The sequence below is a fragment of the Echeneis naucrates genome, chromosome 9 (genome assembly GCF_900963305.1).
Source record: "Echeneis naucrates chromosome 9, fEcheNa1.1, whole genome shotgun sequence".
In the NCBI taxonomy this organism is placed as follows: Eukaryota; Metazoa; Chordata; class Actinopteri; order Carangiformes; family Echeneidae; genus Echeneis; species Echeneis naucrates.
Window position 1 is genome coordinate 2,540,777 of NC_042519.1, and position 114,512 is coordinate 2,655,288.

General features: G+C 39.7%; 1 protein-coding gene across 1 annotated transcript; it reads left to right on the forward strand.

Annotated features, from left to right (window-relative positions):
- The first annotated feature begins 1,969 nt into the window (after positions 1 to 1,969).
- cacna1ba (calcium channel, voltage-dependent, N type, alpha 1B subunit, a) lies at positions 1,970 to 111,477 on the forward strand. Its single transcript, XM_029510790.1, has 51 exons — positions 1,970 to 2,229; positions 4,657 to 4,762; positions 7,745 to 7,884; positions 32,311 to 32,402; positions 32,910 to 33,062; positions 33,819 to 34,006; positions 40,712 to 40,815; positions 46,513 to 46,628; positions 46,809 to 46,895; positions 48,348 to 48,429; positions 50,589 to 50,806; positions 51,427 to 51,539; positions 51,618 to 51,730; positions 51,798 to 51,929; positions 55,167 to 55,239; positions 55,315 to 55,432; positions 55,582 to 55,649; positions 55,991 to 56,097; positions 58,561 to 58,626; positions 61,529 to 62,299; positions 63,341 to 63,528; positions 64,655 to 64,775; positions 66,361 to 66,490; positions 66,684 to 66,743; positions 67,195 to 67,301; positions 67,687 to 67,698; positions 70,352 to 70,372; positions 76,382 to 76,478; positions 76,761 to 76,921; positions 77,041 to 77,178; positions 85,955 to 86,156; positions 86,816 to 86,980; positions 88,355 to 88,465; positions 88,535 to 88,618; positions 89,215 to 89,220; positions 90,467 to 90,583; positions 90,774 to 90,839; positions 90,956 to 91,047; positions 91,159 to 91,309; positions 91,955 to 92,082; positions 93,326 to 93,422; positions 95,907 to 96,012; positions 96,656 to 96,763; positions 98,378 to 98,487; positions 99,085 to 99,260; positions 102,672 to 102,807; positions 104,239 to 104,334; positions 107,472 to 107,510; positions 108,191 to 108,419; positions 108,835 to 109,022; positions 110,923 to 111,477. The coding sequence occupies exons 1-51, from the start codon at positions 1,970 to 1,972 to the stop codon at positions 111,475 to 111,477; spliced, it is 7,104 nt and encodes a 2,367-aa protein (XP_029366650.1).
- Positions 111,478 to 114,512: the final 3,035 nt, after the last annotated feature.

Below are 114,512 nucleotides of genomic sequence, written 5' to 3' on the forward strand. Positions count from 1 at the left end.
TTAATCTGCTACATGTTGGAGCTAGATCTCTGGATCTAGTTGTTGCTCAAAGCAGGCCACAGTGAACAGTCTACATTTGTTTATTCGGTGTGAGACTGTGTCTCAAGGCACATTATGCAAGCCTGCTGGAGGAGCCAGGAGCTGTAGCTTACACAAGGTTATACTCCATCAATATGTCAGTAATAAAAAAAAAGCCTATTGGGTGTGTCTGTGAACATCTTATTTTGAGCGTCTTTATTCTCTAGCTCGTCTCTCTGTATTTGTTTGTTTTTTTTTTCTCCCTCAGTCAACCCAGACAGAGATGCTGTCTCTGCAGTGTCAGAAGTAATTTCCTGTCATTTCTTATCACAGAGTGTTCAGATGCTCTTATGGTCAAGTTCTAATAGACTCAGTGACTCAGTGTATTGGTGTCTTTTTCTCTTCAATATTTGATATGATTTGGTCGGTCCAGACTGTGTGGTTGAGTTTGAATCCAGGTCCCCACAGCCATGTCAAAAAGATCGGTGGTCTCTTATTCAACAATATTGTTTTAATTGATCATAGGTTTAACCCCCACCTTCTGAGCTCTCTCTTGGTTTAGGTGTGCTCAGATGTGGGACCCACGCATGAATCCAACATTGTGGTCATGGAGGAATTAATGATAAGAATAGGAAGCTGATGATTTTGCAGAGCAAACACACACTGCTCTGCTATAATGAGTCACTTTTGTAGTTCGGCGTGATTGAGAAGACCATTGATCCAACTAGAGGGAAAATATCCCACATTCACAATTACACTAACTTTTCTGTTAGTGTTAGTGTTTTCTTTTCATATTCCATTACAGGATTTTTTGGATTTTTTTGCCTTTTTCACATTGTAAAACTAAATATTTTCCAAAGTCTTCCTGACTTGGTATTGTAAGGGCTTGAGTTTTTGTTTTTTTGTTTTTTTTTTTTTGAGGGTTTTTATGATTATCTGCAGGGTCTTGATGTTTCAGGCTAATTCCACTCCTAACTTGATCTGAGAGTCTATGTCAAAACAGTTGTAACTTGTTTGTTTTTGGTTTCATTTTTGCTGGAGCTGCCCTGACGCCGTAGTTAGTTAGATTTAGTCCAGTCTCCTAAAGCTGACAGCCCTGTGGAGTTACCGATCTTCTAGAAACTCTTCCATCTCTTCACTGTGCGCCCTTAGTGCTGTTGGGGCGCAGCTGTCCTGCGTCTGTCTCGCTCGCCTCCCTGTTGCTATGGAAACAGGGCCGGCCCAGGTGGAGCCACTGGCTGGCGTCTCGTCGATCACGTGGTGGTCTGAGGCTGAGGAGCAGAGGAGAAAGTGTTGTCTCTACATGATGCACATTAACGGCCGCTCCATAGAAACCAGCCGCCCAGCCCCGCTGGGGAGAAAGTGACCGAGGGAGGTGGACTCGTTCAGCGTTGAACTCGCAGTGAAAAATAATATATATATATATTATTTAAGGGGACGGAAACAATGTCGTTTTTGCACGGTTTTGGGGAGAAAACCCATCCCGACTCTTTTCTGTGACGATTCGCAGCATTTTTTCTCTGTGTCGTAGTCTTTTGAGTGTTTGGCGGAGGCGCATCCTGTAGCATGGACTTGTGGCGTTGACGCCAGTGTGTTTCTACTCTGGGAGCACCGGGGCAGTCAGACGGGGAACACCCATGAAAAATGATGCATCATGGACTCCGAGCATCTGAACTTTGAGCAACAATTTCATGTCGGAGAGACAGGCAGCATGGGAGGCGGTAGAGCTGAGGAGGTAATAGCCTGACGCCGAAAAAAAAAAAAAAAAACACACAGAAAAGGAAAAAGAGCCTCTGCTTGTTTTCTTGTGAATGTTTGACTCTGTTCGTGGACGACACGCGCACCTAAAGGATCTGGAGGACTGGACGACAGTGTGTGTTGTGATGCTTCTTTTCCATTTCTTCTCTGTTGTCAGTTTTAGTTTCTCCAGCAAGATCTGTGCTATCTCAGAATGGCTCGCTTTGAAGACGAACTGTCCGGTCGCTATGGAGGCAGCTGTCCCGCGGGCCCGGCCAGAGGGGCCAGCCGGCAGCAGGGGCCTCCGGGGGGCCAGAGAATGTACAAGCAGACGATGGCCCAGAGAGCCAGGACCATGGCCATTTACAACCCCATTCCAGTCAAACAGAACTGCCTCACCGTTAACCGCTCTCTGTTCATTTTCAGCGAAGATAACATCATACGGAAATATGCCAAAAAGATCACCGAATGGCCATATCCTTCCAGTCCAGCCTTTCCCTCACACACGCTGCTCTGTCCAGTGTAAGGCGACATGACCGCGCCGAAGTCCGCCAAAGAAAATGTCCATTTAAGGTGCCCTGCTCAGCGGCATAACGTAAATGTGTCTAGGATTTCATGTACAGTCAAAAAGAAACCAAAGGATGCCAGTATTTAATTCTTCTTATACGCAATATTAAGAGATTCATTTTTATCACTAAAATGTAAAACTTCCACAGTTGCTCCTCCTGTTGTTTCTACTGTCTCAAACATGATGTGGTGCTCCTCAGTTCATTTTCTTTCAATTAAGTATCGTGCCTGATGATCGATTTTAAACAGTGTTCTTTGCTGTATCTTATGACAAGCAAGGGAGCCCTAAAGAGTCGTGTGCCTAATTGAGCTTGTCATAATTTCCTCTTAAATTTGAAGAGATTAGTTGTTAGAAGCCAGCTTGAAGGCTGACTGTAGAATATGTTCATGTTTTTAAATGTTTTCTTTTTAGTTTTTTGCCACATTTTCTAGTTGAGTCGTCCCATTTCCCAATTGTCAATCTGGAAAAAATAATTAGCTTAATCTGCTCTTAATCCAGATAAAATCATGCTGTTTGTGCGTATTAGGGGCACATGCAGTACAGAACAGAACAGAGCATCATACATCCCATCCTCATGCTAAGTTTGTAAATCAGGTAAGGTTGTGAAGTAAATAAAGGCCGGCTTTAAGGATCATTCATAGACTTTGTAACATCCGTGTGGAGGTTTGCCTGGTAGAGAATAGTGTCACTGGCAGCGGATCGTCAGATGGTGCTGTCCAGAGTGCTGAACTCCCGGCAAACAGCAGGCTGGCCTTAACATCAAGGCGGTTGCAGTCTGCATGGGTGTGACACCAAACAAACAACTATGGCAATGAATTGCAGCCGGATGCATTACAAATGAGCTGCTGCTCATTTGTAATTGTTTAGGATTTGCTGTGAATGATTACATGAGCAGGGAAGCCACCTGTTAAGCTTGTGTACTGATTCACAGAGAAAATGGTGTAGATTTTGCATTTTCTTTTTTTTTTTAAGGAAAACTCAATGGTGGACACCTCATGTGTTAATGAGCATTAGAGATGTTGCAATTAATTCACATTAAGTTGTGTAATAGTTTTCCTTATTTAAGTCACTGCTTGATTCCATCCAGTCCAAAAAAAAAAAAAAAACATATATCATGCTTTGATGTCACGCTGCCTTACTGAGTATTTATTCTGATGCAAAGCAATCATGACAGTGCCACCAGATGCTCTATTGTGGCCCCAAGCAGCTGGGGTCCATTGGCCAGCTCCCCATCCTGAGAATGCCCTCCTCTTAACAGAGCTGGAGCAATGTTAAGGGGAAGTTAGAACGGTAGTGCTAAATGACGCAACAGCAGTGCATTGCAGGGATTAGAGAGGCCCAAAAATCCGTACAAATAAGTGTAGAATTTCAGACAGAAAAGTCGCTTCTCATTCAGTAATGTAAAGACTTTGCATAACGGCAGGCAGGAAACTGAGTTTTTACAGGAAAAGATGTATGAACTTGGGTGTATGAATCATTGAGGACTGCATAAGAATAGAAATACAAGTTAACTAAGTAGTTCATAAACATTACAACTACAATTGGCATACACCAAATGTACATGTTAAACTCTGTGATTTGTGTTGAGAAATTGCTCTTAGCTCATGAAAACAGCTTTATAGAGTATTGTGTAGTTGTGGAAGGACTAAAATCTGAACAAATAAGTGACAAAAATATGCCATCAAGGCAATCTCAGATTGTCACTACGGCTTCTTAAATCTTCAATTTAAGTGTTGCTTTTTCCAGCTTCAGACTACCTTTTATTTGGCAGTAATGACATCCTAAAATTTATTGTATAATGTTTTAGCATTAACTACAGTAAAAGATTTTTGTAATTTTTCAGAAGATTGTCAGTGGTCAGTGGTCTGGCTTGGCAGATTGCTATTGTAATTGTGTATTTGTGAGATACTAAGAGTGAGAGGCAGAGGAAGCGTGTCTCTGTCAGAATGGGGGAGGCTCTCAAAAACAGCTGTTTATGGCCTTCAGCTCTCTCCCTTCATTGCTGGCTGTTCCTTTTCCTCCATTCCCTAAAGAGAATGAGATTAGACTTGAAACACAACCATAGGTGCTCAGATGGGCACAAGCACATTTGCTATTGAAACAATGTCGGTGCAGAATGTGAAAATGGTAACTGTGTTGGTTGGAAACTAGCAAAGATGCTTATGTTGCACTGGCCCAGAGTAGTCTGTAAGACAACAAATCAGCTGAAGAGGCTGTGTTCTCAGTTGCTTTTTTTCTTTTCTCTTTTCAGCTTCAAAAGTTTTTATGTGTTCATTTAATGGTATGGTTTGTGTTTGCATTTTCCTTTCCACAAGAGTTCCTTAATGTCTTACTCCATTTGAGTACATGATCCTAGCCACCATTATCGCAAACTGCATTGTGCTGGCTTTGGAGCAACACCTACCGGCCTTAGACAAAACACCGATGTCAGAGCGTTTGGTAAGTAGCACATGACGTCTTTCTATGTCTTTCTATCCAGTTCTTCATGACTTCTGCACAGTTTTAAACAGTACAAAAGATAATAAAATTCAACCTCAGGGATTGTAGAATTGGCTCCATTTTGCAAAGCAGCTCAGAGAGGTGGTCTGGTTGTTCTCAGCTGACTGCTGCAGTGAGGTAATAGACTTATACTCTGCCTAATCAAGTTCTTTCCTCTTATTCCAGCCCACGTCTTCATGGATTTGAACAATTTGGTGCCAAAAATATCAAATATTTTAATACCAGATGAAAATATGCAGTGGTACTGACATTAATTTAATGAATATAATTTTGAATACATTGCAGGATTGTGTTGTTGTTTTTTTTTTTTTTTTCTTTTTTCTCCAAAATCTTAGTTCCGTGGAACCCTGCAGAACTGCTTTTGATCTCCACTTGGTATAATTACCTCTGGTTACCCCTGCTGCGCCTGACCCCCCCCCCCAGCTCTCTTGTTAAGTCTTTCCATTAAAACAGCAAGTGCTGTGAGCCTTACAGTCCAATCAAAGAGCTGGAGGTGGCAGGGGCAGGGATTTTTTAAGCATAGAAAGCCGCTACAGAGACCCCCTAGCTGAGCTCAAAACCTGTCTGATAGATATACTACAGAGTTCATGATTATATGAATTGTTTAGTGGTGTCATCAGTTCTGTTCCGCAGCATGATCAAATCTCCTATAGTGGCTTTCCCTCCTATCTAGCCATTATAATTATTACTTAATCTCAATCAACGTTTTTAGGTTAACTTAGTGCAACGTTAAACAATTATTTTCATTGTTGAATCAACCCATTTATTCTTATTATTCAAATTCTATTTCCAAGCTAGAACCACCAAATATTTGAAAATCGAGATGATTTATTGACTATCAAAATCATTGCCACCTTATTTCTTTTAAATTGACATCCAATTAATCATGTAATTATTTGCACTCTGGTCTGCGCACTCTTTCCTCTTTTGACAATTTGATCTTATTGATGCCAGGTGGCTGGAAAACAGCAGCAAACTTTCCCAAATAGCACAATTATCATACACAAGATACTGATATGATCAATTTGTTCAGCTGCATAAAAAACCTGTGTATAATAACTGTGTTGAAAAATGTGCAAGCTTTTTTTTTAGAATATGCAGTGGATATGTTTAGGTATTTTGTTGTAAAAGGTAGGGTAGTGTCCCTTTGTCAATTTCTGTTTTGAAAATGTGAGAAGCAGCAAATGTTTCAGCAGGTTTTGCAGTCAGATCACTAATGAAGGGAGCATAGAATGACTATGGTGGGCATTTCATGGTAATTGAGTCCTAAAACTGCCAGGAGCCCCTTTAATGATGAAACATAGCAGCATTCTGCCCCCTGACCCCACCCCAGGTTGAAGTACATCATTTGGTCTGCCTAGCAGGCACATTCACATCAGGCTGGAATAAAAGAGCTGCAACAGACCTTTCTAGTGTAGGCTGCTGGATTGAAAAGGAGTGGATCTTGACCATGCAGGGGGAGATGAGAGGGAGTTCTTGCTAGTTTCATAATTAACCAAGAATGAATCAATATCTCTTTGTGAACTAACTGCTCTGGATACTGAGATGGATGGATGCTATTCCTTCACAGGGAAAACTCACAGTCAGAATATTCTCATCGTTTGATGAATGCATGTTATCACGCAGATTAAAGAAAATGTATTACAACATGGGATAACATTTTTCTGACTATATTAGTACATTGTTTAAATACATAGTTACACTTTGTGAGTCAGTCAGCAATCATAGGTGTCCAACTATGATTAGTGTGTATAAGGTTTTGGCTGTGCATTTTTTTGCCCCATATTTTATGATGGTGAAATATTGCTACTATTTTTTAATTTGTTTTTTTAAATCAGCATTACTGTTTCAAAGTTTCACGGTTGATTTATTGTCATTTGCGTAAATCCACAAAACTGGTACTCAGGTCAGGAAGTGTATTATGTCATAAGTCAATAAATAATCAATAAAATAATCAATAATAATTAGTTCTTTACTAAAATGAAAGCATGGAGTTTGCCAGTTAAACAGCCTCTGGGTAGAAGATGTGTAAAAGCCTAGCTGTTCTGCTCTTGTTTGAAAAGGAGATGATTATTATACACTTGTATTTGCATGCTTTTTGACAAAACAATCACAGAGTCTATCTTTTATTGTCTTTGCCAAATGTAAAAATTGAGGAATGGTACAAGTAGCTGTTGTTGGCATGTGTGAGACATTCTAAACTTTTGCTATGCAGTTTAGACACAAAACCTCCATACAATCGCGTCACAGTCCTCAGAGGCACAACTCATGAGTTGTGTCTTGTGTTGAATTTGTGGCTATAACCTCAGCCTCCTCAATATGGTTGTGAAATAAAATTACATAATATATGCAGCATTGGAAATGATAATGGGACACTAAATATATATTTTTTTAAGATTTATTTATTGCCAATGCACAAAGTGCATTTGACACATTTTCGTACAACATATACAATGGAATAACAAAGAAGAAGAAGATGAAAGAAAAGGAAAGCCTAAAGCCACAAAACGCAGTGGCTTAACTCTTGACATTTAAACACCTAGACCCACCCAGGCAAACAAAAAGACAAAAGAGGTTGACATCTCCCAAGAGCCAAATCTTTGAATCGCTAGGAATTACAGTCTCTATAATGTCTGAAACTGTAGTTATGATAAACTTCCAAAACTCTTCTACATCAGGACAAGTCCTGAGCATATGCAGCAACTTTCTTCCTCCACCTTACGTCTTTGGCACATGGCAGAAACATTCCTGCTAAACTTATGTAGTCTGTATTTTTGGGACACTAAATCTAATGAGCTGAGCAGAAAAAAAAAAAACGACAAAAAAACTCTCTCTTTCTCGCTCTCTCTCTCTATCTCTCTATATATGTATAATGTGTATTATTCTGTTAATTTATTTGTTGCATCTACTTTTTCCTTACAGGATGACACAGAGCCCTATTTTATTGGAATATTTTGTTTTGAGGCTGGCATCAAGATCATCGCCCTGGGCTTTGCCTTTCACAAAGGCTCCTACCTACGTAATGGCTGGAATGTAATGGACTTTGTGGTGGTCCTAACAGGGTGAGTAGCACTGGCCTAATGGTTTATATGGCTCCTAAGTGACACAACTGATGGGCAGCAATGATTAATGAGGGGCGGGCATAGATGTGCTCTCATGCTCTCTGTGAGTCTGTGTGTGCGTGTGTGCACATGCTTGGTGTGTGTTTTACATTTGTAATGATGCAGAGTTGAGCCATTACAGATGGCAGGGTGTTTGCTGTTTCCTTCCTGTCTGAATAAATGGAGTCTTAAGGTGGTATTGTCTACATTAGATATGCAGAATGAAATCAGGGTAGGTACACTGCAGAAATGAGTGCAACACAGTATTTTTGTGGTGCTCTATTTACGATTTAGAAACGATTAAAGCATTATAAATTCTTTCAGGCAGTAGTTCTTATTGCATATAAATGGCAGAAAACAGCCTTTCTGTTTTTGAGGGGTGTATTCTAATGGAACTCAACAACAGGAGTTTGACTGCAGAAGGATTGATATCCTGCTCTATGATAAATGGCTCAATAAAATTAGGTGTCCATTTCCTGTATTCAGTTCTTAAGGGAAACTCTTTTGGAAAATAATGACACCTTCCAATCAGGCCCATATCAGGAGCTCAGGTCCTCTGGACTAACATCAAAGACTGTGTCCATCCACCAAGTGTTGAAGGTCTGCGTTATTCCAAACCTTTGTACAGTGGTGCATATGATGCTGGACCCAAGGAACTTGGGTCTAGCTTTTCTGAGGATGAAATGGTGGTGGCTGAGAACCGAGACAAATTTCAAAAGGGGACAGCCTTGCACCAGCACTGACAAGGTAGTTATGATTTTATTTAATCCGGGGTCGGATGTGTTCAGGTTTTTTGTGCCCAGCTAGAAGCCTCTGTGTTCATCCCTCTGCCCCTGCTCATTCAGCATGATCCCTGTCACTGGTTTATTTTGGATGAATGTAACTATGATGTCTGAAACAGATATACATACAGTCATGGCCAAAAATATTGGCACCCTTACATGTAAATCAGATAATACACCACTTTTCCCAGAAAATCATAGAATATGACCATCAAACAATTTCGGGGTGCACTTTAGGGCCCAGTGTCAGAGAGCTGTGTCACAGAGCAGTCAGAAATGGTTAAAGCCAAAGCACTGGGGAGTGCTGAGATGCACAGAAGTTATTCCATATCCAAAATCCATTGAATACTGGTAGAGAGCTATGAAAAACAGCATTTTGTAAGAAGGCAGTCCAAATATGAAAGATCTGCATTACATTGGAAAGGAAGGGCGGTGCACAGTGGAGATGCGTGAAACTGAATTCATTATTCAAATTTTTGATATCGGACTTGAACATGCCATCAATTTTGTCAACCCTATTTTTGGAATTTTGTAATAAAATTAGATTTGGATTTTTTTGTGTTACGTCAATGCAATATGAAAAAAAAATGAAAGCATTTTTTAATTGCAATGATTTTCTGGGAAAAATGGTGTATCACCTGACAGAAGTGTAAGGGTGTAAATTTTTTGCTGTAACTGTATAAAGGCCTGGTTCACAGAACATTCAATCTAGTACTCCGTCCTGCCAACAGGAGCCAAAAGAGTCTGAGTCACAAGCCATTCATAAACTATTCTTCCTGTCTTATGTTCCAAATGCAGTTACCTGGGAGAGGCTGCAAAATGACCCAGAGAAATGCTCTCCTAACAGATGAATTTTTCCTGAATCTGCTTGGTCACAGGTTGTCCATTGTTCACAAACATCATTTCCCTTCTCGCCCCGAGATCATCTGTGCTCTGCCTTATTTAAAGAGACATTTCTGGTTGCCTCCAGTGGATGTACTCACCTATGTTTCCACATTGAAAACTTCTCATGGAACCCCTGCTGAGTATCTGCAACCTTTGACTGTTTCATCTCATCTCCAGTCTGATATTACTCTGGATTTGTTGGGGTTTTGCAACCACTATAGCATTGTCTATGTTGCTGCTGTACAGAGATGCATTTAGTCCCTCTTCATTTCTCTGAAAAACTGTTGTGAAACATCCTTACACTTTCTGTCACACTGTTCAGTTTGTGTAGTGATATGAATACACAGCAAGTTCCAGATTTAAGATTTGTTTTCTTGAGTTTCTTTCTTGTCTAATCCATTGCTTCTTTCGTGCTCCATGTCCATGTAATGACTCTGCAGTCCATTCTGTGTCTGTTAGCTATTCCAGGTTCCTTCATCATTAGTCACTTCTGCCAAATCCTGCATTGCCATCCATACTTCTGCAGGTTCTGTTCCTGGGCTTGCCTTCAAGCCCAATGTGGTGCTTTCTCTGGCATGGGACTTTTCTGCTACATGTGGGACAACATAAGTCATCTGGTTTTACAGTTTGGTTTTAATTTATTTTAGGAATAAAGTTAAATTTGTCAAAGAGAAAAGCCTAGCTAGAGTTTGCTTATAATTTAAGGCCTAGGACAATTTAAGAGGAGAGGATTTGGTGATGTCACCCGGACAGGTAGATGTGATGCATTTTTACTCACACAATTCAGTGATTTTATTTACTGTGGTAAGAGAAAGCTGTCAATCTGAAGCTGTTGTTGTAAAATGGAGGTAAATGACGGAGGGTGATTAGAGGGTAATGGAGATAGGCACATGAATCAGGGGAGCAGAACCTAGAGAAGTCTTGGATTGGAACAGGCAAATTAGGGGGAAGATTCACCAAGACTGGTAAAAAATGGATGCATAGGAGTCACATTGGGAAGAGCTGTGAAGCTAAGGTAAAGCCCCGAGACGAGGACCATCCACTTTGAAACTTGTTTTAGTACTGGTTAGCTCACTGAATGATCTGGTGAGGAGTGGAAGAATGATCCATGATTTAATTGGTGATGGTAATCAGTGAATTGTCTCCTGCTCTGCAGAATCATACTGTTCCATGGAGGAAGTAGATACTCCACCAAGCAAACACACACACAGAACTGGAAGAGACATGTTTCAACTGGGTGACATGGTGGCAGAATTCATAATCTGGAAGCTAAAGGCTTAAGGGTCCTTTTCCCAATAGATGGACCAAGAGAGCAGGGCATTTTCATTTTTCATTAGGTTCATAGCAACATGGTTTTAGAAGATAGGCACTCATTCTGACTTAGCTGGCAATCAGGGTATGGATCGGAGGTGCTCAGCCAGGCAGCAGTTGTTATCAGTGGAATGGGTGGAGCTGCTTTCTCTGAACTGTCTATGGCAGTGACAAAGGTAAGGCAGGACAGAGGGGGATGGGATTTCACCTTCCCAGAAAGGAAACAGAGGGGACAGATCAACTAAAGAGGTCTCAAAAGGTGACAGACCGGTGATTTTGCAGTTAAGCAAATTCTGCCTGCTTCTTGAACCAGATAAACTCTCTCAGTCTAGGCTTTCATGATCAACAAATGTTTGTTGAGCCCCATCAACCAGTGTATTAGATTTTTCTAATTCTAGTTTCAATGCTAAAGATTTTCTTTTTTCAATGAAGTTTGATGATTATCAAGGCTCCCTTTAACTGTGCTCTCCAGGGCTCTTTTACTCACACAGTCAGGGACAGTGACTGGGGATAGTGGAGAGATGAAAAGCAAGACAAACACAAAAGACACAATGGAAAAAGGAGAGAAGCACAACCTAAATGTAACAGCCATGGCTTGACTGTTTTCTGTGAGAATGTGATGGATGCGTTCATGGTGGCCAAATAAAGCATCTTAGCTGTTAATGACTTTCCGCCCATTGGGAGATATTTCCCAGTGGCTGGAGGGTCCTATTGCAAAGCATACAGTCAGCTTAACCAGTTGCACCATAAACAGAAGTAGTAAGTAGATGACTCTATTGCATCACCCCCTCATCTAGTGTCGGTCTAATGTAATGATATCTTTCTATGTAATTTCACTTTTGATGGAATTCATTATGATAACAAATTTCCAGTGATGAGTTGTAAAAGGTTCAGAAAACAGTAATATAAATATTTGAATATTTCTATTATGACTTCATATGAAACATGTAACATTTCTCCTGTAATAAATAAGATACATAGTGAAACTCAAAAAGAAAATATATACAGTATATTTTTCCATATCATTTTCTCACAAAATTTTGCAGTTTTAATCAGAATAACTTTCCCAACAAATTTAAATAATGGCCTAATTTATAACTAGTCTGGTACATCGTGCCTCCGTGTTTAGTGGTCTGATGGTTTTTGAGTTTGTCCTGGGATGGAGTCAACTTCCCAGCTTGATTTATTGTTTCAGTCTGCCTCACACGACTTGGAACAGTTGAGTACTTGAGGTCATATATCGTAAATACTGCCAAATAGTTGGCAGATGCTGAGATGGTGCAGGCGAGGGACTTGCAGATTTCATACAGGTGGAGCACGGCAGAAATTTGGTGTGGCAAACAATCCAAGCAAGGCAAACAGCTGAGGATGTGATGGTGACAGTCAAAAGCAGATGCTGAACTGAGGCACAGGCAGGCAATGCAGTAGTTGGAGCAAATGGTTTTCATCTGTTGCCTGGAGTTGTTTTTGTTTACTCATGCAGTTTTGAAAAGTTTTGATGGTTAGCTTTTCTTGAGTAATCAATTAATTGTTTAATATGTAAATGCAACACTCAAATAAAGATAAATGATCAGAAGCCAATCGAAGTCAAAAATATATCTCATATTGTTTAACTACATAGATACATTGACTCATCGTCATTTGTGAGCAATTATAACAACCAATATTCTCAAAATAGTTATTGATTAACATTGCATTATTTCATTGTTTCAGCATTCAAACTGTGATGGCTAATGGTAATTTCTGGCTAGTGAGAACAAAGAGAACTGCTATAATGTTGATTCTGATACTTTCAGTGGTTTATTGTACCATGTAGCTATTGGTTTATGCTTTAGAACTACTCAGGGAGCTTAAAAGAATGTTGCTGGACCAGTTCCTTTTGTCTTCTCTGATTGTCTATGGCTAAGTAAACAGAGAATCCCTTGATATTAGATGAAAGAGCTAGTACGGGAATAGTGTTGTTGGTGTGGGGGGAAGGAGAACAGAGGAGGCTAGTGGGGAAGGGCAGTGGCAGTAGCAGAGGATGCTGTTACACTGCAGAAAGTCCCAGGGCGCCTGCTGGTTCTGCTGGGGGATTGCCTGGCCTCTCTTACATAATGATACAGAGATTTATTTGGCCCATCCTCTGGGGTTCATGTCAGGAAGTTCACTGCAATAAACAGAGCCTCGGCCAATTTCCAAACCCCTCATCAGTGGCCCAGCCCCACTCACTGGATGTCACTGTGCTTTTATTCTTAGTGGCAGAAAGGAAGGGAAAACAGCCTGTGGAAATTGCAACAAATTCCACTAACCAGAAGGAGTCTGTCCTCGCTAAAATGCCACGGAGATCTGTGTGTGTATGTCTTTGGCTCTATCTTTAATTCAAAGCATTGGTGTCACAAATGGTGTGAAGCAAACAGTAGTACTTAGTAGGGCCTAACGATTTGGGAAAATAATCTTATTGCAATTGCATTCTTTAAAGAATTCGTACTTTATCCTAGTTTTTCCCCCAACAAAACATCATGAATTCTTTTAATGTGGCCAACACAATATTAGATACATTTAATATAGAATGTTTTCCCATAGGCTGGGTGTCTTTGTCAGAATTCAAATATGTCACGATAAGATGCAAGAGTTGAAATAAATAATATTTAATTGCTCATTACAGAAACGTAAGAGCAACAGATCTTTGGCTTTGCTTCTATGTATTTAACTTACAAAGTAGGCTTGCACTTTTAGCTGCGCTCATACGGAGTAGCACTATCAGACATGTCGGGCAATGATGCCCGTCTTGGGTTTAGCGTGTGTGGTGCAATGGTGCTCGACATTTTAGCCATACAACTGTGATGTTTCTTTTTGTTGTTGTTGTTGTTGTTTTTTTTTTTTTAAGCACTGGAAGAGGTTTGTAGTGTTGCCCCGTCAAGTAGCAACAGTAGCACGGCATGTTGTGCACAACACTTGACGCTGCGCGGCCTCTTCGACACTAAAGCCTCAGCTGAGTCTGTTCCTGGCCAGAGGCCATGACACAACAGGTTCAGTTGCAGCATCAGAAGCTGATGCAGTCGAGTGGCACGTTCTAGCTCTCTCTCTCTGTTTCTTTTTTTTACGCAGCCACATTGTAATCGCACACGTTGCAATTAGAAAATCACGTTTCATTATTCGTGATATTATTGCAAATGCAATTAATCGTCACGCCCGAGTACTTTAGATTTTAATTTTTTGGCCCTTCCTTCTTGTCAGCCATGCATTTCCAAGCTATACACTGACTAGTGGTAAAACTAGAATCGAACATCTAAATTACAAAGTACTCCCCATGTGGGCATGCTGAGCCCTGAGCAATCAGTTGTTGGTTCAATTCCTGACTAAACAGACAATTCACTGTATGTCAATTCTCTACCTCTCCCCACATATTGTCTCTCTCCACTGTCTCTGTAAAAAACCCAAGGTCTGAAATGGCCTGCGCAGCTGTTTGACATTATTGAGATCTTCATAACAGACTTACCTGATGTATATTGTGATGTTGTGGTGTGACTTGGAATGTATAGGTTGTCATATTGAGGCTCCATTTCTGTCCTTATTCTTATAACCTTCTCCCTGGAACTGGATGCCAGGGAACTGCAGATCCTTTGATGTAAATCTTGCTATATTATTTGGGAAAGGCATTTTTACAGGGTTCTGCTAAGGATCTTGAGGACAAGTGCTGCGAATAAAAAGGTGGTTAATTGAGGTTGCACAGTTTATGTAGCTCTGCTTCTTTCTGGAGCTTTTGCTGCTTCATGCAGGCTGCTGCAGCAGGCCTTCAGATTTGATGTGGCTTTAGAATAAGAGGGGCCTCTGTAAATATTTGAATGTTCTGCGTGCATCAATTATGTGACCTCTCATTAATGCACATGTACTTTACATGCTTTAGTACAACTTGTTTTCTAGCATTGCTCATGGAAAGACACAGAGTCACGAGTGAGTGATTTGATTCACTGCACTGTTTGACTGTTCATCTATCCCTTTCTATCCAGAGGCATTTTGATCTGTAATAACTACTTAGACAACCTAAATGAACTGAAAGATTTTCAGAGGCTTGGATTCTCGAGCCAAACGGAGATGCTGCAGTGAAGTTCCAGCGAAGTGAGGAAGTAAGAAGAAGTATGTGTGTCTCTTTCCACTGAGTGAAGCTGCTCATAATTGGCTCTCCTCTCTTGTTGTCACTTGTAATGCGTCAGGGGGTTGAATCATGATTCATCTGCTTTAATCTCACCTTGTGGTATGTCTTTAAAGTTACCATATGGGATTTGAAGCAGAGGCAACCATTTGCAATGTGTGTTTGTAAATATTTTTCAGCTGTGTATGTACTTGTATGGACAAATGTGTGGGTATATGTCTGCTCTGTGCTGAGGGTGCTGAGTGTATAAGTGTGGTTTATTTAGAGGTTGTCAGGGCTTGTGTGCAGACTCTTCCTCTGTGTGTGTATGTGAATGGGAGCGGTCTTAGCAGGCATGATTTAATTGGAGCTGAGCAGGCTGACATGATAACTATAATTGAGGGACCAGATGGCCGTTAGAGGGCATTGCTAGAGTGCTCTGGATCTCTTGTCAGTGTCGTGCTACACTTTCAGCTCGAGTCATGTTGTCAAGGTAGATACTGGGTAGTTCATATGGACTGCACGTAGCTGAACAGAGACAAATGCATGTGCAGCCCTGGAAACATGCATGTATGCACACACATACACATGCCAACAAATTACCCCTTTGTGATGATGTTCATTTCCTGCAGGATGTTCTGTGTAGAAACGCATAGCAATTAGTTGTTCGTAGTGATTATAAACATTCAGCTCAGTTGGACAGGAACAATCAGAGTTTTCTGTTAGCATATGTCTAATATTTGACTGGCAGCTCTTCAGCCTCCACTGGCTTTTGATGTTCTTAAATCATGACAGCCATTGTTATATTTCATTGCCATGAAATGATCAATGAAAGTGAAAATTTTTTTTCTTTAATACAAGAGCTGATTGAGCATTAATTAATTTTTTTCATTTCCAATGTTTTATCTCTGAGTATTCATTTTGTTGCTGTATGGAATGCACTTTATCACAGTTGTTTTGAGTGCTACCCTACATGTAATTTGTTGTTATATAACTTGAATATTTTATAGGAAGTTGAGTAGATTGGGCAGAAATATACACTACAGGCCAAAAGTGTGGACACACTTTCCTATTCATTTGAATGAGAAGGTGCGTCAAAACTTTTGGCCTGGACTGTAGATTAACATAAATGACCTTGGTTAGACAACCAAAGTTAGACAGCAGGCTCATTTAGGTTTATTAGTATTAGCTTTACTTTAACTTTACATGAATAAGACATCAGCAGGACACCGTAAAAACCCACTCCTAACCAGGGTACCAGCGCATCCCCCTTACAGTAAAGGTAGCAACACTTGCTAGCATGCATTTTTCACATTCAGCAGTCTGGAGTATATTTGAATATAAACTGATATGGGAAACTGTGATTATTTGAGTTCTTGAGTTTATGGTAAAAAGCAAGCAATTTGCTTCTCTGGCTCTGTTTGAAACGACCAAACGTGTACCAATATCTACAAGGCTCATTAATTAACATGGTAACATGTCTTAAACAGAAATGTGAAAAGAGCTTCGTCTCAAGTTGTGTTTTGTTGTTAAACCATGACTGACATTTGTCAATATCTAGTTTGTGGTGTATTTCGTGTTTCATTCTGTTCAGTGCACCCAACATTTTATTTCAGTCTGCTTCAGTTTCCCAGAATTCCTTTTCATAAATCCCTAAAAATGGAAATTACCTTTGGGCTGCTAGGTCTTATTTATATACAGAGCATGAAAGTTGAAACTGGAAGAGTAGTCATTCAGTGTTTCTGGTCAAACTGATGGGCCAGTCCTCTCTATCACAGCCCTCTGTCTCTATGCTCATGGAACCATATTGACTCTGGATGTTTTACATAGCAGTTTCTGTCAAATTACATTACAGCGGAAAGTAGGCAGACACAACATGATCTTGTCTGCAGCCAATTAGAACAACAAAGGAAAAAAAAAATTAACACCAAAATGCAGAATTTAAGATCTGTCAGGTGGTATTATAATTTTAAAGAATTATTTTGTCTCGCTATTTGGGCCACACCTGTACTCAAAAATGGCAACATAGATGAAAAGAAAACAGAGCAGGACAGGAACATGAGGGTTCAGGTGATCAGACAGAGGTTTACAACTGCGGTATGTAATGAAGGTTATGAAACTGTGGCAGGACAAATGGGACTTTGGTCTCAGCTGTGATTCATAGAAAGTAGAAATGCTGTCATCAAGATTTTTTGCTCAGTGAATCTGACAACTCACAGCAGACACTTATCATGTTTGGTGTTCTTTGTAGGAGCTAGTATCGTGCTTGGTCAGCCAGCCTAGTTCTGTAGTGTTCTGGGACCACCAACAGGTGTAACCTGATAAATGGGTATATGTTCATCTAAAACACAGCAGTGGGGTGAACCTGCAAATTTTCACCTTTTCCTCTTCTTCCGTCTAGGAGAACAAAAACCAAACACACCTGACACCTGTACGCACAGTGCTGTTAACAAATACACCACAACTACAAATCCTGCTGAGAGTGAACGTCAGAGCCCAAATAACAATTAAAATCAAAGCTGCAAGCAGCGATGAACGGGCCCTCGCACACTTCACTCGCCCCCTTCAAACGTGCTAAAACTTGAAATGTTTTGTTGTGAGTGCTGTGGGTGCAATCTGTTGTGAATGTCCACTACATTGCGCCGGAGCGCAGCACTCAGTTTTACATCATGTGGAAGCGTACAATGAAGGGAACAAGTCCTGTAAATACAATGAAATCGGACGGTGTTCGGACAAACCAGGCAAATCCTCAGAAACTCACCACACCACCACACCAAACAGGTACAACCTATTAAAAAGATTTTGATAGTTTTACAACTTCGTGGTGCTGAGATGATATTGAACCAACATGCAGTCATTTGGATGAAAACTGTAAGAGGGGTTTGTTAAAGTATGATGCATGAAAATCGCCAAAATGGGCAAAAAAATCTAAAAATTGCAGACTTCCTGTTGGAGTGAGGGTATGGGTCCCTGAGCGCAGTATGTGTACCAATTTTTCCAATTTCCAATAGGGCTCTAGCACTATCGAGTGCTCGGGCCCTATTGGAACACAATCACAATTCATGCAAAGGCCCTTTGTGAAGTGCGCCAACCTGAGGATGAAATGGACAAGACTGGTTGACTGCAAGTTTACACAGCAGCAAGCAGATCTTTGTCTCTACACTGTCTATGTACATGTGATTTTATTAGTTTATGTGATGACATTACTCCTTGCTGTGTTGTTACTCAAAATACAAAGACAAACTCGACAAGGAGTGTGAAATACTCAGTGCAGGACCTACCAACCATCAGGGGATTAGGAATAAGGCTGTTGGGCTGTTAAACACAGAAGCAGCTCAACCCATATAGTGTGCAGTGGTGATGTGAGAGACGGTTCAATTACCTCTTATTAAGACTATTACTATTATGAACATGCCATCAATTGATCACGATACACATCACATAAATGTTTGCTCTAAAGACCATTTCCCTTTAGCTGCAGCTCAGATCATACGTTGGGCTATGTGAACAGAGGGTTTGAGGAAATGGGCAGACATTGGCCCTACAGGGCAGATCTGACCTCTACCATGTTCCAATAAGACGTAGAGAGTTGCTAATAAGAGCATATTTCTGTCTCAGTGTGCTCCCACCCTGATCAATATTGTATTGAGCTGAACACAGAGAGAATACATTCACCTCAGCACTCCTCTTTATAACTAGCAAGATGTAAACAGCTTCTGTTGAAATTATGCAGCGGCTCAATCGTGTATTGCAGATTAAAGCCAACCACGAACACAAATAAAGATAACATTATGTGGTGTGTAATGGTGATATTTCAGATGTCAGTAAAATCCATCATTTTCTCTAACTGATGCAGCAGGAATAAGGTGTTGCGCTTACTCATATTTTGATAAAAATGGTTGAATATAAAGACATCATAATTACCGTAATTTCTAGATTATAAACCGCTACTTTTTTCACATGCTTTGAACCTTGCGGCTAATTTATAGATCTTTACGGGTAAGGAACTTCATACATTTAGTATCACATCAGAATTACACATCTAAATTACCCACACTAAATTCTTCAGATCAGTCATTTATTTTGCGCTTCATGCACACACCCTTATCATGGAAAATAAATGAAGCAATGCATATGATGCAGCTGAAGATCTGACGAAAAGGCAAAATCTTTCTGTGTAACGTAATTCCTGCCATATGCCATTTCCTCTCATATTTCCGACACCTGCGGCTTATAAACAATAGCGGCCTATACATGTACAAAACTGTTTTTATCTTTAAATTTAGCGGGTGCGGCTCTATAGTCCAGAAATTACGGTAATAATCCTTCTGTATTTTTAGAAGCAATTCTCATAGATGTAAATAATGCTTCACAACAAAACCAAAATCTCACGAAAATCGCTCAAGCCATTCAACCTAAAAGCCACAAGTCAGCATCTTTGCCTTGAATTTTGAATAAGTATTTATGTGTCATAAATCAGATTGGGCTTTAACTGGGCCATAATGGATATTTCATCTTTTATAATTTTATGGCTTCTTTATAAGCCTAAGATTTTTAAATTGGTTGTTGCTATGGTCTTTTTTTGAAACCAGGAAAAATACAAAACAAAACAAATAAAGCACATTTGTGGCAGAAGGTGGAGCTGAAGAGGAATGTTGGGTGGATTTGACCTTCTCTGTGCTTTATCTGGCAGGTCACCATGTATAATACTCTCACTCACTCACTCATTTTCTACCATTTATCCGTAAGGGTCAGGGCAGGTCGTCAATCCATCGCAGGGCCGACATATAAAGACATACAGAGATGAACAAGCACGCACAGTGATGCCTACAGGCAATTTAGAGTCACCAGTCAACCTAAACATGATATCTTTGATCGGTGGGAGGAAACTACCCGGAGTACCCGGAGGAAACCCACGCAGGCACAAGGAGAACATGTAAACTCCACACAGGGAATCAATCAAGCAACTGAACACACAATCTTTTTGCTTTGAGACAAAACCCTAACCGCAATGCTGACATACTGCCATTCTGCCCTCATGCAAGTACAATATGTCAGTCACATGGTAGCTACACCCCAATACATTCCCTGCTCTGTGGTCTTAAATGGGACCATCATTTAAAAGATGAATGTAATGTATGGAAGACCTAAATTGGAGACTGAGACCATTAGGAAATGTTAAAGAAGTAATTAAAAGGTGATAAGTAGGTGTGTTTCTTAATAGATTTTTGTTCAAACATTGTTCTTTTTGCATCCAGTGGACTCATCCTTGATGGTCTTTGCATCGAAGGCAGGTTTAAGGCTCCTCAGAGCTGGCTTCTCATTTCAGCTTAAGTCACACACTGGAATGTCTCAAAAATATTATTTTCATTGGGCATTGGTCCAGGCCAGGCAGAGTGAATTGAATATTGTCAAACATTTTTGTTGTAACAAAGAATTATCCTATTTAAACATCACAGAATTACTGAATTCTGAATTACTGAATTACTGAATGAAAATCAGAAATGTGAGCAATAACACAGGCTAATATTTGGACAAGCCAGCAATGACTCAGCAAGCCTATCCATTAATCTGTGCGACAGACAGCATTGTATTTGTTTTCAGATTACCTGTTTTTCATTGGCATCGTTCATTTAGTGGCTCTACTCTAAGATCACTGAGAACCGATTGCAGTCAGCCAATCTGGTGTTTAGGCTCCAGAGAGCTGCATCGGTTAAGCAGAGAGGGATATCAGAAACTAACAGCGAATGTTGTGATGATGGTTCTGTGGTTGGAGCTAATGCACACAGCTCCAGACTGAGGCGTTTGTACCATGAGCTCTTCTCTAATCAGCCTCTCTCTTAAGAGAAATGCTGGAACAAATTAATGAATAATTCAGTAGGTTTCACTGTGGATGAATTAGGCCAGTTGCAGAGTGCATTATATCCTCTTTGATAAGCACTCAGCACAGTATTGCCACAGTGTGTTGTACCTATAAGGTATATTATGCATTTTACCATTTTTTTTAATATATATTTTACTATAAATAAAACATTGGAATGTTCAGTTTTATCTGGCATTGTGCACTGAAATAGGATGAACCATTCATTCGAATCTGCAAAGCATAACGTTTCAAAAACAAGTGTTTTGTTTTTTTTTTTGACAGGAGACTCAGACCATAATTTTTCTTTGGTTTGCCACTCCTTGTTGTTGACCCTTCACTCCTTCCCACTTGATCCTGTGAGCAGTTTTGGTCTGGTCTTTGCAGTGTATACTTTTATAGTGCTAAATATCTCACCCAGAATTCTTACTGCGGTATTGTAAGATAATAGAGTAGGGTAATTCTTTACTGGCGTTTGAAAAAAATATACATGCTGAAACTAAATGCTATGTCTCACCAAAGTTTGACAGTGCAAATCATTTATTCATTTATTCGTCTTCTACCGCTTATCCGTGCTAGAGCGAATCCCAGCTCACACTGGGTACACCCTGGACAGGTTGATAGTGTAAATAATAAGAAAATTTCAATAAAAAAAAAAAAAGATTGACAGACTGTCGGCCCACCGTCAATGTGTGTCACAGGTTGAGACAAGTGTACACTTGATCTGTCCCTCTTTTCCCACACGATTTTTAACCATCAAAAAAGTTCACCACATTCTATGCACAGTGGCTCAATATTCTCCAGACCTCCCACCCTTTGGCAAATTTTGTTAATCTGCTCAGGTACGCCGTTCATTTATTGGAAGGAAATCTGCTTCTTTTTGAGTTTTACATACATGTTTTAATAAGAGAGTCTGACTAGTTTCCAGGTGATATGTTTGAAAACAATGGGAATGTGGTTGGACATAATGATGCTTTATGGGTAGAGGCTTTCCGGGTGTATGTACAGATAGGCATGGGTCTAGGCAATGGTGATACTGCCAGTAGAAACAAAGGAACTCACATCCTGACTGTGTAGCCCAGGGTTTTGCTGCTGGTCATCAAAAGGGTTTGGATCTGTACTCAGTACTCTGCATAACCTATGATGAACCCATGTCCTTCCTCCTTTCCTGTCCCTTCTCCAGGCCTGCTCTTCAAAACACACATGTTGGGATGCAGGATCCTTTTCTTGGTTTTCTTGGTTCTCCTCCACTAGCACCTCAATTTTTTTTTTTCTCTGCCGGAGCTAATTGATGTTCTATATCACCAAAATGTCCTGCAAAAAACGTTTTGACACCTCATAAAAACAGGAACAAATTCACATTCACATAGTTAGTAATTGTTATCTGATGCTGCAGTCTTCAAGGAGATGCACATATATGGTTTTAATAATCATTGATTCTAGCGTTTTAAGAATGATCTAACAGACGTTTCATACCTTCATCACCAGCTGACAGATTGTGCTGCCTTGTCTTTAATAAAGACAGTCTTTGTTTTTTTTTTTTTTTTCTCATTCAACCAACACTGAACTGACTACAGACAATAAGAGGGACACGTAGAAAACAAATCAGACAGAGATAAAATGGCCTTGATAAGTTCCCATTACCTCAAATAAGCAATAAGTGAACACTTTTTCTGGAGACAAAATACTAATGCTTCAGTACAGAGTGGGGTAGAAGATTTAGGCTTTACAATGATTCAGCATAATTACAGTCCTTAATCTTATTGTGAAAATGTGTTTACTCATTGCTTCCTGTGGTTTGCAGAAACAATCAACTAGACTGACCTTCCTCATTTCATTGTACGACAATGATTTTTTGGAATCATTTGAAAATTCAATAGTTCAACTCAACACTTTATCTAAGGACCAATTCCAATAACTGAACTCTACTTGGCATAATTATGGAGACACCTGGCTTTATATTAATTAAGTTGCCAAATAGGTATAAGGTGAATCTTTGTTCACATTATGTTAACACTTTTCTCTCTGAAGCAGTTGTAAGTGTTTTTAACAATGAATGAAGCAAGCAAAAGCACAGGTAGTCTGAATTTTCCTGCTTGTCAGCCTACAGGGCTTTGTGCTACCAAACAGTCTTAAGGGAGCTTTAACTAAAGAGAATAGGTTGGGCTGAGATGACATCATTTGGTGTTGTCAACACAAACTATGAAAATCACACTTGTATTTGTTTCTTACTCATGGCCATGCAGCAGTTTCACGCAGATTCCGTGCGTGTAAGAACATGTATGAAGCAGAAGTGAGTATAATGGAAATAAAAGAATATTCCATTAATTTATTTCGTTTGTTTGTTTCGTTCTGTTTTCTTCCAACTGTGGCTGAAGCTGCTGCCTGTGGACATCTTGCATTTCTCTGCAGAAGCAGTCTTGCCTTTTATGTGCGGAAACAGTGGCAGAGCATTCAAATACATTCAGGCCATATTACAGTACTGAAATGAAAATAGTGCCTAACTAGCTTTGTGCTGCATAGTGCTTTTAGTTTCCTGCAGGCAATGCCTTCATTACAACAGCAGTTCAATTTCAGGTGACTCCAGTTTGGTCCATTAATCACTTTTCTTTTCTTCAGGTCTCTACTTCTTGTAGTTGAAGGTTTTTACTGCAAAAAATTATTACATTTCAATCATTTCAATTGAAATGATATTATCAAATTCCATACAAAACCACTGTTACAAGTAGACTTCCTGATGTTCTATTTCTGCATTTGTAAGTGCTTGAGTTCTTCACTGATCTCTTGTTACTCATTTGCCCATAAACAAAAGCTAGGCTCCATAATGGTATGCAGCTGCACTATAACCTTACTGCATATTGCTAATCTTAGGGGAAATCTTCAGTTGCAAGATGATTGCTTGTGTACGCTCATTCATACGTAATTACTATACACTGTGTTTAAGTGTAAAATGAGAATTATGTTGATCTTTGATAGGCATGAATAAAACTCACGATTAGCACTGAAGCACAAAACATCTGCCTGCATCTTTGCCATTACACTCCATTGTTCACTCAGCTCCAGCAACTTTTAGATCAAAAAGCCTACCAAAACTAATAGGTGAACAACACAGTTCTTATGAAGTATCTGCATTCACGCATACTGTATACTCCTAATTTCATTGTTATGGTTACAGGCTATTAGAAATGAGGCGCACTGGATTCATGAGGAATTCCAGTACAACCCATTTCAAAACATTTGTCTGGTTTTCTCAGATATAAGTTTTAGTCATGACTGACCGACTACTCCTGTAAGTCATCAGGATGCTGGAAATTGATGGTAATTCCAGAATAGCCATTGTGGATCGCAATTGTGGGATACAAGCTAGGTAAAATAATATATGTATAATCATTCTTGCTATAAAATCTAACTGCTGTAAGAGTAGTGAGACGCAGTTACTATCCGTGGTTGATTGCAGATAAAGAAGAGTTGAAGTGGGTATGGCAGTCCGGGCAGAAAGAGGTGCAGATTCTCAGATTCTTAGCTATTAAAAATACATTTTCTGTTTGCTATAGAGGCCAGTTGATTATTTTTTTAAGTTGTATTAAAAAGCCTACTTTTTCCCATTTTTACCTCATGAGTTTTGTTGTCATTTGTATAGTTTTTAGCCTCAAGGCCTCATCTGGTGCCAAACTAAATGAAACAGCCTTCAAAGCTCGCTCCAGTTGCTAGAAATGCAGTGGAGAATGAAGCAGACAGCCAGACAATCTCTGCTCTGATGTGTTTTCTTTTCTGGGCTGATGTGTCTGAGACTGTCAATCAATGTCCTAAGAGGTGTCTCAAGCCCCACTGTGCTCCATCCCCACCAGCACCAGGGAGCTGATTGATCTGACAGCTAAATGTTAGGGAAGGTCGTGGCCCCACAGCCAGCCAGTCACTGCTGCTTTCTCTCAGCTAGGAGCCATGTATCTCTGCATGCTACCATGCTTACATTTTCATCTGTAAGGGAAGCTAGCCAGGGAGCATGCTGGAGAAAGCAGCTTGTGGCTGCAAAGCTTGGAGGATTTTGTATATGTACGGGAGAATGAAATTAACCCATTCATCGAATGTATTCTGGCTCAGTGCCACTCCCAAAATGCAAGTCTTGAATAGGCTCTTAGGGGAATTGGTTATTTTGAACCATTCAGGTACGTTATTTCTTCCTCTACATGCTAGGTAGTGATGAATGTTTCTTGAGTGTTGTCTGTCGTTATGTTACGCTTATGGTCATTACATGAATGTTTGCCTTGGCCCCAGGCTTTGACTGAAATTTATTTAGTGATTTGTATTTACTGTACGTCACAACGACAGTCTGCTTTAATTCTATTGTAGCAGAAAAATGTGAACAGTAGGACGAGCTTGACCAGAAAGACACTGAAGCCACGTGGCCTTCAAGAGCTTACTGAGGGATTGTCAAGGTGGAAAACAATTTCATGGGGTACAAAAATATATCTGTATTGTTAGCTGCTCCAAGAGGCTGATTTTACTTTGAATATTCCTCCTCCTTATCAACTATCTCTACTGCTTTCTTTTAGATAACTAGGACAAAAATCTGGTTAATGGTTTCATCAAGTGTTAAAGATATTACAATAACATCTATTGCAGGCCACTTCTGCATCCCCATTGTATCATTAGTTTCAGGTTTTGTTTTTTTTTGCCTTGGAAATGATCTGGGATGCTGTGTCAAAGAATCAATTGAGTATTTATATTTTCATAGCCAAGGCTGACCCTTTATTTACCCACAGCAAATGCATCACACATTGGCACACTCGTAAAACTCACGCTATGTCAAGATGAGTTCACAAACCAGGTTTCCTTTCTGGACAGCTCGTGTGAGGTATGATATGTACTATGATGCATGATGTCAAGCACTCCAAAGTTAGCAAGGTATGATATTGCATAACAGATACTGCCAGGATTGGAGCTCAATTGCATCATGATGTGTCAGTAGAGGGGAAAGCCGAGTGCAGGAGCTGATTTGGTTCACTGTGTCTACTTGCCTCAGTGATGAGAGTGCATTCAGAAAGTCTTCAGACCCTCTTCTGCTGTAACTTTATACATGTTTGTGTCCATCAAAAATTCATGTGCATTGACTCATAATGTCAATCTGAAGTCAGTTTTATATCTTCTTGCAATCTGTTGCAAGAAGACATAATATTAGGAAGAGAAAACTAAAATAACACTCTTAAAACTTTAAATCTTCTTGGTTGGATGCAGACCGATGGTGAGCACACTGTCTCCTTTTATGTTATATGTGCGTTATATACATATGTTCATCATCACGTACAGTCCTCATCCAATCCAGTCACGTGATGACGCCCATCCAAGCCACCCCTTTGACCACGCCTTTGACCCATGGCTTGTCTGTGTGTGCATTCAGAGCCAGTGAGCAACGGACTTTCAAAATAATCATCATAAATTTGTGATATAATAATGGATAAATTTATGCATTAACATGTTAATTTGTCTAGCTCTAACACACACACACACACACACAAATATAGACATTAAATAACATCATATAACAACAATACAAAACTCTAGTTATGAACACTAATCTGACTGTACTTCATGTTTTTATGTTAAAAAACACATAGTGAGATGAACAGTCTACACTGAGCCAGTGCTTGGCTCCTGGCTATTTGTCTCAGTGATCAACGGAGCCTCCTTTGTTTCTATGGCGACACCTACCAGTCATCTCTTAGAGATGTCTCCATCACACACCCCCCGCTCTCTCTTCCTCTTTCTAGCGCCATATGCTCCATGCACTTCCTGCTCTCCCATATTGTTGTGATAATGCCAGCTCCAGATTAACTGACTATTTAATAGCAAAATAAAGAAGCCTAGTTACTTTTTATGAGCTAAATGTGAAATCTTTGTGTGTCTTCTTGGTTTTTTATGTCTCCAGTTAGCTAGCTGATAGGTGTGAGAACTTTGGTTGTCACTTGTTGGATAAAAACCTTAATGAAAATGAAATGCAGTGATCTTTTTCTACAGTGAAGCAACTGTCTCTAATTTTCCTGCACATTACTTATCTGCATGATGGGGATGACATTAAAAACTATGTAAGATGAAATTCTTGTACATATCTGTACATTTTCTAGATTTAGCAATCTCGCGCTTCACATATTTTTTAAATTTCATGTTAAGTGTGGTTTGGTTTTTATATTGGTATGTTTACGTATGCACACTTAGAACAAAGCTCAACCAGAGTCAAATCCCTTGTTTTTAAACATGCAGACTCCGCCAATAAAGCTGATCCTGATTCTGATTCCAATTTGCATTTCATGTGAGCAAATTTTTTTCACTCTTTTAATTAAATAATTTGATAATTGATTAATCATTGATAGGCCTTCTAAACACATATTTTTCACAATGTGCATTATGAGAGCACTTCATTCAAATTCATTTCCTCCTTCTCTAAACTAGTTAGTCGATGCTACATGTGAGCATTTAATTGCGTTTTGTCCATCATATAACAGTCTTATTGTATAAAAGGTGTTCAGTGTGTGAAGGCTGGTAATCAGCAGTTTGCCATGGAGGTGTTTGCTGTGTTTACATTTTTCATTGATGTTGACGTGGAGCAGTAACTATGTTGAGGAGGGATTTGCTGGGGAGATGACTTTTGTGAACTTCCTCATTGTTACACGGTAAAATCAGCAGTGTTAATTGAACACTGCGTCAGTGTACGTATGGTCCTAATCTACAGAGAGTAAAAGTTACACTGGACACAGTGTTGAATTTTCTGAATTAATTCAACTCTAGTAAGGGTCAGTATTTGACACTACACGACACTGAGAAGTGTTGATCCAGTTTTACACTGTAAGGAAAGTAACACCCAGAGTGTAATTTATATTTAACACTAAGGGGTTTGCAGTCTTCACCATAATTTACACTTATCAATTAATGGTTTATGAGTGTTAAAGCCACTTAACACCACGTTTTAAGAAACTACTCCCAAAGCAGATTTTAAATTGACTCTTTCAATAAAATGCATTCTAAAGAGCAATACTTTTAAGTGTTCAGCAATTTATGATTTCTACTTGTTTTGCACTACTTGAAAAACAAACAAACTAGTGAATCCATGTCTCAATAATAATTTATTTAAAAATTAAAAGAGAAATATAAACCTTCAGATTTTGTTCCAAACAAGTTTTCATTTTTGTTTGGTTTTGTGAGACAGTCATATTATCACATTTTATAGTAAAATAAAACTTCACTTTCAGTTCAATGTTCAGTTCAATCGGATAGTAAATACACCTGCACTGCGGTGCTGCGCTTCTTCAATGACATCTGCAGCCACCTCAGTACCAGTCTCATCATAAACTCTCATGTCTTCACTTACAGGTGGGATGGAAACTTTGATGAGAGCTTAGGTAAAAAAAAAATGTCATTCAGTATGAAATAGTCAAGATTAATAGTGATTATGTTCCATTCCACAATAACATGTATCCCCAAAGGTCATGAACTGGCAAACTGAATCCATATTGCAGTCTACACAACAAAGCTACTCTTACAGCAAAATTACATCCTGTTGGCACATGGCGGTATAATCACAGTGGTTGATATGGGTTTAAAAAAAAACAAACAAACAAACACCAGGAACATCAAAAATGTGTCTGTTTTCAAATTTAAAGACACTGGGTGATGTGCAGTCTGTGTGCAAGCAGAAACCATTTTCACTGGAATCTGACTGATATATTGTTATATTTTTCAGTTTTAAAGAACACAATGCAGAAAAAGATGCTATAGGTGATGTATAATTATTCAAATTCAGTAATTAATAATGTTTCTGTGTACTGTTATTTTAGACAAATGGTCTTTGTTAATCTGTAAAATATCCTGCGGCTTCCATATTGGAAATGCAATAGTTTGCACATGTACACTATGTAGGCATCCTGTGAGTCTGACTGTGTGTTTGGTGTGTATGCATCCTGTGAGCCTGACTGTGTGTTTGGTGTGTATGCATCCTGTGAGCCTGACTGTGTGTTTGGTGTGTATGCATCCTGTGAGCCTGACTGTGTGTTTGGTGTGTCCCTGAGGACCAGAGCAGCAGCTAGAGGAAGAACAGAGGCGTCTAATTGGTCCAGCACTCCTCCCTTTTTTCATTCACTTCTTCTCCCCCACTCCCTCTATTTTGTGGTGCTTCTCATCCTTCCTTTAACCCTTTCCTCCTCGCCTTTCTCACTCTGCCCTCCATTTATCCTGCCAAGACCTCCTGTTTTGACTCTCTTTTGTCTGCTGCCTGTATGCATCCTCTGTCCTCAGTCCTAGTCTCCTCTTTTCTGTCATTTTGATTTCTTTCAGCCTTTTCCTTGTGCGCCTTTTCTTTTTCATCATTCACACTGCGCCCCTCTGTTGCTTTCTCTTTATCTCCTGACTTAGCTTTGTTTTGCACCTCTCATTCCCTTTTTCTCATTTTTCTTCTCCATCCTCTCCACCATCTGCTTGAGTGAACTTTTGTGAACTACAGTGTACTTTTACCTCCTCCTGCCCATCATGTTACACTATCATTACCATATTCCTTCTTCATTTTTCTATATGTGCTCTCTTCTCTGCTGCCTCATCTTTATTTTCTAATCTTCCAAAACCTTCATTTTATCCAATTCTTCTTTGCTCTCATCATTCACATCTTTTTAGATTGTCTCCTTTGATTTTATGTTTTGGCATCACTCTTGTCCAAAAGACACTCAAGAGTGCCCAGGCTGAATCCAGGCCTACATCCTTTGGATTCTCTACAAGTACAGTGTTGTAATAGCTAGGTAAATATAGCCTGTACAACAATGAGCAAAGAGGTGGGGCATACATTGAGCCATAACTTTGGGTAAATGTCCTCTAAATTATGCAAGACTTCAAAGACTTAATTCTCAATTCAACGTAAACATCGCAGATATATAAAAGTATAACCCCATACAATTGTCATGAAGGAGAAAATCAGCTATTGTGCCCAAAGTCAGTTTTTGTACTAGGCTGTATACATTCTGCAGGCCTAATTTATTAGGGAAGCATAGATACAAGTCCACTAAGCTACCTGCTTCTTCTTTCTCACCTGTGCTGACAAATTACAACGAAAAATATAATTTCACCTATATAATATTCCTATTATTATTCCTCATAGAACTTGGAAGCACTTCTCTGGTACATTATAGAGATAATGTCATTGAAATTTAAGTGTGGTGCAGACTGTTCATTCATTCATTCATCTTCAACTGCTTATCCGTTTCCGGGTCACGGAAACACATACGCAGTTGATCTATTTTAGTATCTCAGACTGATCCAGACATTCTTGTCCTCTCTGAACCTTGGCTAAAAAAGAATACCCTTGATTCTGCTATTGGTATAGATTAATATTGTGTTTAGAATTGATAGAGTGGTTAAAGTAGGTGGCAAAGCCATTTACAATGAATGTAGGTACACAAATTCTGTGTTAAAGTTTATCTCAGTTCCTGGATTCTATGAACTTATGGCACTAAAGTTTGAACTGGGCCACAAACCTACCCTCACAGTAGGTTAACAGGCCCCCCTCTGCTGTAGAAAATTCTCTTAAACATTGTCTGAATTGTGCTCTCTTTTTGCCAAATCTTTAGAGTTATTGGTCATTGGAGATTTTAATCAGCACTGGTTGTCTAACCTCTCTAGTACTTCAAAGGATATCTGTGGTTATTTCAATTTAACACAACAAATTGTTTAAAATCTTAAAACTAACAAAATGTGGAACTGGGTAAATCTGTCCCACAAACAATATTGATAGAAATTTCAGCTATCTTCCCATTTCCAGTAAACAGGCCTGGGCTAGACACTCAGATGCCTCCACTGACTAGCAAGTCTTTAGATAATTCAGAAATAAATGCACTGCCCTGGAAAGAAAAGCCAAAGTAAACTAAGTCAAACTATGTAAAGATTCTAAATTTGTCCGACTCTAGTGTTTAATCAGCTTATCATATTTCTGATAACTGTGTTTTAACAAGTGACAAAGCAAAAACAGCCTTTAATATGCATTTTGATGCAGCAATGCCATCCTTTTTTATAATTTGCACTAAGATACTCCCTCCCTTTATAGCTGGCAACAGTTATAGCACTCACCACTGTCTCTTTTCAGAATAAAGTGGGTTGGCTGTCCCTTGGTGTGGGGAGAGATCATCACTAGCTTATGTTTATTTCCAAAGCCTTGATTGGGGAACAACCACTCTAGCTCAGTTCACTCTTGCACTTGAATACTGGAGCCTACCCCTCGCACACACAGTACTCCTTAAGGATTATAGTTTTGCATGTTTTCACCAACTCTGGAAAGACTGTTTATAAGTTTCATACTGCACAGACAGTATACTGGTTTTGGTAAAAAATGACACTCATGACTCCCTGGATAATTTTTGATCAAGGAAATCATCATTGGTTAATTTTAAATGTAACTGTTTTACATAAAGTATTCATGGAGGTTATGGGTGTTTATTCCATTTCTATTGTATTTTTTGAAATAGTTTTTTTCAAAACTGTCCTCTGATGTCTCTGCCTATAGTCAGGGTACTGCTGAAAAAGAGGGTGCCATCCCTCAGCGTGTCTTCTGAGATCTAAATAAAGGTTGATGATGATGGAGTTGAATATTTTATCACTGTAGTGTGTGTGGGGACTGACTCACTGTTGAAATGCTGGTCGTTGGCTTCATGTTTAAGGTTCAGAGGTTGCTGATTTCAGAGGTAGCAAATACACATCAAATGTTTGCATTCATGTCTTTAATGTTGATGTTAGTTTGAATCTGTATGAACCTGACACATTTAATGGCGTCTGTTAATTTAAACCAGTAATCTTTAAAGCTGTTCCAATCATTTGGATTGGTCTATTAGAGAGTGAACAGGCTTTAGGATAACTTAACCTTTCAGACACTGACACTGGATATAGTCCACCATGTAATAAATTATCAGTGATTCCATCATTACTCACTTCCAGCGAACTAATTACCTGAGCTCCCTCATTCAGCTTCACCGCCTTGTTTGTTGTGATCTGCAACAAACAAAGTCGACCTACATTACAGAAAATCAGAAAATCTCATTCCTACTCTCCAGTGTGCCTCATCTGTGTTGGGATGAGCTACTGAACTCACTCAGTTGAATAGAATCCTGTTCTTTCTTCAAATGATCCTAAATGAACAATTTATCTCTCCAATGATTCTATTTTTTGATCTCTTTCTCTGTCACATTAGGTTAAATTAGAAGAATCACACCACCAAAATACGAGAGCCACTTCCTGCACTTCTGCCTTGTTGCTCCTTCAGTCTTGTGCTTTTTGTTGTGTTGTACAAGCTTGATTTACCCAACACATCCCTGATAATATAGAAAACACCTCAGTAACACAAGGAAGCTGTGTATATATATATATATATATATATATGTAATCCTGACTCCGTGTTGTTGTGTGTGCAGGATCCTGGCCACTGTTGGGGCTGACTTTGATCTGAGAACACTGAGGGCAGTGAGAGTGCTGCGGCCTCTCAAACTGGTTTCCGGTATTCCAAGTAAGTCACCTTAATGTCTTGGCATGTTCTAATCACCATTAGTTTGATTATTAACACTCACGGTAATATGTTACTCTCAATCAAAAAGACTCAAGAAACAGAGCTAGCACACTGTACAATAATTTCAGACAATCTAAGTAACACCACAGTAGGTAACGCTAAAGCTGATTTTATTATTGTTCATATGTGTATAAGCTTGCAACATCCATATCATCAGTGTCATAAACCTCACCCAGATATTTCACTTTAAACAGGATGTGTCCAGTCACCAAGGGGTTAAAAATTCAGGACTTGATAAATTTTCTCGTCACGAAAACATTTTCCAAAATTCCCTTTATGAACCCCCGTTTACTAGATCGCTGTCATTTTGGTTTCTTCCTATGGCCCCCGTGTGATCAATTGAAATGATCTGTTGTGGTGGCGTCAGTCTGTCCTCTTTCACAGAAAAATAAATCATTAACAGTGTCTTATGTGTTGATACAAGTATGTTTGTCTCTTCCTCTTCAGGTCTTCAGGTGGTTTTAAAGTCCATCATGAAAGCCATGGTACCTCTGCTTCAGATTGGCCTGTTGCTCTTTTTTGCCATCCTCATGTTTGCCATCATTGGCCTTGACTTCTACATGGGCAAGTTCCATCGCACCTGCTTCAGAACAGACACAGGTAAACAAGGGAGCAGTGGAGCCTTAGCAAGAAAAACAACCTGAATTAGCTTTATGTCTTCAGCAGTGTGACACTTTTTTTTTTTTTTTTTTTATGACAGCACACTTGAGTCTCATCATGTGAATATTGTGCCTGGACTTATTGTGACTGTAAGAGAGAACAGAACTGAAGGAGAAATAAAGCTTGCGCTCAAACAACAAATGATTTTGAAAAAGCAAGCTCATTTATAAACTAAGAGTCTGCAACTGGTAGAACAAACAGATATGAGTTACTAGGAAGAGAAATAAACCAAAACAGCACTGTGACAATTTCTTAACCTTTTTTTTTTTATGTGAACAGATCTTCAAAGAGCTTTACAATATGTGCAACCCACTGCACAGTGTTTTTTAGATAATTGATTGGGAAGAGCTGTGGACAGAGACAGACTACACATACTCCCCAGAGAAAACTCAAGGAACAGTTTACTAGCTCTGAATGTAAAAATCTGGGGTGTAAAGTGGAAATATCAACCAAAACAAGTTAGCGTCATTTGAACTCTAATTGTAAATCCCTCTGGATAAAAACAGGAAAAGGGGCCAACTGCATGAAGGTTGTCATCTTGTGTATCACTGTAGCTGAACCCATATATTATGCATTGAAATGCACCTATCTCATACCAGAGGTACTTTTAGATAACACTCCATTCTCCTCTAAAAATACCCACTATTTCTGTGAGTGTGACTCTGCACAAATGTGTTTTTGTGTTTGTGGCTGTAGGCGAGCAAGCAGCAGAGTTCCCCTGTGGCCTGGAGGCCCCAGCGAGGACCTGTGCAAACGGTACCACCTGTAGGGAGTACTGGATCGGACCCAACTTTGGCATCACCAACTTTGACAATATCCTCTTCGCTGTTCTCACTGTTTTCCAGTGCATCACCATGGAGGGATGGGTGGACATCCTCTACAATGTGAGTCTGCTCACAGGAAACGTCTCGGAGTCAGAGTTGTCTCTTGAAGTGTCTCTTACCAGATGGGTTTGAGAGAGTAGAGATTATACTTCTAGGCTGACTCCTGACCTCTGAATCACTGAAGACTTCATGTTAGCTCACTAGTTGTAGATATTCACTGGTTGGTTGTTGGAGCAAGTTGGAGCTTGGAGCTACACCATCATCATACATAGCTAGTTGATTACATTTATTATGAATAACACCTGTAAAAGGACCTCCTGCCACTGCAGCAGTCTTACCAGTGAATACAGCATAGCTCGATCAGTATGTATGAATTGTTGTGCTTACTGACCTCAAACCAATGTTATGTGTTACACTGCAATCAAAAATCTGTCAGAATGTTTTAGTGCGACTTTGGTAAGCGACGAAGCCGCTCCGCTTGATGGATTGTCGGCCTATTCCCAGCTGACACAGGGACGTTGTGTTAACGTTGGTCCTTGGTTGGATATGGGTTGGTATGGGTTGCAACGTCAGACAACGTTAGATAACTAATTATGTCGTGCTGGCAACCAACCATCGTCCAACATTTAGTCAGTGTTACCTTACTATAATTACACGTTCGGTTTTTAACGTAAACCCAATTTTCAAATCCGTATCTTAACCCCACTAATCAAATGTTGGGATACAACGTTGTCCAACGTCACACTAACTTCAGGTGTTACCTAACCCTTTCGCTGGCAGCGATAAACCAATCAGAGAACAGTACGCAGTACGCTTACCTCCACCACTTTTTGTAATACCGGTATGAACTATGCTTCAAAAAAATATTACTGTACATTTGTGTGAATGAAAGCAAAATCGGCCGACTGTTAAACTTGGCTGGAGGGCTGGGTACAGTCTGTTGCAGGGCAAACATATAGAAACAAGCCGCCACACTCTCACTCTCTCTGATAAATAATTGTAGCAGTTACACAGGTACCAGAAAAAGGAGCCGCTCGCTCAACAACACAGATCGGCATCCTTTGTTTCAGGAACCACATCTTGAATTTTTATGATTAATTATGTATTTTATGTCTTTTCCACCAAGAATTCAAACTGCCTACGCAGGAAAATAATTATGCCGACTGTGCAATGTTACTGGAGTACTAGAAACTAAAACTACAAATAAAGTCCAATATTTACCTTCCATTTAGTGTTGTTTCAGTCTTCAGAAATCCCTGAGCTGTGCCTGTATGTCCACTGGGGTTTTAATGGCCTGTTGCAGAGAATGAACCAACAAGTTATAGATAGTAAAAGTAACGAATTGAAAAAGGTAAAATTCCAGAGCTGAGGGGAAGTAAAAGGTCAATGGTAATTCTCTCAAGGTTGATCTTCCACATGAAACACATGTATGTGACTGGAGTAGTGATTAGTGTTTAGTACTGGAAGTACTGGAATTAACCTCTCACCTAAGGTTGTGACTTATTTTTCAAATTGTGCCATGGCAGCTAAAGAGATGAGAAACTTGAGGAAGATATCACTGAAACCACAGCCAGAGGTTCAGGGCTGAGGAGAGGATGCTCTCCTATTTGCTGTATTTGCTGTGAATGAAAGATTGAATGATGCAAATCATCCATTTTAGAGTGTGAAAAACTTTTTAATAGTATGATGTTTTTAAACTAAGCTTTCAATGGAGCACAGGAAATGAAGTTTTAACTTCCTCCTGCTCCTCAGACTATTTTATCCTTGTTGATTTGTTCATTAATTTATTTATTATGCTACAATGTTATTATAGGTTATGTTTATTACAAATTAAAAGATGCTCTAAGCTTTAACCAATGGAATTATGAGACTAGTTTGTGCATAGCCATCAGTCTGATCATTTATCCCAGAAGATTAATGTGAATGTGCAGGAGTTGATCTGAGTTACTGTGGCTATGTTTCCTTGCGGATTTTCTTTGAGGTCCCCACATCCAGTGAGTGGTTTGGTGCCCTAAACACAGCCTTATGTGTGTTTAGGGCACCAAACCACTCACCACTCACAGTCATAATTTTATGACTCTCTCTCTTACTGCATGGATCTGAGGGCGAGCGAGAGAAAGGACTGAAATACAAGATGGTTGGACACAAGTGGGGGAAATTTAGAAACCATGCCCACCATACAAACATACCCACACTCTGTTTGCCTGACACCTATCACCTACAGAGATATCTAAGTTATATGCTGTGGTGCACACTCCTAAGGCTCCTTGATAACAAAAATGAATTTTCTTCACACAGCACACATGACAGTACAAAGATTACACCACCATTATTTCTGAAGTATGTCTCATCTCTTTGCCATCTTACTGACAGCACATCTGGCTATATCTGGATGACTAACTGTAAGGAAATTATTTTGAATAACGGATTCATATCTACTACAGTAATGATTAATAATTTCAAATTATCCCTTATAAATCATAATATCCACCATCTTCACTAAAATTCCAAGAGCTCCATCAACACCAGTCACAGCCATTATTCACATGATGAATAATTCCCATAAAGACAAGGCGCTATCCAGAATTGCTCCATATGGGGTTTACAGGTTGCAGGGTTAAGATCATAACTTCATACATCAATAGCCTGCTCTGCTTCCTGTCCTCTGGATCACTCACAGACTGGTATTACAGTCCAACTGCATGGGCCATCACTGAATATGACTCATTTTCTGAATGGATTATCAGGGGAGTGAGTGTGACTGTTGTCCTCTCTCCCACCATTGTGGGACTCGACTGTGTACTCTTTCTTAGAATAGCCATTCATCATAGCTGCACAAGCCCACATCCATCTCTGCCAAATCTGTGACTCTCTGATGGGGATATAGGACAAAACTCAGACAGTTAATTCCCCATCAGGAGACACCCAAGAGCTCTGAGCTGTAAACCCCCTTTCTGAGAGGTGTTGTCTTTGTCAACCTCTGTAGAAAATCATCAAAATAATACCCACACAGAGTAAATTAAGTCTTGAATAAAAAAAAAAGAAGAATTTTAATTTGAAAATACATATAAATCTTGTATAAAAACAGTTGATTTTGATTTAAGGATTCTCCTATGCATGTGGTTCTCATCCTTTTTGTGAAATTAATGTTTTAAATTCACAATGCGGAGAACATTTGCATGGTTCAGAGAGTTAGAATTATTGAAATACAGGTGTGCTTGGTGTACATTGTGTCATCAGCCTCACTGTTGTTTCGTCATGCCCTGTTTCACCAAAGAGAGAAACGGGGCACAACAAACCTTCAGGGTCAGCTGCTTGAGTTCCCTCCGGCGACTCGGTATCCACTCACCTGCAAGCTGCAGGCAGACTTTCAGATGCTATCAGAGGCCACTCTGGGGAGCAGGATGTTTACAAGCTAGAGGACAGAAACAAGATACAGTGTCAACCATTCAATGCCACTTGTTCCCTAGTACTGCTGAAACTGTGGGACTCTGAGTAGCTCACAATTACATAGCAATGCTTCAATACTTGATACTTCGATATCACCAAACAATCACACACACAAACACACAGGGACAATTTTCACTAAACTTATGAATATAGATCAATGCAGAAGTCAATATGCAGACTTGTAATTTGCCATCTCTTTCTCAATCTCTCTGTCATTCATGAAAACTGTGTCTGTGTGTACATCCATGTGTGTATTGCCATTCAGTGTCATTAGTGCCAGATTGCTGACTGGTATAACACTTGGAGTGAAGCCTGTGTGTGTTTATGCCCAGGTGTGTGTCAGTGTGTGAGAATTGCAGAACCTGCTCTATCTCCATTGGAGAAAATGCAGCCTGGCTGCTGTCACATTTCTGAGTAGTTCAAGAGTAAGTGTGTGTGTTTGACCTGTTAATGTCTGCTTCAGCAGCTGGAAGCTGAAATCAATCCAGACGTTTAAGTTGAATGACGACAGTACTTCTCTGTTCATGCTGTCCACCACGTTCATTTCTTCTTCTTCACTGAATTTTTGCTGTGGTCTCTGAACTCAGCGTGATCAATTGACTATATGTTGAAACAGAATATGCATTTGGCGCCAGTATGTGCTATATTTACGTACAGATAATGTGTCCCTTACCTCTTACCTACTAGTTGTCCTTCTACTTCTGTCTTTTCAGTTTGCTTGCAAAGAGTAGCAACAATACTGAAATGCTTCAAAATGAAAATGTCTAAATACAAAGGTTTAATGTCAGGTACCAGCAGGTCAAATGTAAACACACAGACACAGCTGGTTGTGCGTAGACGAGTCAGGAACTGTTATTTCTGTCCGTGGTCTCTCAGGCCGTCTGGGTGTGGTGTTGCTGTTGAATTGCAGGCTGTCCTCAGGCTAACACATTTAGGGCCTAAGCACAGCTCCTAATGGCTTCTCAATAGCCTCATGTGCTCTCTCCAGTCCGTTAGCCAAGGCTTGAGGCAGCATCACCCAGACAGTAGCTGATGCACTAACACATCCAGCCCTCTGCATCCACTTTCAGCTCACAGCTCCATTATAACAGATGACTCCAGCTTTCTAATGCAGAGCCTTTTTAAAGGGATTCACTGGCAGTGGTTTGTGATTAATGCTAGCACTAAATGACTTCAGGTGACTGACCGGTCTACTCCGCTGCTCTCCAATGTAATTTGATGAACAGGTACAGAAAAGCACATGAAAAGGCTGTTGAGCTGTATTTCATTCTAATGCTAGGATGCTATTACTAACTTTAGAAGAGTCACCTGAGGACATCTGACCAAAGCAAACAAGAGGTAACGTTTACACGAGCATGCATCCTAGATGTATACCCCTTGTTATACACAAGACACCATATTTCAGTTAGAAACAAAATGTCTGAATACAGCCCTGGCAGGAAGCTGTGTTTTGTTGCATCTGCAGTCACTCTGTCCACATATCCTCTGTTGTACTAAGTGGGAGTATTGCAGCAGCTGCACTGGATTTAATGAAGACAGACCTGTTCACTGTACTCTGCTCCACTATGTTACCCTGCTGATGCTTTGGGATTATTTCAAATGTTTCTTTTAACATCAATGAAGAGGTCCCCAACACCAGGGGGAGAATCACATGCGTTTGTCACACAGTATCCTGACTCATAATGATTGTCAAGGTTGATATCAAGCAGGTGCTGTGTACCAAGCTCAAAACCATCTCCACACAGATAAACGAGAAGCACTTTTTTTAGTTCCACGCTCAAGTGCAAAACCATTACATGCAACAGTGGACAACATTTTAAGTATCTAAACATGAATACTAAAATCTGATTTATTTGTTGTTTAAATAAAAATGTGTCTTAATAATTTTCAGTTTATCACCATACAGTTATATAGTTATATAATATTTATTTTTCTCCAGTTAAAATAACATGCAAATATTATCTTTTCAACTGAAATCAGCTAAATTATTTTGATATTTTCTTCTTATGCAGCCATACCAGTTATTTTATTCTATTCTTAAGTATAATTATAACTATTTTATTCATGTTGCTGTAAGAGTACATGCCAAACTAAGTAGTGTCTTAATATGTGATCACAAAGTGTCTGTCTATTTGAATTATGTGTTTAGCAGTTAGTCTCCAATGATTCTCTGCTGTATGTCTCATGTTGCACAGCACAGAGAATAACAGCCTCAGATTTATCAGGTACATGCAGTGATAACTCCAAATGAGTGCTAGTATTTCTCTGTGTGTAGATGGTTATTAATACAGGAAAGCATTGTAAGGTGACATTTATGGCACATTCAGCACGGTGGGGATGAATACAGCTGCATGGATTGTTCAAAATCAACATGCTCCAAGTTCATATTGTGACCACAAGGCATCACAATGTGTCTCAGTAAATGACTGCTTCACCAGACGATTTCCAACAATTAAATTCATCTCCTACAGTAGTAACATGATTGTGACTGCTGGGTTTAAGAAACTCTGTAAACATTAGTAAAGCAGAGAGGCCTTAGTCAAGGGTGGAGGTCACAATTGAGAAGATGAGCTTTGGATTGTATGTCTGCAGCTCCTGTCGTTATGGCTTCAAATGCAATACACACTCAGACATCCAACACTGACACTCATTTTCATGTTTTATAGTCCAAGTGAATTTACATGAGAGACTGAATAAAACTGTACTCATGATATCACTGAAGTCTGGCAGATCTCTGTTGTTAGCTGTATAACTGATTATAAAATACATTTCAGTGCTTTGTCCCATCAGCACCATTGACTATGAGCTATCAGGGATGTTGATGCTATCAATGAACCATCAAGCCACAGATCTGCTGAACCTTTTATTCCCATTATGGCCAAACACATGGGGGTGTTCACATCTACATGCCTTTATGCAATGTTCCTTCTACATTCCACTGTGGCCCCAGTGGTCCATGAACTGCTGTTTCAAACCCCTCATTTTGTAAATTGGACATCTTTTTTTTTAACAGAAGAAATCACATTCAGAATGAGCTGATGAGAAGTGAGTGAGTGATGACAATTTGATTCTCAGACTCAGTCAAAACAACAGTGGACAAGAGTCTTGGGAATGTATGTCAAGAATTTAAGTTTCAAAATGCATTTTTGTGAGCTTAATTTCCTGTTGAACCAGTGGGATAGACCTAACACAAGGTTTTAGTCTTTTTATGGACAATAAAATGTGAATTAATGCTTCATCTTTTAACTGCAGCTTTTCAATAGTAAGAGTATTAATAGTCCTGTTTTTTTTTTATCTTAATCTGTATGTATTTAGGCTAATGATGCATCAGGAAACACATGGAACTGGCTGTACTTCATCCCCCTCATCATCATTGGCTCCTTCTTCATGCTCAACCTGGTGTTAGGCGTGCTGTCAGGGTGAGTACAAACTGAGGATAACCTTAGCAGAGGGTTCACTTACATTTAACCTGATCTTGTTGTGCTTGGCAGGAAAAAATCTGATTGGATAGCTCTATTTTCATGGTTTTCAGATACTAACCCTTTAATTTCTGATACTAAATTAGACAGGATAATTAAAAATTGCATTTAAAATGCTGATATTTTTAGTCTTCTCTGAATGGCTCTCCAATGATACTGTATCTACCTGAATATTGGGAACATTAACCAATTAGTTGAGAACTGCCATCTTCTGTGCCACTTAAGCGCAATCAGCCCAACCATCGCAAATGTGTTGGACTGACTGTCTGATCATAGTGGAGGATCCCAGCTCCATCATTGATCAGCCAAATAATATTTGACTGATATGGCGTTTGCTCATTAATAAGAACATGATGGTGAATTTCATCTTTTGTTTGTGTTCTGGACTGCAGTTTAACTGCTTTGGTTCAGGCTCTCAGTCTCTCTCGGACATTCTGAAAGCCCAGAAGGTCGTGGGTTCGATTCCCAGGCTTGGGCCTTTCTGTGTGGAGTCTGCATGTTTTCCCCGTGCTTGTGTGGGTTTCCAGTGGGTACTACTCCCACAGTCCAAAAACATGCATGTCTAATTCTAAATTGTCCGTAGGCCTGAGTGTGAGTGTGAGTGGTTGTTTGTCTCTGTCTGTGTTGGCCATGCGATAGATTGGTGACCTATCTAGAGTGTACACTTCCTTGCCCAATGTGAGCAGGGATTGGCTCTAGAACCCCCCCACCACCCATGTAGAAGATGAATGAATGACTGAATGAATATACAGGTACAGGTAAAGCATCAGATGGCCAAAATGTCAAACTGCTGGAATTAACTGATGGAATTGATAGAGAGAAAACCAAAGCCTAAAGATGGTGAATGCTCGAATGTCAATTCTCAGTTGACAAATTTACTTGGAAATTGAAAATTCACATTCACACACACACACACACACACGTACACACACACAAAGAAAAACAGTTTACAGTTTATGTTTTTCACCTTAATTTTAGATTATGTAATGTCCGAATTGTGGTCAGTAGCAAAAACGTTTCCATCAATCCATACAAACATGACTGATCAAAACAAACCAGCAACAGTTTCAGTTTGAATGTGACAGTCAGGATTGCAAAGTCTTAGCACAATTTGTATAAATCTAAATATAGAATATAACATGTAGCATTTCTTCCTGCAAGTTGCTATTTCTTCTATTTGTCTATCATCTCAGCTGATGAAGACGTGTAGAAGTGTACACACATTCAGTCTAATTTTGCTAAATGTCAAAGCCACTTATTTTGAAAGAAACCTCAGTACTGGCTGCTGATGAGATAATGCTTCTCCCAACTGGCATGGCATCTTTTTCCTCAGTGTAGAAATATTATTCAAATCAGACTCAGAAAAGAGAATGTTTCTCAACAACTTAAAATAATTTGTAGAAACATAGCGCACCTCAACTCTTGGCTTAATTCTAAATGCAAGTAATTGGGTGCTGGGAATGGAGTTATACAACAGTGAAGAAAGCGTAAAGTCAGTTCAGCAGATCTAATAATGCGCATGTTTCACTTTGCAGTCATTTTAATTCCCAAAGTCTATCTATCTATAATGATAACTAGGGCTGTAGCTATAGATTTTTTTTGTAACCAGGTATTATATCGATTATTTCATAGATTAATCGAGTATTCAAATAAATGATTTTGCTTTATGAAATAACAATGATAAAAAGAGCAATAGCATAAAGAATGTAATTGACATGTTTACGTTTCATTACGTTGCATTAGCTTGTGTCGGCTCTGCTTTGTAGACTTGAGTGCTCTCGGTCCAAGTGCTGCATCATTGAAGATGTGCTGTTATGGTTTGCAAGTTCCATTTCAGAGTAGATGCACTACACAATGTTCTTGTTTTTTTGCAACTTAAATTGGTCCCCTGACATTTTCCATCTTTTTATCTTTTCTGTCACTTCTTGGCTTTGCTCCATCTTCTCTATTCTCCATTTGCAACCATTAATTGAGAAATTGTATGCGTTATTTAAAAACTGCGTGTGTGACATAAGCAGAACATGTAATGTGAATTAAATTAATTAAAGGGTGCCTCAATTTAAGATTCAAGAATTTTCTGCATATTTTCATATATTCACAAATGCACTCATGCTGTATGTATATACATTACTTCATAAAGACAGACAGAGGTTTAGCAAAAGCCTGTGTGGGCAGGACACCTTTAGCTGCCCCTCTGTGTTTGTATTATCCTCCTTATTTCCTGCTGTCACCACAGAAGTTGTCAGATGGCCTTACAGTTACTTTGGAGGTGGAAGGTCACTGATGCTGTCTGGCAGGGCCATGTGGGGGCCATGTCATTGTTTAAAGGCCACGATCTGGGCTTCAGAGCAGACATGAGAGCAGATACATGCAGGGTTGAGAGGCTGCAGACCCCCGGGGGAGGCCACAGCCACTCACCCAGCTTTTATTCTATCAGCATGGACAGTGTGGGGTGAGATGTGGGTGTGATCAAAGTAATCAATTGTTTACTCCGAAAACTCCTCTCACATCTGTACTTTGTGTGATTTATCATTTTATTATAACCCAGCAAACAATGTGTCAGAGCAAAACATTCCTATGGGATGACAGTGTTGCTTTATATCTATCCAAATACAAACCATATAGACCTGCTAGTGCCTAAGAGGAATTTTTATCTTTGGTTTTGCCTTGTTGGTTTGTTCTGTGTTACATGCTTATCATGCTCCATGAGGTGAATACAGGAGGAGAACAGCATTGTTCGTCCATTCCTGACAGTACAGCGTGAACTCAGCTTAAAAGCTTGTCAGTCATTTGTCATGGAACTGTTCCTCTTCAGACCTGTAGGTTTATCCCACACCCGCTACAGTTGTTGAGACGAACAACAAAAGCTTTTATTCTGTGTTACCTTCTTACTAAGAGAAGTATGCTTATAAAGAAGTATATAGTATATAGAGAATTACAGAGCCTACCTCTTCCTTCAATTTGGCTCTTCATATATTTTTCATATATTTTTAGGAGGGAAACTCATCAAGCTTCTTCAACAGGGACAAGAGAGGCTGCATTTATGATTGTTCACTGTGTTTAAAAACTTATGAAGTCATAAATTCCTGTTTGAGCGTTGAGTATCACAGTCAGGTTTACTGTTAATTTCACAAACAGAAAAAAACTGAGGGATACACAGAGCGCCCTGGGGCACTCCATGTTTCCTTTCAGTTATTCCTGTCAATATTGTATTTTTTCATAAGACACATTACTGTTATATTGTCAAATAAGGTCTTCAGGCCAGAATTGAACATGTGCTGCCACAGCAAGGACAAAGCCCAAAAGACCATGCACTCTGTAATAATGTATCTGTAATAATATGTCCTACCAGGACAAGTCAAGTCTTGGTCAAGTCAAAATTCATCCAGCAACAATTCAACGACTTTCTGACAAACTCTGGCTTCTTAGACATGCACCAGTGAAGCCCTCTGTGTCTAATCTGCTCAGTGACTGGCAGAGTGGTGGAGCAGCATCTTGTAAACCACACAGACTGCGTCAGAGACGGCGGCTTCTGAATTTCTAACTGATTAATCATTTTCAGTAAATAAAGCTAAAATCGACTTTTAGGTCGTGAAATCAAGAAACAGCATTCTATCTCACATGTAGTCTCAAAGTTGTTCCAAACGGATTTAAAAAATTGTACAATGTACACTTATAGGAAAAGAGGGGTTTTGAACAGTTGGATGAAAATGATCTCTAAGGCCTCGGCCAGCAAAGCTGACACACATTGAAGTTGTTCTGCTGACATGTGGTGACACTTACAAACTGATACATACTACATGCTCACCAGAACACAAACAAACATTATACATGCAATACAGATGAAACCGGAGACATTTGAATATGGATATGCTCAGAAACACTCTCAGTGAAATATCCTTAAAAATTTATATATGTACAATAACGGCGGAGAGAAACAGATATCAAGCGCCAAATGAGATCTAGACACTGGCAGGCATTTATACAAACAGAAACACCCTCAGGAAGGCAGGCAGGCAGCCACTGCAATGCAGAATACAGCTTCCCCCTCTGCTGTGTGGGAGACACACCAATCACTGAGGGGTGGGGGTGGGCTGGAGATCCCTTGCTCTGTTATTTCCATGGTCTGGCTTGCTCTCTCTCTTTCTCTCTTTCTCTCACTGTCTGTCTTTATTGGGCTCCACCATCACATTTTCCACTCACCACATTTAAACCAAAATATGCCTTATTAGTTTGACATAACTGTTACCTGGGTGTAGCAAAAGAAAAACCGCACCAGTCAAAATGAATGGCAAGAAAAAAAGTTTAAACACATTACACATTACATTCAATAAGACACAATAAATAGATTATTCAAAGTTCAATTTTCTTCATCAACTTTCTATCTGTTTAAAATAAGCATAATTGAAATGGAGGATATATAGTATGTTGTGTTTATTGTATGTCCATGGACCCACTTTGACTCATTCCCACTGACTTTTGTTGGTGTTTACAATATATTTTTACAAGATCGATTCAAAAAAAATCACAGGATTCTGACAAAATTCCAACCAACTTTAATGCAGCTGCAATACTAAAAAAATACATATATACATATACATATATATATATATATATATATATATATATATATATATAATTGTACAGTGCATCGCCATATAGAACATGATTAACACCAAATGTATTTGGATTCATCCATCCATCCATCTTCGCTACCGCTTTTACGTTTCCGGGTCACAGGGGGTGCTGGAACCAATCCCAGCCAATGTTCTGGGCAAGGGTGGGGTACACCCTGGACAGGTCACCAGTCCATCACAGGACCAACATACAACGACAGACAGAGACCAACAACCACTCACACTCACAGTTTATTTTAATCTTTATGAAGAGAGCTGAGAGAACATTAGGATGCTGGATGCTGGTCAGCACACATTAGTCCCTCAGTAACCCAACAGCTGACATAAATAGTGTTTGTGGCATTGTATCTGGCAGGAGTAGGAATACAACATTATTTGACCTCATATCCATAAATCCAGACTGCCACAACAGCCCTGCCACAACTTTGATGCACAGAATTAGTACTTCTTCTGATTCTTTTTTTTTTTTTTTGGTCTTTGTCAGCACGACAATAAAGAACTGATATAGACAGTATTGATGAAAGAATATGAGAAAATAGAAAAATGAAGATACATTTTGATGAGAGAGTAGCTGGTAGAATAACTGAAAGTAAGTCAGCAGAAAATTTCACATGCTTGTTCCTATGTATGTGTTTATCTGATGCTTTTTTCTTTTTTGGGAGGCTTTCCATTTAATGTTTTATTTTTTTTGTGGCTCACAGTCTTTAATGTTACAGTGCAAATCTTATCAACTCATGTCAAGACATGAGTCAGGTACTGAAATGAGTCAAGTTCTTGTTATGTGCCTTGATACCTGAAGAAAGTTGTTTAGAGAGAAGACAGACAGAGAACTGATATAAGCTCGCTATCTAAGTATGATACAGTTGATGTTGAGTTCAGCTGCTGCACAATGTGACAAGACACAGACTCCATCCATCTGCTGGAAGCCAATCAGCTGTGTACCTGTCAACCTGCTTTAGGCTTGTCACACCCAATAAACATTTCTTTGTGGTTTCTACAGGGAGTTTGCCAAAGAGAGAGAACGCGTAGAGAAGAGGCAAGAATTTCTGAAGCTTCGCAGACAGCAGCAAATAGAGAGAGAGTTAACTGGATACCTGGAGTGGATCTGCAAAGCAGGTCAAATGATGTGGAAATACACACACACACTAACACACTCTATACTTTTACCAAACATGGATAACCCTCAACAATCATTAGTTACATTTGCTATTTACAGTTTACATTAACAGTTACAGTTTATTGTTAACACAGTTTCGACCTAATAATAACACTGAATTTCTGTGGTTGTTTTTGCAGAGGAGGTGATGCTGGCTGAGGAAGACAAGAATGCAGGGGAGAAATCTGTGGATGGAGCTTGGTACAAAAGAAAACACAACAACTCTGGTGAGGATTGCTTCAAGTCAGTAATGGCGATAGAAATATCTCAAATGAGGCTTAAAAAATTGTAGCTGACATGCTGCTTTGATGAGGTGCAATTGTTTCCTTGTTCCTTAAACAATCACAATAGCTGCTGGTTGTTCCTCCCCTTCTGACCATTTATTGTTGCATCATTAACCATCTTCCCCAATGCTTTAACATGACATCTACTCTATCAACTCAACTTCTGTCCCAAGACGTTGAGTTAATAGCAATAGACAACAACAGTGAAATCAGTGTTGGATTTATTCATTTGCACACAATTTGGTTTTACTTGTTGATAAATTACTACATCTGCAGATAATGTTATTAATAACACCTGCTACAAGCCAATGGGGGGGGGGGGGTAAAGTACACATAATGGTATTATTTACCTTTAACTGGTTAGGTTACATTGTTGTATCGGGAACCCAATGAAACCAGCACAACTGAATGATAATGACATCTATCCACAACCATTAGCCCATGTTTGCATTGATGTGGTTCCTATGTGGTGACAGGAAGCCAGTAATATTTGCAGAAAAATGTGAGAAAATGGGTAACTGCAACTTAGCCAGACCAGTATTGACTCAATGGTTGAACTTTGAAAGAAATTCACCATTGGACTCATCTCCTGGGATCAACCTCTCCACAGACACTGACGGAGCCGGAAAAACTTCAAAAACCTATTTAAATCAGTGCTCACCATAACCCTGTGCTCTGCTCTCATATCCTTTTATTTTGAAAGGGGAAAAAGATGTATTTCTTACACTGACATCTTGTTTGTAGCTGGTTCTTGTGTCTTTATAAACATGTGGGGAGCCAATAGTATACGAATGAGGGACTCGCATGTGCTAATATGCACATGGTCTGGAATGAAATGGGCTTTTAATACATTGTACATTAGTTGCTTATATTGACTGGGCAAGTGGTTTTCTCCATAATGTTGGCTTACTGCCATTTGAGCCACTTCCCTACTGAGTAATACCAGTCATTTCCATAAGCATCCTCCTTTTAGACAAAAGTGTTTACCTACTCACTTCAACATTTTTTCCTCATGTCACTGTCCTTGAGCAAGAAACCAAACAAGTACAGGATGGCTCTTTAATAGGTTTATGAGTGTGTGTGTGTGTGTGTTTGTGTGTGAATGGATGAATTTCTTTTTTGCTCTCCAAGAGATTTTGAAACTGCTGTGGGAGAAGGAAATTCACAGTTGTTGTTGTTAGCAAGTCAAATCTAGAATTGGTTGAGTCTATTATCTATTATTATCTATTACAGTTTTAACAAATTTAGCAACTGTAACAGAGCTGTTGAGCTCTGGTTGATCCCTAACCCTAACCCTTGAACAAAAGCTTTATAAAGTTAAATTGTTGAAAAGTTAAGTCAGTTGAATATGCTTTGTGACATGTGCAGTTAATTTTTTCCGCATTGTACTTGCAGTGCTGAAAAGGACGAAGAAGAGTAAGAATGACCTCATCAATGCAGAGGAAGGGGAAGACCACTTCACTGACATCTCATCAGTTGGTGAGTATGATACCTCAGATCATACCTCAGATCATACCTCAGACACAGTGCATGCCATATTACTCCAAGCATAAGGGTGACAAAGATCAGATGGAAAAAGTAAACTCAACCCTGTCCGTACGTATGGATTAGATCTAACCTTATCATCCAAATTCTCCTATTTACTTGAGGGATTTGGTGTTCCTTATTTAATACTTGAATTAAAATCTGTTCGAGCCACACTTATACACTTATACTCTGCCTTTTAGTTCATAACTGTTTCCCCTTATTAACCTTTTTTGTCTCTCTCTTTTTTTAAAATAAATATATAAAATGCAGGAGGGAGTTGTTTTCAGTATTATCAAAACATTAGATGGCTCAATTTACGTATTTTTTGTATTTTGGACAATTTCAGTTAAAAATGACTGAGAGAAGGTTGGAGTTTATGGTTCATGAAAAATACAGGATAAAGTACAAATCAAATTGGTCAACTTCAGTTGTGGATGGAACCAGTGTGCAAGCACACTTTTCCAGCTCTTCACTCTTCACATATTATATAAAATTTTAGTCCATGAAACAACATAGAATTTTCTCCAACCACTTGTCTTCACTTGTACAGAATGCGGTTGATAGGTGTTAGAGATCGAGGAGGGCAGTTTCCTTTTTTGCTGCTTCTACCACTCATGTTGAAAACTTTTACATTCATTCATTCATTCATCTATAACCGCTTTATCCGTCTTTCTGGGTCACTGGGGGTGCTGGAGCCAGTCCCAGGTCAAATTGAGTGAGGGCGGGGTCACCCTGTACAGGTCACCAGTCCATCACAGGGCCAACACAAAGAGAGAGACAGAGACCAACAACCACTCACACTCAGACCTACAATTTAGAGTCACCAGTTAACCCAAACATGATGTCTTTAGATGATGAGAGGAAACTGGAGAACCGGAGGAAATCCACACAGACACAGAGAGAACATACAAACTCTATACAAAAAAGCCCCAGGATGGAATGGAACCCACAACCTTCTTGCTGTGCGGCAGTGCTAACCACTTTGCCTCCACGCTACCCTGCTCACAATCTCTTGGAAAATAACAACACTGAAACTTGGAATCTGTAATATTTTGTCATCGTCAAAATAATCATTAAATGGAGTGTGGCTACACTACTACAGGTAATCAGAGTCTAGCTGAGGTCCTGTAATTGATCACAAAACCCAGCAGTTTTGTTATGAGATCATTTTCCAGCATATCAGATGCTGTTTGTGGCCAAGAAAAAAAAAAATGATTGTATGAAATCAAAATTTTATTGGGTTCATGTCCTGGCAACCTGGTGGTTAGGACACATGCATTTATACATGCATGTGAATCCCACTCACAGACCTCCGTTTCATGTGATGCCCATCTTTCCAATAATGAGCTAAATTGAAGAGTATTTGTCTCTGCATGGATCGAGATGGAAATAACCATCTTAATTACGCTTGTAGATGTGATCAGATAAGGAAGTAATGGATAGAAGTACAAAATTATCACAGAAATACTATAGAAATAATATATTAAAATATATATATATAATTTATATATAAATACAAACATTTGTTTTTACTGTGAAAATATAGTGGTATGAGTGTGGGACTTGAGGTATTACAGTAGAAGTCAGATGTCTGGATTAAAATAGAGGAGGAAATGATTAGCCCACTGGTCTTCCTGTGCCAGTAATGAAATGCTAATAGAACCATTTTTCTCCCTCCTCATTGTGTCCTGTCTCACTTGACATTTGGGCTTGATTTAACTTACAGAAGGTTTAATATAGCACAGTCTAAATGGGAGCAGGGAGAGGAGACATGAAGACTGTGGCGCTCTGATCTCACTGAGCTTCACTTGGCCTTCAAAGGCCTCCACTTTGGTTAAATCACAGTTAAAGCTTGTCACAATATGGAGAGTCTTCTTTGTTTAAGTTAATTATATCACAGTCTTTCATTCCAATCATTTAACTTCAATCATATAACTTTTTTAAAATGTATGTGAGTTGTACTGGGGAATATGTTGATCTGCTGTATAATAGGACACAGAACCAAAGACCAGTTAAATGGTAACTCCTCTCAAACTAACTTGATTCGGTAAGACCACCTCAGTCTTAAGCTTGATAACTTTATTGTTATTTTGCGTGTTTTGTTCCAACTGCTCCCCCAGGGTCACCGTTTGCCAGGGCCAGTGTGAAGAGCAAGAACGAGAGCTCGTCCTTCTTCAAGAGGAAAGAGAAGAGAATCCGCTTCACTATCCGTCGTCTGGTCAAGTCCCAGAGCTTCTACTGGACTGTGTTGTGTCTTGTTGGCCTCAACACACTGTGTGTTGCTATAGTGCACTATGACCAGCCAGAGTGGCTCACCTATGCCCTATGTGAGCATCAACAAGTCATTCATCTCCCTACACTGTAGACCATTTAGACATATGGTGACATTTTTAAAAGGCATAACAGTTTTTACAGCACAGAGAATTGAAGAGTACACATTTTTTTTTTTATTTTATTTATTTCTGTTTTATTCATTTATTTCAACAAAATTGAAATAAATAAAAACACTTTACTTCAAAGTAAATCAGGAAGCTTAACTCATAAATATAAAGGTCACAGTTTCTTTATTCATAACACTCAAAGGTTTTAACACCACAGACTTACTTGTTCTAGTTAGAACGAGTAAAGCTCCCCTCGGCTGGTGCCACTGTTGTAGCTTTTAGTAATGTCCTGGAATTTTCATTTGGTGGCAACAGAGGCGACTCGTTGGCTAACTGAGTCTCAAATCATGGCTGTGACAATAACAACTATTTTAGGAGGATGTTTTAGACTTCAGTCTTCAATGAAAGTAGAACTGGAGATTCTAAAACACCAAATCAACCAGATCAACTGCAGCTACTGTGTCTTGCTTGCTGTGGGGACAGCTGATTAGGCAGCAGTTGCTCAGATCTATTAAATTGTGGATTATTGCTCTGTGCTTTTTTTTTTTTTCGCTCTCCTTGGACAGACCTGGCTGAGTTTGTATTCCTGGGACTGTTTCTGGCTGAGATGTCCATGAAAATGTATGGGCTGGGACCTCAGAACTACTTTCACTCCTCGTTCAATTGTTTTGACTTTGGGGTGAGTTGTCAGTGTGTGTGGAGGCTTTAGAGAGGAAAACTGTAATTTCCTGCTGAATTTATCAGACTGTGTTCACAGGTGATCATCGGCAGTATTTTTGAGGTGATCTGGGCTGTCATCAAACCTGGGGCTTCATTTGGGATTAGTGTCCTGCGAGCTCTGCGACTGCTCAGGATCTTTAAAGTCACCAAGTGAGTCGTTAGGACTGTGTGTCCATGTGCTGGGAATGTCAAATATATTAATACAGTGTATGTGTAGGTACTGGAACTCATTGAGAAACCTGGTGGTATCCCTCCTCAACTCCATGAAGTCCATTATCAGCCTGTTGTTCCTGCTCTTCCTCTTCATTGTGGTCTTCGCTCTGCTTGGCATGCAGCTGTTTGGGGGCCAGTAAGTAATCCGTTTCTACTGCTTGTAGTGAGGAGACGAAGCACAGCTATCTTGAGGAACGTCTTATCATTCTGAATTTAATCTAAGTGATGATCAAGAAAATGTGATTGGTACTTTATCAAAAACCGCAAAATATGAACGATAGCAACAGAGGTCTGACTGATATTAGCTGAAAACTCATCAGCTTGCTGAGTAAGTAAATATTCAAGCAGGGCTTATAGTGAATCAATTTGGATTTTCTCATCCTTCTATAACCTTTTGGCCACAAGGCAGCATCTGGCAACTTTGAGCTTTCTGGTTCACTTATTATGAATTTATTTCATCTCTGGTAGCATAGCTCATTTAGCCTATTTCATAGGTCACTAATAGTCCATAGTTGAGATCCAGACCCAAACACATGATCGCCAAATAGTGAGAATCACAAAATTTTGAGTGTTTCTGTTTCAGTTGGTGCAGTTTTTCTAGCCTTACAGCAGTGGTGACGTGGCATCCATAGGTAATTACTTAACTTATGACAAGAGGGGCACAGTCAATCAAAGAATTAGCTGGGGGAAAGGCCTAAAAGCTGTAATAACAATAATATTGGATGGATGGGACTGTAAAGAAGACTGTGACTTAAAAAGAAACATTTTTTTATATTTTTTCTCAAAAAACTATGTTTGGTTATGTTTTATCATATGGGCCATATCTTTCTTGAAATGTGAAAATGGCAGTTGGTCTCTTATATTGGTGCCACACCAGAAAAAGACAAACAGGTCAGCTTTCCATTTTAACTTGTAAAGCTTATTGAAATAATAAGATATTTGAATGTTATGACAACATGTTTTCATGCTATAATGGCATGCAAACTTACTGCAGGGAAGGTTTGTTTTTTGAACAGTATATAATTTATATCACAATTATTGGAACCATAGACTCCAGGGTTGTGAAGTGAACACAATTTTGGTATATCTTAAACCTAAATTTAGGTTACAGTGATTCCACTGATGGTTAAAAGAAGTCAGATTGTTTTGACATTTATGTGAAACTACTCATTTGCTCCATTAAATATATTAGAATGAATTAGACCAAAAGTCAGTGGTTGTTATGAGACTCTGTAAGTTGTAATCACAGCACAGGAAGAGTGATGGTAGAAGGTTATCTTTTGGTAGATTCAGATAAGTTGCACTAGCCGTTGATTTCAGTTGGATACATTGCACTGCTTTCTCATGATTCCAATATTTTCCCTGTGTCTTGAAGGATAAGGGTCGGATAAGGGACACTGCAAAGTCATACATTTCTTCATTATATTACCATATCTCAAAATACAACCTCAGAGCCTGGGCTGTTTTCTCATTGGATTCGAGATGGTAAATTAAAGGAAAGCATCAAGCACCTGCACAAAAAACAAAATGAAATGGCATTCTGCCCACTGATGGAAAACTCCCAGTGGATGTCAAATGTTCAAAAACTGCTAAAGGCATCAGCAGCCAGAGACTGTAAGACTGGTTAACCTCCAGCTTCACTGAAGTTACCCCGTTCTTTCCGTGTCCTCCAACAAACTGCCTCCCTTGCACTGAAAACTCTGCCACTGTTGGTGCTGCTGCTACCATGGACATCTTTTATATAATTTATTTTTTAACCACCTTTTGTGATTATTCCATTTTACATTTTGTATTTATTGCATTTTTATGCTCTTAAATTATTCTCCTTTCAGATTGGTACATTGTTCAGTAAACTTCAGGTCTACTTTTTATTGCATTAATAATTATTGTAGCACCGACAGCGTGTTCACTCGCGGTTGCCAACATGTTACGGAACTGTCAGTCTTGAGTCTATTTTAGTTTATGTGAAGAATCATGTTATTTGTTTGGTGGTAATAGCCCTTGTTTTGTATTGTTGAGCTGGTTATTTTGTTTCATAATTAATGCCTTGCTTTCATTGTTAAGCCGACTCATTTTCCCTTTTAGTTTGTGTTGTGGAAGTTTGAGAAACCAAGTGGGGAGTTTAAGTTCAGCAACTCAATAAACTCAGGAAGGAACTGTAATGGATCCCTGGGACTGTGATCCATTTGCTTGTCCTTCCAAGTAGTGAGGACAGAGAAAACAGCTGTTTTAACTCATGTCATTTATACAGTTGTGTAGCTGCAGCTGTGAAAACAAATAATATATGAGCCATTAATGGCTTTTTCATAGCCTTCTTTATGGTTTATTCTTCACTAAATGGGACCAGCAGTCATGCTGTATTGAAGTAGACCAGAGACTGGGACAATAAACGCATTAGGAAACTGTTTACTGAGCTCTATAATAGATTATGTGAGACTTTCACAAATTTCACAAAGACTTCAACATAGTTTGACTTATTTTTATAACTATGATATGATTTCAGCCTACTCGACTGTACCGCAGGACCTGCGATGGGTTCATCAGACGTGCCTATGTTGAAATGTTACAAAACTCAAAGTGTTAATTAAAGTAACCACCACTGTGTGCATATGTTATTGTTGCTCTCAAAAGTTACAAAGCAAGTCTTGCCTTGAGATCTGACCGTCTCTCCTCAACTGTCCAACAAATTGGTGATTCAGTTGGAGCGCATTGTTCACACGTTGTGTGTCTCCAAGCAAAATCTTTGATAAATGCTCTGAAATGTCTGCAATGAAAACTTGCTATTTGCTTTCAGTTACTATCAGCATCTCTTTGATCATAGAAACTGTACGAAATGTAAAAGCCAAATGTTAGAATATAGCACACATTCAAACCCTGGAGTCATTGAAGGGATCAAATCTAAAAGGTGGAAGAAAAAAATAGAAAGTCTGAAGAAAATAGAAAAATATTTGGCAGGCCTGTGAAACAAATGCAGCTCTTCCCCATCCTCTGTGTGTGTGCCTCTTTAGCGAGAGAGAGAGATTTTGAAACAGCATGAGATAAATTCTGCTGCCATTTCTAGCATCGTCCATTTCCATTCCAATTTTGCAGGTTATGTAATTAGGTCCTGGTAGACAGACAGAAATGCAAAATGTCAGCATTAGAATTCATCTATTAGAGAGAAATAAGCTCTCAGAGATTAGCCATAAGGGCACACAGGCTAGCCGCCAAGATGACAAAAACTTAATAGGCATATATTGCACTGGAATAATATGCAGCTGGATAATGAGACGGACAGTAAAGTGCACCGTTCTCAAAAAGGTGCAGGAGTGAATGTGAATATGTCGTGGCTTTGGAGTTTGATTTTTTATTTATTCAATTTTTCTCTCTGCAGGTTTAATTTTGAAGATGAAACACCAACAACTAACTTTGACACATTCCCAGCAGCAATTCTCACTGTCTTCCAGGTAAAGGTCACCTCCATGCTGGTTACTGTGCAGTGATGCTCGAACCACTAAACTCAGAAACTGTCTTTCCTGCAGATCCTAACAGGGGAAGACTGGAATGCGGTCATGTATCACGGGATCGAGTCACAAGGAGGCGTTCATGGAGGGATGTTCTCCTCCATTTATTTCATCGTTCTCACACTCTTTGGAAACTGTATCCTGCCTCATTGATCCGCACCAATTCAGACAGCCTGGTATCACTGAGAAAGAATATGATGTGAATTTGAGGAAAGGTCGCAATTGTAGATATTGATCCTGTGTTTACCAGTCATTGGATCTTTTCCTGAAACCACAAATAACCAGACACACTCCTCAATGTCTTTCTGGCCATTGCTGTTGATAATCTTGCCAATGCCCAGGAGCTCACTAAGGTGTAGTATTTTTTACAGCTTGACATATCCTGGTTTTATCGAGGTTTCAGACAGGGCTTTCTTTTCATGGATTAATGTTCAGCTCGTAATAGGAACTACTATAATTACACTTGCCACTGAATTTTCGCATTGAAAGCAGAACAGAAAAATGCTCTTAAACTGGCTTCTTGATTTTGTCTTGGTGTTAAGAATGAGGTGTGGTCAGTGAGTGAGTGAGTCTGAAGTCTTAAGTTAATAGTGGACTAATTCATTGTTAATTTAAGGACAAGTTATCAACATATCAAAGGGGGTAAAACATAAAAAAAAGGCTTACATGTGTGCTTTTTTCAAATATTGTTTAGGATGAAGAGGAGCAAGAGGAGGCCATTAATAAGAAACTCGCCCTCCAGAAGGCCAAGGAGGTAAAGGAGGTCAGCCCCATGTCAGCCGCTAACATTTCCATCACAGCGTAAGTGAACCTCTTCTAACGATAGTTCCAGCTCTCTAAAATCGCTGGTCGTTCACTTTGATTGCTCAACACACACCCACACACTCTTGGGTTTGTTTAACAATAGCACAATTCTGCAGGGCACCCATTTTATTTTTACATGTTATTCACTTCATCCAGCTCTGTTTGTCATTTCAAGGATGAGTTTTTGTTCAAAGCAACCAAACCAAATGTGAAGAAAAAATGGACTAGAAAAATAGAAAATGATTGAATATTTCAATATAATATAGATAGTCAGCACTGCTACATACTTCTTCTTGCTGGTTACTTTTGCGAGCCAGAAGATTCTGCTTGTTGGCCTCACATGTTGACACAAAGCATATAGAATGACTCCTCAAAGACACAGCCATTTTTTCTTTTCCTCACAATCCATATCATGGTTTCCCTTATCAGAAAAGCAAACAGCAGACAAAAGACTACTCACAAGTTAAAGGTATGGATATTATGTTGACATACAAGCGGTAGCATGAACATGTAACACTTTTGATATTAAAATGGACTTAATAAAGAGCCTTTCAGAACAAGTAAACACTTCAGCTGTTGTGTAATTTCGAAGACAATCAATCATATGGCTAATAATGAGGTTCTCATTGTCATTTGTGTGGTCACTGCATTGTATTAGTTCTTGTTAGTTTATCTTTGTTTCATTATTTATTTTTGGAGCAATGAACATAGAATGTACCAAACTTTATACATTACGTTGTCAGAAATTCTCCTTTGCCATTGGTCTGAGGATACTATTGTGTATCTTCAGAAGAATGGCAAGATAGTCTGTATGCTGCTCTGTATTCTCTAACAAACTCTGTTGTTATGCGTTCACTGTGAAGGCTCATTTGTGAAAATAAAGGTTGTGTAACACAAACATAAGGGTACGCCTTCCCAGGCAATAATAATCTCAGTGGTGGAGTTGAATCTCAAAGAGTTTTTGAGGCCATTCTTGGAGCACATGTAGAATCCCTAAGCATTTGAATGGCAGTGTGCATGGTTTGTGAAGACTAACAATTCACATATTCACAGATGTGACACAAAGTTAAAACAGTATCAACATTTGAGGATGTTTAAAGGAGCTCTTTGCATTTTTTGCTTTTGCTGCCACATCCACGGTTAGCATCATCAGCTGCTCTTGATGCTGCTTAGCAGCCTATAAGAGCTTAAATCAGTGTTGCTTGACAAGAGATCATAATACACCCTGCAGAGAGTAAAGGGAAAAATTTGATGCTCAACTCACAATGTTGCTATTACACTGGTAAGTAAAGGGGTCTTAATGTTAGCATTGGTACTTATGTACCAATGTAGCAACATCAACACTCATGATAACCATGAATAGATTCAGATGATATGTTGGCCATAGTTGAACTGATTATTGAACTATTTGAACTATTTTATGTTACTAACATTTCAAATGAGCACTTGTAATGTTACAGAGAATCCCCAAAAAAAGACCCCTTGATTGCACTTCCGTTCAACGTAATAGCAGTTAACAGTCTTCACAGCCAGTAGGTTCTGGCTTTGAATTTGTGGACTTTGCCTGCATGGATTTATGGGTGCAGTCCAAAAACTTGCATTTGAGTGTGAATGTGTATCTGTTTATCATGTGTCCAACCTCTAAATGGCCTTCACCCTGTCTAAGATACATTCCACCTAAATGGATGAATGGATCAATATCAACCCTTACAAACAACAGACAGCTCTGATGAACTCATTATTGTTTGGTGACTTCCATAGCACCAAACAAAAAAGTGAGTGACCACCTGGTGAATTAAGTTGGGCGTTTACTATTCCATTTTGACATAAGCAAAGCCACAAAGTGATGACAGGAAGAAGCCTGTTTAACCTAATCTCCACTCAACAGACTTCCATGGACCAATGGACTTGACTGATCTCCCACACAGCGATATTACTCTGTCCTATGTGTCAGCACACTGGTATTTAGCAGCTGCTGCAATCAAGCTCCATCATGCATCATAATATTATATGTCTTTTTCAGCTCCACCTGTGAAATTATTAATGTCTCCAGACCACTCTAACTTACCAACAAACAACAAATCAACAGAAAATCTAATTGGCCTTTTTGCAACACCAGTTATATTGAAAATTTGCCTGTAAATAGATATCAATAATAGCCCTGTCTCATACCTGGCCTTTAAGGGTAAGACCCTCATTGCAACAGAATGAAATCAGATTGATCTCGCTGTCACTATGGCAACCAAAACATCCCCAACAACCCATTTGTGTGACATTTCCTTTCTGGTTCAATCTCAGTGTTGTGTTTCTGACCTTTGACTGCCCTTTCTGCTGAAAAGCGCAAGGAGGCTAAAAGACTAAGAGAAAACAGTGAAATGTTGAATGGTGTCTGGTTGTTTCCCTGACTTCATCCTATATTATGTTCCTCCCCTCCCCCATTTTTGTTTTGTGCATGTGCAGTTTTCTAACACGCAGTCGAGGTAACGCGCATTCTAGCAGCTCATCCATCTGCAGCGTTAACTCACTGTGAGTTATTATTATCTCTGATACAGTTTCTAAATCCTCCCATTGCCATCTTCCATTGCTCCGTTTCTGGTGCTAACCCCTACATTTTTCTAGTGTAGTCATTTCATCTTTCTGTGTGAGTTGTACAGAAGAATATGGCAGCTCCTCCATGCTCACATCTTGTGAAGGAATCGTGTATGTTACAGTATTTCCATTCATGTGCTCTCTTTTCATTGGGGTTCTGTCATTTCCCAGCAGTCAGTTCGTGATATCTGTGCTCATGGTGTCTGACAGTGTGGTTCATCCTTATGCCTGAGAATGAGTTCTTATTTTTTTGGATTTGACTGCACTCCTCCTATGATTTGTCTCCCAGTCTTGCTGTAAATGCATGTTGTACTTTATTACAGCTGAAGAGTTACTCGGTGCAAACACAGACAGATGCAAAGTGACTTTGAATTTGTTGTTGTACAACAATCATACAACTATGACTGTTTGTAGTGAGTCAGAGTCATGTTGCTTTTTCAAGCCTGGAAGCAAAACTAGTGGAATCAGACTTCATTCAAGGATAAAGCTGACTAAATTTTGTTTAATGTAACCAACCATTACTATGAAAGCAAAACATGTTCAGTCTTTACCCTGAGCACAAAGTTTAATTTAATATAACTCGATATCACATACACCATCCTACTGCAGTTTTTGAGCCTCAGAGTGAGCTACATCACCATCTTGGCAGTACCTGACTCTGTCTCTCTGGCCTAAACCAAAAAGGACAGAGGTGGTACATGAGTGTCACGGGGGTTTGTGTTAAAAATACAGCCACATTTCACTGAAATGGTAAGACTAAAAAAACATATTTTTTGAGAATGAAACCGTATATTTGTAACATTTAAAGCTTTATGCCAGTGTAATTTCAGGAAGGAACTTCTCATTGTACTGATTGACAGTCACACATAGTTGGTTTTAATCTTTTCACAAAATTTGTTAACAAAAAAAATCTTCAAATGGAACAAAAACATTAAATAAAGCCTATGGAAATTTCATATAGAGCTGCCAAATGGTCGATCACATTATCCCATTCTTGCCTTTAATAAGTGGCATTAACATAAGCCACTAAGAATTTCTGTCAACAGGCTTTGCCATATACAACAATAATCAACCTTTGTTGCCAGGATGGGACTTCCCACCTTAGTCTCAGACCTGATTACATATCATCACTCTGGAATCATACAGCAGCAGCTTTAGGGAACATTATAATTTAGCTCACCTTGTATGCTTTTAATTGGTGATTAAACATTTTCTTCAATTTTGAAGATTTCTTTTGTCTGTAATTTCATTTGTACAAACACACCCATCAAATCATCGCAACAAATAAAAGCCAACTGGAAAGATGGGATTAGGGTTAGTGTGTGTTAACATACAGTACACTTTTGAAACTGAGGCAATAAATATATCAATAATCATAGCAATTTGCTGTAACTCTACTGCTTCACACTGGGTCAATGCTCTAAGGTGTAGACGTCGGAAACTGGCACAGGCACAACAGACATATATGTTCTCTGTAAATAAATAAATACTAAATTGTAATGCTAAAGTGTCAGGGATATACCCCGCCCTATTTAAGTCAATAGAGTGTAATGGCTCACAATGTGGGTGAACACAAAATGTGTTCTTTAGTAAAACACTGAAACAAATGGACATTACACAGTTATTCAGCAATAGTGGCACAGGTGTGCAGTGAGTGTTTTATAGTCTTCTCCTACCCTCATTATTTCCCTGTTCCCTCTTGGCAAAAACTTTTTGTGTTTTTGTATAATTTTCCATCTCTACTGTACATGCTGTCATTTATGAAGCTTCCCCCCTCTGTGCTTTTGTCTGTAATATATTTCTGTCCCTCTGAAGTTACTTCTCTCCCTCTGTTTGTTTCAATGTTACTACCTTTATGTGTTTGTAGGAGTTATGTCTGCACCCCAGTCCATCACTTCCTGAGGTAAACCCAACTGCCTACTAGCAAGGTGGTGGATAACGATTACATGCTTACGAACATATTCATATTTGCATTGTTACGTATGCAATGATCACATAAACAAAGCAGACTTTCCCTGCATTGTTGTCATGTTTCCGGATTTTATGTTCATTCAATTAGGCAACTCCCATTTGGTCAATCCACCACCGAGCAGGAGCTCTAAAGAGTGGAGTGCTGTTTGTTTAAATTCGTGGAGTTTGATATATGTAGAAGTATAAAGAGTGCCAAGAATGTAACTGTGAGACAATGTAAGACAGGAGCATTGACAACAAGGAATAAAGTCATTTTCAATTATCAATATGTGCATTGAAGAGAGCATTGAAATGCAAAACTAATTGATGGTATTGTTACATATAACTTACCCACTTTAAAATCATGCAAAGAAATAGTACTGTTATTACTCCATGTGGTGCATGCATTCAGTCATTTCACAACACTGTATTTCACAGTGCTCCAATAAAAGTTGCATGTCAAAGCAAGGTGATGTCCCCATGCTTTGCTTTTGTTCAGGCACATTCATGGATGAGCACTCTCCACAGTAGACTCTGATAAATGAACAAAGCAGTTTAGTGTGCTATAAGTGTCATTGCACCTCAAGTCATTCAAGCATGTAGGGACTGTATGTCATCTCGGGATGTAAAATGAAATCTTCTACTGGCTTTATGTGCCACGAATTCATGATGTTTAAAGTGCATATACACTGAATGTATCACACCTCAAAGAGAACCATGCCTGTCAATGTGTCCATTGGAAATGCTTCTGTCCTTTGATATGATAAGCTGTTGTGACAAAACTCTGGTAATGGCATCAAAGTAGAGACTTTCAAAAATAACTGACAGTAGTTTGTAACGTAATATTAATGTTTTACTGATTATAATTTTTCTGGATCCCCTTTCCCAGTAAGGAGCAGCAGAAATCAATCAAGACAATGTCAGTGTGGGAGCAAAGGGCCAACCAGCTAAGGAGGCAAAACTGGACGAGTTGTGAAGCCTTGTACAGTGAGCTGGAGCCTGAGGAGCGTCTCCGGCTCTCTTCAGCCCTGCAACTCCGGCCTGACATGAAGAGCCACCACGACCGGCCATTGCTTGTTGAGCCATGTGACAGGGCTGTGGTGGGTGGCCATCAGTACCACTATCACAAATCCTGCGTGCCAGAGGAAGCTGAGACTGCTGCCGATCCTCCAGTGCCCCAACAGCCTCGCCGCCACCACCGCCACAGAGACAGGGACCGGAACAGAATGAAAGACGAGACAAACGACAACGGTGACACTGGTGGCAGACTCCATATCCATCATAGTCGCACCAAAGACCACGACAGCAGCTGGGGAAAAGAGGTGAAGAACGAGAGATCCCGCAGCCGAGAAGGGGGACGGAAGCATCATCATCAGAGCTCAGTGGATGACAACGGAGGTGGAGGAGTCAGGGGTGAGAGAGAGCATCGCCACCATCATTCACATCGGCAGTCCAGAGGGGGTAATGGGACAGTTAACAATGGAGGGAGGGAGGAGCGAAGATCCAGGCATAAAGAAAACAACAGGGATGGGGAAATGAACTCCAGAGGAGACAGTGGCGCTAACGGAGAGAGGAGGAAACATCGAACTCATGGAGCCAGGGGCCAATCCAAAGTGGAGGGTGAGGAGTCCAATGAGAGAGAGAAGACCCACGGTCACAGGTGAAACTTCTAAAAACTACTGTGTCAATACTCACTATGAACAATGACCAAGCTCTTTTAAAAACACTGTGGCAAGCTAATGACTCCCTTACATCATTTTAATAATGCAGTGCAATGTGAACCAATTAGACCAGAATACTGAATTGGACCTATCTTCAGATGGTGACACATACAAATGTATCTTAAAAATTATAATTTGGTGAAAAAGTTCTTTTTTTTCCTAATATCATTTAAGAAATACATATTCAGAATTTAAATCAGAAAGGGCTTGAATTGTTAAAAAGTGGCCTTGAAATCTGAGATCATCAGTGAATATGTGTATTAGTGTTCTGGATAAAAAGCCAGTTGGCTTAATGTGTTAGAGTTTGTTACGGTTCACAGTAGCCTGTAGAAAATAATAAACAATGAAACAAGTATCCTTACCATAGCTTCATTAAATAGGGATCTTACAATATTGAAGTGTACTTGCCTTTTCAAATGAAAACAAATTTCTCTAAAAGATGTGATCAAATGTCTTGCATCTGCAGTTCCTATAAAACTTTGACCTTGTCTCATTTTACAGTGAGAACACAGTGTTAAATGGTGACTGTACTGCTCTGTAAATGTTTAGCCAGATCCATTAGCGCTTGTTAAGTCAAACAAGATGTCCCTGAAAGTCGTGGCAAGTAGCAGATTGCAATGTCTCCCTTATATTGATCAACACATGGCAGTCTGCCGACAACTGTCAACATTAACTATTTTTCTAAATTATTTATTTATATATTGATTTTTAATGAGTGAAATATGTTTTTCCCTCCAGAGCTTCTGCGCTCTATCTGTCTATGTTTGGACAGACAAGGAGTTGGACTGGCTTCTTCATTTCCAGTCAGAAGTGTTTATGCGCCTCTAGGTCTGAACAGGGACCTCTGTCTCCCATCACACTGAAATAGGCTCATCTTTCAGCTTTTCTAACTCTGTAGGAAACAATGCAGTCATTCTTAAACTGCCAGGTTGTGAGCATGACTATTAATATCTAGGATGCTATCTCTGATCTAGGGACAGGTTTGCTGACTCAGAGGGGGAATCCTTAGCCATCTCACCCCAGCAGGGTTCTGGGGAGGGGAATTGGCCTCCTAACCGACTAGAGGATTCAGACAACCAGCGGAATGTCAGGCAAACCGGCCAAACCTCCGTCCATATTCCTCCTGTGACTGTCACCTCCCCACCTGGAGAGACCATCCTCATGCAAAGTACGTATCCAGTTGTAAACACAGTATGACTTCAATTACTTCCCTGGGGACCATTAGTCTGAAGGTCTCTTTTGATAGCCACAGTTCAAACTTAGTATAGTGGAGAAAGCATTTACAATGACAAGAGCTAGGTGAGGATGTGTTACATGTAGATATTCATCTGATCTTTCTGTTCTTTAAATGGTGGAAATGTTTATTATTGAATAGTGCAAACAGTGTTCGGTCTTGTAAGATCTTTTGGGAACCAAATGATTAATTGAAGTAATCACTGTAATCATGGCTGCATCCTTCGCCTGTGACCCCTGCCGAAGGTTCTCATGGCAGGGGTCAAAGGCGAAGGATATATCTATGAAAGCAGGGAATACTGAGGGATCAGTGAGATGTATAAGTGAGCCAGCTAAGTTTCAAGCCAGGATGAGAGAGGTGACGATGAATTGATTAAGAAAGCGAACTCAAGAAGCAGATGAATGAAGAAAGGCTTCATATCTCAGCAGCAGATAATTGATGACTGATACTCAATAAAGTCAACAATAAGATGACCCGGGTTCAACTTTTCATGATCTGTTATGTTTTGTTGTAACTTGACTACAATAAAGAGTCCTGGTAGAAGTAAGCACGTGACACAATCCACAGGGACAGGACCCCCTCCGGTGCAAAGGGTACTGGGCTCATGTCTGCTCTAGAGTTTTCTCACTAATTCATTTCCCACTTCATTTGCAGGTGTTAAGTTGTGAAGTTTGAGCACTGTTTTCTGGCTGTGACAGTCAGAGACATATTTCACGACATCTAGCACAAACCACGTTGACCCCCAAAGTCTAAACTTCTTGTTGTGCCAAAAGTCATTGTAACCTCACAAAATGTATTTTTGGCCACAACTCGAGATTTTTTGTTACACGATTTAACACAGTAATTGGATTAAATTATCAATGATTGTAATATCATCAAGTTATGTCAAAACACTGGTCATTATTCAATATAAAGAGTCTTTCACAGTGTCAGACTGTGAAAAGAGGACATAAAAGAAGACATTTTTTGTCTGTAATTGTGCTTTGAGGACAGTAACTTTGGTTATAAAGATTACTGGAGGTTTATGTTCTGTACCACTCGGGGGTGTCTCTCTTCATAGTGAACAGTATCGACTCTGAGACGATGCCAATGAATGAGAAGACACTGGAGGATCTAGGTCAAAGTGGACCCAAACCGATCCTGCCTTACAGTTCCATGTTCATCTTTGGACAGACCAATCCGTGAGTCACTTCAACCTGCTTTATCCCCCATGTTTTAAGGCTTTCAGTAAGCGATGGAAATCACAACCTAGCAAGTGACTTTAGCTCTTATGATTTTTTTTCTAATGCATTACATGGTGCATCAGAGCATAATCAAAAGTAATACCAGAAATAATTTGATACAACTGGAATTTACCTTGTTGCTTCTCACATTTGTGCCATTGTAGCCTGGAGGCACATGTAGGAGAGGGTGAGTTGGCAAATGGATCATATGACTTGGTTGTTTTGGGTGGAATCACAGTCCGCAAGGTTTTTGCTCTGCTTGTATTTTGAAAGTCTTGAACACAAGGTGCAACTCATATGTTTCCCCCGCCTTCATTCTCTTTTGATGTGTCTCCAAGTGCTTTATATCTATGAAAGAAAAACAACTTCTAAATTCATGATCAAAATCATAAGTTGACATCGCAGGAAAAGCAAATCCAACCAATCTAGCTTTGGGCTGAGGGAGGAACAGCCACATTATTAGCATACAGACATAACAATTAAAAAAGAAAAAAATTGGGAGATACAGAAATAGATACGTAAATATATTTTCAAATGCAAGAATGAATTTATGAATAAATACTACATGTAAAAATACATATATGTGTATTCGATTATGTGTTAATTAATAATTATGTAAATTTTCATACTTCCATATCTAGCCTCAGTTGAGTGTAGATTCTCTCTTTGGACAAAGAACAGACCGCCAGTTATTACTAGTCAGATAATTTTGGCTTGCTGGCCGTGAACTGCTAACCTCTGCTTTAAAGACAGAGGTGATAGCATCTCTTTTGACTTATGATTAATTTTAACTCTCCAGATCACTCTGCACTCAATATCAGCCATTTCTGAAAAAAGGAAAACGGAAATATCACAATGATTTAAGTAATTCTACTGAAGATATCATTTTTTTCACTTCCCTCATGTGCTTGTAAAACACTGTTGATAATGAGGTGACTGAAAGGTGAGCTACACTTGAATTAGGGATAAAATAATACTTAATATTTTATTGAACCCTTCAATACACAAAGGCAAACAACGGCATTTCAGTACATTTGCTTTGCAGTTGTTTTAACCAATTTGAACTGATGCTGCACCTAATGTCATGTTCACATTTATTGATTGTATTTGTAGTGGTTAAGTAGTTTCTATGAGTGGGTTAAAATAGTTTTTATTTTTATTAGATACTACACTTTCTATTTGATATTGCACAAGCACATTTTGATTTCAGAAGTGTGGAGGGGGGGAACAGTGCCCTGATATCTAGCCTACGCCTCAAAGCGAAATGTTTAAAATATGTATAAAACTACAGCCTAGAGGCTTTTAAATACACATACACGGACTCCTGATCTTGCTTTTAATTGTTTTAACATGCAGTATATTGTCTTTTCTAGTGAGTGGTTTTATATAAAAATATCGAAACCGTACTGTTACCGTGGCCCAAAAACCTTGATGCATACCGGACCGTGGCAGAACTGTACCGTTTTATCCATAACTTTAATCCTAATTGTATACTGACAGGATCTCTCTCTCTCTCCTTCTGTCGCTGCCTGTCTCTGCTCAGAGTGAGGCGCTTATGTCACTACATTGTGACACTACGTTATTTTGAGATGTCCATCCTGCTTGTCATTGCCATGAGCAGTATCGCTCTGGCAGCAGAGGACCCCGTCTGGACAAATGCACCTCGCAACAACGTGAGACACACAATACACATGAAAATACATATAAACATACTTGCATTCTGCATTACTCAATGTATTCATTGATAGAAATGTTTAGTAGAAGTGTGTATTTTATTTTCTTGTCAGAATGGTGCAGAAAAATCTGAGAACACACAACTACAAATTACTTTTATGTATGCCTCAATAATACAAGTTCTTTTTGCAGGTGCTCAAATATCTGGACTATGCCTTCACTGGTGTTTTCACTTTTGAAATGGTGATAAAGGTAAACCTATACAATAGATAAATGCACAGATACAATTGTGATTATCTAAGAGTATCTTTCTCTTTTACAGCACTTTTTGAACTTTCTGCAAACTGAATGTGAAGAGCCAGTCTATGCCAGGACCCAACAACTGCAATGCATTTAAGAGATCAGGCTGTATCACTCGTAGTTCATTCCTATAAAATTACCATTGTTTATTGTCTGTCACTCAATTATAACACAAGGAGGCAGTTCAAAACAAGATAAAGATAATTATCCTCATAAGCAGTTATACGAACAGGTTATTTTTCAAAATACTTTATAAAAAGGATTCACTTATCAGTGATAGATAATCAGAAACTAAAAATATCACATGCGAACCAATAATCATCAAAGATACATAGCAGACTTTCCCAACGCAGGTCAAATCAAATTAAATAAAAAGACAATAACTATTGTGTCTTTGGCCTAGATGGTGGACCTGGGCCTGTTGCTTCATCCTGGATCCTACTTTAGAGACCTGTGGAACATTTTGGATTTCATAGTAGTCAGTGGGGCGCTGGTGGCTTTTGCATTTTCGTGAGTATCAAAACTCCTGCTTTTATATGCTTCCTGTTAAAGATACAGCAACAGTTTTGTCGTGAGTCCACCTATGTTAACATGGAACCCTGTCACTGTGTCACCCTGCACATTTACTACATACTGTACTGAAGTGGATCCACTAATTAGCGAACATATTGGTGGACTCATTGCAGGTTGGACGGCTGAGCATGCACTATACTAATGTTATTGATGGGAGACTGTCTGTGTTTAAATGACTAAAATAGTAAAATATATTCACCAATATGCTGTTAGGTGACATAAATTTATAGTAGGCTTTGCACCATACTTGTGCGTGCGTGTGTGTTTGTGGTGTTTAATGACATGTTCCTCTTCCCGTTTCTGTGCTGGGATCGTTTTGAAGGAGCTTCATGGGGTAATGCCTCCTCTCTCTCTCTCTCTCTCTCTCATCTCTCTCTCTCTCTCTCTCTGTCTCTCTCATTTTGCTTGTCATTATCTGTGTGTACGTATATGTTGAGAGAAAACATATACTGACACTGCAAAAATGAGTAATTTCATCACATATTTAGTCTTACGTCTTAAAGTAAATGTTCAGGTTTTTTTAAAGGCACATCAGGATGCGGCGTGCACATCTTGTTTTGACTAGATAGTGTTTTCTTTTTTTTCAATAACAGTAAATATTAATTAAAATTATTTAAACAAATCATTCAACACAGAGACTGAACAATGAAGTTCAGTTATTTTTCATCTACAAGCTTTTAAGACCTGACTCATTTGTTGTAAACCTTTCCCATCTACTGTATGGAATTACATTTATGCCTCATTTGGAAATTTTAAATTTACACACACGGAAATGTAAATTTTATGTAATTTACACACCTCTCATGTTATGTACAGCAATAACAAAGAAACATTTTTAAAATTTAAACAAACAAATTGTATCTTGTGTTTTTGTGCTAAATAATTTTACTCATCGATTTCCAAAATTTCTTAAATTTAACCATTCAGTTTCATTGTCAAACCACAACGAAGAGCATCAGCAATGGTCTCTGATATAACTCTTTACTCAATTTCCTTCGGCATCATTTTAGCCATTAGTGAACAGTGAACACATTCAGCATTATAACATGCATCAATATTATCTGTTAAGGCCCATTGTTCCTTGAAAAGACTGTAAGACATGGTATATGAAGTGAAATTGCTTATGAGGACGGATTCTTTTTGCAGTGCTCACCATTGTTCCAGGAACACATTCCAATCTCGTCGTTCATCGAAGACCTTCATCTACTTAACCCTCATGTGCTTGGCTAAACGTGTGTCCACTTTGCTCTTCTGTGTTATCAAGAGGCATGTCATCTGTATACATCATCGTCTGATGGGCGGTATTTTTGTCAGCACTTTGACTCGACACAGCTCTGCTTGGACTGGAATGATACCATCAATTTCCCCTTTATTCAGTTATTAATTCACCAGAGGTTTGCTAATGTCACAAGCAAGCTGCTGTTCGAGAGCATGAGCATATCTGAGGGATTATCACTCTCCTCTCTGATGCTAGCATGCACATTAGATACACTGAATGTCACGTATGCTATTAGCTCTAGGTTTTTAACGACCCTTGACCACATTCTCACATAATTTCCATTTATCTATATTTATCACATGCTTCCCGACTCTACCTATATCTGTCTCACTCAGCATCGTGCTGCAAATGGGGATATATTTATCTGGTTTGGTTCCAAACCTGTTCAGCATTTGTGATTGAAATTCATTTTACGTATTTGCCAGTGACTGACAGTCTGTATTCAATATTATAAAAAATAAGGCATTTTGAAATGATACTAACAACTTTACCTATAGTTACCTTTATCTATAGTTGTAACCTAGCACTACAACCAGTAGTATGTGGTTACATGAAGAGACAAGCTCATCTGCTGGGTAGTATATGCTCATTATGTATAAGCCTGTCCTGGATGTGAGTGCATATCAAAATTTAAACTTAAGTCAGCAGCTGCTTTAAAGCAAATTCCAGGCCACCATACAGAAAAAATGCTTTATATATGAGCAAGTATGTAAACATGACAGTCAAGCAAGGTTTAGACCCCTTTTATTTCGAAGTATTTTGAATTGTAAATTGGCTCAGCTTCTCATTGTGAACTATATATGTTCTGTATGAGAAGAAAATCCTTGATGGGGATAGCAGCAGTCTAAAACTTGTTGCATTAAACTAAATTGGCCTGTAGAAAGCTCTTTGATCATAAAAACTAATTCCATCTCATTATTAAAAATGTATTTACAAACTTTATAAACTCAAGCTAAATATTTGCATAGACTATTTGGCTCCAAGTCACTTCTCTATTGGCTAGAGAGGAAGTCTTATTTTATTGACAGCTGTCATTCGCTCACCATGCATGTGTGCGGAGCTCAGGCTGCCTTCCATTCCACCTGCCTATGGACAAGACAACAAACCATAGCATCTCCATGAAAGCTGAATCTGTAAAACTCTCATCTCACCTACTTGAGCTTCTCAAGTGTTGAACTCAGTCTGCAGCCTTTCGGTGCTTTTCTTGATTGATGCTGCCTTTCGATGTCAGCCTCACATGCTTGGGATAACTTGGTTTCCAGGGCTGGGATGTTATTTCCATTTGCTTTATTAGAAGCAGTCTCATTTAGAAGATCTCACACCAGGTCTTTTTTGGCATTTGCTCTTATTTGATGTTTTGGTTGAGACTGAGAAATTTTAGCAGTGTCTAATTGCTAGACAAGTGCCTGTTATAATTCCAAACAGTCTTGTGTTTTACAACAGGCACATTCAGGATCTAATCACACTTAGTATCTTTTCCTCACATGAGCAGATATACTGTAGTTGAATCGATTGTGGAGTTGATTCTTAGCTGGGATTTACTAAAGCAAGTGTCTGCTACCAACCAAAATATAATTTTACATCTGTTATCATTAATGGAAACTATGGTGTTGTCATCTGATGCAAACATATGCTTTATTTTGGTTGTATGTGTGAAGCATCCATAAATGTGCTGTACCTTGTTTTACCACTGTTTTCCCCCAAGTAGATCGCAACAAGGTGTGACCAGGTGGGGAACCCTCCTATGCCACTCCATCCCCTCCCTAATCCCTTACCCTATATCCATACCTTACCCCATCCCTTTCCCTCAAACCAACCCTCTCTAACTGCCATTTTTCTTATGGTTAAATCAGCTTTGTACATAAAACATTGAACAACAGTGAATCAAATGCCTCTTTAACACAATCGTAAGTCTGACAGCTTTCAATTGAAACCTGCCTCTGCCTACCTAAACCGCTGATGCTTTTACTCATTTCAAACCAAAATGTTTGATAACCCTTTTAGATTAAATTATATTTCTGCAATTATATTCTATTGCTTCGGTCAGAATTGTCCTTTTGATGGCCAGATTTTTTTTTTTTATTTCAAAGGTTTCTAGCAAAGATGTATATGGCATCTTGGAATGTCTGTCCTTTAGAGGCTTTTCCTCCTCTCCTCGTTGTCATAGTACAGTATTGATCATAAAACTTGGCTTTGATTGTTGGACTTTTCTTTGCTCTATCTGACTTCATATTATTTTGTTCATAGCAGAAAGTAAAACATTGCTGATCCTTCATACGCAGTGTGGAATGTGTGTGTGAAAGTTTGGGTTGTTTTTTCTTAATATATATATATAGTTTGTTTGTTTTTTTAAAGCAAGAGAGGGGGGTAGAGAGAAGCAAACAGCCTTGGCAGTGTAATGAAATAAAATCTAAACAGTGTTTAACTGTTAAGGGGTTTTGTTTTCAGGAATAAACTCTCTGTTCTCACATCAGAAAACGAAGAGACGCCAATGAGGCCACATCTGAGCCAGATGTCCCCACTATCATTTGAACCTTCACATTCCCTTTGGCATCATTGTTTAGCCCCTGTAACAAATCCAATCTCCTTTTCTGTCCTGTTCTGCTGCTACGTCTGGGTGTTGAGGGGTGTTCTTTGAAAGCTATCAGAGTATCTCATGTTGCTGTTCCCTTAGCCCCTCTCTTAGTGGTCTAACAGCACTCTAACCATATGTCACCCTAAACGCATGCTCGACTAATGTTCATTAGAGCATGGAGTTGTTGCATGTGGTCATGATTGGGTAAAGTGCAGTGTTGCCAAAAGTACACTGTAGGATTATTTTAGAAAATTCATTCATTTCAGGATAACTATTGCAACAACATAAAAAGATACTCATTAAAGCTCACACAAAATGCTATATACTAGGGAAAAATTTGCATTGCCCATTTTGGATCTAAGGTGTGCGAATTGAACAAAGCCTCTTGACCTCAGCTTTTCCAGGGTGGCTTTTCAGTTTGAAAGCCTCCACTTCGTTTCTTTTTAAGATGGGAGCCACCATGGTCTGGTCTCCCAGTCTGCAGGCAATTACTCTGACCTCCCTGTCAGAAAGTCATTTTCAGCGTTGAGAGCCTTCAGCATCTCTTGCAAATATCGCAAATATTATCTACACACACTGTTCTATTACTGGAGATCTTTTTATCTATTAGTGATATCTGCTCGCAATATTTTAAAATATTTTTCAGGACTTCTACTTCTGCGTGCTTCACAGGTGACTAATTTAAGCACATTTAAGCAATCTTTCTACTTGCAAAACACGATCCTCAGCCAGGATCGGCAGTCTCCTCCCTGGTGTCCATGATATCCACTATGCACTAGGGTGGGTGATTACCTGAGGGGTTGAGGTCATGGTAAGATCAGCCTTCCAACACTGAGGCTTTGGTTTGCTACACAGAAAGGTGGATCACACTGGGTTGATACTGTGCAATTTTCCCAGATGAAGGGGCTCCATTATTTTTCAGTCTTGTTTAGAAACTTGGAAGAGTCTGATGGTGAAACTTTGAACTTATCAGTTTATCCCAACACTCACCCAAAGTCAGGACTTTGGGGCCTGGGACCTGTTCATGCAGGATTAGGGGCTGTTGGCATTGTTTGAGCATCTCACTTGTGTTGTCTTTTTTTTTTTTTTTCATTCTTAACACAACTAGCATTACCAGTTAACACATGCACAAATGACTGCAACATCTTGAGTGACTTCAAGCTGTGTGCATTCATTAATACTTATTCCAGTACAATTGTTTTGAATCATTCTTCAAGTCTCTCCTCTTTCTTTGAAGTCAGGAGGTAGACTCTGCAACTGAGGGTGGACATTCATTATTGAAATGACCATCCTTGCCTTTCACCTTTGCTGGACAAACTAGTTAATTTCAAGCGTACTTGCTGGATTTAAACACTTGAGTTGTCCACTTATGGACACAAAGGTCCAAAAGTCTTTGCTGCTGGTAGTAGAGCCCACATAAGCAATTAAGTCAATTCCATTTTAAGGTGTAAATGGTCAAAGTGTACAGAGTCCTTTTAGATTATAATGTATCAATGTTAAGGGACATATTGGAAAAATTATCAAGCCAGCCAACTGAAGAGAAAAAGATTGACAAAGTGGCATATTTTTTCATTACATTGTGGGGTGTAATAAAAGCTGTGCCATTTTACATGCAGTACCCCACAAATGATGGGTTACGGTTCTCGGCAATAGTTTGCTGTGGTGTTGGAAGCTGGCCTGTTTCACACTACTGCAACCTAATACAGATAATTGCATTGTGTTAACATGGAAGTACCAAGTTACATTTTTTTTCTTTTTACATTTGCCATTTACATTGTAAGAAAAGTCTTTAAAGTTGTAGGTATTTAAGGTATTTCAGAATTTCCATGTTTTGATTTTCACCCGTGTCAAAAATGTCACCCTACTGTTAGCCAAAACTACTGCAGAAATAGAAGAGAAACAACATTTCACTTGTGCAGTTTTGTCCTCATTTCAAGCAGGAAGACAAGAAGAAAACAAATACAATCAATACACATTAAATCCTGGAAGAAAGAGGTTAATTCAAACATCCACCTTAGATGATAGTAGATTTTTCTAACTGCGATTGCACATTCCTGCTCAATGAACATTTTGCCTAAAATGCAAAATGCCTAATTTTTCTCTTTACCTGACTAATAAGTTTTACAAGACCTTTATCCTGAGATACTGACTCAAGATAAGTTGTTGATTAAAATCCTTCATGCAAAGTTTTAAGTATGGCCATATTTGCATGGAGAAAATGGGGTATTCTTTTAACGAAAGGATAATTGAAGCCTTTCTGGGAATTAAAAGATTGACTGCATGTTCAAACAAAGATTTCAGACTTGTTCATGTAACCCAGCATTACATGAAACCCACTGTGACATGGGAAGGAGATGCATGCCCCTGCGTGAGGCTGCCAGTGTTGTGTACTGTTTATTGCTGAGGAATGAATGTGCCTTAAAGTGCCACAGATTTTCGCTATAGGAATTGGTTGAGTTTGGCTGAGTCTCTGAGAGGGCTTCCAGAGTGAGGGGGGAGAATAAAAACATGCTGCCAAATACAGTAAGGGTTTTATGGATGTTGATTTCCCATTCTAGGTTTAACTGAGATTATACAACTAAGAAAACTTTTGGTGCGCATCTAAATTGCACAGCAATTCCAAGAAGCAGTTTCCCCATCCTTACCTTTCCTAAAATCCTCCTCCAGCAGTGCTGAAGAGGATCCAAACTCGCGAGATTAGTTTTCTTCTCATACTGAGGAGACTTACAGTTTTTTCCTCTTTGTTTGGTTTTTGTTCTTGATTGGTTTTTCTTCCCCAGTGAGCTCAGTCTGTGCACGTCCAGATACCTACTTCAGCAGCTGTAACGGAGTGAATTTTTCTATAAAATTTCCTTAGGGTTTAATAAAGTATCTATCTAAATATCTATCTATCTGACAATCACCAATTCATGTATCTTTGTGTGGAATGCAAACTTGTATACTCACACACGCAAAGGAGATCTCAATCAGAATTTCTCAACGACTGGATCAACCACCACGTTCATTTGCCCAGTGTTCTCTGGCCCTGTGTCCATGCACTTCCCAGATGGTTCAGGAGCTGAGGAGGATAAACAGGAGGCGGGGCAGAGGGCTCAACAAAAGCCCCAATCACAAACTGGGTCTTGAATTGACGTAAGGGGATGTGCCAAAAAAAGGTTAAAGGACCTGGTCTTATGAAGTACTTTTTGAGTCACCTGATAACCACTTTCCAACCAGTCTTCCTGTTTACCATCAACCTGCACCCTATTTGAATGCCGGCAAAGCTACAGCTTGCAATCTGCTTAGTCAGCCAAGAGACAGTGAATCCTCAACCTGTTTCCCAACCTGCTCATGGCCTGCTAGTTTCCGACGTGCAAATCAGAACCATTCCCTTGAGCTTTGGTTCTTGATATTTCTAGTGCTGAATCGCCAAGTTTGCTGTCTATTCCTGAGAAGACAAGATTCCTGTTTGACTTTGCCAAGAAGACCTGGAGCAGTCATGAATTTCTGGAGTATTCTTCTATCCTCCGACAAGTTTGGGGGTTTGAGCCATGGGTCAGTGAGATTGAATTCCTTCAGCTTCTCAGCTCCACAGATAATTAGATTCTCACCGCCTTGAGCCTTAGCTTTCCAAGGATTCAGAGGCTCAGTTGCCCATTAATCCACAACCCCCATTGTCAAGGCTAGGCTCCCAATCAGCCCTGATTTAGCCATGGCTGCTGAGCTTTTATCTGGCTGGCCTGTTTCTGCTTTTGGTGTAGTGGTGAATTGGCCTTGCTGACACCTTGTCTGTCCCAGTATCAAGAGCTCCAATTGACACCTTCTGTTCCCAAGTCAACCAACATCATGTATTCTCCTGATTTCTTATCAGACTTCTGAACATTAACCCTGATAAACGGTCAGTTGTCTGGCTTACATGATTTGCTACAAAACACCAGCCTGAAACCTACATCAGACACCATGCCCCACCTGAGCATGCAAGTTTATTTTTCTGGTTTTGATTTCTTCTTCAGACCTCTAGTTTATTTCCTGGCCTCCAGAGAGGTCTTGTAGTGATTGCGTGCCTCCAAGTCATTCCCCCACTGATGATGCATCTGTCTGGTCATCATCCATTTGTTCTTCTTGCAACAGTGGGCAGTATTGCACTCCTGCAGTAAGTTTTTTTTTTGCCATTGTTCTCTTTCTCAGCCCCCAGAGAGATCCTGTTTTTGACATCAGCCTCCTGTTCTGCCTCCTAAAAGGGACCTGTCTTTGCTGTCAACTTTCTTCATCTGCTGTTGCCATCAGTTTCTGCATATTTTCCTGTCACCAGGGAAATCCTCAGTTGACTGGTGATCTTGAGGGAGATAATGCATTTGTCAATGCACACCAGAACAATCTTCCTGCTTGACTTTCAGAGTGGATCTACCATTGTCTCCATTGCTTTGCCAGGCCCCCTCATGTCCCCCTTTTTCCTACCCAAACATGGGGCTATCTGCATGAATTCTCCTGTTCTTGTTTCCTCCATGGGTAGCTGGCCAAAGGCCCTCAGCTTTGTCTCCTTCGTGTGCTGTAATTATTAAGTACTTTAACTACAGCTACCTGTCTTTGAGGGTATCTGCATTTGAATCCTGATAAACATTGAACTGCAACAAATGTGAGTGATAGGAAAAGGCCTGCTGTAGGAAGCCAGTCACAAAATTGTTTTGGTTGTAACAATTTATCTCGTGCTGCTCACAATATCTATCTCTACAAACACTTTTTAGGAAAAATTTGTTTGACTTAACTATCTAGGCTGGTGGATGAGTGTACACCCTATTAACTTTGAACAAGGCCCTTTAAGGCATCTGCGTTAATAGTAGTATTGAGGACATCAGTACTGCATTAGAAGCATCATGCATGAACTTGCATAGCTAACATGCCAATGCTTCCCACAGACCTCCCATTTTTCTCATTTATGTCTTTTGTTCAAGAAACCTACTGTTGTGCTCCTCATTACTTCAGATGAACTAAACTACAGCCACTTTATATGTACATTTGAAATTCAAGTTACAGGTGTCAAAATTAACTATGACTGAGATGTTGAGGCCGAAAACCACTTTCTGTTACCTGTGATATTTATCAATGTTACTAATACTGAAAGAAATATCGTTACTATAGGCTTGTAGGTATTTATTTTGGTTTAACAATGATTGTTTTCCACAGGGGGACCAAAGGTAAAGACATCAGCACTATCAAGTCACTGAGGGTTCTTCGAGTACTTAGGCCTCTCAAGACCATCAAACGTTTGCCAAAACTCAAGGTTTTGAACTTTACAGTTTTTTGGATTATTATTGACTTTGCTAATGTATCTCACTGTTTAAACCTACTAGGAGTAGTCACAGTGTTCTCTATGGCTAGGTTTGACCTGCACTTTTGTCCCAGTGAGATTAACATAGACTCAGATCCAGATGAAGAGTGTCTTTAAAATACTATAATTGAGAAAGCAGGTTCCCGACGACTGATGAAAAATAGTTCAATCATGTTCACGTACAATTGTCCTCTTAATCCACAATTACACGTGTGTATTTTTGTGTGTCTTTAGGCAGTGTTCGACTGTGTGGTCAACTCTCTGAAAAATGTGCTGAACATCCTCATCGTTTATATCCTCTTCATGTTCATCTTTGCTGTAATAGCAGTTCAGCTATTCAAAGGAAAATTCTTTTACTGCACAGATGAGTCCAAGGGCCTGGAGAAAGATTGCAAGTTGGTTTACACTCTCAATTTACTAAATTTTTATTTTACCAACTTCATAACTGTAAATGTTGGCGTGGTCAGAACCATGTGTCTCTAATCAGTTTTATTTATTGCTTCATGTATTCCAGAGGACAGTTCTTGGACTATGACAAAGATGAGGTAGCTGCCATGCCCAGAGAATGGAAAAAGTACGAGTTCCACTACGACAATGTGCTGTGGGCCTTCTTGACCCTCTTCACAGTCTCTACTGGCGAGGGCTGGCCAACGTAAGTACATGTGATTTTCTTCCATCTTTAGTTTCAAGTTTATTACTTTAATTTCATTTTTTTTTTTTTTCTCAGTTCACTCATCTTCTCCTGTTTACCCATCTCTGGGTCTCCATTTACTACTGTCTACTACTACTGTCATATATATATATATATAAAATACATATAGAGGGGTGAAATCACATCTCTCAGGATCCATTTGCAAGCAACCAAAATAAGGCAAGCCAAAGCAACTTTAGTTAAAACAAGATTTATAACATTAAAAACAATGAAAGCATTAAAACATGAGATTAAAATAATAATAATAAAATAAGACAAAAAAAATCTATTTTAACCCTTGTGAAGTCTTAACATTCTGTATACTCCCCTTGTCCAATGGGCCAAAAATGACCCACCTTCACCAAAGCCCGAAAATAAAGCAGCTTAATTGAATTCTAAATTAAATATCTATTTTGTATGATGAAACATCCTTTCATTTATCAAATCAACTCAATTTTATTGAATTTTAACATATATTTTATTCTAACAGTGAAAAAAGACATTCACCGGTGAATATGATTATAATTTTTTTTTCTCTCTTTCTTTTTTTATTTTACCACAATCCATCTGTCATAATAGTTTTCTTTTATACAGTAAAGGTTTATTATTACTATTATATCAATGTGAAGAAATTACTATTGAATTAATCTCATTGAAAGGAAAAATAACAGTCAACAGTACGGAACTTTTCCAACAGTTTATTTTTTGTTAATATTCTTTAGGAAGTGAATTATCAAATACACAAATCCTCTCTTCTCTTGTCTAATAACAAAACAGCCAAAGGTTGCTTAACATTGAACATGAGCACATGTGGGACAGTATGTGCAAACGTGAGCATGGGCTTTGCAGACGTATTTCTCATACGTGCAGCACACAACTGTCGTCTTGCAGTCCTTCTTCCAGGGGCAGAAATTGTATCTTTTTCTCTCGCCTGACCCAGCTGCTACCTCAGGTGGCTCAGGACAGATTCAGCTCCCTGAGCAGCTTGCACAATTCCTGCAGAGGCTTCTGTGCGGGGGAGGCGCTCCCTTCTTGCAATGTATGGGGTGACAAGAGCCTTTCCCAACTGCTCCAGGAAGATCCTCCTCCTGTTCTTCCTCTCAGCCCTCCAGGTTGGGTGGATCGTCTGCCATATCACAAAGGCATTGTATGATGAGACATCAAGGATGTTGTGGAAGATGACCAGGGGCCAGCGTGCAATCATCCTTCTGCAGCTGTATGTTCCAATAACCTTGTCACCGTTGTCCACGCCCCCTTTAGTGTGGTTGTATTCCAGGATGATGTCTGGCTTCCAGTCTTCACGATCAGTGATTTCTGCTGCCTTGTGCAGTGTACTCAGCAGGAACACTTTTCTTGTTCTTTTTTGGGAGGTAAGAAACAAAAGTGGTGGTGGGGGTGAAGGCAAGCTTTGTCGAGAAGACCACTCTCCCTCTTGTTGTGAGGAGTGCAGGGGGGAGTTCAGGCCTGTTTTTCCGAACGGTGCCAACCATGGTCATTTTCTTTTTCAGGAACTGCTGGTCGAGTTCATAGGAGGTGAAAAAGTTTTCATATATGACGTTGTGCCCCCTCAGTCCAACCGTCAAATCAAGTACAACACGCTTCCCCTGGTTCTTCCCTGGTGCTCCACTGGGCAGCTTCCTGGTGTAGACTTGCATATTCCATGCATAGCTGGATTTTGCATCACAGGCCATCCATATTTTGATGCCATATTTTGCTGGCTTGCTTGGCATATACTGCCGGAAAGGACAACTACCTGATAAAAAAAAAGACAAAGATTACAATCAGTAGTGAGTGTGAGTGTCTCAGAAAAAAATCACATGAATCAACAAAGTAAAAATATAAATTTCAGGTAAGTAGCATTACGAAAATAAAAATGACCTTTGAATGGAACCAACTGCTCATCTACTGTGACTTCAGGTCCAGGGTTGTAAAGGAATGGCAGACGCTCAACCCACTTGTCCAGACGTCTCTGATGGCTGCCAGTTTGTCCGTCACACGCCTTGCTGGTCTTGACTCGTGGTTGTCAAATCTGGAAAGACTTTCAGCGCCATTGTGGTCAAAAAATTGCCCTTCCACTCTCTGTATCCCAGAGACTAGATGTAGCCTCACCACGAGAGCTATAGACACCTGCTAAGATCAAAAGCCCAATGTAGCCACGCAGGTCAGTCTGATCCATATTTTTCCAGTTGTCTCCATATTTACGGGAACCCTCCAAATTTGTCATTTCCAGTATGATCTTTTCAGTGGCTGGTGTGATGAACAGGAGGAAAGTGGAGGAGATGCCCTTGGCATGGGCAGCTGAATATCTTGTTGGCCCTGGTGTCCTAATGATATTTTGTGCTGCAGCAATTCCTGGGGTGCCGTCCGTGTTTGATGAGGACCATGTTATTTTACTGTTCTTGGATAAAAATGTCTCTGTCAGCTTGGGTTATTTCTTCTTCATCTGAAGAGGCTTCATGGTCTGTGTTGTATTCCTCCTCATCTTCTTCTTCAGATACCTCTTCTTCTACATCATAGTGTGTGTGTGTATGTGTGTGTTAGAGAGAGTTTGTGTATGTGGCCTTTTGGCCTTTTTTCTGTCATGTAAATGCTTTTATAACACACGGGCCAAAAATGAACCATAAGACAAACTTAGGACCTTAGTGGTGTACAGCCCATATGGGAATGTAAACAAAACCAGAGTTTCACTTTTTTTCATTTTGGGGTCCCTTTAGGAGTTGAATTGAAAGGAGTTAAGTTGAAAAAAGAGTGTTATATGGGTTTGTTTTTGCAGCTAAACATGGTGGTGGGTCATTTTTGACCCGCAGGAAAACATGAGGGTTAAAAAGAAATTTCAAAGCAGTGATTAAAAGGGAGCAATGGTTTCAGTGGACTTTGTGAATGGAGGGTCAGGCTTAGTCACTAAGATTTTTTTCAGACTTGTATTGAAGACGGTTACAGACCTTGAACGCCTCAGGGTTTTCTGGCAGTTTGTTCCTCAGATGAGGGGCATAAACACTAAAAGCTGCTTCACCCAGCTTGGTTCCAATTCTAAGAACAGTGAGTAAACCTGTCCCAGTTGACCTGAGGAGTCTGGAAGCCTCTTCGGGCTCTAGGAGGTTTCTTAGGTATTTAGCCCCAAGAGCCTGAAGTGCTCTAAAGACCAGCAGTAGGATTTTAAAATCAATATTTTGACTCACAGAAAGACAGCGTAGTGACTTAAGAACAGGTGTAATGTATTTGACCTTCTTGGTGTTAGTGAGGACTCTGGATCTCGTTCTGAATAAGCTGCGACTGTTTTTTTAGTCAGACCTGTGATGGCGCTGTAACAATAACTAGCCTACTAAAAATAAAAGCAATAGCAACTTTTTCTGTGTTATTTGGACAGAAGTCCCTTTTTCTTGTTGATTTTGTTATTATCTTTATGTGGCTGTTAAAATGCAGGTCTGAGTCCATAATTACACCAAGATTTCTGGCTTGATTTGTAGGTTTTAGTTCCGTGGAGTCAAGGCAAGTATTTACCTTTAACCTTTCATTTTTAGGGCCAAATACTAGTATTTCTGCCTTTTCTGCGTTTAGCTGCATGACATTCTGGCACACCCACTTATTGATTTCTGCGACACACCTACTCAGCATAATGGACTGTAGTTGTCTGGTGACACTGACATGAATAGCTGTGTGTCACCTGCATAGGCATGGTAAGAAATGTTATGATGTTCCAGAATCTGAGTGAGTGGCAGCATGTCGATGCCTTGTTGCTCAGGTGAATGTCATTGTCCGTGGTGCTGTGGTGCAGTTGAAATCAAGCCTGAAAAGCGTTAAGAAGACTGTTTAGGGACAGGAAAGTATATAGCTGCTGATAGACAGCCTTTTAAATAATCTTTCCTAGCAGAGCTAAGTTTGATATTGATTTGATATTGATATTAGTTATTTATTATTGAGGCATTCAGGTTGGACTTCTTTAAGAGTCGATCGATAACAGCAGTCTTTAGAGGTGATGGAAAAATACCTGAAGACTGAAGAGAGCTGTTCACAATCTGTAATAGATCTGGTGCTAAACTGGTAAAAATATTTGTAAAAAGGGTAGCAGGCAAAATGTCGAGGCTTCAGGTAGTTGGCCTAAGGTGGCGTACAGTCTCTGTTAGAGAGGGATAATCTAGGTGGTGAAACTGCTGTAACTTAACAGAGGCACAGGTAAAAGTGCAGTTTTAAAGATTGTCGGTTTCAAGGTTAGGATTTTGTCGTTGAAAAAAGAAGCAATGTCATTACATGATTTAGTTGATAAAAGCTCTTGAAGAATTGATGTTGCAGGGTTTGTGCTTGCATTATAGTTGTTTGTGGTAAAAATGTCAGAGAAATTGGACTGTCGTGCACGTTTCAGCTCTTGGTTATAAGTGCGAACACGCTCTTTATAAATCTCATAGTGAAGCTGGAGCTTTGCTTTAAACCACCTGAGCTCTGCCTGTCTGCACACTCTTCTGAGCTGCAACAACTCTGGCCTTCCTCCAGGCCAGACACTTTAGATTTCATGGGAACGATGCTATCTATAACTCTCATAATTTTGGAACTGAAGGAGTCGACAAGGTCATTGACAGAAGCTGAAGGCAGAGCTGGCAAAGGTGTAAAAGCGTAGCTGAGCAGTGAGCAGGTGTTTTCACTCATGAAGCATTTCCTGATTAATTCTGTTTTGGTTCTGCAGGTCCCACCGGGAAGGCTCATTTTAAAGAAGACACTGTAATGATCTGAGAGAGCCATATCAGTCACCCCTACCTCAGATATTTGACCCTTATTATGGGTTGGTTCTGTTACATGCTGAGATATTCCAAAACTATCCATAATAATTAACTGTTTTTTATAGCAGCTGTCAACATGAAAATTAAAGTCACCCACTATGAGAAGACAGTCAAACCTGATACACAATGTAGAAAAAAGACTGACAAAATCATCAAAAAACTGTACATTGTACCTGGGAGGAGGGGATCTCAGCTGCAGTGCAACATATTCGAAAGAGTCAAATTTCCCCTGACAACAGCTTGCACTGGAACACATTATTGAATAAGATAATCATTCCCCTCCTTTTCTCCCTGCTTGAGCCTCATGGATAAAACTATGATTTGGTGGAGCTGTTTCAATGAGAACCGCTGCATTGTTGTGTTCAGTTAGCCAGGTTTCAGTTAAAAGTATCACTTTTGTGAGTGTGCGTCCTGAGCACGCTTTGTTTGTGCTTTCTCTTGAGCTAATCAGGACAGATCCTGAGACAGATCCCGGTGTTTCTGCACTTGGCTTTGACGGCTTTGGTGAATTCCTGAGAGATGGTTAGGTCTATGACTAGAACTGTTTAGCAGTTCACCTGTCTCATCAAGATTTAGGACTGGGAGTTGGAGGTTGTTGGTATTCTGAGAAAGAGACATTTTCTGCAGGCTTTAGGTGATGTGAGGCAGAGCGTCGGCAGATGATGGGGTGGTGGCACAGACTGTTTGCTTGAGTGCTCCCTGTGTGCTATCCTTAAGGCTTATCAACAGATGCTTGTATTGATAAGATGTCTCAAGGGCATGATGTATGTTGCTGCCTCGATATCTGTGCCCAGTGTGGTTTGGTTGTATCCAATCTAGCTTGAAGTGACCCTTGCAGTTCCAAAACATGTTGAAATTCTCAATTAAATTAATCCATTCGATGAGGCAGGCCGATGCCAGGTAGAAGGTATTCAGGCTCAGGAGTCTGCTGAAAGATTCAGGTCCTCTACCGAGCGTTGGGATGGGGCAAGAAGTGAAAACCTTTTATGAATGAAAGTTGCCCAGTGTCTCAAGTAAGAGAGAAAAGTATTTCTTTAGAATCTCAGCGCCTGTTTTCTTCCTGATGATGTCATAGGAGACAGAATTATTAACAATCTTCATGTTACAGCATCACCAATCAGAATGGTATTTAACCTCTCAGTTCTGGTGTTAGCAGGGTGTCTTCTGGTTGTTGGCGTAGTATTTGGTTTGTGATCTACTACTCTCTCTCCTTTAGCCCTGGGTTAAGTCTACTTTGGGGCTGTGCCTGAGTTTCCATTATCAGGTGCTCCTCCTGGGGCTACACAGATACTACCATTAGTCAGAATCAGTGGTTCACACCTGTTCTGTAGTGGCAGTAGAGGACAGAGTGTATGAGCTCTCTTTTTGGACCGCATACTGGAGCTACCTGATTACCTCCCTTGTGAACAACATCAGTCCAGGTCTTGGCTGGAGTTGATGTTTTAGGTCGAGCTCCAATCCGGTTCCAATGTGAGGCATCCTTAGGGTCAGATGTATTGGGAGGCTCTGTTGGTAGACCAGTGGTGTTGGGACAGTCCCAAGGCAACGTCTCTGTCCACAGCAGGATGTTCTTGATGTGAAGTTAGCCCACGTATGTGAACCCCTGAGTGCTCTGTAGCATTTGGCAACGGTGTGCCATCAGCAGAAAAAGAGTTAATGAACTCCTCACCCCTACGAAGGTGCCACTGTCAGGGGTCATGTTGTGTTGAGGGTGGTGGTGTGGGAATGAGGACCCAAATGCAGGAGCCAGGAACTAGGTTGAGGTGAAAATGAAATGACTTTTAATTAACAAACCAAAACTACAAAATAACAGAAAGACAAGCAGAGAGGCAGATAGACAAGCAAAGTGACACAGGAAAGCGACACTGGCCAAGGGACAACAGAAACGCAGGCAGCAAGACCAAACGAGAATAACAAACCAGAGACACAGGGAGATGACATCAACAGGGACACAGAGACTGGCAGACAAGCAGAGACAACATCACCGGAGACAAGCGACAAGGAGCTGACACGGACTAAACAGAAAACAGGACTTAACAGAAAACAGTGAACTAGACAAGACACAGATGAACCACACTCAAGGTCTCTGTTAATCTGTTATTTTCTGTGGACGTGGATACGTGTTCCTGATTGTTCATGACTAGCCAATGAAAGGAATGCTGTAACACGTTAGTCATAAGGTAGTCTCTGGGTGGTTGCTTGACTCCATTGAAGATGTCCTTGCATTTTTACCTCATGGTTCTTTTCTGAGAATCAGTGGCTAAGAATGATTTATAAAATTAAAGATAGTCTTCTTCTCAATCAGTTGTTGATTTGAAACTAAGGTGAGAGATTACAACCAAGTGTGTCTCTGCAAAATCACAGAGACCTAGTTGTGGCCATCTATACCGGAATGTGGAAGATCAGCTGGCCAGGGTGTTGACAAAGACTTCCAAAGACTTTCAACATTTCACTGTCCCAGTCCAATGTCTCCAAGTCTCAATGACTGCTGACCAGTCGCTCCGGCACCTGACATATTGAAGGGTTTCGAAAAAGTGGTCTGACTTCACATAATGTCCTGCTTCCCACCCACATTCGACCAACTTCAATTTGCATACAGAGCTAAAAGGGTTGACAGAGCACTCCATTGTCCCAGCGCTCCATACCACCACCAACCACCTGGAACAGCAGGAGCGCTATGCTAGGCTGCTCTTTGGTTAACTCGATACTCCCAGACCGACAATAAAACTACTGGACATTGGACTTCTCCTTGCCACCTGCTGCTGGATCAGAGGCTTCCTCTCAGTGTACAGAGAGTCAGAGTGGGCCCCCATCTCTCCAGGTTATGTGCTGAGCCCTCTACACTTATGGCTATGGCAGCACCCACCCAGACAATTTCAATATTAATTTTGCTCATCTCTGGTGACGACAAAACAGCATACTGTATAGGGATGAGGTCCAGAGGCTGGAGGGATGATGTGCAGACATCTTGGTCACCTCAAAGACCAAGCTACTAACCATTGACATCAGGAGGATAAAGTCTGACCTGCAGCCCATCCAAATCAGTGGGGAGTGTGTGGAGAGGGTGTCCAGCTTCAGGTGCCTGGATGTGCATATGGATGCGGACCTCCAATGGAGTACTAACACCTCGGCAGCAGTGAAGAAGGCCCAACAGTGCCTCCATTTCCTGAGGATCAACCTGAAGAGGAACCCTTGATTGTTTTCTCCCATTGATCCATTGAGAGCGTCCTGACATACTGCATTTCTGTCTGGTTCTCAGGAAGGGCACGTAACATCCTGTGAGAGAGTCCACACCCAGGCATCAGGAGTTTAAGCTGCTGCCCTCTGGCAGGAGATACAGGGCGCTGTGGTCACGGACAGATAAACTCAGGGACAGCTTCTGCAGCAGGGCAATAGTACTGATCAATGCATCATTTGAATTATCTGCTTAGCTGCACAATACCCACAGGCAATTTTGTATATTCTGTTTATTAACACCACATACTATATACAGTGTTATACACACTGTATAAGTTAATGCACAGTTTTTATCCATGGCCATATGCATGCTGCATCGCTTTTCTAATCACTGTATGTTATTGTTCACTCTGTACAAATAATGTGCACTCTAAAGTTAACTATACATAAGGTAGAGTTTTATGTATTGTGTATGTATACTGTATTATTTAAAATTACATTGCACAATCTACTTTTTCTTTCTCTCGGCACATTTATTGTTACATTTTTCATGTGATGATATTGCAAACAGTTTTTTTCTTCACCAATGTAGGACAGTTCCCCAGTTCCGTTGCATTGTTTTACACTGTATGAGTGCAATGACAATAAAGTTTAAAGTTGAAGTTGGCTCTGTCGTCCACCAATGTTTTTAACCATATCAATTATTATTAGTCTGTGGCACTGGGTGAATAGGTCTCTTTTTTCTTTCATTTCAGATTTCAGTATGTTGTGCTTTAATCTCCTTGCAGGGTACTAAAGCACTCTGTGGATGCCACCTTTGAAGACCAGGGTCCCAGTCCAGGCTACCGGATAGAAATGTCCATCTTCTATGTAGTCTACTTTGTAGTTTTCCCTTTCTTTTTTGTCAACATCTTTGTTGCTCTGATCATCATCACCTTCCAAGAGCAGGGGGACAAGGCCTTGTCTGAATGCAGCTTGGAGAAGAACGAGGTAATGCAAAGACACAAATACACACAAGATTTGAATTGGTACTGTTTGAATTGCTTTTCAGCATACAGCTCCATCTCATGTTCACAACAGAATCAACTTTTTAATACAGCAAAGGATAGTCAGATATTTGATTTACATCACATTACTTGATTTAAAAAGCAAAACAGAGAGGCACTTCTCAGATAGATTCTCCACAAGTCAACTGTTGTTGTCTTTTTAAGTATGTGAATTCAGAGGTATTGCATTGAAAGGTAGCAATGCAGACATTGGTGCCTCACTCCTTTTGAAGACATCATGCTGTATGATTGTCTGCCTGATGGTTAATTATTTATACTCTTTTCAACTGTAACGGTCCGGTTTTGAGTGCTGTCATGTGAGGTCCATTGCACACTGTCAGGCAACTTCTTGGTCCCTTCTTTTAACATGAATAGTCATTTTTCATGCCCCGATCATGGGGCAAGGTATCATTTTATTTGCCAGCAGTCTGTTGTCTGACTGATATGCTTGCTTAACCCCTGGACAGAAAAGCCCTGTGATTGCTATGGTTAAGGTTTTCAATGATCTGTAACCCGTTTTCATACACTGAAGACTGAGGTTTGGGGGAATCTCCCTTCAAATAATGGATGCAATGAAACGGATGTGTGGTTTCTTTGTTACAGAGGGCTTGCATTGACTTTGCCATAAATGCCAAACCTCTGACACGTTACATGCCCGAGAACACGCAGTCTTTCCAGTACAGGATGTGGAAGTTTGTGGTCTCAGCTCCATTTGAGTACTCCATCATGATCATGATTGCGCTCAATACTGTGGTACTCATGATGAAGGTAATCAGCTTTTGAATATTACTGATTTCTTGTAGTTATTTGAAGTTATAGGCTAAGATTTGTCATGTTTTAAGAGAACCTTGACATTTTGAGACAAACAATGCCCATCAAAAGTGTTCACTCCCTTTTCTGTTTCTCACTTACTGGTCATGTTTTGTTTTTTTTTTTTTTGTTCACAAGAAATTACAAGAAAATTTCAGTCACTTGTCAAATTGAAATGAGATTTCTACAAAGTAATGTCAGTTAGTTAAAAATATATCAAATCAAATAAGAGATTGCATAAATTTTCACCCCTTTCTTAATTTGGCTTGTACTTCTGGGTAGTGGAGTTCCATATACAGTATTTTGCTGAAGTTGCTTTACATGCTTTCCAGGACCTGCTGTCAAGAAGCATCTCCACACTATGGACACTGTGTATTTGGTGTCCACCAAATACACAGTCTAGTGTTATTTATAAAGCATGTTTCTAAAAAGCACTTGACACAGGTAATCACACATTTTAAAAGTGACTAGCAGTATTATATACAAAACAGTACAGTATTTTAAAAGGCCCAGATGCAAAGAGTGTGAAGTGTGTTTAAAAGTGTGTTTAAAACGAGATTTAAAAGCAGACACTGAATGAGCAATACTCTTGAGTGCCGTTGGTATAATTACAATAAAGTTAATACATTCATTCATTCATTCACATCTGAGATCCTCCAGCAGGGAGTTCCAATACCACTGCAAATGTTCAGTCACAAAATCTAGTGGTGGAATAGCTAAACCATTCTCATGAGTGCAAAGGGACACAGCAAGAGTATCTTTTTTCCACTTTCATTTTAGTTTTTCCTTATCTTGTGATGTTTCTGGTGTGGCCCTTTTGTCAGGGCTCATTGTTCAGCACATTCTTATTAGGGCTGTACAGTAGTAAGTTAAAGCAAGCTGTTTAGATTAGTATGTATGATGTCTGGAGAAAGAGGGGAAAAAACCACTTTCAGTTTGTCCATAGGAAGAGAAATATTCAAACCATTCAAACAGGTGTGTCGTTTATTCAAATTTGCACAAGCCACAATTTATGCAAAATATTTTTTAAATCATTTGTGAAAACAATCTGTTGAAACAATGATGTTTTAAGCACTAGGGTGCTTTGTGTACTTCTATACCAAGAAACTTTTAACTGAATGGCTGTGCACCAATGAATTTATGTTGGCCAGGCTTAGCTAATCTAATTAAATTTTTGCCCTAGCATCATATTAACAGACAGTATGAGTGGTATTGATGTTCAACTCATTTCCAAAAGGTTAAATTGTTCCTTTAGCTAATGAGCTACACCTGCAGGCCTTCAGCAAAAACACACTCAGCAAAACCTTTAAACTTCTTTCACCCCTGTGCCAGTTCCATGGAGCTCCAGACTTCTATGAAGTAATGCTGAAGAACCTCAATATAGTCTTCACCACTCTCTTTTCTCTGGAGTGTATCCTCAAGATCATTGCATTTGGTCCACTGGTAAGTAACATTTACAGAGCAAATATAAATAGGCTCAGCAGTAAATAACAGGTAGTTGTTGTTTTTCAGAACTACCTAAAGGACGCCTGGAACGTGTTTGACTTTGTGACAGTGTTGGGCAGCATCACTGACATCCTGGTAACTGAAATCAATGTAAGACCACCCACTCCCACCGCCACTCCCCTTAACAACTCTTTATATACAGCGCTGTTGTGATAGTGATGAGCTCGGGCTGGGACAGCCTGTGTACAGAAACCTTTCAGCAAAAAGGTTAACCAATCACATAGCAGTGGTCCAGGGAGCCAGAGGCTTTTAAGGAGACCTGGAAGGATTGTGAGCACGTCTTAAGTTAGTTGCATGGATTTATAATGGAGTGATACATGGTCCCAAAGTAGAACAGCATCTACTTTAGAGACTAATCTTATGATTGTGTGATTTACAGTACAGTGGATGAAACACAAAGTTTAAATTCAGGCTGATGTTTTGAGTGAACGTACGTGTGTGTATGTGCACATTGGGAAGTAGCCTTTGACTAATATGCATGCATGTGTGTATTGTGTTGACCTGTATCCATTTCTGTTAGTCAATATGACTCTTCCCGCTCTGTTCTTTCTCCTTCCTCCCTCACTTTTGCTACGGTCCTGATTTTACTGTCTCTCTCTCCCCTTATATCTCTGTGTCCTTGTCTCTCTCTTTTTTTATCTTGTTGATTGTCATCACTGGTGTTGCCCTGGTCTCAACATCACCAGACTACGGTGAGTTTGGTCTTTCTCTGCTTTTAGCTCTGCAGATAAATGTGATAGTATTGTGCTTGTATAAAACTGGGGCGCTTATGAGAGAGGCTCTTTAAAGAATGGTCATAGTTGATGATTGTGTGATAGAGGCCTAGACGTACTGACAGTATTCCCTTTCAAACCTCTTACAATGTGGCCTGAAATTCTTATGTAACATTTATATTTAAGTCACAATGTTTTGGTACCTGTAACCACAGTGTATGGGTCATTACTGCACATTTTAATGATCTTTGTGTAAAGTCTCACAGTATGGATACACAAGGACGTTTAGTGATGACCCAGAGTCTATATAATTTGTTCACTATATATCTTTACATAAGGTGGATGAAACAGTTGAGCAGAATGAGTCCCTGACCTTGTATGAGGGGCAGGGGGTTGTCCAGCACAGATGTCAATGCCTTGAACCATAAAAAATATCCCAATCCTAATAATTAGACCTCCTTCATGTTACTAACCTGCCAGCATGGAGAAAGAACCATCAGAGAGGAGGATATACTATCTGTGTACGTATGTGTATGCATGTCTGTTTGTGTGTCCCCTTACATGAGCTTCAGCTGGAGAGTAGAACAGATTTTATACAGAAGGAAGGTGTTGTAGTTTATCCACCATCACTACTGAAATGGCTTTGAAAGATGCTTTCACAGAGGGGAACTCATTCAATGTGCACATGTTTGTGATACACATGTTTACACCCAGACATGTTAGCTGCATATCTGCAGATACGGCACATGTTCATCAATTTGGTTATGGTTGGAGTGTACCGCTCACATTTGAGACATGATACAGATCACCTTGCAGAGTATATGGTTTATCACCCATCTTCTAAAAAGAGTTAACATGGGTATATTTGAGGAGTGCTCTTTCATACCTCTCAGTCCTGATGTATAAACATTCAATTAATAATTTACAAATGAAACAAACTTGAAATTAATGCAATAAATTACCAAAATCAATATATAAATTGATAATACATAATAAAATGGAAGAGTAAAACCCCATTGAGATATTGAGGTAAGATTGGATTTGTTGATTAAACCTTTAACGCATCCTGAATGTGTTTTATTTTTGTGAAATGGGGGTTCATAATGCTGAACATTTCCAACCAGGTGAAAAAGAAAAGAATTCCACTCTAACATGTGGGAGATTATTAGTAAGTGATAAGGGTAAGTGGTTGGTAAATTCTTGATGTCCCGCCGGTGTCAAACAGGATAGGCTGCTGAACCTAAGCTTCCTGAGGCTGTTCAGAGCCGCTCGGCTCATCAAGCTCCTGCGGCAGGGCTACACTATCCGCATCCTGTTGTGGACCTTTGTGCAATCCTTCAAGGTACGCACACAATTTATTACTAAATTGCACACACATATTTTATATATTTTAGTATTCACACCTGTATTTACCCAGAGTTGTTTATTTCTATAAAAAAACTGTACATAGCTATTTTTTTATAATAATTTAAATATTAATAATATTAATATTAATAATTAACTGTGTTTTGGTTCTCCATTGTTTCCTTTAGGCCCTGCCTTATGTTTGCCTACTGATTGCTATGCTGTTCTTCATTTATGCCATTATTGGGATGCAGGTGCGTGATACCCTGTTGTTCATACAGGAGTTCACACTCAAAATGTTGTAGCCTAAAAGTGAAAAGCATGAATTGACAGAACAAATCCGTTTCCCCTTACTATGTCTCTGCCGTAGGTGTTTGGCAACATTGAGCTGAATGAGGACACTGCTATCACTCACCACAACAACTTCCGTACATTCCTCCAGGCTCTCATGCTGCTGTTCAGGCAAGATTTAATTCTGACCAAATACAAAGTTTTTCATAAAAAGGCCCTGAACTGCAGACCTGAAAATACAGCCACTGCTTCTGTGCTACTCTGTGTTTTTATGTTTATCAGGAGTGCAACTGGTGAGGCCTGGCATGAGATCATGTTGTCATGCTTGAGCCAACGAGCTTGTGATGAGCGTTCAGGGACTCAAGGGAAGGAGTGTGGCAGTGATTTTGCCTATTTCTACTTTGTGTCCTTCATCTTCCTCTGCTCCTTCCTGGTCAGTACTGAAATACACCTCTACTGTGACCACTGTAATAATTTAATTCTCATCAATATCATTTTAATTGTATATTATCATATTACATGAACCACACACAGCATTAAACCATTCTATCCCCTGTTTATGAATTTAATTTCAGCAAACATGTGTTTAAAAGGAAATACTTTAAAGATGAGTCTCTTGCACACATTATGTCCAGGACTGCAAAAATATTAATGTAATATTGTGTAAAATGTATGTAATATTTGTGCATCTGTAGTAATAATTTACCTTGTGCGAGTAAGACGTTCGTGCTATTTCTTCTCATTCTTCGTAATAATTATAATGACTAAGGTTCATCTTAACGTCTTCAAAAAAGGCAGTGCTGCTATACCTAACCTGGTAACAGCTATTAAGCTAGCCAGGCAAGTACTTTTAGTTCTTGTTAAGAGCCCTTTAGGTCAGCCGGTGATGTTAAAACTTCATTGCCCATTCATTCAAGTATTTAATTCAATTCTACTCCTCTTTCAACCCCTGGGAGCTCTTTTGTGAAGCTCTTTCAGCTCCAACAGAATGGATGAATTAACTCAGCCTGGGAATTTCAAACTGTTCCAGACCGGAACAGAACACACGTGTAAATTCAAGCAAAAATCTGTATTCCAGATGCTGAACCTATTCGTGGCTGTCATCATGGATAACTTTGAGTACCTAACCAGAGACTCTTCAATCCTGGGGCCCCATCACCTTGATGAGTTCATCCGGGTCTGGGCTGAGTACGATCCGGCTGCGTGGTATGTTGAAAACCTTGAAATCCCTCCGAGGTCCGGACAATATTATACAAAATAAAGGGGAGGCAATAGACACCCTAACCGTACGAGTCTCTTCTCTGTTTGTGACTAAGGGGACAAATGAGGTCTTGTAGACAGACCTCATGCCTATACCTTGTTGTATGCAGTCAGTCCACTGATGATCATTGTTTTATTTTAAGCTGTCCTGTTTGTTTATTTATGTGCTTGTTTTTTTCCACAGTGGACGGATTTCCTATAAGGATATGTACAATTTGTTACGCGTTATCTCACCCCCCCTTGGCTTAGGGAAGAACTGCCCTAATAGGGTAGCCTACAAGGTTTGCATATACCAGACATTTCCGTCACTAGGGTGCTTTGTGTACTTCTATACCAAGAAACTTTTAACTGAATGGCTGTGCACCAATGAAATCGCCTTTAGTCTAGCACCTGCCCCTCCAAACTGACTGGCTTTGGTTGATGATGCCGGAGTGGAAACAAAGCTTTCAAAGCCTGGGCACTGTTCCAACATGTTGCCTATCATGCCTACTTTCTCCTGTAGTTAATGTTTGTAATTTCCATTTTCATGAAATCCAAAAGTTAAAAAAATAAAAAAAACTTATTGAAAGAAAAAGGCTCGACACGTCTTCAACACTTAGAGAGAAGACAGCTTGAAAAAAAAAAAAACAACAACGAAAAACTGTCTATATCCAGATCTTTAAAACAACAGAGAAATGCAATAATCCTTTTGTGAAGATGTTTGCTCAAGCAAAGTCAGGCTTTGAGCGAAAGCCCCGAACCAGATCTCGGGCTGGCATTGAAACCTTTGTGTACCCCGGTTGAAGTACCAGTGGGATGTTTGCAAGCATGCTGAGGCAGACATCCCTGTTACAATGCTGTCATTTCTCTTCCCTCCCATCAGCATCCTGTGTCTTGGGTCAGCCCATCCTATTCTCCTATCTCCCCTCCTTCCCTCTCCCACCAGACTCACTCTTTGCCATCACATGTTTCCTCTTAGGTTTCCTAAATTCCACAGCGATGCATCCCAGTGCCTCACCACAGTGGCTGAGGATGCCATCCACTCTACATCTCACTCAAGGAAATCTATTAACAACAGATTTCTGTTTTTCTTTTCCATTATGGTTTTTCTCTACTTTTGTTGATGTCTTCCCTTTTTTCCTCTCCTTCTCAAATTCCCCATCCCATTCTGTTTGGGTTTTGTTTATTTTTGATTTCCTTCCTTGTGAAGTGGCCGTATCAAGTACCTCGATATGTATCAGATGCTGCTCCACATGTCCCCACCCTTAGGTTTGGGAAAGAAATGTCCACCAAGAGTCTCCTACAAGGTAGACCCTATTCTTCCTCTGCCTTTTTCCCGTTCTCAACAATCCTTTCTTCTACTGGCGTGAACTCAAGCCAGTGTCTGTGCTCTGCAATGTTCCCTCATTTCTTCACTTTGTCTTTGCTAGCATTCTGATATTTTTGGTGTAAGCCCCAACCTCGTATTAACTGTCTTTTCTGCTTGTGTGGGCTACTACCAGTCACTACTGATAAATAACTAAGAGGACTTTCAGACATTAATTCTTCAAGACATATTATGTTTATAGAGGACACTTGCTCCTTTGTCACTATTTCCTTGAATGGTACACCCTAGTTGGGGTTTTATTTTGTGGAGCAGTGTGCCTGTATGCACCTAAGAAGGTGTATGTGTGTTGCTTTTCTGTGGAAGAAATTCTTTCTATGTATGTGTAGCTTTTCACCTTGTGGGTCTGTCTCCTTTTCCCTCTCATTCTGTCTCGCAATTCATATCAGTCTGTCCACTGTTGGAAAAATTTGTGTATGGTGATGTGTGTGTGTGTGTGTGTGTGCGTGTGTATGTGTGTGCATATGTTCATTTGTGTAAAGTTGGGGTTATGTGTGTGTTCTTCTGTGTTAGTATATTACTGCTGCACAGCATTAACAAAAAAGTATGTCACTGTGATTTAATGTACTAAATCTTTAATTACTTTAGGTACATATAGACTCAGTTTCTGCCTGATAATAATATTTTCTTCGTATCTGAATATTTAAATAAAAAATGTGATTGTTGCTTGCTCTCCGAGATTTCAGAGTAAGGCTAACAAGCATCCAAACGGGCTCTGAGTAGCTTACAATAAGAGTGCCATTAGCCTAGTTAGCAAGGTTAACTGGGATCATTTCAACAAAAATGTTTCCCCTGGCTTCCATTTTTGTGTGACCATTAGAATAAGATACTGATAAAGGTGTCTGTGACCTTTTAATGTTTGCGGAGGGTCTGCATGATCAAACCCTGACATCACATATAATAAGTAAATATAAAAAAACAAGTCTTTCAGGTTCCATGAAGTCTGTCTAATGATGCTGATGATAATAGTAATAATAGGTGTAAATATAAATGTCCACAATCAGATGTATCCAGATTATGAATCCAGATGCAGATAGCATCTGTCAGTTTAAGTTTGTATAATGTTATTGTGGAAATCATGTTGTGAATCAGAAATTGTCCAGTTAAGTTGTTAAAATGTTATCAGTTGCAGCCTGTCTCTGGTCTTCTGTAGTTTCTAGCTGCTGTTGTCGCTGTCTCTAATTGATTGTGCAGTCCCTGGTTGAGTGTGTACATGTGTAATGGTGAAAGTGTGACCATATACGAATTAACACGGTTGAGCATGTATGTGTGTAGATGTGTGTGCAACGACTTGTTTTACTATATTTGTGGGACTCCTCTGTACTTGTGGGATCGGGCCAAAATAATGGACCCCATAAGTTTAAATGGCTTTTTGTGGGGTGGGGGGCATACTGACTATTGGTGTGCGTGTGTGGCAGTTAGTTTTAGTGGCACCCTGCCTGCAGCCACAAGGCCACTAGTTGCAGTCAGAGTTACACACATTTATGCAAGCAGCACACAAAGTGGCAGTGTGTGCCCAGTGTAAGTGATGTGATGGTTAAGGTTCAGGAGAGGGGTGAGGGACTGTGTCCATCAGGGGTCCCCATGAATATAGTCAAACAGCAAGGTTTGTGAGTGTGTGTGTACGTGTGCTTGCATGGTGTGTGTGCGCGTGTGTGTGTGTGTGTGTGAGATTGTTCTCTTGCTTGCCTGCCCCTGAGCTCTCCATCCACGTCTCATTCTGACTCTGGTCTCTTATTCTCTGCACTGCCACTGAGAGCACATGTAATGAATGCTTTTTTGTGTTCTGGGGAGCTCAACTCTTTTAGCAACAATCCCACACCATCCTGTATCTGTAGCATCTCTATGGTGCCATTAGTCCTATATGGACCAAATCTCTCTGCTAACACTGCCGTAGTTTGGTGAAATGGATCCTTTGTATTGCTAGCTGCCACTGTGCATGTAGAGTACACATAACCTCCTCAACTCCAAGTAAGTTGATGATTGTTAGGGTGGCAACCACAGAGTCGAGCTCCTGCGACTGCCGAGGCACCCCCATGGTTATGCGTTTACATGCCTTCTCTCACTTTTTTTTCGGTCAATGTCAGTCTTGCACCAGTGCACTTTGACTTGCAGCATAGTGCATACTGTAGCAATAGCAGTGAATGTGAATGTCAAGTTTGTCTTTTCTTTATGTACATGTAGAGAACGCTTTTTGTGTGCTGAACTGAGTCACTGTGACTTTATCAACATGGCCAAAAACACAAAACTGAATTTAGCATTAGTACCAAAGAGAAAGGATCCATGGTGGTTATTTGATCATAGCAGCACACAGATTGATTTCTCAGTGTGGATTGTATGTTCTGATTGGCATGTTGTCATTTCCTTATCTAATGAATACCTGTCATCACTCATTGCCTTACCCCAGCGTCTTGTGAAAATGAACATGCCCATTGCGGATGACAATACCGTCCATTTCACCTCCACCCTGATGGCCCTGATTCGCACTGCCCTGGAGATCAAGTTGGCCTCAGGTCAGAGAAACACAACAGCTATGATTGCAAAAGAATAGAATTTTTTAAAAACTGTAACAAACCAATGTAGGTGTGTCTCATCTCAAGATGTGAATTGATTAAACTGATTCAAAGGTATAGGCTCGTGAATTTAAATTTTCAATGAAACCTCATGTCACATGTATTATTGGTGTGGGGTCAATTAAGAGTTCCAGTTGTGTGTCTGAACTAAATACATGTGATACAAATTGAATATATATTATCACAAATTATATTGTTTTACCAAATCAGCCCAGGTTTTGCCCAGGTTTTATTTAACTTTTGTATTGTTTCCCAAAACCGGCAAAGTGATTGGCATGTGACGATGACAAATGTCTTACATTCACCTTGTTCTGGCTCTCTCGGCCAAACCAAAGTGACTGGTTGGTTCAATCTGTTGGATTCTCAGTGTCTTGTGTCTTTTTGCCTCTATCTATGCTTTTAATAAGGATTTCTCTTTAGCTAAGATCTTTATGTCAGAAATTTGGACCAAACTATAAAACAAAGCACATTTATCCCCTTGTTTTCATTCAAACTCTCTATTGTATGTTTTTCTGTGGCAGTTGATCAGTGTGTTTTTTATTGAGAATTTTAAGAGTCTCTTTCTCTCTGTATGGATTTCAAGGTATGGTGGCACAGCGATTATCTGATGCTGAGTTAAAGAAGGAGTTGTCCACAGTATGGCCAAACCTCTCACAAAAGACCATGGACCTGTTGGTGACACCACATAAACGTAAGTGTTTCACCATCATTTCACATTCATACACCTCAACAACTCCATCTCCAAGAGGAACGTTCTTTACAATGTTCAGTTACACCTGAATTTATTCTGTAGACACATTTCCTTTTTATTTGTTTATGAGCAATTACATACAAATTATGTCATTTGTACCATAAATTTAAAAATTTTGCATTTTCATAGAGGCGTACGTAGAGGAGTATGTCACAACTTACCGATGTCAGGCACCAGACTAAAAGGAGGACTCAGGCACAGAGATGGAACAGAACAAAGCAGGCTTTATTAAATTCTGTCGCAGGATTCACCTATTAACAAAGTGACAAATAAAAGGCTATAAAACCTCCTACGGCTCTGAAAATTACAGCGCTTGAAGAGCGCAAATAAACAGGCTACAAAAATGAAAAAATACTGATCACTCCTAACGGAGGAAATATCTACACACACAATCTCAACTACGTAAACTGACCGACCAAACAAAAGGAAAACCTAATCTAATAAGACAAAGCTGAAATAAAAATCACTCCTCAATGCAGGAGGCAAACTAATCTGAGGCAAAGAACAAGAAACAAAAAAAACCACTCCGAAGGAGGAAACTAAACAGTGGCTCTGAAAACCTAAGACTAGCAAGAATGAGCTATGAAAACTACTAACCAAAATCACTCATGAGAGGAAATCTTCAGACAAGGCAGATTCTAGGACAATAACGATTGCTGTGGGCAGTGGACGGGTGAACACACGAGACAAAACATTCTGGCACAAGACAACCGGAGACGCATACTATAAGACGTATGAGGGCGATGGGAAACAGGTGGACACAGTTAGGAATCAGGGAAGACAATCCGACTGGTGACACATAAGGAAGGGCAAGTGAAATAATAAAACAGGAAATGACAAGACAAGACAAAAACCCAACTTGACCTGACCACGGTGTGACAAGCCGAAGTTTTTCAGTATCATTACCAAGTAGTCAGATTTTTTGGTAAACAAATTGGTTTGACTTTGAACCTCTCCAGCCACCTTTTAACGATCTGATCGGCAGCCACTGTGGTTGCTAGCTCAACATGCATAATTTAGAAGTGATGTTCTGTGCTGTAAATCCTTTCAATCTCTTATTTACCATCTTTTTCATAGTTTATTTTACCAAAACATTCAAACAAAGCAAGCTAAAACCAGCTATTTTGTCAATACATGATACATTATATTCTCTGAAACATGAATATCCATACTATGGAGTTCTTTTTAATGAAAGAACATTTCTTAAGTTTCATTGTCTATGGACACGCGAAAGTAAAGCATTTCAGGCCCAGGTGTGCACATGCTGCGGATAAAACACTTTGTCAGAGCGGTGAAACCTTACGCTATTACAATGTAATTACAGAGTCAGCCCTGTCATAGTGTTTGTTTACCTTAGAGGTCAATTTCTTAGTTTCTGTGAGTTCGTCAAATCGCTCACATTATGAAGTTTATTTTCTTAAAAGTTAATCAGCTGTGTAGCAAGCAGCCAGTGGAGATGAATCAGTGAATCAGCAGAATTTCCTCCTCTTCCTCCACTGTCTGCCTTCCTTCTTCAGATTGCTTCTTTATTCCTTTTTCTCCTTACCTCCTCAGCCAATGAACTGACAGTAGGGAAGGTTTATGCAGCCCTCATGATCTTTGACTACTACAAGCAGAATCGAGCGCGGAGGCTGCAGCTGCAGCAGAACTCATCAGGCTCCCAGGTGCAATGCACATCACACGACACACACACATTCACATATGCAAACATGCACTAAAGTACACAAACACTGGATGCAGTAGTGCAAACCTTTTATGCATGTGCCCACTTACATTGTGCTTGCATACACTGATACACACTTTGACATCACACTGTAATGACTGCATGTATTCACAAAACGCAAAGAAGATGCTTTTGTAGCCACTTCTCACCAAGTAGTGGATTACAAAACCAATCAACTGCATCCCCAGTTTAATTTTCTCAGAGATAAGCCATCTATTATTTGGTTACCTGATAAGAGTTTGTATTTAAACGCACATTTCCAAGTCACAACCAAAGATGAATCTGCATTTGGCTGTTGGTTAGTGGTTATTTGCAACCTTGCACATTTAGGGATGTATGTTTGTTTCTATAAACACAAACACTCACAGATGCATACAGATGAATGACATACAAGCATGACTGCGAGAAATGAATATTTTGGCCCCAGTGTCCACATTTTGGTGGCACTAAGCTGCTGCAGTCTGATCTGGGTCCAACAATATTCTGCCTGCTGCCTTTGAATGTCTTCAGCATGTTGCCATCCATCTCTCCTCCACAGTGCAAGGTCGGGGCTCTGTTTAAGCCATTGCTGCCTCTGACTCACATGCAGGAGAAAGACCTGATGTTTAACAGTGTGGAGCCTCCCAGCATGCTTCAGCCTCAACCCAAATCCCATGCCAAGCCCCAGCCACAGACCAGACCTAGCTCCAACTCCCTCAACAACGGAAGCACGCTGTAAGTTTTATTCTTCGGGAGCTAAAACAGTTTTGTCCACACCAGGGTTGCAACAGGTTTGATGGAGATTATCACATCAAGGCTAAAAACTTTTCTATATAAGCTAACATGGTAGATATACTTTGGGGTCACAGTCAAATGATGGCACAACACATCAGCTGCTGGACTGGTCAAACTCCTAAATGTGAATCTCATTACCAAAGTGTCAAAATTGTCAGTAAAGAGCAGCTGCATGTGTTTTGGAACTGCGTTTACCTGGTGATCCATGAGTGCTGGTCAAGTTTACAGAATAAGAACATGGTCACATTAAATTTTCTACATTAAGACCAGAAATTGATCTTGTTAAAATTTTAATTGGGTATGATAGGCAGATTTATGTTTTTCCACTGAGCTGTGCTTAAACTCCTTAGTGGCACAGAGGGAAGCTAAAGTGTTGCATGTTAGGGCTACTACACTGAAACAACAGCTTTGACTGCACTGCTTGATGTGCTTGTGCTTTGTCCAACATGCTTTCAGCAATGGCAATGTGTGATGAATCAAGGCTCAGTAGTCTTCTTCCTGTAACAATAAATCAGCTTTATAATCTGTGATTTACCAATAGCTACCTCACCATGATTTTTCCTCTCCAGCACAAAATTATGGTGGTCCCCAAATGACAATTCATATTCAAAAGAGGCATAAACACTAAGAAAAACCTGATTTAAATTGCAGGTGTAAGATGGTCAGTGTATTTATTGTGTAAATGTAATTAGCTCCACACAAACACACACACAGATAGCATCTCCTCCTCTTCGATGGTTTTTTCTTCATGCAGGCACCTTGGTAACATGAAGGATGTCTGATTATAAGGGATTGGGATTTTTTTTATCTTGTTGACTAGGTTCAAGGCGTTGACATCTGTGGGGTGTGTTAAACAACCCCCCAACACACTCCCACACATCCCAGAGTCAGTGACTCATACTGCTCACTTCAGAAATGTAATGCACATTATCTAATAATTCATGATGCATTAATGCACTTAAGCGTGTGTTAGTGAAACAACTCACCAAATGGGTAAATTTTGATCCAGACTACGTATCAAACATCATGGGATACCTTTAATGAGGAGCATAAATCTGCCTCATCTGGAGCAAAGTAGATCCACTCAATTTCCCGCTCAGATCCTTACATCTATATGGAGCCATCTCAGATGTACAGCGTTACATCAGAAGGTTTGATGTAATGCTTTTTGTTACTGGCAGTACACACATTTAATCAGCTCAATGAATAGCAGGATGTATACTATGTGTAGAGACACATTAGACCTCAAAGGCAGTTTTAGATTTTCTGAGGCATGTCACCTCTCATCTGACATCTCATCTGAAGTGTTCTCACGTCTGACTCATGTGTGCGAAAGGTGGATTGAATAATGAAGGTGATGAAAATGTTTGTGGATTGAAAAATGGAGTGACAAATCATGAAGTGACTTTAAAAACAATTTGGTTCAAACTGTGAAATTAAATATTCATTTTTATATCATTCACGTTGAAAATGTAGGTGGATTGGAAAATGTATTAACTTGTCAACTAGATAACTAAACATGATTGACATTTTATTTGAAAAGCTGTTGACATTAGTCATTTCCAGCAGTTTTGTTATTTCTGCCCACTAAAGAAAAAGACATACCCTCATAAATATTATAGAAAAGAGTCTTCACCCCTTCTCCATTATAATATCGCTTGTTAATTTTTTTTTTTTATATATTTTACAAGCAAGAAAATGACCATTAATATTTTGAATATGTGGTCAGCTCTTGTGATAACAACAGTCATTATACACTATTTTCCCAGAAGAAAAAGAGTTGTATTCTCTCAGTCTCTCAGTTTACTGCAGACTGTTGTCTGCTGTGTTTTGATGTATGATATAGTTCCCTTTTGAGGATTAAATTTGATTACAGAGTTTGAATATAATATTTGTAGTGGTCTGTAAACATGATTCCACAGTTTGAGGGTTTCATATACACATTCCACCTAATTTCAGTGAATATTAATATATATTTTTTTTTTATTGTTATATTTATTACAATATTGTCAGACATAGTTGCATTGAGGGGGCGTTACCTGTATAAACTGAGGTGTTTGCATGTTCACAATTGCAAACTTAAGTCAGGATGTGAGTCAGGATGCACGGATGGAAGATACAAAAACTGCTGCTGTAAGCAACAAATACAAATCTATCTTTGTAAAAGACTGGGCGTCTGAGTATTTGTCATAACTCATTGATCCTTTATCCATTCAAACTTAAATCTTAGCAGATAGTGCCAACTCCTGATAAGGAATAGGCCCACAGAGCCATTTTTGGCCTTATCCAATGCAGATGCTATGGATAACAAAAATGTGCACCTCAAAATCAGGACAGATTTTGTTCTGTTAACAAGATGCTCACGATATCACCTTACTTTAAATTATTTGTTTGTTTTACTTTGTTCTGTTTCATTCTCTGCACTTTCAGTGGCCTCATCTAATCTGATTTTATTGTGCTGAATTCTGTAAATTTTTTCCATGTAAAGCGAACAGGGTGGAAAGTGCTTTGTAATTTAAGTTTATTATGCCATTTTACCTACTTTCTGACTGAAGAAGACTCCCCAATGGATTGCTACATCTTCTCTATAAAAATATGGAACTTGTTGGAACAAGTTGTGCAAATTGTCACTGATGACAAAATGACTTTTAAGTTCCAATTGTTTACTGCTCATCAAACTACTGAGTGTCAGGGAACAATGAATGGGTAAACAACGAGCTAAGAGTGTGAGACTACTCAGACTCACGTACATAAATCTCTTTGATCTTTTTATAAAACCAACACACTGAAATACCCACACCCATCATTTTCAGTGACGTAAAGCAGGAACATCTTGCTGCTGGGACGACTTTGCACCAGCTTTGTGGCTGATCAGTGGTGTGGTAGGCACCTCTGATTGTTGACAGATCCTTATTGCAGTAAATGCAAAGAACTCCCCAGCAGTCAGTCAGACATGAAGAAGCTTTTTGTATGAGATGAAGAAAAATTGACTTATGAGGCTTGGATCAAAATCTCCTCAGACATGGGAACTTTTTAAAGAAGATCTAATATAAATCAAAGTAGCATGGTTTAGAAAGCATTCCTTTATTGTTCAAATCATTTACATTTAAAATAATATTTGCAGAACAGCAGCTGTGCAGCTTGTAGAACTATTTTGTAGTAATTTAACATTTCAGCCAAACTATGCATAATCACTGTATGGACACAGAACTGGAACAAATTAGTTTGGAGGAATACAAAAGGGGCTGTAAAGCATTTGTGTCTGCTCATGCCACTGGAGAGAACATGTAAACATATTACCTGTAAGATATACTTTGTGTAATGCTGAGCTGTGACTGCTGCCACACACAGGCCAGGTCATGATGACAACATCAAGGCATCAGCTTCCTGGGTAACGGAGAAACCCACGGAAGGGCCCCGAGCTAAGAGCAAAAGAAACATGTCTAGGGGCCCATCAGAGGACACACCAGACACTGCCATCATTCAGGTACTGTACAACTATTGGTATGTATGTTCAGTGTGGCATGACTTCGTTTCAGTGATGCAGAAAAAATTTGCTATCAGATCCCAGATTAAAGGCAGTGCTAATGGTATCAGGTGGCACCTTCACTTCCCCCACTGGGCAATGCATGATTGTCTGTTTGTATCAAAACATTCGAAGAAAAAAACATTATGTACATTGTGAAGTTGAACCTAATTTTGCAGCTTGTTTTATCTGTTACCTTAAGATTGTACAAACCCAGTACAAGATGATGTCAGTCTGATAATACTGTTAATACTGCAAAAACTGTTCAATCATAATCATAGTTACTATAATATTTAGCAAAAAAATACATACTTTGTTTCAGTTTGAACTTTTAATTCCTAGTACACATTAGTCCCCTTTTTATTTTTGAAACCATATTTGGAGGAGGTGGAGCTTTTACTCGATCGTGATAAACAGAGGCAGGTACACAGATCTCAAACATGGTTAGAATTTAATTTCTTTCAGAATGGCAGGAAGATGCTTTGCTTTTGAAAAATGTATCCAATATTTCTTATTGTGACCATAGATAATAATATATAACAATAATATATAATATATATAATAATGTGGTCAGTTCACTCTGCAAGTTCCTCTGCTGGTCTCTTAAAGGGACTTGGAAAAACCCACTAGACACAGTTACAGCAGATAGGACATAGAACTCATTTCTCAACTGTCTCTGATCCAGCGTATCTGGGTGTCAGTGCAGAGGTTTACAAACTCTTTCAAGTCATTCCCTATTTTAGCCAAGGGGAAATTTTCCAGCCCTACCTGCCCCAATCACCCAAACAAAATGCTAAGGCAAATAAAGTATGCCAAGCTTACAAGTCACTTCAAGTTAAATGATGTTCTATTGCCAAGTTTTGTGGTTCATGTTTCAAATTAATTCAAATAATTACAAATGATTTTGTGACGTTATAGCTAAGCTGTTTGAAAATGTGTTCATGTTCCACTGCACCTGCCAACGTTTACCAAGGTTTTTGCACTTTGGTTCCAGGTTTACATTTTTGGTTTACATTTTTCTCCCGGTCTCCTGACTAATGTTCTTTTCTTTTAGGCTCCATGCAGGCTGTTAGTGATTACTTTGCGTGTGGGTGTTTTGTTTTGAGTGGAGGATATTTGATGTCAGGAATGAAAGGCAATAATAAAGATGGGCATGAAAAGCAAAATTTCCTCCAGATTGTCATGTCTCTATTCCCCACCAAAGAGGTGAGCCCCACATTTTGAAAATGGTGGATTTGTTTTTATCAACTTTGCGTTGAGCGGCTTTAGGTTTTTACACTTTACTGCAGAATAGTGTATATTTAAGAGATAAAGACACACTAAATTCACACACACAACACACACACACACACCACCAGTGATGCTAATGGTACTGTCTTTGTGTGTGTCCAGGAGTCAGTGGAGATGAAGACAATCCCGGTGTCTGGTCAAGGTCTGGAGAGCCAAGGCAGAGCTGTTTCCATGCCCCGACTCAGTGCTGAGCTGCAGGTAACACTTTATCAGCACCACACCTGTCTATGAAGCTGGTTTAAGCCAGCAACTAAACCTGGAGATGTTATAGCTTTCTCTGGCAGAATTGTTGCCCCATTTTTGTTCTTTGGGGATTTGGCAGAGAAAACGTTGGTGAACATGCATGCATTCTTGTACACTAAAATGCTCCTCAATGCTTAATGTTTTAGGTAAGCCAGCTGATAAACTTATGGTGGCAATATTCCTTTAGCAAATAGATATAGCCTGGGAAAATCCTGCACTGTAAACACCATAAAAACCCAGGAAAAAATAAATGGTCAGAACATACACAATTAGAAAAATTTAAAAATGCTTGTCACCATTAGTTTTGGCTGGATTTCATTAGATTCATTTAATTTGTACATCCATGACTCTCCTGTGTTTTTACAGGAGCGGTAGTAGCATATTCCTTCCTATTTAGACCGGATGCTCTCAGACAAAAGAGAGTAGCACATCCACTTTTCAGCAGTGCTCAGCGACCAACAGATTACAGGCATACATTCAAATAAGACTCAGTTGGTAATATAATGTTGAGAAATGTGAGCTTCTCCAGTTCCTTTTCAGACAACAGTATTGTTTAAGATAAAAATGTCTGTGCTGTCAGACAACACAGCTGAAACACCATCTGGGATGATGCTGAACTGGCAGAGATGTGATATTAATGAAATATGAGATCCTGCTTAATAGTGCTGCAGTTCAGGAGGTTAAATCAAAGGGCAGCAGAGGGCAAGGTTTCACTGAGGAGCATATAGTGGCTTCAGAAAGCATCCAGGCCCCTATCCCTCATTGTGTTGCAGATTTAATGAATGTAAAAATAAAATAAAAAAAATCCCATTTTGTCCACATATCAACCCAGAGCTGCTAAGTGAAAGCTGTCTGCTTTATTTACACCCAGGACAGAGCAGCACTAAAATACCAAATATACTTGCACCCATCTGAGCACCCATGGACTTGTCAGTCTTAAAATTAGGTGTGGTCAGGCACTTTGTGGATGCATTGCTATCTGGAGACACTGGAAAGACATTGTGCAACTGACTACCAAAAACCTGGTCTTAAGCAGGTGCTAAAATATTTCACTATTAATTTAAAGACATGTTATCAAAAGCATAAAATCCACCAACATAGGTAGTCACACAGAGCACATTCACTCCGTATATTGGGGACAGTTAGGCTGTGCCCAATATACGGAGTGTCTGTGCCAAAATGTTTGCCGTCCATCCCCTCAACTAAATCATGTAATCAGACCAGTTTGTATTATTCTGTAATGTATTATTCTAAAGATAGAAGATGTGTAAAAATGATTGATTAACTCATTCATTAATTGTATAACATTTCTAAACAGCAACCTTTTTGTGAAAGGCACTGCATTTTAAAATTCTTAACATTTTTTAAATTCTCTGAAAAGCAAAATGTTCGCTGTTTCTACATTGCTGACAACAACCAAAAACACTCAAAGCACTCGGAGTAGTGAACATTTCTACAGAGCATGGAGGCGCTTGGACTCACAATTAATCTGGCTAAGGCTGAGAAACCCTCATTTCCTGAGTGATGTCTGTATTGATCGATTCAGGCATTTAAAGTGCATTCCTCTCACAGCCCATTTGGAAGAACTATTGTTGATCCTGCTTTCATTGTGGACGAGAAGTGAACTCATGGCTCCAAATGGTTTTGGGATTCATGGGAGACATCAGTAAGTGGGTTATTGTAGAGCTGAGAGAACCCGGAGTAAGAATGAAAGGATGTAAATAAGCAGATCATGACGCTTCCTTGCTGACTCATATTTTGGGAGAGAAGACAGGAATGCCTTTAACCACTTCAATTAATGCTGAACTTTTGGAAAACACCTGCTTTAGCTGGGATATGAAGGGAGCTGGATTGTTCTTTGCTTTTTCCTAATCCAAGTCAGGCTTTTCCAGGATCAGGAGATGGCATCTGTTAAGACCTGTTCTCCTTTTAAACATCTTGGCACACATTAAAGCCATCTTGATTCAGTCTTGTATCTCTGTTTATAATGCCACACAGGAAAGAAAATGCATAGTATTATTTCTTCACAGCATGTCTTTTAGTAGTGTATACAGTGAACAAATGTTTGACATAGAATTCACTGAGTATATTTTTTTATTTGCCGTTTTAAAAAATCACGTTCATAAGAAAAACATACAGCGAACCAGGTGACTGTAAAACACTGCATAGTTATGTGCTGTTTCCAGGTAATGTATAAACACTCTGGGTGTTCAGTGCAGCACAGTGAAACACCACATGTCCAATCCCAATCAATGATTTATTGTAGGTTAGTCTTAAATGGGTCTGCAGAAAATGAGGCTGCCCACAATGTTGCAGGTTTATTATTTTTTTTAATCTAAGCTAAAAACAATAAATTCTACTAAGAAATCATAGGCTCATTTGGAACAATAAAATAAATAATAGTCTTAGGAATATTGCAGGTACTTGGAACAAAGAAATAACATCACCAAGACAGTTGTTGCTGACAGAGAACCCCTATACCACTGCACAACAGTAGTGATATAAGGGCAGCTCCAGACCTGCTCTTCACAGCAATGGTAATTGTCACTGGGACCTGAAATTGCATTCTCACCCCCCTTTTTAATTAGTAGGGTACACTGTTGATGGCCTCCATCCAGATGGCCAGTCTGGCAAGTAAGAACAGAAGGACTCAGTATTAAAATAATCTTGGAGATGTGCGAAAGCCACTGAGACAGAGTCCAGGATGTGCTGAAGGAAGCAGAGGGACACATAACACTGAGTAACATTCTGTCATGCACCTTTTTCTGGTACTGGCAGCTGAAGAAACTTGTAGCAAGCACTACATGGTTCAGTAACTGTCCTTCAATGGTGGACTAAAATACAACATTCAGGTACTCTGAATTGTCTCTAAGAGATTTAAGTATCTTGTAATTGTTTTTCAGATTTTACATGTTAGATGCAAGAAAGAAACTCCCTCCAACAACATTAAAATGAATATCTGACTCATTTTCAAATACACAAAAGGTTGAATGACTTTTATTACAACAAACTGTAGATGCCACTGAACTTGCTTTATATACCTTTTCCCTTTTTCTGCCATTCTCTCTTTCTATTCCTCTCTTACAAAACAGCGGGGCCACTCACGCCACCCTACAGGGATCCATCTAGCTGTACGTACATGCTGTCACACTAATTATGGGACATATTTCTTTGTGCGTTGAGACTGGATTTTTTATTTTTTTTTTATCTTTTCCAGCAGAGTGAACTCTGAGAGGCTATGTAGTCACTGCACTAGTTCCTACCAACATGTTATTAGAGTGTGGTCAGAGTATGGTGAAGCTAGTTGTTTAACCAGTCATTGCTATGTCTGAGGACAGTGTGCTTGTATCAGCTATCATCATTCTCACAATTGATTCTGTTTGCAAAGTTACAGAATACAAAAGGTCCAGACAGAATCATGCTTAAGTCAACCGGATGTTTATTTGCTGGTAGAGAGTGCTAGATTCCTTTTACCTTTAAATAATTTCATTAAAGAAAGCCATGAAAGATTCATGGGAATTAGTTTCTAGGGTTGCTTAAGACCCATCCAAAGTAATGAGGTGGTTTTAAGGAATCCATCACTGTGCCACCTAAAATCAGGGATCGCCATATTAGTGGCTAGACCCCATCCCCAACCCAACCCAATGAGTCACTTTTGAAAAAAGGTGAAGTGACTAACTGCACTTAATTATTTTTTTCACTGAGTGTAAACATTCCTGAGACTCCATGCACTGAAGTAAAAATGGTGAAATAGAGAATTTAATGAGCTATGTGGTTTTCAGTGACGCTCTGTCCCTACTGCTTCCTTCAGCCTGTCACTGATGCCAGCACTATGAAGCGCTCAGCCTCCACAGTGGCCCCACAGCGATCCCAGGAGGTCAACCTGAGGGAGTACACCCTGGAGAAACCTAGCCGGGAACGACCCCACCACCATCACCACCACCACCGCTGCCACCACCGCAGAGAAAGGGATAAAGACAGAGAGAAGAGGCAGAGGTCTTTGGATACGCCTCTAGCTGGCCCAACTCCAGGATCTGCCGGTTAGTCATCGCTGACACACAACGAGAGCACAGATTTCAAACAATGTATATACTATACTCCCATGTGTCTTCAACCAAAACATCCCAGCGTAAAGTAGATTTTCTCCACTTAAGGCTGTAAAAAAGATGGCTAGTGAGGAGGGTACAGTGATATACACTAGTTAGATTGAGAAGAAAATGTCAGCAGTTACAATTACTGAACCAAAACTGAAATTAAATGAAGAAAAATGACAGCAGAGCAGACAAAAGAACAGGGGCTAGTTTTCTGCACAGGTATGACAATCAGAGTTTCATTTTTCCCTTGCCAAAGAGAGTTACATAAGGATGTTACACAAAAATGTTTCCTTGGTGAAAGAAAAAAGTTAAGTTATTTGTGATGTACCACTGTTTTCAGCAGAAAGAGCGTCTGACCCAGCTGCATCCAGAGAGAGAGCCCACGACCGCGGACGTTCCCGTGAGAGGAAACACCATCACTCCTCAGTGGACAAGCAACGTTACTACTCCTGTGACCGCTTCTGCATCCGGGAGCACTGTCACACCAAATCTGCCACAGCTAGCTGTGTCGCCTCCCCAAGCGAGGGGCAGGAAACCAGCAACAAGCAGGTGGGAGGGCATAGGCTTGTCAAATAGGGCTAGATGAGGTTGTAGACCAGATGAGGAGGATTTCTAAAGGATTTGCAGTTTTGTCTTTGATTTTTTTCTCTCTAAGACTCTGAAGTCCATTGCTGCTGCTCATAATAACATTGAGAAACACGCTCAGTATCAGGGGATTGACACGTCGTAGTCAGTTGAAGTGAGGTCATAATTTCATGGCAGTGTTGATTGCTAATATGCTTGCTTGAAAATAACGAGTTTATATTTGCTAACAAATCTCATCACAGTTTAACAGAAGCTTTTAACAACTCACTCCAAACAAAGCTAATATCTTTCTCAAGCTGCTTACCCAAAACTCTGTAGTACTGAATCAACATTATGTTTGAATGACTTATTCCAGATGGCAAGGTACATCTGGCCAATTGCTTGTTTTTTTTTTTTTTTTGTCCCAATAAGCAGCCAGATTCATGGAATCTGGCTCATACATAGCATGGGGGCGCTGCAGCCAATCCCAGCTCACACAGGGCATACACAGGTCACCAGTCCATCACAGGGCCAATACACAGAGACCAACAACCACTCACACTCACACTCAGACCTACACACAATTTAGAGTGACCAGTTAACCAGTTAACTGAACCCACAACCTTCTTGTTGTGGGTCAACAGTGCTAACCACTATGCCACCGTGCTGCCCCAATGTCACTTCATGTTTTATGAAAATAACAACAAATCAAAACCTGCAATTCATTGATTATTCAGTTTGGTCCATAATACATTAGTATTAGTGCTACTAGTATTTTATACCTATTACTGTAAATCAGTGAGCCTCAATAAACAAATGAACATTTATCCTCATGTTTGAGGAGAAAAAATGACATTGAACTACAGTTGAATTTTCTCAGTAAGAAAAGACCAGAGAGAAGCCGGTGGCATGCAGATAAAGTGGCAGCCAACATGTTAATATTTCTGTGATAATATTGCAAAGTTAAGGAAGGCTTAATCTTATGCGTACTGTACGTTCTATGTACTAATCAAAGCTGTAGCGTGAAATTCAAGCATCCCTTTTTCCCCATTTCATTGCACTTAAGAGGATGACAGACAAAACTACAGTCATAGACAGAATTAAACTTCAAAGTCTTCGGACGCCCTTCGCACTTTTCATAATTTTTTTAAATTTGATAAAGTTTCACCAAAATCCACTTCGGCAAATTAATAATGGTTTACTTATAATTGTTTTAATGATTTCATTCAGCCTGGGTTAGCATTGTGGGTGACACAGTTGGTGCAGAGGTTAATACTCTTGAGTCACAGCAAGAATATTCTGGGTTCTCCGTATGACAGTGTGATGTTACAAACTTTAACCCCAACATATATATAGTATATATATAGTATAGTATAGTAACATAGTATGCCCAAACTCTTTTACGTACTGCCGTGAAGTTAGAGGCCTCAGGGTAACAGTGTGTGTGCGCAGACAGACCAGATGAGTTTTTTTAATACAAACTGCTTTAGAAGTGTATATTAGACATTAAGGGTATGTCTCAGCATTGCATCAGTGTAGGGATAAAGAGGAGGATGAAATGGGAGGTTGCTACTCTTATTCTTCTGCATGCTCTTTTTGCCTTCTGGTGCAACCTCTCATGGCCTTTCACTTCTTTTCCCACTTTCTCTCTTCATCATTCTCCATCCATTTTGTCTGTTTTTCAATTTGTGCCTGTTCTTTCATTGCATCTTTTTCGGTTCTTCATTTTTCCCTGTCCTCTTTTGTGACATCACACATCACGTTTCGGTGTCTTTCCTTTCCTCCCTGTGGTGGACCTGTCCCTTTTTTCTTTCCTTTACCTTTCCTCTTACATATTTTGCTCATCGTTCTCTCGTTTCAAATTGCTTGTCCAATTTTCATCTAGGGCAGTGGTTGGGTTAAAGGCAGTCCTGTGGCACTGAGTTCCAGTTCTAGCACGCCAAGCCGTGGACGTCGGCAGCTCCCCCAGACACCCCTCACCCCACGGCCAGTGGTGGCTTACAAGACTGCCAATTCCTCCCCTGTGCACTTTGTGTCCAGCCAAGCCTTCCTGAGTCCCGGGCGGCTGAGCCGCGGCCTGTCGGATCACAACACTCTCCGACACAGCAGCTCCTGCCAGTTCCCCTGCCCCGTCACTCGTATCAGCTCTGAGCCCTTTCTGGGCCGGGGCAACGGTGTTGCCCTGGGCAGCCCCTACAGCAGCCTCCGGGACCAGTTGGATGTCTTCCAGGATGTGGTGTCGCTGTCGCCCAGCCCCCGTGCCGGACGCTCATCTTGGACCACACTGCCTTGCATGACAGGAGCCCTGCTTCAGGCTCCACAGCAGAACCTTGGGTTGCCCAATGGGTACCACTTCAACTTCGGGGGCAACACCAGCCCAGGCTCTGGCGTCAGGGCACCCAGGTATTACCAGGAGGCAGAGGAGGATGAATGGTGCTAGCATGGCTTTAAACCAACCTTTTTAATGCATTTTTGAGGAACTGTGATGAGTTTTATCATCTTTAAAGGCTTTAGTTTACATTGTCACTGTGTATATTTAATGCTGTATTTTAATCCCAACTTAGAGAGCTAAAGTTAGGGAAAACATCGTAACAGGGAGAATGTAAATGAGAAGTTGTCAGCTTTGTCAAAGGGCACATAGCATTATGAAGCAGAATTAGAGGAAAATTAGATTTTTTGCCAAAATCTGATTTTTCAGTAGCTATCCTTGATTTGCTTTTACTTTAGTCCTTTGTTGACATGACCATAATGACCCTCAAACAGCATTATATCATAGACCGGACTATATTTTCTTGACTTTTTGATGATGTGGTTAAACCACCAGACCTGTTGTCTCCATTCTGTATTTCAGGGAAACAATTCCAGTGACACAATGCTGCTGTATTTCTCTGTTTCTTTGCAAGTTGATTTGCTGATTTACTGAAACAGGATTCTTTGCAGCAATTGCAAAAACTTAAAGCAGCACAGAGTGTTTCATCCTGCTATAAAGACACATAGCGTCACATTTTTGGCCAGCATGTTACTAAACAGCTAGCGGTGTCCAGTAGACACAAAGATTCCAGCTTTCCTATTAGCTTTGGTTTGCTTGCCATCAACTCCTCCGGTTCTACAGTTGTTTAAATGCTCCACCACCCTCATCAGCCAGTCGCTAACTGTTTTTGACTCTATTTGATGCTGAGCAGGTCGAGTTCAACGTGTTTATCACAGTGTTACTGCTGCTGGAAATGAGTTGGAAATGAGAAAAAAACAAAACAAATGAGACTAAATCGTAGGGTCAAAGCTGTGGGCTATCAACCTAAAGCTGAGTAAAAGGGATCAAAGGGGTAATTTGGCTAAGGTTTCAGATTCTTTGAAAACTCACACATTTAATTTTTCATGTACACAATTATGTATTTCTAACCTGCCATGATATGTTGTCTAACTGCTATAATTGTGTACTGACAGAAGCTTTTCCAGGCCGTTATGTTGAACACCACACATGCACAATAATGAAAGAGACACATGCAGAAGCAGTTCCTATCCGCTGATGCAAAAACAGCCAAAGACGCCTGAGCTGTGTGTCTATCAGCTACTTATGGGCGATTCACATTCTTCAACACTGTCATTACACCCAACAGCACAACCCACTGCAGAGCAAACTGGTTACAAATTTTAATGTGTGTTTGAGGGTCAATATGTCAGTTTCACAGAAAGTGATGGCACCGTACGTCACAGCAACAGGATCAATGGTTCAGTGAAATGATAATAGAACATTATGGAAAACCTCACATATTGTGACACTGTACATATAACTTTGATCTTCTTTTGTTTAGGAATCTACCATTCTATGATTATGCCTAATCCTTTGTGACATTCCCTTTGTTTGAGTCGAACAGATGAAGTGCTGCTGAACAAGCAGCTGTGATTGTTTATCTGTAAAATGATTCTTGCAAACTTGAAGAGAGAAGCAACCCAGGGTGTTGAGAAGTACCTGACTGATTTGTTTTCTATAAAAAATTTACATGTAGATGTTTTCTTTCCTTTGTGTCATTTTTTGTATGACATGAAAAAACAAAGGAGTGTCTTATGCGAATTGCTTTTGGTTTGCCATCGTTCCAGGTCAAATGTTTCTTACAGACTTCTTTGCAACGTTTTAAGACAAAGTGCCTATCCTTTTAGATATACTGTAGAAAAAGATGCAATGTCAACTGTTTTCTAATGCATCCCACTTGAGTAGATGTTTGGTTTATTCTGTATGTAGCTCTGCAGGAAAACATGTTGTACAGATTGCCTTACTGCAAGGAGGGAAAAGACACCTACAGTTGGCATAAAAGACAGGAATGAAAAAAATTGAAAGTTGATTTTTGCTCGTTTTTGATGAACCATAAACACATATACGCGGGGAGCAAGAATAACATTGAAATGCTACAAAAACTGCATAAATATATCTATCCACTTACATTAATGCCAGTAACACATTGTGTATATTTTTTGGAAAAGATGTCATTGTGTAAACCTTACAGCTTGGACTGTTGAGTGTGTGCGCAGGCCAGCTGAGGTCCAACCAGACTGGGTGTGGTTGAGCACTTTCTGATTTAGGACCCACAGTAGCAAAGAGTAATGCATTCTTACTGTTTCTGGGTATTTAAGTCAAGTCAGGCCCTATATGTGTGTTTGTGTGTGTGTTTCTGTACGTGTGTACGTACGTAAAGTCAAATTAAGATCAGTAACCATCATCTGTTGGATATTTTTTTGTATTTCTGGGTCAAGTTTGTTTCATGGTGATCTTTAATTAGCAAAAAGCTGTTTGGGTGATGTCAGGTTGAGATTTTTCCAGTAGCAGCTGTACCATGCAGTTTAACAGCACCACATGCTACAGCTAAATCCCTCATAAGAAACATCAGGTGTGAAAAAGTTTTCTTTTTCTTTTCACGCATTGATGGAAAACAAACAAAAGCATCAATAGCTGTGTCCCAATTTCATGTCATGTACTTACTCTGAACAGCAACAGCAAAAAAAATAAATATACTGCAATATTGTCTTTGTTGAGCTGATAGACAGAAGAAACCATCACTCTAACTATCAAAAGTTATTTTACCAGGACACACAATACATGATGCCACTGAACTTTTTAGAAATAAATTTTACTTATTGAGTAGAAGAGGTCAACCCCAGCACCCAGCAGAAATTCAGGGCATGATGAATGAAGAAGATTTAGTAAGTTTCGGAAAAAGAAAACAGATCTCGCCCTTTACTTCCAAATTCAATGTATGTGTCTTTCAAAATTCTGTATTTATACAGGGTACCTTGTATTTATACAAGCAAACATGCATGACTCCTTGTATATAATCTGTAATAACTGACTGGAAAAAATTTGACAAAAACTGGTAACAAGTTGATTCTTAAGACAGAACACAAATTGGGACACAATAAATAAAATTCATTTTTTGAATGCTAAAAATGAGGAAATCCTGCCTATTTGTTTGGACATGAAAT

Excerpts from the sequence above, each read along its gene's own strand:
- cacna1ba (XM_029510790.1), top strand. The coding sequence starts at position 1,970 with ATGGCTCGCTTTGAAGACGAACTGTCCGGTCGCTATGGAGGCAGCTGT. Across the intron at positions 51,540-51,617 it reads TCAATTGTTTTGACTTTGGG|GTGATCATCGGCAGTATTTT; the intron begins GTGAGTTGTCAG and ends CTGTGTTCACAG. Across the intron at positions 104,335-107,471 it reads GACTCAGTGCTGAGCTGCAG|CGGGGCCACTCACGCCACCC; the intron begins GTAACACTTTAT and ends CTTACAAAACAG.